This window comes from Oreochromis niloticus, linkage group LG13, assembly GCF_001858045.2.
Source record: "Oreochromis niloticus isolate F11D_XX linkage group LG13, O_niloticus_UMD_NMBU, whole genome shotgun sequence".
In the NCBI taxonomy this organism is placed as follows: Eukaryota; Metazoa; Chordata; class Actinopteri; order Cichliformes; family Cichlidae; genus Oreochromis; species Oreochromis niloticus.
Genome location: NC_031978.2, coordinates 18,829,162 through 18,953,420, shown reverse-complemented (window position 1 = coordinate 18,953,420; position 124,259 = coordinate 18,829,162). Strand labels below are relative to the sequence as shown.

The 124,259-nt window shown below is 41.4% G+C and overlaps 10 protein-coding genes and 1 non-coding gene across 21 annotated transcripts; 4 read left to right on the top strand and 7 right to left on the bottom strand.

The window, feature by feature from the left end:
- Nucleotides 1–1,361: 1,361 nt before the first annotated feature.
- On the bottom strand, nt 1,362–11,431 carry rrp12 (ribosomal RNA processing 12 homolog). The gene is made up of 34 exons (XM_003441045.5): nt 11,136–11,431; nt 9,824–10,047; nt 9,622–9,705; nt 9,426–9,502; nt 8,994–9,099; nt 8,792–8,908; nt 8,502–8,640; nt 8,263–8,390; nt 8,071–8,169; nt 7,882–7,973; nt 7,685–7,796; nt 7,490–7,590; nt 7,264–7,378; nt 7,039–7,181; nt 6,835–6,956; nt 6,676–6,740; nt 6,414–6,576; nt 5,682–5,836; nt 5,025–5,092; nt 4,587–4,680; nt 4,308–4,466; nt 4,112–4,192; nt 3,922–4,027; nt 3,704–3,811; nt 3,455–3,612; nt 3,290–3,381; nt 3,021–3,176; nt 2,748–2,920; nt 2,543–2,653; nt 2,418–2,464; nt 2,248–2,326; nt 2,076–2,143; nt 1,904–1,986; nt 1,362–1,801 (listed from the first exon to the last, which is right to left on the bottom strand). The coding sequence occupies exons 1-34, from the start codon at nt 11,272–11,274 to the stop codon at nt 1,699–1,701; spliced, it is 3,867 nt and encodes a 1,288-aa protein (XP_003441093.1). The 5' UTR covers nt 11,275–11,431; the 3' UTR covers nt 1,362–1,698.
- Nucleotides 11,432–12,164: 733 nt separating this feature from the next.
- On the bottom strand, nt 12,165–19,255 carry ubtd1a (ubiquitin domain containing 1a). Of its 3 annotated transcripts, XM_003441037.5 has the most exons (5): nt 18,923–19,253; nt 18,489–18,575; nt 13,832–14,059; nt 13,188–13,373; nt 12,165–13,052 (listed from the first exon to the last, which is right to left on the bottom strand). In XM_003441037.5, the coding sequence occupies exons 1-5, from the start codon at nt 18,972–18,974 to the stop codon at nt 12,838–12,840; spliced, it is 768 nt and encodes a 255-aa protein (XP_003441085.2). In that variant the 5' UTR covers nt 18,975–19,253; the 3' UTR covers nt 12,165–12,837. The 3 variants fall into 3 exon arrangements, with proteins under 3 accessions (XP_003441085.2, XP_005474205.1, XP_005474204.1); XM_005474148.4 differs by lacking the exon at nt 18,489–18,575 and having other exon boundaries at nt 18,923–19,255; XM_005474147.4 differs by lacking the exons at nt 18,489–18,575; nt 18,923–19,253 and adding an exon at nt 17,063–17,482.
- Nucleotides 19,256–22,379: 3,124 nt separating this feature from the next.
- zdhhc16a (zDHHC palmitoyltransferase 16a) lies at nt 22,380–29,037 on the bottom strand. 3 transcript variants are annotated; one of them, XM_013269133.3, is made up of 11 exons: nt 28,970–29,037; nt 27,677–27,934; nt 26,936–27,130; nt 26,747–26,835; nt 25,342–25,370; nt 25,097–25,230; nt 24,852–24,935; nt 24,666–24,751; nt 23,440–23,563; nt 23,214–23,284; nt 22,380–23,081 (listed from the first exon to the last, which is right to left on the bottom strand). In XM_013269133.3, the coding sequence occupies exons 2-11, from the start codon at nt 27,908–27,910 to the stop codon at nt 22,979–22,981; spliced, it is 1,149 nt and encodes a 382-aa protein (XP_013124587.1). In that variant the 5' UTR covers nt 27,911–27,934; nt 28,970–29,037; the 3' UTR covers nt 22,380–22,978. The 3 variants fall into 3 exon arrangements, with proteins under 3 accessions (XP_013124587.1, XP_005474207.1, XP_025753537.1); XM_005474150.3 differs by having other exon boundaries at nt 28,855–29,010; XM_025897752.1 differs by lacking the exon at nt 24,852–24,935 and having other exon boundaries at nt 28,855–29,010.
- Nucleotides 29,038–29,230: 193 nt separating this feature from the next.
- Nucleotides 29,231–33,234, top strand: mettl18 (methyltransferase 18, RPL3 N3-histidine). The gene is made up of 2 exons (XM_025897753.1): nt 29,231–29,493; nt 32,054–33,234. Exons 1-2 carry the CDS (start codon nt 29,389–29,391, stop codon nt 33,020–33,022), a joined length of 1,074 nt encoding a protein of 357 aa, XP_025753538.1. The 5' UTR covers nt 29,231–29,388; the 3' UTR covers nt 33,023–33,234.
- A 5,768-nt stretch (nt 33,235–39,002) lies between these two features.
- sufu (suppressor of fused homolog (Drosophila)) lies at nt 39,003–49,912 on the top strand. Of its 3 annotated transcripts, none has more exons than XM_025897679.1 (12): nt 39,003–39,361; nt 39,709–39,843; nt 40,116–40,252; nt 42,443–42,585; nt 43,499–43,584; nt 44,093–44,165; nt 45,337–45,490; nt 45,597–45,699; nt 46,167–46,301; nt 48,095–48,233; nt 48,317–48,385; nt 48,483–49,912. In XM_025897679.1, exons 1-12 carry the CDS (start codon nt 39,213–39,215, stop codon nt 48,570–48,572), a joined length of 1,413 nt encoding a protein of 470 aa, XP_025753464.1. In that variant the 5' UTR covers nt 39,003–39,212; the 3' UTR covers nt 48,573–49,912. The 3 variants fall into 3 exon arrangements, 2 of the variants coding, with proteins under 2 accessions (XP_025753464.1, XP_013124584.1); XM_013269130.2 differs by having other exon boundaries at nt 45,334–45,490; XR_003213555.1 differs by lacking the exons at nt 48,317–48,385; nt 48,483–49,912 and adding an exon at nt 47,861–47,945 and having other exon boundaries at nt 45,334–45,490; nt 48,095–48,179.
- An 856-nt stretch (nt 49,913–50,768) lies between these two features.
- Nucleotides 50,769–62,738, top strand: LOC100710124 (E3 ubiquitin-protein ligase TRIM8). The gene is made up of 7 exons (XM_003441090.5): nt 50,769–51,188; nt 51,726–52,314; nt 57,284–57,379; nt 57,718–57,951; nt 58,192–58,223; nt 60,177–60,292; nt 60,399–62,738. The coding sequence occupies exons 2-7, from the start codon at nt 51,745–51,747 to the stop codon at nt 61,049–61,051; spliced, it is 1,701 nt and encodes a 566-aa protein (XP_003441138.1). The 5' UTR covers nt 50,769–51,188; nt 51,726–51,744; the 3' UTR covers nt 61,052–62,738.
- Nucleotides 62,739–72,570: 9,832 nt separating this feature from the next.
- npm3 (nucleophosmin/nucleoplasmin, 3) lies at nt 72,571–76,060 on the bottom strand. The gene is made up of 5 exons (XM_003441015.5): nt 75,864–76,060; nt 75,580–75,671; nt 75,378–75,497; nt 75,210–75,303; nt 72,571–73,335 (listed from the first exon to the last, which is right to left on the bottom strand). The coding sequence occupies exons 1-5, from the start codon at nt 75,934–75,936 to the stop codon at nt 73,229–73,231; spliced, it is 486 nt and encodes a 161-aa protein (XP_003441063.1). The 5' UTR covers nt 75,937–76,060; the 3' UTR covers nt 72,571–73,228.
- A 1,426-nt stretch (nt 76,061–77,486) lies between these two features.
- On the bottom strand, nt 77,487–90,961 carry oga (O-GlcNAcase). 4 transcript variants are annotated; one of them, XM_013269057.3, is made up of 19 exons: nt 90,437–90,961; nt 89,885–89,936; nt 89,696–89,793; nt 89,440–89,570; nt 89,171–89,342; nt 88,937–89,035; nt 88,551–88,835; nt 87,610–87,768; nt 87,308–87,498; nt 86,815–87,075; nt 86,505–86,708; nt 85,870–86,044; nt 84,358–84,411; nt 82,895–82,980; nt 81,687–81,791; nt 80,769–80,860; nt 80,493–80,685; nt 80,237–80,396; nt 77,487–79,953 (listed from the first exon to the last, which is right to left on the bottom strand). In XM_013269057.3, exons 1-19 carry the CDS (start codon nt 90,600–90,602, stop codon nt 79,817–79,819), a joined length of 2,820 nt encoding a protein of 939 aa, XP_013124511.1. In that variant the 5' UTR covers nt 90,603–90,961; the 3' UTR covers nt 77,487–79,816. The 4 variants fall into 4 exon arrangements, with proteins under 4 accessions (XP_013124511.1, XP_005474209.1, XP_013124512.1 ...); XM_005474152.4 differs by having other exon boundaries at nt 86,800–87,075; nt 90,437–90,960; XM_013269058.3 differs by lacking the exon at nt 84,358–84,411.
- Nucleotides 90,962–93,193: 2,232 nt separating this feature from the next.
- Nucleotides 93,194–102,775, bottom strand: pprc1 (PPARG related coactivator 1). Of its 2 annotated transcripts, none has more exons than XM_025897680.1 (14): nt 102,610–102,775; nt 100,672–100,758; nt 100,392–100,541; nt 100,127–100,201; nt 97,969–100,042; nt 97,011–97,064; nt 96,154–96,214; nt 95,830–95,900; nt 94,921–95,638; nt 94,639–94,827; nt 94,457–94,535; nt 94,257–94,378; nt 93,787–93,938; nt 93,194–93,681 (listed from the first exon to the last, which is right to left on the bottom strand). In XM_025897680.1, exons 1-14 carry the CDS (start codon nt 102,688–102,690, stop codon nt 93,581–93,583), a joined length of 4,014 nt encoding a protein of 1,337 aa, XP_025753465.1. In that variant the 5' UTR covers nt 102,691–102,775; the 3' UTR covers nt 93,194–93,580. The 2 variants fall into 2 exon arrangements, with proteins under 2 accessions (XP_025753465.1, XP_003441136.1); XM_003441088.5 differs by having other exon boundaries at nt 95,830–95,897; nt 102,610–102,774.
- LOC112842055 (small nucleolar RNA SNORA50) lies at nt 94,023–94,162 on the bottom strand. The gene has a single exon (XR_003213647.1). It is a non-coding gene; the product is annotated as a small nucleolar RNA SNORA50 (small nucleolar RNA).
- A 4,917-nt stretch (nt 102,776–107,692) lies between the features above and the next one.
- Nucleotides 107,693–124,022, top strand: ldb1a (LIM domain binding 1a). Its single transcript, XM_019366928.2, is given in 13 exon segments — nt 107,693–107,859; nt 110,411–110,511; nt 119,153–119,209; nt 119,212–119,254; nt 119,544–119,588; nt 119,795–119,870; nt 120,617–120,719; nt 121,342–121,514; nt 121,601–121,723; nt 121,834–121,911; nt 122,048–122,171; nt 122,333–122,475; nt 123,526–124,022. Coding segments are annotated over 12 exon segments (1,218 nt in total). The 5' UTR covers nt 107,693–107,859; nt 110,411–110,483; the 3' UTR covers nt 123,751–124,022.
- The last annotated feature ends 237 nt before the right edge of the window (nt 124,023–124,259 follow it).

The window sequence follows — 124,259 nt, the reverse complement described above, 5'->3', positions numbered from 1 at the left end:
TGACACATATTGACATGATAGCATCACACAGAAGCTGCAGATTTGATTTGTCAGCTGCACACCTCACCCACCACATCCCAAAGGTGATCAATTAGATTTAGATCTGGTGACTGTGGAGGCCATTCAGGTACAGTTTCATGCTTAATAAACCAGTTTGAGATCATTTGAGCTTTGTGACATAATTGTTTATGCTACTGAAATCAGTGTGGTCAAAGCAATGGACATGGTTAGCAACAATACTCGGATAAACTGTGACATCAAACCATGCTCTGTTGGTACTAATGGGCCCAAAGTGTGCCAAGAAAAAAAAATCCTAGCACCTTTGCACCACCAGCCTGAATTTGACAGAGGCAGAATGGGATCCATGCTTTCATGGTGGTTTCACCATATTCTCACCCTACCGTCCAAATATTACAGCAGAAAGCTAAACTCATCATTTTCCAATTTTGGTGTGCCTGTGCAAATTGTATTCTTAGCTGAAATAAGTGGCACCTGTTTTGGTCTTCTGCTGTTATAACCCTTCTGCTTCAAGGCAACATGATGCAACTTCGGCTGTAACAAGTGGCTATTTGAGTTACTGTTCCCTACCTATGAGCTTGAAGCAGATAACAGCTCTGAAACCAAAGTATTTTCACTTACAGAAGGTTGTGCTGGAAAATCCCAGCTGATCAGCAGTTTCTGAAATACTCAGACCAGTCCATCTGGCACCAACAACCACAACACGGTCCGAGTCACTTAAAACCCCTTTCTTCCTCATCCTGATGTTTGGTTTGAACTTCAGCAGGTGATCTTGACTAAGTCTACATAACTAAGTGTACTGATTTACTGCCATGCAATTGGCATATTTGAACGGGTGTACCTACCTGCAAAATAACTCCTAAATTCTGACATTTTTAACTGCTTTAGGTGCTATTCAAATTCACATTTCTGAAAATAGGTGATACATTTGTCAAATATTTACACATAAATGCTGATAGAAAACATCTAAAACCATACTTCACTGGGAATTAGGGGTTATTGTAAAAGAAAAAGTTAAAATACAAATTATTGGCATAAATTTCTTAGAGTAGCTAAGACTGATTTCACAGCAACCCAAGGAAAATGAATCACATGACGGTAATTTATGTTAATCCCCATAGCACAAGCAACCTACATTGTTTCATTCAATGTCTTCACTGTCTCAAGTAACACTAACAGGTTCAAATATTCCTACTGCAGGCTGGATGCATTATTTGTTTCAGTGCAACAACCTTAATGGTGCATTTAGATTAAGCTGCAAAAGCTCCATGAATGCAGCTTTTCAACTATTTAGAAGCCTACAGCACCCTCAAGGGACCAAAGAACACATAACAGGACACGCGTCACCCTTCCAATATTGTTTGTATATTTCAGCACATAAATATACTCATGTTCATCACAGCAGAAACATTTCTCTGATGCACAGCCAAAGGATAACAAAAACCATTAAGGCAGGGGGAGCCTGTAACATATCTGCTGCTGTGAAAGCCGTCTGGGACCATTTAAAGATGTCAAAGTCTAATAACACACTGCTTTCACCTTTGTAGACACTCATCAAAAACACACACACAGACACACACACACACACCCAAGGTGTAAGTCAAACTTTTGGCATATACATGAACATGCCATTGCACACAGTGCATTTAGAGTCCAGTGAGGAAAATGCTCTGTTTGTTTTCAGGCTTTCCTCTTTTTCTTCTGCATTTTCTTTCCAGACAGCGCCCCCTTCTGGGCTCCTCTCACCATGCCCTTGAACTGGCCCTGCAGTTTGGCACGTTTCCTTTGAGAGAATAAATAAAAATATGTTACCAACCAAATTTTTAAACTCCATCAGAGCTTTCAGAGTTTTACAGATCTACACAGTAACAGCAGCTGCTCATACCTGCGATTGAGCTGGGCCTTCTTCAGAGGGATGTAAGCGTAGGGATCAAGCTTCCCTTTTTTCTTTACATCTCCTTTTCCTTTCTGAGAAATGAAGACCAAAGAATAACCACTCAGAACTACAGTTCACAACTAGGATCACATCACAGTCCAGTTTCTGCTCTCAGACTCACCTTTGATTTGTAATCACCTCCAAACTCCTGGCCATATCCCAGGGGTCTGTGGATACCTGAACCTCCAGCTGCATAAAAAAGAAGACGTATAAATCAGTATAATGTGTTTTAAATTGCTTAAACTTTTTTTAGCAACTTGTTTAAGTTGCTAAAAAAATTCAATTTAAGTTACCTTTATATTTCAACTGGGGTTCAATGTCCATGTCATCATCAAAGTTGTCATCATCAAACTTCCTCTTCTGTGACTTTTTCTGAGGGTGTTTTGAAAGGACAGAGTAAATAAAATTGTGCTGAAATGTCCCAAAGAAGACAAACCCTGTAGGTTAAAGGTTAAATACTCACACTTTTGACTCCAGCCTCTTCCAGGATGTCCTCCATCTCGCCTCCATCTGTGAGGCATGTATAATTACTATCACTGTCTGATCACACATTAAGCAATGTACAGATCAGCACTAGATCCCACTTACCTTTGTCCTTTACATCCTCATCTTCATCTTCTTTAATGATCAACCGTCCGTCTGAGGTCACTTTAAAGCCGTGGTCAGCCTTGGCACTCTTCTTCAGCTCTGGGTTTGTGGCTATGAAACAGCAACAACACTCAGTATACTTTTGTTCAGAAATTAAACTGCAGGCAAAAAGCACCCATTAAAAACAAAACATAGATGGCCTTACCCAACACTCTCTGCGAAACCTTAGGATCAAGGAAGTTAAGTGGGTCATCTTCCTCTCCCTCTTTGAGCCAAGCCCGTCCTTTCTGCTGTTTGCCTGCTTTCTTCTGAGCACCGCGAGGTTTTCCTTCATCCTCTGACAAATCGCTGTCCGACTCAGCGAGAATCTCCTCGATACTTAAAAAACAAAGGGCAGAAGGTTTTTTGTTTTTTAAAGGAAGGAGATGGGCAAATGCATGATGAAAGGCAGGGTTTTATGTTGGGAACAGCGGCCTACCTTTCACCCTTTGCTTTAGGTGCTTCCTGCTCACTTTCAGAGTCGTCCTGCTCCTCTGTGGCCTGTTTCCGCCTCTTGTTCCGAGCCTCAGCCTTGCGGATGTTTGTCAGCACCTTGTGGTGCTCTGCAGGGAGCATACTCTTCACCAGCTCAAAACTGAGCACACAGCAAGGGAAAAAAACAAAAACAAAAACAACACAACACACAATTAGAGCCTCGAGCTAGCTGACAGAGCCCTGATGGCATCTATAAGAATGTGGTGCCTTTACCCAAATTTTCTGATGAATTTAGTGAAGATGTTCTTCAGCTTTGTTCTGAAGTGCCTTCTCATGTCATCCCTAATGTTTCCAATGCCTTCCATCTGAACGAAAACAACAAAATATTCAATAAAATAAAATAATGCAACTCCATTAACTACAATGTACAGTACATACCATGACAGTGACATGCGAGGCCAGTGTCTTGGGGTCCATGATGAAGAGGATGACCTTGATGAACCCTAAGGCAGCCTTCACTACCTCTCTGGTATGAGACGACAGCAGAAGACAAATGTTTTGCAGCAGCTGCTCCATGGTGATCAGCTCTATAGAGTCTGGGAAAGAAAAGGAAGCACACTGAATCCAGTCCGAGACTCTAAACCCTGAAATCAACACCACTGAATTGCTGAAAGTCGGCAGGCGTACCTTTGTACTCAAACACGAGGCGTGTGAGAGCCAACACTGTGCAAGTGATCATGGTGATGGAGCCCGTGAGTCCTGCATACACCATCACTAAATACTGCTCCATGGCATCTGGATCAGAGATGGAAGCGCAACTAATTACAAACCTTTACAATCAAGTTTTTTTGTGGATAAATTTGGGTCCATGCAAATTTAGCAGAAACAATATGTATGTATGTTACCTTTAGTATTTCCACAGAAGCGGACAAAAGCATTTCCTATTTCCACCAGCAGATTATAGGCACTCTTACGAGCACCAACAGACACCTCCTTCGTACATATGATCACCTGAAAGACACAACATCCTATAAAAACTGATAAAAACCAATACTCCATCTCTCTGTGTTTGCCAGCACTTATTTGTGACAATACCTCTGGCAGCAGCGTGGTGATAAAGTCTTTGTGATCTTCATTTAACCTTCTTACGATGTGGCTCAGACACTTAAGTCTCGGCTGTGGAAAAGCAATACAAACAGGAAGATAAAAACCAGACAGCAGTATAAACCAAGATATAAAGTCCCTTTGGGTGTCTCGTTTATTTTACTTCTCTTTAAAAGAGCACACTCACCCTTTTTGCAGGTGAAGAGGCGTTTTTCAGAGTCTCAAGCAGCACGACTTTGAGTGTTTCCAGATTGGACATGACAAACGATCTACAAGCATCTCTCTCTCCTCCACACATCTCCTCTAGCACACGGTACGCCTTCTTCTGCATGCTTGGCTCTTTTGTCTGAAAAATAAATAAATAAATAAATAAATAAATAAATAAAAATGCACCAACAGAGACACAGTTAACAACAATACTACTCGAGTTTGATGGGTTTAAATTAGAAACTACAAGTGCTCTTACCTCCAAATATGGCCTTATCAGCTCAAAGGTTTTAGTCATGGTGACTTCATCGACACAGGGAGCCATAGCAACGACAAGATCCATCACTGACAGCCTAAAATGCAAATAAAGCCAAAACAAAAAGAATCAATTAGACGTTTAGAGGCTTCGTTCCTCAAGCTGTTCCTGATCGGTTTTTGTATAATTTTCTGCTGAAGGAGACTGCTGGCATCAGAGAGTGAAATCACAGGTGCACTTTTCCACCCATACCTAAGTGGATATTGCATAATATCCAAATGAATGGCAAGACCCAAGGTTCCCCAAGCAGACTATTGCATTTTAACAAGATGACCAATGTCACTCACTTCTTAATGCTGTGGCTCATGTAGCTCAGTGTATATAAACCACTGATTCAGAAGGAGAAAAGGTTATAGCAAGAGATTCTCATTTATGACCTACCGTATGAACTCATTTGACTCCGCGCTGGTCAACCTCTCTGTGGCTTTTTGCAGGAATGTGCAGATCATCTGAGGGTTGATATTTTTTTATTATTATCATTAGTGATAAAGCAGCATAAGAAATATGGCCTATGATGGCCTTGATTGCCTATAAATATATTAATTTCTGTACAAATCCAGATTAGATACGCTGAAATATGTTGTATGAAAAGTACTGGACCACACATCTTAATCTTTTAATTGAGGGGTTTTCATTCCCATTGGCACACGAGCATAGTTTGTGAAAAAAAAATTGTTATATTAAAGAGCTCAATGAAATCGAGCAAGGTGTCATTGCAACAAGTCAGGTTATTACATGTCTTTTCTCCACAATCAGCTGTAAGTGGCATTGTTGGAAATGGAAACATTTAGGTTACAGAGCAGACACACTGAGTGCTGAGGCTCATAGTCTGTAAAAGAGTCCAAACCACCTCTGGAATTAACATCAACACAAAAACAGGCACTTCATGGCATGGTGTAAAGTGTAGGTGGCCCAGTACTCCTAACCATATAGTGCATGATCAGCTCTCAGTGGCTGGAGCACTTCAAAGTGTTCAATATGGCAGTAACTGCATGCAATTTAGTGCGAAAGAATGCAAGAAAAATAAACAGTACTAACCTGCATTTCAGTGATACCCAAATACACTTTGATGGTGTCCAGCACAGCCATTCTGTAGGTTCCAGACTCTCCAATAGCAGGCTCCTGGCTGTACACATTGAAAAGGATGGGCAGGAAATTCTTAGAGAAGCGGCCCACTTCGGCCTTTTCTTCTTCTGCAGTGAAAAAGCAGACACAAAACACTGTAAATGAACAAATTTAGAAGATTCGAGTGCCAGGTGACTTGATTTAACCCCCAGATACCTTTTTATCTTTCAATTATTAAAACAAGATAAAGGGCATAAAGAACTGATGCTCTTGTATTAAGGAACTGTTTCTCTTCGAATTATACAAATCGCCCGCTGTCTTGTCTTTTCATGTGAACCTCCAGGCCTCCCATTTTGAAAGCTCTGGCCACCAGCGCTGTGGCACTGGCCTCCAAAGGTGCTAGCTCTGTGACAGGCTTCATGATCTTTTTCTGAATCTTACCTCTATGACTCTGCATCTCACTTCAATTTCATTTTTGTTGTTTTGTTTATTAATTGAATTATATTCAAAGTTTAAGGTGATCCACTGTTGAGACATTTAAGTTTAAGTTCAATAAGTGGATGTTGTTTCTAAAGTTAACGAAGAATCATGTTGGATAAACACGATGTTAATATTGACCAAAATACTCAGGATTATGAATTTTTCCATAATTGAGTAGAGATAGGACTATATTGTTCTCTTACTGTGTGAGATGTGTTTTCCTACCTGTTGAGCAGCTCTTGTTGATAATGGTCCGTAGGGCCTGACATACTGTGAGCCTCAGGTCTGGCCGTTCATTAACAGCCATACCAAGAGTGCGGGCAATGCCTTTAAAAGCTGTCAGCACGTCCACGGGGCACGTACAGAAGCCAGGAAGCATAGTCCAAATCTAAAGAAAGAAAAAGAAGAAAACAGCACACGCTAAAAAAATCTTAATAATTCATTAAGTGGTTCTATTTACTTATTTACATGGAGTTTGTAAAAGTACCTGAAGCTGTAAGGTGTCATAGACTTTGGCCTCCAGTTTTTGCCCCGCTTGCTCCAACTCTACAGCTACAACACAATCACAGAGCGATCTATCAGTACACACAAGCCAGAAACGCACCTTTACCTAACCCTCCAAAGGAGCATCCCACTCTTTGTTTACCTCTTTGTTTAAGTGTAGAGGCCAGAGGGAAGAAATAAGAAGTGAAGAAACCAAGATGAGTGTTCTTCACATGATCTCTTATGACTGGGACCAGCCAGCTGCGTGGGAACTCCAAGTCATCGCTGAAGACAAAGAAAAAAGTTTGTTAATGTGTTAAGCAATAAAAACATCAAGAATAATAAGCCACAGTGTTTGTGTCCTTACTCATAGCCAGTGATGTTGAGAGGCACGGCACCGAGCACCACTTCGGGCCCCATGCTCTCCACAGCTCCTCCTACAGCCAGGTCCAACTCTCCACTGAAGGCAAAGTGAGGAGTGGAGCGCAGGTCTGCCAGAGATTGCAGAGACTGTCCAGGACACAAAACATGCAGTTAAGCAAACTTATCTTACTTTGATAGCCTAGTGATCAGCAAAATTTTGTGGCAATACCTTAGTCATGATGGAATGAGCTTGTTTCCCTGCAGCTCGATAGAAGCAACCCAGAATCTGCAGCACAAACGGCCAGGAGGCGTGGAAGCGATAGGACAATCCTTCTTCTACAATACTGAAACACACATGCACAGCCACAATCATAATGATGAACATTTATATGTAGTTCCTAAGAACAAAAAGGAAAAAAAGACAGACTAGCAAGCTTAACACTTAGGAAACATACCGAAACATTTTGCAGACATAGGAGGGGTTCCCTGAAGATGCTGTGCCAGTGACGGTGCCCATTTCCTCCATATGAGGGGCAACACATTCAATCAACAACGTCTGGAAGAGATAACCAGGAATAAATCTTCATCTGCGTGCACACAAGCATTTACATCATCATCAGCTTAAGATACCCATCTTCATTGTCCCTTACCTTTAATGTGTTGGTGGCTGCAGAAACCACCTGAGTGTGAGGTGACAACAGGCAGGACATCGCAGCAGAAAAGAGGCGAGGGAGGTGACCCAAACTCAGAGAACTCTGCAAACTAGACAACAAGGAGGTTGTGGACCAACAGTCTCACTGGAAAATGCACAGTTATGGTAATCTGTTGTACTGTTTTAATTTATTACCTCGCCAGGTGAATGTGCGCTTTCTCCATGACAGCAAGCCAAGCGAGCAGAGGCTGTAAATCATTCTCACTGGGCAGGTAATCGTACAGAGCCTGGAGATTAGAGATGACAGTTGAGTTTTCACACCAAGCTTTGCTTTATAACTAAAAATCTAACTTTAAAAATCTTGTTTGGTTTATGTTCACTCACAGTGATGATCTGTGCGTTGAGTTCTGGTGAGAGCGTCGAAGCATTGGGCTTCCCACTGAACAGCTGATGAAAGGCCTGCATGGCACTAGCGGTCACCAACTACAGTCAGAGACATCAAAAACTATATTTGAGTATCCATGATGATGAAAAAGGGGGATCTGGCAGCACCTATGAATATTTTTGTGTTCTCACCACATGACTGAGTGTCATCACTCGCAGCAGAGTCTCACAACAGGACTTGACAGCTCCCAGAGGAAACGTCCCCATCAGCTCCTTCAAAAGGCCAAGCACATGGAGTGTGGTTGTGTCCTCTTTACTGCCTATGGGGAAAAACACAGACATTACCCACAACCTGCTGGACAGACACAGAGTCGCACAAACCTTCATCATATAGAGAACAACCCGTGGTCATAATAAACCTGGTGTCTCACCTCCTGCTTGCTCCATTTCTTTTATGCAGAATTTGGCTGTGGTAACTGCAGCAGGATGATGGGCTGGAGCATTTTCTGTAAATAGGAAGTCACTGCCTCTAAGAATGGAGCAAACACCTTGCTGTGCTGCTTTGCGGACCTGAAAGGAAAAAAAATTCAATGGCACAAATGTCCTCACTTTTAGTATTTCACTGAATGTTTAATACAGCTGATGAGCAGTAAATCCAAGACAGACTGAAAGCATCCGTTTAGTTTGGCTGATCAGATACGAGCAGGCTGGTGGGACTCGCCTTAGGCTTGTTGTGCACTGTGAAGCTGAGAAGGCCATGGTAAGCCTGGAGAGTAGATGGGTAAGTCCACACAGATGCGTCCTGCTTCCTCAACAGAGTGGCCAGACATGACAGTATCTGCAGAGGAGAAAAATAACAAAGCTAAGTATTGCTGCAGTTGTCAAAAGAAGAGCCAAACAGACACAGAAACAAGCCCACTTACCCATCTGAGTGCCGAGGTAGTGTCAGATGTGGCCTGTTTGGACATGACATCCATCAGAGCCTTGGTGGTGTCGGAGAACTTCGACTTGAGGACCGGAGCAGGAACCCTAAGGAATGCAACACGTCAAGCAGATGGAAAAATGCAACACACCAGTGGAATTTATTGTGGACATTATAAGCCACGCTTATTTATCTGAACACTTTAAGGACTTTTTCTACTTTTTATCGATGTTGAGTGGAGAATATCATCAGTTAACCTAACACACGTCTCTGGACTGTGGGAAGAAGCCTAAGTAAACCCACGGTTGAGAGACCATGCAAACTCAGAGAGAGGAAAAAAAAAAGTCCCAAGCCAGGGTTCAAACCAGGAAATTTCTTATTGTGAGGCAACAGTGCTACTTAGTGGAGTAATATTTGAGTATTTAGGTCCTACCGTTTCATGACAAGGTTAAGGAGGTATGCCACTGCAGCCTGGGATTCTGCTGTATCCACAACCTCCAGGGTGGTCATCTTAGAGGAAAATAAGATGTAGTGGATTTTGAGAAACAACACCTAGATTTACGTTGCCTTTTGATCAAACCACACCATAAAATCTAAAAGAATATTTTTTTTTAAAAAAAAGCACTCACCAAAGCAGCAAAGTACTCGGTTTCAGTCTCCTTCCCACCTTGACTGCGGATCACTTCAGTAACTGCTGCCAACACTGCACAGATCTGTGGAAGACAAAGTTAGAGCTGCAGGGAAGCTCACTGTCCAGCTTTGCTCACAATACAAACAGCACACAAACTAAAATGTTGTCAATAAATGGTCCATCATAAAAGTGATGCCCACCTCTTTGTGTGCAGCTGAATTAGACTCCCAGAAGCGCTGCACCTTTCTAAAGGTAAGGTTGGAGCAGTCTGACAGGCCACTGAGGAAGGTACCCGAACTTCTTTGTGATACAGCCTCTTCTGGCTCTTCTTCCATGGCGGCATCTTTACGAGTGCCGATCTCCAGCGGACCGGCCTGCAGCTCATTGTGAAGCTTGAGAGCATCGACTGTGAGATCACTCTTTCCTGTGGGGTTTAAAAAACAAAACAAAACTGAATTCTAAAACCTTATTACACCAAATTCTGACCCCAAATTAGACAAGGAGACAGATGTGCAAGAAAGCGCGACCTTTAGTTTTTCCCTTTGAATGACTAACTACCTAACCTCATCTGCACAAGCATGTGGTTGACTTGAAAATGAAAAAAAATCTATTAACCTTCGCAAAAAAGGAGGAGACCAAGCTGCTTTTTATTTAGGCATGCTAACTGTGAACCACTACCAAATCGTCCAGTCAATCATAGTTGCATGCCACCAAATCTATCATCTAATTTTCCATGCATGCATGCTTTTTCAGACATTTTCAAAACAGTAAAGAGACTCCCAAAGCATTAGAGCCTTTGCACACCTCAGTCCGATGCAACCAGTTTTCCTATTTTGTTTCTACAATATGTTCAGATTCAATAATAAAACAGCTGATGCTGAAAATATGTACAGGCCAACCTTTTGGTCTTAGGAAAAAAAATGATCAGGAATCAATAAAGTGAATTGACAGTCTGAGTTTAGCAGATTACCACTGATGACAACAATATCTTACCAATAGCCATTCTAACTTTTGCTACACTATTCTTTAGTTACTTTGGACTCTCACAATCAAGCAGACCAGATAAGTAAAGGGAAGTAACTTGTGCACGCTTCACCCAGTGTGCTGATGTAAATACCCTCAAATCACAGCTGGATGTTCAAACCTAAACATGCTGTTGCTCATACAGTCAGCTGGCTACAGAGCCAAAACAACCACCTTTGCGTCTAATAACTGACAAACTTTGCACATTTATTGTAAAGCACATCTTTTCCAGGCTTAATACTTGCAGGGAAGGTACTTTTACACAACTAAAGATGATAGCTTGGACTTTGAGCTCCAAACACACAGTAGCTGTTGCTCTAAAACTAAACTGACATACAAGTTATTTAACCTGACAAAAAGATATAGATGTGGCGATATTACGTTAAATTTTCTGCCAGCAGCTTGAATGTGGCTGCTGATTGTGTCGAAACTTAGAAAGATTAAATGGCTAACGCTAGCCGGAGACCCACGTGTAGAGGGAACGCTTACCAGTGGGTCGGCTGAAGAAGCGGCTTTTAGCAGCCTGACGAAAGCGACTCGTCTGCGGGTTAGAGTCGCTGCTGTGTCCCTTTTTCCACCGTTTGAGCTTCGACGCCGTCCCAGAGCGAAGTTTCCCCGATTTCACCATTTTCGGGACTGAAAATAATCACGTTACACCACCAACTGTGCCCGATTCTGTCGCCTAGCAAACTACGTCACAGCTTTGCTCACGTGTCACAAGTTATGTTTCCTGAAGATGGCGCTGTCCACCACAGACAGCGTGAATAACATGCGCATACGGTCCATGACTGCAACTACCGTGACTGCCATCGTCTAAAGAGAGATATGACCTCTTCTGCAGATAAAGGAAACCCGTGACCTTAATTTAAGTATAGCTTTGTCAGGTGTGGCATATAAAACCATATAAAAAGGACGATGATACAAAAATACAGCCAGTCATTACATCCATCTGCCATTTTAGGTGCACATTTTCAACTGCTTTAACACAAACATCTTATCAGCCAATCACATGGCAGCAACTCAGTGTATTTAGGCATGTAGACATGGTCATGATGACCTGCTGAAGTTTAAACCTAGCATCAGAAAGGGGATGAAAGGAGATTTAAGTCGTAAACAGCACAAAAGCATGGACCCATCCTGCCTTGTATCAATGATTCAGGCTGCTGCTGGTCGTGTGATGTGGGGGATATTTTCTTGGCACACGTTGGGCCCCTTAGTACCAACCGAGTATCATTTAAATGTCAGCGCCTACCTCAGTATTGTCGTTAACCATATTATGACCACAGTGACAGTGAGTTAATTGAGAGATTTTCATCATGCGCAGCTGCAAAATCTGCAGCCACTGTGTCATCATGTCAATATGGACCAAAATCCCTGAGGAATGTTTTCAGTACCTTGTTGAATCTATGCCATGAAGAATTAAAGCTGTTCTGAAGGCAAAAGGAGGTCCAACGCTTATTGGGAACATCCAGTTCCAATTGTAGATCTTGTTGCCAATAAATAAATGAAAAGAACAACTTTAAATTTATAATATTTATTAAGTTATTCAAGTACAGTGAGCATCATATTTGTACATCAAACTACACCATCTTGTTCATAGTGATAAAATAAAAAAAGCAAGTCTGGTCATCTCTTATTCCCTTTAAAAAAGGTGCCTTCATTACATTCCCTGTCTTTACCATGAATATACAGTAGTGAAATGAAAACAGTGTGCACATGAGCAAACAACAAACAGTGAACTTTTCTACTACCTAAACACATGATAGTAAAAGATAGTTAGAAAGAAAGAAAGAAAGAAAGAAAGAAAGAAAGAAAGAAAGAAAGATTTCTGTCTAGATTTTGAGGTGAACCATATTTAATTTATTCATAAGCACCAGAACAAACAGACATGACAAGAAGGGAAACCCATGTAAACAACAAAGCTGTGAGTTCATGGCTTCACAAATAGACGGACACTGGGATGTGCATCTTAGGGCTCTACTTTTCACCTAAAGTGTTTCAGTGCTTTTTTTCCCCATTTGGAAAAAGGAAAAATAGAAAAAGGAGCAATACAAAAAGCAATATATTTTTATATAAAAATGTACACAAAATTCCACCGCAGAATCAACTGGACAGCAATGTCACCAACTCCTGTTCCAGCAGCCCACCTCTGGCACATTCATGATCTTTTCTTCACCTTGCTTCCTTTGCCTCAGTTAGTTATGACAGAGGGATTTATATTGACAATCACTTGGACGACAAAGTCCTTTTGGATTTTAGTATCTTGCAGGCGAGTCTTGTCGGTCAGAAGCTTCCCGGAAAAGAACCACCTCTGGCGGCAAATATCAATTTCTTCCTGTTCTTCTAGTAACTTCTTTAGCTCAGCGATGGTGTCTGCCATGCTGGCTGTGAGACGCACATCCTTTCCTAAGGGAGAAGTAGAGTTGACACAGATCTTTTTATCCAGGTAAAAAATCTCATTGAGATTAAAAATCTCATTTCCAACAATCGATGCATAACGTGATTTTTAGAGATATACAGATGTATAATTCCAAGTCTTACCTGTTGATAATCGCACCCGCAGCTGGAACTCTTCCCTGCTTGGAGAGGGCTGAGATTGTTTTTGCGTCGATTCGGAAACCTTGCTGTCGCTGGATGTTTCAGTGATGAGGTTGACAGGCGGGGCTAAAGTGTACGCTGGGAGCTGATAGCGGTTGCCCAGCTCATCGTAACACTCTGTGAGAGAGCCTGCAGAAGAGAAATAACCCAGATAAACAACCAGTTAAAAAAAAACAACAACAACCTTATCCCTGAGCTACACATGTCCGCTCATTTCCACTGTTAAGAAATCCTGTCTGCATCAGTTTTCTTCCAATAGTAGCAGTTAAAAGCAGAGTCCTTCATGTGAGAAGACTATGTGAAGACTGCTTTTTTTTCCCCAGCTAACGCCATCAGGGCTTTCAGTGCATCAGACCACTCACAGCGGTCACGCAGTACTGCGACTATTATGTAACTACTACAACAGTAATCTCTGCACAGTTGATGGATGGGATTCAGCAAACTGTTCTTTGACTTTGACTTTTAAAAATGATTACAGTGAGTTCTGCATTTGCACTGGGAGGTCCAGTCTACTTACAGCGTATAATTTATAGCCAAATTATGCTTTCATATCTCAAAGGGGATTTTGTGTATGTGTGTTTGCATACCATGTGGTAATGTAATGCAGGCACCATCCACGATAGCCTGCGCTAGCTCCAGGTCATTGCACTCTGCAGCCAGGGCTGCTGCTCTGAGTGCGTCCCAGATTTCCTTGCGTCCATCAAAGGCCGGAGCTGTATCCCAAAATTCATCCCTCTTGCTCCTGAGCTGGCCCTCAGTCATCGGGTACTCACTCTTCCATTTTGGACGCTCTTTCTTTAGAGGCTCATTGCGTCCTTAACAAAAAGAGAGGAGGGGTAAAAAAAGAAAGGTGTTTAATCTAATTTTACAGACTGCTCTAGGAAATGACCAAGAGACTGTGACCCAGAAATAATCCGGACTACGCTTTTGAAAACAACTTCTAGTTTATAAAAAGTAAAAAACCCAAAACTATAAACTTTGTTGCTAATTTATTCTAATTACATAATAAAGAGATTACATGGTGCGAATCCAGGTATCTGGTAGTAAACTACTTATTACGTAGATGTGTACTAAAGTGGATAAGGTCATCACTGCTCCAAAAACGCCTGAGCTCTGTACTATTACGTCAGGCAGCCAAGGTCAGGAAATATTTTTGTTTCACTCTGATGTGTCCTTAAAAGACTTTAGGTATAAATGCACTGAATGCATTAGATGTTCTTGGTTTGAGTCATGTAAACACAAAAAGGGACAAAAGCTCATCTTAATACCTTGTGCGCGCCCACACACACACACACACACACACACACACACACACACACACACACACACACACTCATCACAATCACCATCTGTGATATTTAGCAGTTTTTCCATATGCTGACTATAGCCACTAACTAAAATGCACTTTTTTTGTCTTTTTCTTTTGTTTTTCTTTATATCAGAGCTCCAGCAGCGGTATTTCTTAACCTACTGCAGGTATTTCTTTGCTAGCTATTGGGGTATAGCTGCTGTACTGGTGTACCAAAAAGTCAATTTGCTTCACAGAGAGAGGAAAATCAAAGTGATTATTTATAGTGCTGTGGATTACTGCAGTGGCCAGTAATACATACATGTGCACGGACAGGCACTCACTCACAAGCAAACACCAGTGGATTATAGGCAGTAAGCAGGTCCCACATAACAGGATTTATTTGTGCCTATCCCTTAAGGCATTGGATAGAAAGATAACAACCCTTTAGCCAATGAAAGGCAGCGAACAGACACAGATCTGTCACTGCACGGACGCATAAATACAAACACAAAGCTACTACAACTCAATTACATTGTCACTTTATCGAATTACGGAGTGTTTACAAACTGCTGCAAAGCGTGGTTATGTCCCTTTCAAATCTGATTTTCCAACATGATCAAAGGAAGCCTTTAGAAAATCTTGAATAACATTCAGCAATGTAACACATCCCAATAGACATAGATTTTAAAGACATCTTCTGTGGGACTGAACTAGAAACCAGCTGAAATATTATAACACTGACGACACAGTACAAAAGGCCTCAAAACATTGTTACTAAATTCCAATGTAAAATTATGCTTTTGAGTTATATGACAAATTTTCTAATTTCAGTTGGTGAATTCCCCCAAAATTTGTGTGGTTGAATTAAATTTGTACATAGATACCTTAATCCTAAAGACAGATAACAAAATGAGCACATATAGTTATATTAAATGTATTCTTTTTAACTGCTAATTAAGTTATTCTGCCATTTATTACCGTTTTTACTCATTAAAGAAATTGTTTACATTTAAGTTGTTTACTTTATTCTGTCTCATGTTATTTATATTCCTTACACATTACACTTTGGATTGAATTAAACAGACATGTCCAACCTGAGCACATCAGCTGAATGTTAAAGCTTTGCAAGTTCATTTATATCAAACTTTCAGGCTGAGCTTTCACGCAGAAGTATGACATTTATATTATTTATAAGGTACACTTTATGCATTAGTAAATATGTGCAAACTGGAACTGTCCCACACTTCTAAACCCATGAGCAGAATGCCCCTAAAATCTAGAGACTGCTATATAAAATTATGCCACCCTGTTCCAGTGTTTGCAGCTTTATTATAATAATAAGTATTCTTTGCTTTTACTTGTCTTACAAAAACATTTATTTTTAGTCCGTGTAATGTCGATTATGCAGCCAGGCACACATGCAAAACTGAATTAACATGCCAGCCAAACAAATGCAAATTAGATTGTTTGTCTGGAATCCTAACAAGTGACCCTGCCAGCAGACATGGGAAAGTACACGGTGACAGTTTGGGGACTGTGCAAGTCTAAGACTTTCAGAATGAAAGTGCAGAACAAAACATCCCAGATTTTATTTCCTGGTTTCACATTTTGTTACATAACAGTATGTACAAGCATTTTTGCTTTGGTTGTTTTACTAGATTGAAGCAGATGCAATCAGTGCTTAGTGATGACGACCTACAGAAGATAAAAATGTTTCATCCACCTCGCTGCTGTACTAAGTTTGTCAGTGTTAGTGTTTGCGTAGAGGAAGATCAGATTTGACAGCATGTCCTTTAGCTGTAAGACTAGCTCCCTGGAAAGATTAGCACTTTAAACTGAAGCGAGTGAGCAAGTTTGACTTTCCTGAGCTAAAAATGTGCAGGTGGAAGTAAAAAAAAAAAAAGTAACAAGTAAATCTCTGCAATAACAGGAATGAGATTAAAAGGTCTAATGTAGACCTGCTGCTTATTCAGTATGATTTTATGTACCATTTTAAACAAATACTACAAGCAGGATCTGTGAGCAGTGTTGTATTTACCTACTGTAAAATGTGCATGTAATAGTAAGTTCATAATAACTGTTTAACAGATAATAGAAAAATACACAAAGTCAGATATGTCAACATCTGCACAAGTAAAAAAAATGATCAACAAAGTCTTCATACATTTAAGATACACTTAAGGTGCAAAAGCTTTGCAGCTTTTACACCTTAAATGTTTTAACTAATAAAATGATGATCCATTAAAGCAGGCTTTAATGGATCATCATGAAATATTAAAGTCAAAGTCAGCACTGAAGATACAATTTGATTTTCATTTGTTATTGTAAATCAGTTTTTCAGCTGCGCTTCAAATGCTAATTCACCAATTACCACTACATAATGGCATTATAACAGCAAAAACATTAGTAAAGACTATAACACATACCCCTCTGGGACATTTTATTGCACCCAGAGTAAGTTGCACAAGCATTAAAAGCAGAAAACATGAAAGCACTTTTTCCACCCCTGACAAAAATCTATACTTACTTTTAAGCAAAATCTTCAAAGGGGAATTTGGAACCTGATAGTAATTGTATTCCCTTGAGTTTGGTACTCCCATTGCTCTTCTGTCTCTGAGGTTTGATATGCGCCAAACTGCTGTACATCAAAAGTCCTTAACGATGAGCTACAGTGAACAATCCCGAGGAAGAGGACAGTCTCTGCTCGGTCGGACCAGCTTGAAGAAACAAACACCTGATCTAGTTCACCAAGCTCTGCACACCAACATTCACAGCTCTGCTAATCATTGTTACATTTCCCCAGTTGCTTAAAAATGACTGCTCCCCCACCACTTTTATCCCCTTCTACTAACAAACACACCACAACCCCAAAATAACTTTGAATCAATTCATGGAAACAGGTAGAATATAGGAGGAGAGCAAGTTGAGTGTCCTTGGCAGAAGGTGGCGTCTTTACACAAGAGCCCTAATCCTATCAGCTCTATTTAGAGATGGGATAAAAATACTCCGAGGCAAAGTGCTAAACCTATTAGCACACAATAAACTGTTGTCAGACAATTACAGTCTGTTTCAAAGGGAAGCCAATGTCTACTTCGAGGAAATGTCCCGAACAGGCGATTCTTTTTCGCTACTAAGGCTGTGATAATTATAGAAATACGATGCTACTTTCTCACAACTGACAATGAGGCAGTTCATTGAATTTCACCAAACTGAGCTTATGATGGTGATCTAAATGTCTAAGAGGTCATGCCTGTCTTGCAGGTAATGTATTTCCTTCTGCATATGAATGTGTTTTGCACATAAAGCACATCATGTACCAAGTAGGTCAATCTCTGATTGAAAAACTCTCTGTGGAGGCTCCTGCTGCTGCTCAATGCATAATGAATGGCAGTCTAGCGCAGCACACAGCACACAGGCTCTGTGAATGGATTGAACAGTGTTTATATAATCTGTCCTATCAGGCCAGGTCCTTAAACCCAGATTAGACACATGACTAAGCCACAACACATTTAACACCTGAAACTAAGTATTCAGACTAACAAAAGGCGTAGCTAGGATGCAACACCTAACCCTTTATCTTACTACCCATCTGGCAGTAGCTACATAAATGTATATGTAAGTGTAAATAAAAATGCATTAAGTGTCTCGTTGTATTGGTTGAATTCAATGACAGTCATTATTATATAGTGTTTACTGATGTGCTTAAATGCATCACTGCACAGTAATCTCCCTACCGCGATGGTAATATTGAAAAATAATAATTTAATACAAAAGTGCTGGTCAAGGAGGAATATTAGAAGGGTCTCTCAAGCTCAAGAGTTACATCACCACAAACTGCAAGTCAGCAAAGATGTAGAGAAAGCCATTGCTGGTTTGTGCTTTGCGGACATGATGTCCTAAGTATGAAGCTGCACTTATTTTAACATCTGCGAAGCCAATGTCCAGCTTCTTACCTCCGCGTTTTTTGCTCCTTGTCGAGCTTCGGGCACTCCCTTGTCCATCCATCCTACTCCTCCCCACACAGCCTCCCATCACTGTCCCTACATTTCAGATCAAGGAGAAATCTGTCATATTTTACATATTTTCGAATATAAACGCTTTGAAATGAACGTGCAATAATGTCACATAAATAAACTGTTGGTAATGATGGGAAATTAAGTGCCTTATATGAAAAGCACCATCAGGGAATGACAGCTCAGCACTCCTTGTTCTTATGAGGTCAGACGAGCTGATGTGTTTACGTCACGTGTACCGCCAGCTGACTGGGACACGCGCCTGAAGCTAATGCCAGCTGATTATTTCCCACGCACGCGTCCAGAGTTGTGTTTTGGCACCGTTACATTTTTTTTAATGAATCCAAATCAATGCATATATTTATATTACCTACCGGAAATCCAGTCTGCTAGATTATGCATTCGTCTGCAGTTTGCCTGCCACATCCGAACTTCAGGTGAAGTTAGAGCCTCACGCGACGATCAGCAGAAGAGGAGATCAGCCGAGTAGGATGACAGGCACAGACCCAGTGTGTCTGTGCAGAGGCGATGTGTCCAGGAGGCCTCTGCAGAGCCTTCAGTAAATCTCAGCCGCTTCTCCAAAAATATGCGATCAGTATCCACATTTCCTCCAAATCATAATGTACACAGCCTACCAACACAATCCGTCCACACTGATCCAGAATTAAAGCCTTGCAGTCTGTACGCATGCGTAACTTAGAGCGGTCGCGTCAGAACAAGACAGGAAACTGCTAAACCGCTCCTTCGGGATAATAGGGTGGCTAAAACGTAATTTAGCCGTCTTTTAACCACCACTTAGAGTTTGAAACGACAGGAAAATGTCTCTAAAATAAGTCCTGTCAAAGACAAAACCTTTAAAATGAATTTATTGGGTTATTGCACAATATATTGTTGCATTTTTCAACTGGAGTTTTATTCTGAAATGAATGGCGGAAGTTTTATTTATGATTCTTAGGTTAAATTGATGCTATACTGTGGTCTCCGTAAAATGTGAGATTTATATTACAAACAACTGCAGTTTTAGTCAATTTAAGAAAAACACCACTGGTAAAAACACTGCACAGCTGTTACTCACCTATCTACAGTTTCAGCTACATAAAAACTCGCTGAAAAGCCTTCAGCTAATCCAAAATGCTGCAGCAAGAGTACTGACAGGGACTAGAAAGAGAGAGCAGATTTCTCCTGTTTTGGCTTCCCTTCATTGGCTTCCTGTTAAATCCAGAATTGAATTCAAAATCCTGCTCCTCACATACAAGGTCTTAAATAATCAGGCCCCATCTTATCTTAATGACCTTGTAGTACCATATCACCCTATTAGAGCACTTCGCTCTTGCACTGCAGGCCTACTTGTTGTTCCTAGAGTATTTAAAAGTAGAATGGGAGGCAGAGCCTTCAGTTTTCAGGCCCCTCTTCTGTGGAACCAACTTCCAGTTTGGATTCGGGAGACAGACACTATCTCTACTTTCAAGATTAGGCTTAAAACTTTCCTTTTTGCTAAAGCATATAGTTAGGGCTGGACCAGGTGACCCTGAATCCTCCCTTAGTTATGCTGCAATAGACGTAGGCTGCCGGGGATTCCCATGATGCATTGAGTTTTTCCCTTCCAGTCACCTTTCTCACTCACTATGTGCTAATAGACCTCTCTGCATCGAATCATATCTGTTATTAATCTCTGTCTCTCTTCCACAGCATGTCTTTCATCCTGTTTTCCTTCTTTCACCCCAACCGGTCGCAGCAGATGGCCGCCCCTCCCTGAGCCTGGTTCTGCCGGAGGTTTCTTCCTGTTAAAAGGGAGTTTTTCCTTCCCACTGTCGCCAAAGTGCTTGCTCATAGGGGGTCATATGATTGTTGGGTTTTTCTCTGCATTTATTATTGTGCTATCTACTGTACAATATAAAGCGCCTTGAGGCGACTTTTGTTGTGATTTGGCGCTATATAAATAAAATTGAATTGAATTGAATTGAATTGAATTGAATAAACGTGCACAATCTGTCACCTACAAATATGGTATGTGAATATGTTAAGTCCTGACTAATCCTGTATTTGTGTTGTGAGTAATTAGTAGTTATGAATAACTATGGATGAATGCATAAAATGTATAAATTTGTGTAACATTCTTACGTTTTCTAACTTTTACAATCGGGGATTGTTGTTGTGATTTGGCGCTCTGTAAATAAAATTGAATTGAATTTTAAAATTAACCACTCACAGACAGTTGTGTGTAGACCTCTCGCAAGCATATTATTTTTTTTTGTTGCCTCGATTTAGGTGACAGCACACAGACTGTCCACATTGAAATATCTAAATTTGCTATACAAGGACATCAGTGACAGTTTCAGGGCGTGAACCTCATTCTAAAACCAACTGACTCCCATCAACCCACACCTGTAGGACACACCTGCACAAATATAAAGGCATCTCTGTTAGAAGATATTGTGTTGAGAGCTAACATTTGCAGAGAACATCCCCAACCAGTTTTTCTTAGCAGTGCGCCCAAGTGAATCACGGGGGGTCACAAAAGCTTTAAAAATGTCAGCCTGCTCCAGAGTTTCCTACAGTTTGTAGTCTCCTGTCTATATCAGTGGTTTATTTCATGGTGAGCAGTGTGCGAAAAAGGTCCTGATTATGCTGTATCTTTGTCTAGGCACATGGTAATCCATGCCAAGTTTAGTCCTGGCACAAAAAGCACAGCTTATCCGTTAGCTCATTTAGAGTGTACACAAGAAAGAGTAAAAAAAGAAACACCTAATATAAATAACCTGACGTGTCTGATGAGGTGAGATGCATCAGGGTTTTGTTTTGGACAAGGTTCAGTCTCCCACAGTGGCATGACATATAATTCCTGAATACTGAGTACCTAGAACTGAGCATCCAGTTCTCTGAGGGCTAAAAGATTATGTAAGTCACTCATCTCATGATCTCCCTCACCTTGTTTTGACCTTCACGATAACACATTTGGTCACATATACAGCTGTCAAAACTGCCCACAACTAATTTGTACCATACATGCAATGCTAAGCTCGGCGCACAGCCATCATAAATCTAGCTCAGTAATTTTTCTCAGCAATTCACATTATCACTTGTTACAGAAATAAAAAAAATAATAATTAATAATTTTAAAAACTGATTTTTTTTTCTCTTTACTATCAATTATTCTGATCTTTTAAACGATGAAGAGTCAGACCATATTTCACGTGTTAAACGCTGACATCTGCTGGGAGACTGTGTACTGACAGGTGTGTGTGTGTGTTTCAGTGGGTGGGCGGGTGTGATTTGCAGTAGCAGGGTGAACGAGGGTTACAATAAGGACGAAATCTGCCTGAATCTCTGCTCTCTTTATCTGCCAGCCTTTATTTTACACCCCCCGCCCCATAACTGACGACACCAGCACTGTTTTCATTTTACCAAGCAAATGCATGAATCACAAAATGTTTAATATTTACTTATTCCCAACTATAATGTTTTCCATAAACAGACTGTTTATCACTAGCTTGTTTATTTAGACCTTTAGATTTGCTCAAATCTTGACGGATCTTAAATGCAGTGTGTGCTTATTTGTGATGTAATAGGTTTCATATGAATCTGCAGCTCAAATCTGGCCAGCATTTCCAAATAATCCACCCCTTCATGCTGCATCCCTCTGCGTAACACTGTGACATAACCCCAGAGCTGCAGTTAGGAAGTGACCCTAAAGCAAAATATACAAAAGGCAAAAACCCCCCACAAAAAAACCTCTGAATATATTGCTGACATGTATGTTGATATATATCCACAGCTAAGTATTTACTGTATAGTGTTTTAAAACAGTGACTGCACCCCTTAAAAACACAATATTAACAATGTAGAATTTATTTAATGAAGGAAGTTGTAAAGATTAACTTAATACGTACAAAATTCAGATAAATAACATCATAATGGTACTGGAGTTCCCCGTGAGTGTTCAAATCAAATGATAATATCGGACTAGGGTGTGCAAACGAGACAGGCGGAGGTGCCAAGATAAACCCGATGTGTACATGACCTTAGTGTTTTTCTTCTGCTACTTCTTTTTTTTTTTTCTTTAAATAAAAAACAGCTCAGGTCAAAGCTGAGATGGTTTGCTTAAAAAAAATTATTTAACAGATAGTTCAGTCAGTATATTTGGCTTATAAAACTATCAAACTCATGCTCAGAGTCAAGTAAAACCAGTTCGTAAGACTAAGTAAAACTCAGTACAGAACAAACTGTGACACATTGCCTTGCTGAACAATATAGACTGCAGAAGCAAGAGCAATGCAACAACAAGTTTTTTTGAGGTATTGGAGATTGACGCAAGTCCTTTCACTTAGGTGGAGCCACCAAGCAGGAATCCTTTAAGCAAACCCGATCAAGTAGGTTGACAGAGAAAAGACTGGTAAATTAGACAAGCAGGTATGTCTTAGCAGAGTCTGTCATACAGGTATCAAATCCTTTTTAACTGGGTAGACGGCCCACGTCAAGCCATCACCATGTGGGGGGTGAGCAGAGGGAAGGAGAACACGCGTCACCCAGTGACTAAAACCAAAAGACAAAAACAAAAGCACAAATTACAAGAAGCACAAGGTAACATTAGTCACATAAGGTGCAGAAAACAAAACTTATTTCTGTTTCTTAGAAAACAGAAATCTGAGAGGGAGAGAGACAAACCTTCTCTTCTCCACACCTAAGAAGATTTTCCAGTTATTCAACCTGCCGTAGTTAAAGGGGTTTCTGTAAACCTGACAGAAAAACAAAAGAACAGGAACATGTTACAAATGACCAAAGTCACTTTAACCAAATAAAAGAATATATATTTTGAGGATTTGAAGTCTCCCATGTCTTATCACAACATAACCTTCACACTTTATTTATATTTTTATAGGTTCATGGCTACCTTTCCCCATTTGGCCATCCGCTTTGTTTCTTTGCTGTTGATATGTCTTTCAATACTCGTCTCTCCTCTGGAGATGAGAACTGCATGCCAGATGGTCAAAGCTCCCAGTGCCACTCCCACTGTGCTGTTACAACAAAGTACAATTCACTTTATCCTCTGCATGGATGACAAAGACAACAGTCCTGTTCTGATTCAACTCTACCTTTATACCCTACTGCTTTGAACAAGAAGTAAGAAGTAAAATGAGTGTGAGATTACATACCCAGATTCCTTCTACCGATAACACTTTCTTTTTTTCTCCTGCTATCTTCCTAAAGCAATGGTTAGATTTTTTTTATATTTCTTTGTATTTATCTTTAAATAATATCCATTAGCTCAATGCTCAAAAGGAAGTGTTTGTGAGCCCCTTGAAATTACCAGGATTTTTGAATGGCTTATTAAAATTATGTATTCAAATAAGTCACAATTACAAATATAATCTATTACTTGACTGAAAAACTCTCATTTTAATGCCTTTGTTGAGGAAGAAGCCATAGTCCAGGCTGAAAACCCCTTTTAAGTTAGCAGCTCCTTCATCTTCAATCAGGCTTTAGCAAAAACTGACAACAATTTTGGACCAGTCAATATTTCTGCATGTTTTAACTGGACAGCCAGGTCACCATCCCAACTGGTTAAGGTCTTTAACTGGCACTCAGGGTTTTTTTTCTCAACTGTTTTGTTGTTGTTGTTTTTTTTTACATGTGTACTTGCTTTGTTGTCACTATCCAACCTCTCCTAAGCGCCAGGCTTCTGTCCTGACATTCTCCAGAAAAGCTTTCTTGCCACAGTTTTGGATTCTCAGTCTGGGTCCTAACAAAGCAGCTCCAAATCATGATGCTAACTCCACCATGCTTGGTGCTTTTTTTTTCTACCCATAAAATGCAGATCAGTGTCTTAGACGTGTTGTAGAACATCCAAGTGCATTGCAATTTAGCGAATTTTGCAGGTGATTGGCTGTTACCTGTTATTTGTACACACTTTCTTATTGTGAATGAATACCCAAGTATTTAGATTTTTTTTCTACTCGAAGAGTAGAATTTTACTTCTAATGAACTAGAAAGTTCCAATCCTGACTGTGAACAACATGACATGACTACATTTAACGAGAAATCAGAAATCCTTGTAAGTCAGTTATTGAAGATTTCTTGCATGTATGTGTGAAAAGCAACATAAAATGCGCATTTTACCTGGTGAGGACCCACATGTAGATGATGCTCTTATGGATCATCTTATCCTTAAATGTGTATGGGGGAGCAGGGGTTTGATAGTGGGTCTTTCCAAAACAAAAAACAAAAAAAAAGATAAGTAACTGACAAAAAAACAAAACAAAAAATAAACTGAATAATGCTGTGTGTTTGCTTTTGAAGCGCTACCTGGCCAGAAGGAAGAAGCCCTATAAGCAGTCCCATCCCTGTTACCGGTATTCCGGGCTTTTCCAATTCCAAATGTTTAAAGCGCTAATGGAACAGCCCACAAACCCAAGCATTAAAGACAGAAAAAAGCAGAGTCAATAAAGAAATGCGAAGCCCCCAAAGAGAAAGATACCAGACATGGAGACTTTAAAACAAATCTAACTACAACAGCAGACCTACAGGTAGCAACAGCCCGACTATCTCACCTCGAGTGCATTGTATGCATCTAGGAAGAGGTTTCTTCCACTGATGCTACAGTAGACACAGCCCAAGGTCATGAAGAGACAGAAGGAGAAGAAGTAACGGTGATTAAAATGGCCCACACAGTTATTCAACCAGGCTGAGGTGCTGACATTAAGGAAAATTATGTCCATCTCTCTCTATAAACATATACATTTTCTGACGTGACTTCTGAAATAATCAGCTGGAATAAATTCAGCACAAAGGATACGACAATGATGGTCCATTTTCAAAATGCATCTGCAAAAGCAAGAGAAAAACATTAGTTTGATAATTGGTATTTTAGTTGTGTGATTTTTTTAAGGGGAATGTATTCTAATCATATCTCAAACTGCAAAATAATATTCTGGGAAGACTTAAAGCATGATAAGATGTTCTGGAATGAAGATAGCAATGCTAGACAAACTAACCTAGAGATACAAGAAGTTAACTGTCAATGAAAACATCTTATTACAAGCAGAGTTTTGAATGTTGCGATTTGATGTAGCCACATTAAAGGCCTTGTATCCACCAACATACCGTAGCTTTGACATTCAAACACCTGATACTTATAAATAGGGATGGGTATCGTTTAGGTTTTATCCAATACCGGTGCCAAACCGGTACTTTTGAAACGGTGCCGGTGTTTAAACGGTGCTCAAACCGGTGCTTAAAGAATGGAGAACACAAAATTGGTCCAAAAACCTCTCATGTTCAGCTGTTTTTTTTGTAAAAAGATAACAATGTTAGCCTTTTCTGCAGCTATAGGGCATATATGGTCTCACTCTTGGCTGGAAGCAGTGCTTACACAATGGAAAAAACACAAACTTTGTCCAAAAACCTCTCATGTTTAGCTGTTTCCCACTTTTTCTTTGGTCATTTTAGCCTTTTTGGCCAGGGTGAAGGGAGTATCTGCCATCAAACAAGAAGACAGCCGCATGCAACTACAACGGTGTTTGCTAGTTCACCTTACATGCATTAATGTAATAATGTGGTTAGCCTACTCAACGTTACACACGAACAACATGAAGCTACTCACGCAGAGGAGAACGGCTACTGCTGCCATCATCATCCGTCATCATTTCTGCTACACTGACAGGGCTAGGGGCCAGGACTCTCCTCTTTGGGTTTTTGGGGGATGTTGCTAACTCCGGGTCCGATAACAGGCACCACACCCGCAGTAGATGTGCACGGCGTGAGGTCTCGCAGCAAGCTATCAAACACGGCGCATTTCTCGGCTTTAAAAAAAAACGCTATGCTTTGCCAGGTGTTTCATCAGATTTGAGGTGTTACCTCCTTTGACAGTATCACAGTGTCAGCTTAAAGCACTTGTTGCAGGCTGCTGAGTTTGCATCTTTTGCTGTGAAGTACAGCCAGACTTTTGACCGCTTCGCCTTGGGCATTTTTAATCTGTAGCTCTGCTCTAAAAGAACGTACGTACCTGGCCCCGCCTACTATCCTCGGAAACGTAAAATGATTGGCTAGAATTGGCTCAGGGAAAAAAAAAAAGCACCGAAATAAAGCACCGAAATGTGCGCTGCTTTTCGGTCTGGTTACTACCGTTTATGTCAGAACCGTGGTACCCATCCCTACTTATAAACATATAATAAAACAGATAAAAACATGCACTGACTCACCTGTTACAGATCCCACAGTGGTGTGTTCTTGCTGGTTTAGGAATAATGCACTTTTTGCAGACTGATACAACTGGACCGTCATGTTTTTCCTATGACAAAATCAAAGTTTTTTTGTTTTTTTGTTTTTTTTTTTAAATACAAAATTTCCAGTTCAAAGTAAAAAAAAAAAAACTGTAGCTGATATCTTACTGTAGGGGGATACCCAGGAGAGGTGTTGGCGGCTTTGTAGTAATGGAAAGCAATCATGATGAGGTTCCAATGTCCATAACAAACATGCCAAGCGATCCACGGAGGAGAGTAAGTGTTGAGGATCAGAGGCAGCAAGACCACATAGGCTATCACCACGATGGAGCTGGTCAGTATCACCACCAGGCAAACAAACACCTTAAAGAAAAGAGAATGATCAGACAATGTGAGCAGTTTTGCAGGAAATCATATTAGATCTACATTTAAAGCTACATCCAAGAACACACATTTTTTTCATTACTGTCAAAACCCCTGGTGCAGGCTACTATCAAAGAGATTATGTGTGCCTACCCCCTCTTGTATTTAGGTCAGGAGTGTCTATACCCCGGATGTGAAAAATTTTAATGAATGCCGATCTGTTGCCATCCAATAAGAAAGAATTGCCCCCGCGAAATGTTTGTTGTGCAGATTTGATATGACACTACCATTAATGATTATCTGAAGTTAGGGGGACCGTGATCATAGGAGCTTCGGTAGTTAACAAAATCGGACATTCACAAAAAAATGTCATTGTTTGCTTGTTATTATCCCACAATCAACAACTGTGACCTGTGTATGGAAGATCATATTTTTACCAATTCCGAAAAGGTTAATGTCTTTATTTTCCATCACTGCAGTGGCCTCCAGAAAAAACAAACAAACAACAACAACAACTTTCTCGTAACCATTTAAAAGCACACTCACCAGACCAAACCACCGGGTGATGTAATCCACAGTCAGGAAAACTGGTTCAAAGACTGAGTCAAAAACCACATCTGAGTCTGTGAGCGAGTTAACGTAGAGTGATTTTGCCAGCAGTCTCATATAAGCCCATATTTCCCTAATCCACAAAGGAAGCCTGTTCCGTCCCCGCCTGCTACACAACCGCAGCCGCACACAGCGCAGCAGGTGGAATGCAGAGCTCGAACACCACCGCATTCTGCATTTGTAAAATGCAAGCACCTGCAAGAAGAAAGAAAACATTACGATTAATGACGAGCTCATGAAAGTCAATCGTAAACTCTCACTTCCACACCTCTGCCAACCTGATATGTGCAAGACTTAAAAAATGTGTGGAATGTGTATGCTGCTATGTCTAACACAAATTTCATATGTACAACAGGAATAATAAAAAAAGGAATTCAACTGAATTTGGCAACACAAAAGGAAAATGATAAGTTTGTTGATAACAAACAACCCAAGCCCCAAGGATACTCCATTAACTCTTACCTATAAGAAAAATAAATACATAGAAAACAGCAGCTGAAAAAGAGAGAACACGTCTGCCCTAACCAGCTCGGTTGAGCAACGTCAAACTTACCAAAAGGTGAATTTCAGAGCTAGTCAACTTGGATTTCTTTTTCCCAGTGAATTTGTTTTGACCGCTAGTCATATCAGTTTGAGAGAGCTGACACCTAAACTACTTCATTGGGTACGACTAAAGGCGTGAGTGAAAGAGCCAGAGCATTTGCAGGTACATACGACAGAAATGCACAGGTAAACCAGAAGAACATCTGTTTCCAACATGTACCAGTCTTGCTGTGCTGCATTCCAGACAGGGTGGAGTCTGGGTGGAGGCTTTTGGCAGCTAGATAAGGTGAGGGGGACAATGATTTTTGTTGTGGAGTTGGCTTGGGTCACCTGCAGGCAATGACAAGCAAGCCAAAAACCACTGCATGGCGATCAACCATAGCTGTCACCTCCCTGAATAAAGTAACACTCAATGTGTCCATAAGACATGTTGTTGTGAATACTCTCCGTGAGTCATAGCGCTCCCAAATCCCTTATTTTTGGATGTCACATACTGCTGTCCTTTTCAAATATTCGTCTCGCGCCGTGCATCATATTTTACTGATATTTTACAACATTTCTTATTTACTCACTGTTTTATGAAGACGAGACCCCCACCGAGACCACCCCTCCCGTCGACATTTTCAAAAGGAAGACAAAAAACGGGATTATAGCCACATATTAGCGAGGAGGAGTAGGATCACGGACCTGTGACAGTTAAGAGCCGAATCCTCCTCCAATTAATGCGCATGCGCTGGAACACCACCGAACGGCATCGTGGTAGTCTGAGTCAGGAAGTGATTTCAACAGTTATTTTTCTTCAGAACTTGACATTTATGTGTCTGAAGTTTCTGTGTTTTATGTTATAACACGTACACATACGTATAACGATTCGGCTACATGCATAACTGAACTATAAAACCAGGGGGTTGCCCTGGTGGGACGGGGACGGGGGGGGTTGGGTTCTCAGAATTGTGGGACATGTAGTTTTTTTGGGGGGGGGGGGTTATCCATAGCAGCCTTGCTAGCTACGCATGCCATGTTGAGCCAGCCTTTGGTAGAACCTGTGTGAAACTGTGTTACAAATCTTCTGTCCTCAAACTTAGTGAACAGTGGTGTCAGTAAGCATGTCGTTTTGTTTTAACTTTGACCTTCCAGCACAAGCAACAGACCCCGAAGATGTGGATGGAAATGAATTGCAGCGCGGAAATAAAGACCATGCTGCCGCATCTGTGAGTAACATTAGCTTACCTATGATGTGCCATAGCTTAAGTTACTCAGAGTACTCAAAGTACTGCAGCGTAACTAGAAGCAGAAGTCACGTTCAAGCTAGCAGTTGCGGTGCTGTAAAGCAAGTTTAGACTTGGACCCTCTGCGAGAGTGTGGGAATAACATTTATGGCTGCAGGCAGAAAACTTACAGAGCCAAAGCAATGCATCTAACTGTCTGTCATAAATTACTTTATGTAAGTAGTAACAACAGCACTGCTTTCCTATTAGTGAAAAGGATCAAAGGATCACAAATAATTCCGGGGCAACTTCGAAAGAGAGCAAAACAATAAAGTTCTTAGACATTATAGTTTATTTTTTGACTGTGGAAATGCATCTGTAATAAAGCAATCGACTACAAGTACAGCAGACAGAAAATCTGCCTAGGTTTGCTTACATTTAACTATATTCTGTGATCTGTGCATTAGAATGGATTGAATCTAAACACGTGAATACATATTCTAAAGTTGATATGAAAAAATATTGATTAAAACTACATCGAGTTTACTGTTAAAAAGGATAAATAATTCCTAGTCTTTAAGTAGAAAAATGAGGCACAGAAGAGTTTTGTCTAACATTTACCAGTTGTAATGTAGACTAAGTAACTTAGTTGGGGGGTTTTAAAGACAAGCAAATAGAAGGATTTTTTTCATCTGCATGGCAGCTCTGTCAACGTTATATTTAGATAAGACTTAACATTAAATCAAAGTGTAGAATAGTTAAAAAAAAAAATACATTATTAATTTGTGAAGATAAACCTATAGAGGGGCTTCAGTGTAATGGTTAGCACATTCCCTTAACAAACCAAAGGTTGGTGGTTTGATTCCAGCGAAATGCACAAATCCTCTTTGGGGTTACCAGTTAAAACATCCCACAGAAAAAGAAGCCAAATCAAACATGCAGCCCTAAACTCTGCGGTGACCCCTTGTGACGAGGGAGTAGCCAAAGTTAGCTTTAATTTGTAAAGATAAACCTGTCTTATGTTAAAGGTGATAAAGGTGAAAATCCATCCTCACTAAAACACACGGTGTTCAATTAAATGATGCTGTAAATTCTAACAGCATTTCTAACAGCTTTTTAAAAAAAGCAATAAAACTTTTCAATTTTGTGTGCATCCACTAGAGAGCGTGGGCTGTTAATCCGCTTGTTAACATTACAGGATAAGGCATGTTAAAGCGGAAACAATCCAAACTCTTGAAGTACTGTGTGATTTGTTATTGTTATGTCTGACACCAAACTTCTGAGGTATGCAACAGACTTTACTGGCATTTTTAATCTAAACTGTTCAGCTCCACTGGGTTACTACATGAGCATTTACACCTACCAGTCCAGAGAAGCAAACGTCATTTCAGTCACGGTGACTCACATGGCTGATGCATAACATTCTCGTGTTTGAGTGATTTATCAGTCAACTGACCTTTACATCATTATTACAAGAAAACAAATCACAGTGGTAAAAGCGTACTACACCTGGTACACACACACAGAATTGAGTAAATCTTTGTTACAACATTTTAATAGACTAATTAACTTTAAACCAAAGAACAGACTTTTATGTTTTAATAACTGACATTGTTGCATTTTATAGGTCCCAAAGAAGATTTCGCAACATTTATGTGCAGATCTTAGCCATTCTTACAGTAACATCAAGCCATCCCCCATTTTCAGTGTAATTGTCAAAGCGGTTTTAACATCACCACTAGTTATGACATATTTCCATCTTTTTTTCTGCATGCCCCACTTCATCCATCCATATTTTGCTTGAAGCAAGGTTGTGGAACGGCTGGTGCCTATCCCAACTTTCAGAGGGCAGGAGGAAGGGTGCGTTGTGGAGAGGCTACCATTCTCTTACAGGGCTAACATAGAAAGAAAAATAACTACGCGTGCTTGTTTTTACACCTACAGCAAAATTTATAATCGCCAATTAACCTAACATAAAACTCCACGCAAAGCCATGTGTGTGGAGTTTCAAAACCAGGACTTTCTTCCTGTGAGACAACAGGAAGACAGTTAACCACCACGCTGCTGTGCCGCCTGTGCTCCACTTCAGAAAACAAAAAACGTTAGAATGCTACTTACCAAAATATTTGTTACTCATTAACACTAACTTTAATAAATAAAGCTGTGTTTTTGTGAAAGGATAACAGAAAACTCTTGCTTATGTTCTTTTCATAAATAATATTAATTTAGTTTATGTTAACACTATTTTCCCCCTTAATTTGGTAATTACTAGTTAGATAATCAACAAGTCACAAGTGACAGATTTAATGAATCTCGTAAACCTAAAGGTCCAAAGGTGTTGTGGTCATTTAAATCTGACAGTGCTAAAAGTTGTTGCCTCAAGTGGCACATTTTATTGCGTATGTTAATTATACTTGAAGCACTGATATTATTAACATGAAACACATGTTGTCTTTGTGGTTCCTTTATTGTCTATTCATGTCACAACTTGTGACCATCACCCACATACATTGCTGAGGGAGTGGTTTTATTATCAACTGTGCATACTGCTTTCTGTTTGCAGGTAGAGGACGGCGCCAAACCAGCACAACCAGTAAAAGAGGCCAGCGAGCACTTTCCGCCATCCGATCCACAGTTCCTCCTTATGGATGCCGTCTTTGAAACGGTTACAGTTGGAACTCTTCCTCCTCTGCACTTCCTCAATGAGACCGTTTTTGAGAAGACTGCCTCAGAGAGAGAGGACAGCGAAAAAATTCTTTCACGCACAGCAGAGCAGAAGTCTGACCTCATCTCTGGTGTGTACGAGGGAGGGCTGAAGGTGTGGGAGTGCACGTATGACCTTCTGGAGTTGATTGAGAAAGATGGAGAGACCTTTGGGGGGAAGGCGGTTTTGGATTTGGGCTGTGGCGCAGGGCTGCTGGGAATACTGGCTCTGAAGAGGGGAGCCAGTCAGGTCCACTTCCAAGATTATAACAGTACAGTCATTGAACAGCTCACAGTGCCAAATGTAATGCTAAACTGCCAAGAGGATGATGAAGTAGACAGTGAAGATGACAAAGAAGGGAGTGGTAAGGAAAAAATGAAGGAGGAAGATGGTTCTAAAAAGAAGGCAAAAGGGCAGAAGGAGATTACAGAAAACAGCCCACCTCCTAAGAAGCAAGCCATAGACTTAGCCCAGCACCCATTACTAACCAGGTGTCATTTTTACTCTGGTGACTGGAGCACATTTCTCGCTTTGGTTCTAAAGACAGATCCACCACCCAAATATGATCTTATATTCACATCAGAGACTATCTACAACACTGCGTACTACCCTGCTCTACATGAGACCCTGCACAAACTGCTGGCACCAGATGGTCTGGTCTACCTCGCCACCAAATCCCACTACTTTGGTGTAGGTGGTGGACTACATCTCTTTGAAACATTTGTGGAGCAGAGGGGTGTTTTCTCTGTGGATCGTCTGTGGGATGGAGAAGAAGGACTTCAGAGACATGTGGTAGTACTGCGTTTTAAAAAGTCAAAGGACGCTTGAGTAAGGAATGTCAGGAGCTCATCGGTTTTATCTGATTTATTGATGAAAAACTGAATGAAAATAAAAATTAGAGCAAGGCTATTGCTTGATTATTGTGTGCAGTCCTGAATCAGCCAGCTGTGTCGTTATGACTCCTGTCTTTATTTTGGTACGTCAAAACTGCCGTGGTTAAACAAGGAAAAACTGCAATAAAAACACAGTCTTGGCTCATATTTGCTCTTTTGTTACCTACACCTTCTTTCACTTCCTATATCGGAATTTGAATATGTCTGCCAGTAACTGAAGTGCAGTTGAAAGGGGCTGTTACAGGTCTTTAGATGCATGGAGAGGAAAGAAAGGAAATGGGCTCAGTGACCTTTGCGAGTGATTTCCCCAGTGTTCAAACACCAGCATGAAAGCCAGGCTTGTTTCTGAAGTCCAGCACAAAATGTCAATTGCAACTTATCCCACCAGCCCAAGGATGTAGTTTGAAAGTGGATTCTGGAGTCACTGAACATCAATGGTGGGACTCTATGGGGTCTCTGTAGCTCTTATTTTACTGGTTTCCTTTCAGTGAAGTTCACTACATAATCTGGCAACAGTGCAAAATTTAAAAAAAACATTTTTGAAAATGTCTAGACATATGCCTATGCAGGAAGTATGGGCAAATATCCATCCAAAATCAAGAAAGGGAATTTTGCTGTAATTTTTCCATCTCCGTGTGGAATCCCCTTTTTGTCCAGCTCAAGGAAATCCGTCTACTTTTTTTCGAAAAGGGCTTTTTTTCTGGGGAAGTATGCCTCAAGTCCAGACCAGTTTCTCGCATTTGAGGTGACTACATAAGAGGATGAGGAAGTCAGAGGGTTTTCACAGGGTCATTCGACAATGAAACTGAATAACACTGCCTGATGTGTTGTTCTGAAATTGTCATTTTAGCCTGCCGCCCCGGTCTCATCCGTGTGACTAAATACAACCTGTACGTGTGTCGTGTTTGACTATGATCGGAAAGCAAACAAAGGTTCTTTTATAATACAGCCCTATCAGACCCACCTGAATAAATGACTCCAGCTACACAAACATTCTCAAGAATCAATCTCATCCTAAACATACCCGTGACGTCAGCACTGTAGAGAGACCCGCTGATAAAATAATATTTAGCAAAGATTAAGAAAAAAGAAAAACTTCTAGGAAACATAATGTCACCAGCTCTAACATGACTGTGCATTTCAACACCCACAGTGTGTGGACAGAATTTCCAGCGGCTTATTATGTAAATATACTGTAGTGTTAAATGCTATTTCACTCAGAGAAACATAAAATACACCAAACATGGTTTCTGTTTGCATATGCCTGGCCGGCAAACTTCCACTGTGTCCGCTTCGTCATCGTCTCTCATCTCGACAGCTGTTCAGGGCCTGTGGGGGAATTCCTGGCCCCTCCAGTAGACACAGCCTTTCCCCTGCTTACTTTATGGGAACAAGGGGGCAGGGCAAGTCAGATGGTTTTCCTCAGAAACTATTATGTGTTGATTCACTGTGAGGGGGCGTGTTTTACACTCCCACTGCTTCCTTCTTACTGGGAAGTGACTGTCAGGCTTACCGTACAGAGGGAGTGTATGAAAAACAGAGAGGAGGGAGGATGATGGGTGATGTGAAAGGTGGCAAGATATTTAAGTGCTTCTTTCTCTGAATGTCAGACAGTATGCTGCATCCATCCTTGGGACCTGGAGGACATTGGGGAGCGAGCAGAATGTGCAGGTGATTTGAGGAGGAATGTATATTTGCCGAGTTTGAAGAAGCCTGCTGCTTTCTTTCTGGTGAGATGGGACTGCGAAAGTGTGTTTTTTTAAAGCTTGACTATGAAATAATCCTGGGAGGCCTTTATGAGGAGGTTTGTTTATGACATAACCAGGATCAGGAAAGGAAATCAATGAAACCAAGGTAAGTATATTAAAAGAAAACTCTCAGTATGGTCAAATCGAGTGTGTGGTTTTCAAAAAGCTTATAGAAAATGACATGTTTTTTTGGGTGTGTGTGGGGGGTGTTGAAAATTTTTTAAATAGGTCAAAGAAATGCTAACTTCTTCATTCTTTGAGCAAAAAGCAAATGAAGGCTTTTAAACCTGCCACACTGTGAAAATTTTTTGATGTAGACTTTTAAGAAACAGTTAATGATCTCATAGGGGATTGGCCTTGTCTAGTGATAGGCCGTAGAACCGGTTGTTTCCCAGTCCAACTGCCGGAAAGATATGAGTTTCCTGAACATACTCAGGTGTGGCCTTCCTTCGAAAGTTCATCGTGCTGTACTGTACCTTAAAAGAATGCACCATCATAATGGATAAACTGCAGTGATTGAGATAACACAGACAAATTATCTTCACTGTATCTTCACTGTCAATATTGACTCCAGGCCTTGGGTGGTGGTGGTGGGGGGTTTCTTTCTTTTTCTCTTGTTAAATAAAAGAGGAGAATCAATTACAGTGCAGGTCAGTTAATATCAAACTTACTTTGCAGGGTTCAAAGATACGTCGACTAACTGTATGTCACTAATCACACGGTCCTAAAGCGCTTTTACTGGGAGTGTACTGCTGTAACTGATGAGTCATTTCATGCCTTGACCAGAGCACTATCACCACGATCTGATTCAGTGCTTCCAGTGGACAGACTTGCATTTCAGTAGTTTTGAAGCATTTCCAGGAACACAGATGAAAAAAATAAAAACCAGCTGGATTGCTCAAATGATCCTGAAACTCTCCATATGTTCTCTAACCACAGAATCGTTTCCATTCTTTTGGAACTTGTTTCCCACTTTACTTTCATTTTCAACTTATATAAAAACACCTCTTAACCACTGCACATTAACAGCCATTTTTTTTTCTTCATACGCCACTTTGTTAAGCAAATGTTAAATGTGACTAATCCCTTCAGTTACCACAGTAATGACCTCTTGCTCAATCTTACACTGGAAGAAGTACAGCTGACGTTATCATTTCATCATTACCCAGCCTTTCTTCAGAAATTGGGATCGGTAACCTAACCCCAACGTGCTGCTCAACATGTGTCACTTAACTGCAGCCCACATTTATTGTGAAGTTTTTAGAGTTAACTAATTTTATTATTCTTATAGTTGGCTTTTTTTTTTTCTTCGTTTTTTCATTATTTAATGGGAGATTTAATGAGATGTGAAAAGAGTTAGTGTTGAAGTATGAGCTGTGTAAATCAATAAAGTCATTCAAGGATCCAGAAGTGCCCGAGGAACAGATTTTAATGTGTGCTCTACTATGAGAACTGAATTCCATAGATGGTGACATCTTCAGGTGTCATCTATGGGCTCAGTTCTTCTGGCATGGTACTAGTTTGTCAGCCGTACAGCACAGCACCAGACTGCCGAAGTTACCGCCGTGTGAAATCAATAAAATAATGCTTGGTGTTACGTTTGTATGGAGATTCCTGTGAATGATGAGTTACTTTTTAATTGCACATATTATTGCTGTGAATAAAGCATACTTTTTGAAATGACTAATGTGTTTCTCAGTATTATTATAAAGTGTCATTATGTATTGTTAATAAACCCAATCAAAAGTCAACCATATTTGTGGGGATTTTATTAATTAATAGCAATTTTTTAAAAGGAAAAATTAAGGTAAAAAGTACGTCAGAAAGTTCAAGAGCTGCTCTGCTACGTATTTAATGCTAACATAATTTTACCAGCTCTTGCAGCATTTCGGCATTATTAAGCTACAGCCATGTTAAAGTTAAAAATGTTAAACACACACACACACACACACACACACACACATATATATATCTGTGTGTATGTGTGTGCGTATGTTGCCTCTCATAAAAAAATGTATGTTTTAACTCCAACATGGCTATAGCTTAATAATGCCAAAATGCTGCGAGAGCTGGTAAAAGTATGTCAGTATTAAATATGTGCTTTCTTTTTGACTTAATTAATCGGTAACGTAAGTTTTGCCTTTGGTGCAAAAATCTGAAGTATAACTTACAAAACACCACGTTTTTGTGTAGTCGTTCAGGACGGGAATACTCACCTACATATATTGTAGTTATGACACACCAGAACAGGTTTAAAGCAACTCATTTCTGGTATCAGCGTTGGCAACTCAAGTTAAATTAAGCAGTGTAGTGTTACACTTGGTGGGAATGAAAGAAGTACGCAATTTCTATAATACTATTATCACTAAATGACATTATGATGTGGGTCTTTGTAACCAGCACTGAAACAGTAAATATCAAGTGAATCATAGTGCTCACAGGGCTGCCACATCATTACATCTAAGCTACATTCAAAACGAAAGTGTATTAGCTATCTTTTCCTCTTCTTATCTACGCCCCGCATAAACCATGCCCCCTTTTGTTAATGCACCGTCCTTTTTAGTTTTAATTTGTGCCATTTGCAATGGAGGCGTTCTCTCAAAACAGCTCCCAGATGTGTCTCTGAAAGTCAGTCTGGAAAAAGCCATACACTCTACACAAAGTCTTTTGATAATGTCTGGAAGCGTCATGACAGGACAATACATCATTTCCAACCTCACCGAAGAAATCTCCCATTTTGGTGTGTGTGGGGGGTGGGTGGGGGGTGAGTCCTTCAGGCTATACTCGTTTCTGGGACTTGTGCCACAGTGGTTAGAGTGGGACTGAAATCATGGAGAACATACTATACTAGATTTGAACCAAACTTCACTTGGATTAAACAGCATCACAGGATACAGTTCTTTAGGTTGTTATATAATATGTAGCAGTAGTTACTAGTGTGACACTGCATGTGATAAGGCACAAAGAACATATGTGCAAAAAAGGTTGCCACCTCTTAGTGATGAGGAATCTTTAGATAATGTATTTACATTTATTTATCACTATTATATACAGCATTACTATGCTATAACACTGTGTTTTGTCATTAATGCATTCACTCTATTGAAAGAAATGCTTATGTAATGAACTTGGTGTTTCTTTAGAAATGTAATAGCTCTTTGGATTCATACTTTTTTCAAAAAGAAATAATACTTCCCTCCCTTCTTGTTATCATTCATTTAGAATCCAGGAAAGCTTCTGAAATGAGAAAAATCTTGAATAATCTTTAATTACTATTCACTGGAGATGTGCACTTTCATAACAGATAGTCCAGATTATGCTGTGTTATAGCCCTTGATATGTTTGCATTTTTATTCAAAACATGGAACACACAGTGTAGTGTCTTAGTGACTGCTCAGTCATGGTCACATCTTAACTTGTTGGCCTCTTCAAAGTAATTACGTTTTTCAGGCTGATTTTGATTGAAATCTCTGACTCTAACTGATAAAGTAAACACTTTATCAGAACAGTAAAAGTGTCTAAACAGTGGGTGGATGGTTATTGCATGGGCGTAAAGCGAGTAACTACTTTAAACACGTAAGTTGATTTTAAAGGCACGTCAGTATTTCTGTTATATGATATGTTTTACCTTACCTTAGTTCACACAAAACTAATTACTTTTGGAGACTATCATTTTACAGGACATACAGATTAAACAGTAAAAAAAAACAAAAAAAACAACCCAAAACGTTTGAATTATTTCCATTTAACACATTTAACTGCAACTGAAAAAAAAATCCTAAAATTTAATGCAAGACTTTTTACAAGGAAATAATTTAACAAGTAACAGACAGTACATACTCTATTTGAAAGGTTTTTTGCTGGTTATATTCTGTACATACACGTCACATGGGAGTTAAAGGATTTTTTTTCTCAGCAAAGTATTTGAATGAGTTTCTACTTTTTTGTTGGCTGTTTTTTGTTTTTTTGTCTTTTTAACTACCTAGCCATAATTTGCCTACTTAAAAACGTTAATACCCCAACCCTGAAAGTGCATGTCCCCTTAACTGTTTGATAAGTATCATTTCAGCCAATTACATTTATCCACAAATTCACACAACCGTTATCTTTATTTTCATTGGCTACAATATGCTGCCAGTCACTGACGCAATGGCCTTTCTCCAACCAATGGTAAGGTAGTTTCTTTGTAAAGGATGAGCAACAGGCGACTACCGAGTGGGGCAACAGAAAAGAGTTTATCTTTTGTTATTACACAGCAGTACTCGTCTGAAGCTTTTATGGTTTAGTTTAGCCTAATTTTGAACAAGTGGTAGTTGCCATCGGTAACTGTATATACGTTGTTTCTATAGAGTAACCCGGTTTATTCGAGGTCGTGGCATGGATGAGGTACGGCCTACCAGTGGTGCACAAGCCCACGGGCTGGTGCAGCTGTTTCCTCCTGGGCTGCAGGCTATCTATGGGGAATGTCGGCGACTTTATCCCGAGCAGGCAAACCCGCTTCAAGTAACAGCTATTGTAAAATATTGGTAAGTAACCCATATTGCTGTTTCTCGTCTGACATGCGTGCGGGCATTAAATTTGTACAATACATTTAATCTAATAATGGCTAAATATTAGCCTAGAACTAGCTTAGCTTCCAAGCTAACATTGTAGCTAACCCAACATCCAGAAGCCATACTGTAGTTACTGTTATTCGGAAAGTTTGAGAATTTCTCTTCTAAGCCATACTGGCTTAAATCCAGCTTTTGAAATGTGTCTCACTACGTTTATACGTATAAATGACTTCCATTGTAACCCAGATGTCTTTACATTGGGGTGTCCACTGACAACAATAACAAAACTGTACATGCTTCTCATTTTTTGCTTCTCATAGGCTTGGTGGACCAGATCCGTTAGACTACATCAGTATGTATAGAAATGTAGGTTGTCCAGCTCAGGACGTCCAGGAGCATTGGCACTATGTGAGCTTTGGACTCAGTGACCTGTATGGGGATAACCGTGTTCATGAGTAAGTACTGTGTGTCAGTAACACAAATCTTGGTTTTTAAACGCCCCTCTGTGTGACCGTTTATTGAATGTGGGAAGTCATTTTGACCCATACAATATTTTAGTTATCAGCCCTTTACTAAATGTCCCCTCCTGACCAACTGTGAACTCTGAATAGTTTGTTCATCTCAATAAGTATTTGGCTTTTCACACCCCTCATGCACATAAGAATAACACAAAAGTATAAGTGCTGACATTTTGTCAGTCCATCTTCTCATAAAGTTTGTTTGTCAGATTTACAGGGCCAGATGGACCAAGTGGGTTTGGCTTTGAGCTCACTTTTAGACTCAAAAGAGAGGTGGGGGAGACCGCACCTCCAACATGGCCAGCTGAGCTCATGCAAGGTTTGGCTCGCTATGTCTTCCAGTCAGGTAAGGGCACAAAGCAGTTTTGCAATTTAAAAAAATGTTTGCATGGATAAAGGTCATATTAAAAGACAATCAAACAGAAGAATTGGAAGAGGTCAAAAACTTTATTGTGGGTAGTTTTGCAGCAAAAATATTTGTAGTAGTGAAGTAGTACAGGGCTGATACTAGAGACAACCATTCATTTCATACTAACATTCATGCTTAGGGCACCACCATGCTGCCATCTTAAACAACAGAAACAAACTATATTAAGTTGTGATAATTCATCAAATTGAATGCCTTTCAGATTAAAAAAGAAATGTATTTTCATAAATAAATTTTGTTTTATTTTTGTTGCTTTAAACATTGTATAGAAAATAACTGAATAATCAGCAAAAGACTGGTTAAGTGGTTAAAAAAATAAATAGATCGTTGTACTGTGATGTCATATTTATATCTTGACGTGAGTGCTGTCTTTTGGGATGTCTTTTCCATTCATAGAGCACCAGGTGTCACTCAAAGAGAATGGAAATAACGTGACTGTTATACTATTCCTTTCACTATTACCATATCTCAAACAAGTGTAGCGTCTGTGGGAGATTTTTAGACTGACGTGTTTCGCCTCTTTCGGACATGCTTACCCTTCCATTAATCTTATAGTGTCATGTTGGGTTCATATTTGAATGTGCACCCTGGTCAGTTCGCCATGAAGATTGAAACTGCAGACTTACTGCAATCAGACCTAGTTAAGTTTATATATTGTAAACATGACACAGTCTAAATTGTGAGTTGCATTAACACACACAATGTTATGACTGTGCATGTTGCTGCAGTTAATACCTTTTAGAACTTTCAGCAAAGATCAAAACATTCATCTTTGTTGCATTTTTGCTACATCCGATCTATAGGATACATCTCTGATCAGATCAGTGTGCAAGAGTTTGAAATAGCCGCTGTAGCCTTTTACAGTGGACAAAAAGCAAAGATGGCTGGAACTGAACCACCAACCTTTCACTTGCCACTGCACTGTGGGGCTGATATCATGGTTCTCTTATTACTGATCTGAATAAACAGTATCAAGACAGCCACTGAAACAGAAAGGTAAAGTTATTCCCGAAAGAGGGGATAGCTTGTTAAAAGAAATGCATATCATGGCTCTGGCAGTGTTCCAGAGATTTGAAGAATCTACGTAATGGTGCACTGATACTGGTTGGTGGCACATGGTGGCCCAAAATCTGACCAAGACACTTTGCTGTTTTGTTTTGTTTTTGTTTAGTTTTTTTTCCATTTTGCAGCCATCTGTAAATTCTTGGTCATTCACTTAACAAATTGTAACACAGTGTACTTATTTGTCACAGTTTGTTTGCAGTCTAGCAAATGATTGATCTGCAAAGTTTTAATGTGATAACTCTCTATTGGCCAAGCAAAAACATTGTGGTGTGCCAAAGAATGTGTTCTTTGTAAAGGTAGCTTGAAATCCCAGTGATGCATGTAAACAAGCTTAACTAGAGGAGTCTGCTCTGGGCATCATTTATGTGTGTTGTAGCTCTGGGTATTCAAAGGACATCTAATTTCCCTTTTGTTATCTTTTGCTGTTTTTAGTAGGATTGTTTTCACAAGTTACAAACAAAACAGTTGTGGTAGTGTGAATATATGTACTCTGCATGGGTGTATACACTGTTGCTAAGTTCCTTTGAATCCAACATTTGTGTAAATAATGTAATTTGATAGACAAGAAGGGAGCATGCAGAAAGTTTTTACTCCAGACTCACCTCTACTCAGTCCTTCTCTGCTTTCCAGCTGGGGTCAATTTGTGTGTGGGTGGGCTAGGCCCCTAAGCTAAATGAATGCTGATTCCTGGCCATCTACCCCCCTCTCGTTTCTCCTGAAGCAAGTCTGGCGTGGGCGCATGTTACCTCCCAAACAGTCAGATTAGCTTTGACGGAAATGTAGTTTTTATGGTTTTCTTTCCATATTTGGGTCTCATTTTGACTGTTTTTCCTCTTACTCACGCTACCTCTTTTTCTGATCTGCCTCCCCTCTTCTCATGTTGCTGGACCTTTCCGTCAACGTTTATGTACAGTCAGATGATGAAATGTAGGAAAGTAAGATTGTATGAGCAGCCATGACAGGGCGTCTGCTAGACAAATTATAATCCAATGATTTGTTATTATTTAAAAAATAATGTCTTTTTTTTTCTCTTCACTTATGCAGAAAACACATTTTGTAGTGGTGACCATGTATCGTGGCACAGTCCACTAGACAACAGTGAATCTCGTATCCAGCATATGTTGCTTACAGAAGACCCACAGATGCAACCAATTCAGACGCCATTTGGCACAGTGAGTTTTCTCCAGGTGAGTTTTTAATGTCACTTGTCACTAGTGTAATCCACTTGACAGTAGGCTCCAAACGATTCTGTGTCGAGCTATTTAATGTAAGATTTGCGGTATTGCGTTTGTGTCTCTTTGAGTAGGTTTTTGCTGGGTTATGCAAACTATGTAAACATTGTTGTGAAGTCCTTCAAAAGTCCAACAGCAGAGGATAGCGGTGGCTGTAGCTCAGGAGGTAGAGCAGGTCATTTACTAATCGGAAGGTTGGTGGTTCGACTGGCTGTTCCAGTCTGCATGCCAAATATCCTTGGGCAAGATACTAACCTCAAGTTGCTCTCAGATGCATCGGATGGAAAATGAATGTCTGTGAATGTTAGCTAGAAAGCACTTCCGTGTGCTTGTGTGAATGGGTGAATGAGGCAAGTTGTATAAAGGGCTTTGAGTGCTCAGGCAGAGTAGAAATGGGCTATATAAGAACCAGTCCATTTACATTTTACATAGCTTAATGTCGATGATGCTGTTCATGGCTCACATAGTTGTTGGCTTAAAAGTGGCAGCAGAGTTCAGTGTGAACAGGAGACGCTCAGAAATCAAAGATTTAAAAAAAAGCCACAGACAGGTGGCTACAATGGATGCTTTTTATTCTTTTGTTTTTTTAGCTGATATTACTGCGTTTTTCTATGGCTGAAGGACCAACAACGAAGAGTAGCTTGCAGACCTGTTGTTTGTGACACCGCCCCCTTGTGACGGTAAACGGTTGCAACAGTTGACTGTAGGCAAATGAGAAGAGGAACACAGTATCAAAAATCCATCTTGAATTGTCAGATGATTTTTTGGCAGTTATTCAATATTATGTAATGTTACCCAATATTAATAAAATATGTATGGGGTGTTTTACAACAGTTGGTGTAAAAACCATAAAATTTGTCTCTTGTAGATTGTGGGAGTATGTACAGAGGAGCTGCAGGCGGCCCAACAGTGGAATGGACAGGGTATCCTGGAGCTGATGCGTGGAGTCAGAGTGTGAGTAGAACTGTGTAGCAGGTGATCTGGTCAAAGCTAGTTTTACGTTTTTATTCTGTTGCTTAGCTTGGATTTACACGTAGGTGTTGATTAGTCAGACCCTACGTGTGATTTTTCTGTAGAACTCTCATGAAAGTCATCATTTGAAGTGGAAAGTATAACTTGACTTTAGCATTACACACATATTTTTTCCCTTTTTAGTTCACTCCATATCCGGCAGAGAAAATCTAAATGATTGACCTGCTCAGACACAGTATTTTTCTCGTTTTTCTTTCTTTCTTTTTTTACAGTTGCCTGTAAATGGTCAATCATTGAACTTGTAGGAACTGAGTTGAATAGAAACACCATTATGTGAATGCCACTTTGTTGTAGATTGTGTGCTGTTCAGTTTGAGTACATTGTGAGCAGCAAGTGAAGAGCATAGTTACTTGTTAATGTATTAACTTGGTGTGTTTAACTTGGAGTTAATGCTGACCTGAACTAATGGTGATGCTTTTCCTGTGCACAGAGCCGGTGGCCCCTGGCTAATCACTGACATGAGGAGAGGAGAGACCATTTTTGAAATTGATCCACAGCTACAAGTAAGCTTTACTCAATTCTGCACCATGTTGCTTTTATACAGTATGACATAAAGAGGCATTTTTATGGTCTTTAATTATTTATTTATTTTGTGTTCTGTTTTTGGAAATGTTTGTCATGGAAACGTAAGCATTATCAAAATCTACTATTTTATATATTTTTAATTTTTCTGTAAAGAGTTAAGCTTAGTGTGACTCAAACGAAACCTGTTGCCACTATATAGAAGATCAGAACAAGTAGCACTGTCTTGCGTCCTGTGGCTCTAGAGCAGGGATGTCAAACTCACTGTCAGGTAGACTCTGGCCCCCCAGGCCTTATGTTTGACACGCCTTATCTACAAAAAGCATACAATAGGGTGTGAGCAGGGAAACTGTGGTACTGTGTCAGGTCGTCAGCAGAGGAGAAGAAGTATTTGAAGGTAGTGCAGGACATTTATGAAGACAATGAGACAGGGGTGAGGTGTGCTAGATGGAGTGATAGATGGGTTCAAGAGACCCACTCTGTTGGTGGAGAGGGAGTGGCACTAACAAAAAGACAAGAGGCTGAGCTGGAGGTAGGAGAGCTGAAGATGCTAAGATTTTCTTTGAGAGTGACCAGAATGGATAGGATTAGAAATGAGCATGTCAGAGCAGTTTCAAGACAAAGTTAATGAGGCAAGGCTGAGATGGTTTGGACATGTGCAGAGGAGGGATAGTGGATGTATTGGACAAAGCATTTTAATCTAGGATATAGAGCTGGCAGGCAGAAGGAAAATGGGAAGACCACAGAGAAGGTTAATGGATGTAGTGAAGGAGGACATGCAGAGGGTTGGTGTGACAAAGGAAGATGCTTGTGATAGGGTGAGATGTTGGTAGATGGTCTGCTGGGGCGGCCCCTAAAGGGAGCAGCCAAAAGAAGTAGTAGTGGTTGAAAAGAAACCATTTGAAGAGCTAATTGGTACTGGTCAATGATTTGTTGATATTGGAAGCAAAATCTTGTACAAAGCACTTTAAAGGGAACCTTTTCTTTCCGTATGTTGTTGTTGTTTTTGGTTTGTTTTGCTGTTGCAAGTTTTATCACCTCTTTTTTGCCTGTAGATATTTATGCATCATTTTCATTTCTGAAGAAGTTGACGTTGTGTTTTATGTGAGCTTGTGTTGACGATTTGTGTATATTCCTTGCCTATCTAAGCAGGAGAGAGTGGACCAGGGTATTGAGACAGAAGGCTCGAACCTGAGTGGGGTCAGCGCCAAGTGTGTGTGGGACGATCTGAGTCGGCCGCCAGAGGATGAGGAAGACAGTCGATCAATCTGCATTGGATCACAGCCACGCAGGCTCTCAGACAAAGGTATGCCAACTTCCAAAGAAGCGCATACGATAGATACTCAAGCTGAGCAGAAATGCCTAACCTAATGAAATAATACTTGTTTCTGTCTTTGTTTGTGGGCTGACAGACACAGAGCAGATCAGGGAGACTCTGAGAAAAGGACTGGAGTTTAACAGCAAAGCAGCCCTACCACCTATCAACAGCCAGAAGCAGAGCCACGAGAGACCGCAGTGAGTGTTCCTCCTACACTCCAGCACTCACAATCTTAACATGGGTTCAGCTCAGCACAAGGGTTGCGCCAGGATAACTCCCTCCCTCTTGTGCTGTGACTCAAATCCCCAGTGACATCTGAACTATCATCACCGTTCTTTCTTAGCTACCAGCATATTATGTTGGTGTGTTGCTATTCTGTTGCTGTTTTTCTGTGGAATTTTGGGTCTTCTGCTGTATCAGGTAACTGCTTCATGAAAAGAGTTGCGAAATCTGTGTGTGTGTGTGTGCACTTGTGTGTGTGTGTGTGTGTGTGTGTGTGTGTGTGTGTGTGTGTGTGTGTGTGTGTGTGTGTGCACTTGTGTGTGTGCGTGAGCCAAAAAGCTGCCTTTTCCTTCTTAGTTGTGTTCTAACAGTCTCATCAATGAACATACCATTTTCTACTTCCTCACTAAGATTATTTTCTTCTTCTTTCTGTGTTTATCAGGAGTCGAAAGGACAGTTTGGAGAGTGAGAGCTCAGCAGCTATTGTTCCTCATGAGTTGGTCCGAACACGGCAGTTGGAGAGTGTCCATTTGAAATTCAACCAAGAGTCAGGCACACTGTTGCCCCTCTGCTTGCGGTAAAGCACCATTCTTCCTCTCCTACAGCCGCCGGGCAAATTAACCCTTTCTGAATGTATGTGAGACCGAAAGGATACCCCAGATATTTATTTTGAACAGGTGTGGCCGAGTATAATGGCATGTAGGACCACTAGTTCCTCAGGGGTGAATGAGGAGGCTTTCTGAAAGGCACCCTCAAATATCAGTTGAACTTCCTCCCATATGTACTTTGATATCACTTCAAAGTCTGAAGAAAATAACAAGTTAGCTGCTTTTTAGTGGCCGTAGTGTTATCATAAGTGAGCAGAATATGAAACGGCTTAAAGTCGATATTAATGTTACCTGTAACATCAGAGAACTGACATTCAGGAATTTAGTATTTGTTAACAGTGGACTGTTGGACGTAGACTCTGATCCTCTGTATTTGTCTAACATGTTTTGGTGTTTTTACATCTATTTCCTGGCTTTTCTTAAACAGAGAAGTCAACCGAGGTTATTAGTGTACATTGACAGAGCAACTGAATCAGTGCTGTCAACACAGCATGTGGAGAATGTCTGGCTCTCCTTCCTGCTCGCCTACACAGTGAGAAGTGTATCAAACAGCAGGAAGAGAATTTAGGACAAAGATAGTACATTAATACGGATTGGCAGATATAAATTCTATGTTAAAGTTACCTCCATATGTTCATGACAGTCACATGGTCTATAAATCCTTAAAATTTCAGCCAGCTTACATTGAAGAGAAAAAAAAATGTTAATCTTAAAATGAGAAAGGGAAGAGAGCCTGCACTTGGTGAAAGCAGTCCGTTATTGACAAAAAGAATGCAGCTATTGCCTCTAACGTGAGTTTTGGAGTTCACAGTCCAGTAATATCTGGATTTGGTTTACTTTTTACTGGGGGTATAGGTGACATTTATAGGAATGTGTATAACCAAAGAAAATGCCATTTAAGTCTCCTTCGTACCGGTTCCCTCTAATGCTGAAGTGACAAATGGCAAACTTGCAATAGGAAACAATAAGATTTCTGATATACTCTGTGACTTGTGGAATTTACAATCCAGTAATATCTGGATTTGGTTTACTTTTTGGGGGGGGGGCACAGGTGACATTTATAGGAATGTGTGTAACCAAACAAAATGCCAACTGAGCGGACTATCCAATAGGAAGTCTCTTTCCCAGCAGTTTCAACCTGCTTTATTTTTAAACTCATTTTTAGGAGAGAACAAGCTTAGAGTTACTGTACAGAGAGAGCTCTGTGTAAAAGGAGGAGAAATGTGTTGAGAACACAGTGTTATGTCCCAGTTATGTGATACCGCCATGAAGGGCGATTATGTCATATTTCCTACAAACTGTCCTCTCTGATATTAATGAAACAAATCTTTTGGTTGTGATAGGTTCTTTTTTCTATTCCTCCCATTGAAAACTGCTGAATACACATAGTGTTTCTCTTAATTTAAATTCATTTAAATAATTAAGTGACTTTAAATGTTTACGATTATTTCCCTGAATTAGAAAAGGATTTAGTTTAATTCTCGTGGTTATTTCAAGCATTTTGACCTTGATTTATTATCTTCAACAGGTCAGTTCTTTAAGGCTTCCTCTGATGCAAAATGGCAAACTGCCTATCCTCAGTCATCACAAAAAAAATGTTCAGAAGATAAAAGGTTAAAGCTTATAAATTTTAAAAGCTTACTAGCACTTTCTTTATGACATAAGAAATCTTGTTTTATGGCAAACATAAATGAAAACAAACACAACTTATGAGTGTAATCATGTGGTTAGTTCATACTGGATTGTGTTTGATCTTTTACAGGGGGCGGTTGCTCCACGGGAGACACTTCACATATAAAAGTATCAACGGAGACACGGCCATCACATTTGTGTCTACAGGAGTTGAAGGTGCTTTTGCTACTGAAGAGCATCCCTATGCAGCTCATGGCCCCTGGCTTCAGGTACCCACATGGAAACTCTGACCTCTGGCTGGTGCTTTCCTGTTTAATGAGTTTATTTTCTAAATTCTGTTCTCCTTTCATAGATTTTGTTGACTGAAGAGTTTGTGGAGCAGATGCTCGGGGATTTACAGGAACTCAACACTCGTGATGAGGCAAGCAAAAACCCCTTGCAGGTTACTTTTTACTTTCAGTTTTAGGCACTGTGACTACACGCCTGGTATACCTTGCATGTGTTTTCTCTTTCTGCAGACAAAGTTGCCAAAGGAGTACAGCTGGCCAGAAAAGAAGCTGAAAATCTCTGTTCTACCAGACTCCGTATTTGATAATCCACTCCAGTGAGACTGACACAGAGATGCTTGCTCTTTTGAAAATGCCAAGAAAAAGACGTGTAAACACTTCCAGAGTGGACCATCAGAAACAGCAGACCTCCCTGGACTCTCAGAGGCTGTCAGAGCTTATAGATACGTTGTTCCCACTGTGGCTGGCCTCAACTGTTTCACTCCAAAAGATGATCTGAGAGATGAACTAAACATTTCTGACTGTTACCGCATTCTCAGACTAGCACCATTGTTTACAATATCTGTATGAGGCTTTTGAGACTATCAAACCAGCCAGTCCAGATGGTTGACCTGTTAGAACAATCCTGTTGGGCAAACTGGATGCTGTCAGTCCTCCAGGTAGTCCAAAATATACATCACTAATGTAGTTGAGCATACATCCTGTGATCTCCTGACATGCTGTCTAAAGCAATAACTGAGCAGCAGTTCTCAAAAACACTTCTATTTATTCCAGTGGCCTTCGAAAGGGAAGAAGAATAACCAGTTTAAACATTTTTTATCAGTGTTGTTTTTAAACTGAGCTGATGTGTATAGTATTTACAAATGCTGGACATTTTTCTCTGAGATGTTTGTGGTCACGCCAAAGTTTTAACCATTTCTGTCTCAAATGTTTCATGTTTCGGTAACACTAGTCTGACGGTTAATCATTATCTCATAGCCTGTTATTAACTGTCACTTTTAAGTACCTGGCAAATGCTACAGGTATAACCACCTCGATCACTCTTCTGTGCCAAGATTATAACTCTAGTAATGAGTTAGGTTTGTTGAATGTGCACCCCCCCCGTTTTCTCACACAACACCCATGTGTAGTGTCACTGTTGTAGATGTTAATAGACTGTAATCTGTGATCATGGCCTCCTCAAATGCAGTGTCCAGTGCCTACATATATGTAACATATAATTTGGATCAGTGGACCTGTTTAAAAATGAGTAAACCTCCACAGTGCCTTTCCCTCTAGCTGGAGGGGGGAAAAATCCCAACATATTTTCCGTTGATTGTCAACGCAGCCTGAAGCTCCTGGATTGTTTGGACACATCATTTCGAATCGAGCCTGCTGCATTCACTCTCTTTTTCTGATACTGTTATTTCACTCCATATTTATGCCAAAAAAAGAAGACTACTTTTACTACAGCGTTTTCCTACAGAAATGTACTCCATAAAACGTGATGTTACCGTTTTCCTTTTCTTTTTTTATTCAGAATGACAAATAAAGTTTAGATTTTTTGTACTGAATTTTTTTAAGCACTATCTTTTTGACTGAACTGGCTGATTGTAATCCCAAGTGCATTAAAGTGTGTATGTATGTATTTACACAAATAAAGCTGGAACACTAATTCAGAAGTACTGTGGGGCATTATTTTCTAATTTTTATTTATTTTTTTCTATTTTATTGTGATTTCCTGTAACGTGCAAAACAATAGTATTACACTTTTTCTGAAAGGTTTATAGGTAGTAAGTAAATTAATTATTTATGGCTATGTCGAGGTTTCCATTTTCAAACTTTCAGACTCCCAGAAGAGTAAAAAGCTCTGGTGGTCTAGTTCAGGGGTGTCAAATGTGGATTGTGGGCCAGAATCAGAACTCCAAAGGGTCCAATCTGTCCAGTTAGGTGGGTTTGAAATTAATATCTTCACTTTGTCATTAAAATCTTCTCAATTTGGAAGTGCATTAAAATGCATCGAAAGTATTAAAATCTTAATGCTTATAAAATATAAAATCTTGTTTTTCTCATTAGGAAACATGAGGCCCAGGAGCTCAGCTGATTATATCACAAGTAGTAGTGCTGGGATTCTTACTTCCAAATAAGCTTTACAGTCTGGTGCTATTAAAATATACTTTTAAATAGATTGTTAATATTTGTGCAAACTCATCTTAAGAAGTCTAATCTTATTAGTCAACCTAGTGCTGCCACTGGCCCCCACGCTCACTTCATATTACACTTTTACAGGATGTCTGCGTCACTGCATAGTTTTAACACTCATCACTGCGCATTTCATAACACTATGTAAGAAAAAAAAATACTAAAATGGATTTTTTTAGCCTAAAAAGGGTGACTAATTTGAAATCTACCCCACATTACCTTCCCATATTTTCCACTCTTTTCCTCCCCACATGCACCAACCCTGTAACGGGCCCCTGGGGGTGGGGGTGTCGGGCTCTGCTTTGTCCCAGCCAGGGACTCTTCTTCTGCTTCAAAGCATGAAGAGCCACACAAACGCCTCCTGGTCTTTTACAGTCTGTCCGGTAGAGTTTGCTGTGGCCGTTCATTCGCCTTCCTCCTACCGGCTCCTCCCCGCCTGTGTATCAACTCCGTGACGGGTCACGTTATTGGAGGTCGGCAGTCGGTCGGTGTGGAAGCACTGCGCTCTCTTCCGACGAGTCACTATCCTGCCTGTACTTACCATAAAATATTACTCAGAAGAGTTGACGGGAAAGCGAAACCAGACTAGAAAACCAGCAGGGGACTCTTATAAAATCCCGGCTTTGAGCGCTGCGACCGACAGAAGGCTGTAATCTGAAGCAAGAGGAGCGAGGATCTCACCGCGGACTGGATGACAAGCTCCACGGTATTATAGGTGCACCGGAGTCTGCCGACGACATGGAAGAGAAATAGTTGGTAACGTTACGCTTTTTCTTTTAAGAATACATCTGTTATGTTTCTGTGGGTTGCTGTAAGAAAAGCCGAGGAGTGCCTTCGCGTAATAAAATGTCAGTGTAACATTTTATTTGACAAGAGTCACATTTGTTGTTCAGTGTCAAGTTCCCACTCGCTCTCAAAACGCCACAGCTTGTGTCGTCCTGTTCCCCAGCGGAGCCAAACATTACACTGAAATATGAAGAAATGTAATTTAAAAATATATATGTAACCATAGTTTGGTGTTGGGTTTCAGTGTAATGGCACTCTTTTGCTCTGAAGAGCAGGTTGTTACTACGTACTTTAAGCTTCATTTGTTAATTGCTGTGCCACTGTAATGCACTCCTAATAAGCCTGTAACTCAGTGCCCTGTGTTGGTTTGGCTCGTCTCCAATCCGTGCCATTTTAGTTGAATATAAGTGCAGTAAAAATTAAACTGTAATAGGCTCATTTTTTTAAAAGCAGTGGTTAATTTAAACCAGTTCTTAAGCCTTTCCTTTGTTTTGTTTTTTTCATCAGTTCGGATTCAGCCGAGGTCATGGATGCAAGCTGGAAAAACTGCTTCGAAGAGGAGCTTCTGTGTCCCATTTGCCTGAATGTTTTCGACGAACCCATCCAGCTGCCGTGCAAGCACAACTTCTGCAAGGGTTGCATCTCCGAGGCTTGGGCCAAAGACACCGCCGCGGTCCGCTGTCCAGAGTGCAACCATGACTACGACCAGAAGCCCACACTGGAGAAGAACTTCAAGCTCGCCAACATAGTGAAGCGCTTCAATGCTTTGAACACTGAGAAAGCCCCCCCTGTGCTGCACTGTGTCCTCTGCAGACGAGGCCCCCCGCTGCCCGTGCGGAAAGTCTGTCTGCGCTGTAAGGAGCCCTGCTGCCAAACTCATATCCAGACGCACCTACAGCAGCCGTGTGCGGCGCCGGGACACCTGTTAGTCGATGCTGAGGAGCTGAGCGCTTGGACCTGTCCCAGTCACGAGGAGTACAGGCTGCTCCACTGTGAGGAAGAGCAGGTGGCTCTGTGTCCGTTCTGCTGCATCTCTCACTGCACTAACCAAAGACACACAGTCTGCGATGTTGATACGCAACGCATACAAATGCAGGTACAAATGTGCACGCACACACATACACACTCTCCTACAGGGCAATGAAAAGATTTCATTTGGTGCACACAATCCATGAGTAATTCTTTCAGTTCGCTACTCTATAAAGGCTTTCTCTCTTTCCCTCCTCTTTAATCTGATGTAAAAGGACTGGACAGGTGAAAGCCACCCCTCTGGGTACATGGATAGCACACAAACACACATATATAGGCATACTTCACACACACACACACACACACGCTGCTTTTAACCTTGATCATACCACCCACTCCATACCGCCACGCCTTCCCATTAGCAGCGCTGTGCCCTTCGGATAAGTGCTGTGATGCAATCTGCATCCACCGGAAACGATGACCTATGTGCGGTGAGGGGCGGAAACGCGTGTAGTTTGTTTATGTTGGCTGATCAGTTTCAGGATTCCAGGGTTTGAAGGCTATTTTAGGGACATTTAGCAGGGAGGAAGAGGTGGAAATGAATTGAGAGTAAGAGCAAAATAGATCCTAATCTGGCTACCAATTGGCAACAATTAAATAATGAGCGTGTCTTGGCAGCCTTGGCCTCAGGATGCGTAAAGAAACGAGGGCCAGCATGCCATGGCTGCTACCGCTTGTGTGTTTTTCCTCACTTTATTTCTGTTTCTTTGCTTTTCTCAAGTCTAACGCAAGTAGCAAGGTGTAAAAACAGCCACCCACACCTTATACACATTCCTTCCCTTCTCCTCCCTATCTATGGAGGCAATGAGAAGCAGATTTGTTTTACAGTTTGCCCTCTCGTCGTCTTTTTGATACTTTTTAGTGAAGGCATTATTCCACTTGGGGAAAGTTACACATATTTCTTTCCAGGGTAAGTTCTAAATCAGTTGACCCTGGTTCAGAGCTATTATTGGGACAAAAGATGTCTGTTCAGCCCTTTCCACAGCTGCTCTCTCTACACACTCATATGCACACACCCAGCCATCTTTCTGTTCTTTCACAACTGTATTTTCACAGGGCAAATTGCACCGTGGAGTCACACTGTCCATCCCTGGACCTTTAGGCACATAATACACAGTGATTTATTGAAAAAAAAAGTGTTAATAGCAAAAAATGTTGGGCTCCTTGTGTGCTGGGTCATTTGTTAAAGTAATACGAGACCACAGTGTCTTCTCGTCATTATTTACTGAGAGGTCGTTCTCCTTCGCAGAGCTGTCGTCTATTTTGGTCTTAAATTCCCCGGGCAGCACTCTTGTTGCTTTTGGGATAAACAAAGACGCAAAACCGACGTAGCAATGTTCGTATGTTTTAGTTATCTTTGGCTCTCAAAGGAGACTTTTACATTAACCTTTTGCAGACATGCTGGTAATTTCGAGATGAGAAAAGAAGCGTAATATAATAGTAATGTTCTCCCTGGGACAAGCGGAGGAGGAGCCCTCCCACACAACCTCACCTTGGCTTTCTCAGGCACCTCAGCAGGAAACCGTCGCTCATGGAAGCTCTGCTGTTTGAAGCTTCGTGTATCTGGGCTGGAGTGAGTCAGATACCCAGAATGCTGAGGGCAGGCCACTGACATCAGAAGTAGGGAATAGTTGTCAGTTGATTGTGAAAGAGGCTCTCTGTTCATTGAGCCTGAGGCTCCTCATTTAAACATGAGCTTCCTGGCAACCTGTGGGTGTCTGGATGCCTAAATAGGACAGTGGGGAAAGTGATCATTGGCGGGCTTAAACTTGATAAAGGTAGGCTTTCATGCTGCTACGCTGCCCCAGCCCCTCTGTGCTATTTCAAACACACAAGACAAAAAAAGGAATTGGAGGAAACACGACAAAAAGAGGAAGACACAGTTGTTGAGCAGAAGCATCAAGACACAGAAAAGCTGCTGCCATAATGTGAAGCCAACTCACATAAAGCAGCTCACGCACCATTTACGATACTAATAACCCAACAAAGTGCTCTTTCCTGTTTTGTCAATGCAGCATTCACACCGAGCTCGTGTGCGCCGTGTTACCAAAGTGATGAATAATACCAGTGCACCGTCTGAAGTTCAAAGGCACTGAGGAGGCAGGACATGAAAAAGTGAAGGAAAGAAGAAACACAGGCAGCCAACTGACACAAGTCCACCAGTTTGCAGGGTAGTGTCAGCTGTTACGGTTACTATCAGGTTGTTTGAAGAGGAGTGTTTAGCTAAACTGCCTCTTGTGTAAGCAAGATGTGGTGTTGAGATGGAGTACAGGTGTAGGATGTGTTACAACTGTGCGAAACAGGATTAAAGACTACGCTGCTGATTTTCAAAGTAAAGCGCTGCCACTCTCGGGTGACGAGAACAGGACAATTACACGAAAAGTGTTAGCGCTCAGTGCTAGCTGCATCTTAGAAAAACTCTCAAAACAACATTTCATTAGTGAACATGTAAAATCCACCAACTGAACACCTCACAGTGTGCTGGTGGTTTCTATATGTGATCTCATTGTTGGTGCACAAAGCAGAACTTGACATGTTATGGTGAAACCACCAAAAGCTTTAGATAAGGACTTTGACAAGTCATTTGGAACATGAACCAACACGAGGCATTAATAATGCTTAAACTGTAAAGTCCTTAATAAAAATGTGCTTCAACATTAATTGGGAGAATTAAGAAGAATAGTCTTCGAGGTGTGTGGTACTGGGCTTGCTGCAGCCCTTGCTGAGCTTATTGTTGTTCTTTCCATGAATGATATAAAAACCTCTGTAAGTGCAGCTGTTAATTGCATTCACCCGCATGGCTGTATGATATAGGGCTTACTTCAACAGTTCACTTTTTTTTCCCCCACATACACATACATACACACTCTATAGGTGTCAGTATAACAGCCCATTAAGCTGTACTCATAAAGATGTATTCTTGATTTCACTTGTGGGACCAATTTTTTAAAAACATAGTCAGCACTGCAGGGTGATGCAGCAGTTAATTCACGAACGAAATGCAGTGTTTTTCCATCTCAGCACTTAAAGCTTCCCTCATCGATAGTTTTATAGCTACCGTGGATCAGAAACTGTGTAATGTTAGAGATGTCGCTGATAGAAATGACTCAGAAGCTCAAGTGTCAGTGGCACTTCCTTCAGTTCAGCTGAGCTTTTGAGCATCTTTCAGTTAATTGATGCGGTTTTACTTATTTGTGTCACTCCCATCCACGACTTTTCCAGCTGTAGGAGACAGCTGTAGACAACTTTGAGAAACCAGCTGTCCACTGCCTGCTGCATCAAATAGCAGAGTATCTCAGTCACATTAAAGTTTACAAATGTAGAGACTAGCTAACAGTAACGAGCAGTTAGCAGACAAATAGGGGTTGGAGTACACTAAAAACAGAGCAAAATTGGTGGCTAGTAATATTTTTAAACCTTTATTTAACCAAGAATGAAGTCTGGAGAGCTAGCATGTTTTGGAAGAGTGTCCTGGGCCAGTATAGGCAGCATTAACTTAGGGTGCAGAGCTAAAGCGCCCAGAGAAAAGCTGCACAAGCGCAAGAAGAGCATGTAAACTCCACACACAAGGGCCCTGCCCCATGTTCAAATCCAGGACCCTCTTGGTTTGAGGCAGTAGTGCTAACCACTGGACTACTACGCTGTCCCAAAATGAGTGCCTGGATAGAAATTTTGTCAGTTTTTGTGGCCAGCTTTAAAATATGCTGAAGCAGTAGAAATACCACTTTTGGGTCTTTCCCATGTCAGTGCATTTACTGTCAGCTGCCCAAAATACATGTCATATAATCCACTCTGCTTCCTTTGAGAGTTAGGGGAGATAAACATCTTCCTGCTGTTTCCTAGGTGGACAAATCAGTAGTCTTCTTCACTCAAAAGAACTGTTCTGATAACAAGCATAAGTGAGTTATTATGGTACATTTGGCTACTATTTTATGCCATTTACAGTCTTTCTGGGTTATTTTGTTGAAGCTATATGGACTGTTGAAAGTGTTCACTGTGGTAAACTATAGTGGCCAGCCTGTGGATGTCCATTAGACAGCACAACGTGAGTGTTGCAAGCAGCTGAAGAGGCCTGTTGCTGTGATACCACAATGTGACTACCCTGAGACTCACTCACTCGAGACCACAGGAATGTCCTCATTCTCCCTATCTCTCTCTCTTTTGGGTGAAACTTTTTTTTTCTCCTCTTTCTTTTGGTTTCGCTCTCTTTTTGTATGTCTTTCTCACTCTCTTTCTATCCGTTCTTGGCATGTGCAAGCATCGCCTTTCCTCTCGTTCCCTTTCTCGGGTGCATGCTCATTGGGAGGGAGGGAGGGAGGGAGGGAGGAGACCTCGGCGCTGTGCACACAGACATGACAATCTGTCACTGACACACAGGCCAATGCAAACAATGGGAGCAATGCATGTGGCAAAATGAGAAAGTGCAGGGGGGGTAGTGAGGCACCCCCGCTCCCTACATACACATGAGATTTCACATATGAGTACATACACAAGACTTTGTTGCCATGACAGCAGGTTTTCTCTTATTTGGGCATGCTGCCTTTCCAATGCAGAAACAGTTCATTAAAAAGTCTACCTGCCCTCCCCTGTTTCTAGTTAGTTGTCAGTCTGTGACAGCAGATTGATTCCCAGCCTCTGCAGTAAATAGGGAAGGATTATGTTCAGTGGGTTTTTTTTTAACTGGCTCTTGGCTCTTGTGTACCCGCAGAGGAAGTAAGCTTGTCCCAACAATGGAGCTCATTTGACACAGCAGGGTCAGCGTCAAACTTTGGAGCAGTCAGAGAATGATTTGTGCAGCCGTGTTTGCCTTTGCTGCTGCTCTCCGAATGCGTAAATGCATGTTCATGTCGCTGGCAGCTGACTGTGGAGAAAGTTGTCTCGATGCCTCGTGAAAAGCAGCTAGGTATGCTGAGGTCACAGCAGAGGCCCAAGTTTTTCAGAGTTTCTGAATGTGTGGGTATTTTTTGTTTTTAATTTTCAGGGCATCTTGTTGTGGTTCGCCTATCTAATCTATCCTATCTGTCATTTCTCCACAGGCCATGCTAATGAGGCAGCAAGACAGACTGGAAGGTCGTGTTCAGAACATCGATGAGCACCTCAACAAGCTGGAGTCAGACAAGACACTGATGAAGGTGCATTTTCAATTCCGAATGTCATGTGAATGTTATCAGCATGGGGGTTTGTGCTATAGTTTTGTCTGCTGTAATGAAATTACTCTACCGTTTCTCACTCTTGGGAAATCAAAGGTAAATGTAACTTTAACTATGACTGGCAGGTGCAGCAAAGTGAAAATGGATTTAACAAATGACTTTCCCACTTTCATATTGAACAAGAAAATCACAAATTCCATAAAATTGTGTGTTTGTTAATAAAAATTGTAGTATCTGTTTGTTAACATCAGTACTTTTAGTCATTTAAAAAGTGCATTTCTGCGTGTAAACGTGCATACTTGTGTATCGTGTGACCACAGGATGCAGTGTCTGAACTGAAGGAGCATGCAAGAGCCCAGTATCAGCGGATGCATGCGCTGCTAGAAGCAAACCAGGCTGACACCATGCAAATGCTGGAGAACACCTACAACTCGTACGTGAGGAAGAACTCCCAGCAGGTGCTGCAGCTCAACGAGAGGCGCCACGAAGCAGAAAAACTCCTGAGCTCAGTGCACACATTCTTCCGAAAAGCAGGCAGTTTGAATTTCATGAAGGTACAACAAATCTGCAAATTGTTTTTTCTATTTATCGAACATGAACCTTTATCTCTATGACCCCTTTTCACAGTTCTTGCATCTGCATGAGGCAATGATACTTTTGAGGGACATAAAATGACGTTGTGATATGAAAGCATGTGCAGTAAACACTGATGCATCTTATAATAACTGTTAGTGAGACATTTGAAGTCAGATGGTGTGTGGGAATGACCCGTGGAACTTTTTTTTTCATTTCAGAATACAAAACCTTATCAGCTGCTCATGGACAGGTAAGAAGTTATTCTAAGATATTCATTTCTTTGGACTAACCCAGTGATGTTTTCATGCAAGCTTTTTAGTGCACTGATCGTCATCTTTATTCATGGTGAGAAAAGCAGCCAAACTATCAAATATGTCCTTGTACAACATTCAACTGTTGCGTTGTTTTCAGTGGAATTAGCTAAATGTAGCTTTAGCGGGTGTACTGGTAATAAAAGCAGGCAAAAGAAACTCCAACAGAGGTCAAGCAAACCAAATATAAGCAAAGGTCAGAGAAAACAGCAGTAGAACAGATAAACCCATGTGTTTCCCCTATGATGTATAAATGGAAAATACTCTGTGATGAATTAATTCAAAAACCTGATCACAAGCAGAAGGGCTTGTCTCCTTGCCACATGTTATTTGCAACAACTTCTTTTTAGCACTATGCATAGTGTTTTTAGCAAGTTTGACCTTGCACACTACAGCCAATGGATCTACAGTCTCCTGGACAGCATGATTTTGGTGTGGACGTTCAGTCTGAGGTGGATGGGTTCATCTCAGACGTTCACTTGGCTGCAAAGTTTTTCCCGATGCAGCCTTCTTTCTGCCATATGTTGACATTTATCTTTGGCTTTCGGGGACTTTCAGCATATACTCTTATTCACAACAATTTAGGCCTCATCTTACATCTTCCTAATATGCTAATATTAGCCTAACCATAGCGCTGTAGCTAGCTACCTCATGGCTAGCTACAGGTAGCAGGTCAATAGATGGTTTATTCATATATAGGTTTTTTTATGTAAATCACAACAACAGTTGTCTCAAGAAAGTATTCAACAATGAAGGAACCCCCTATTAGCAAGCACTTTGCAACAGTAAGAAGGAAAAACTTCCTTTTAACAGGAAGAAACTTTAGGCAGAACCAGGCTAAGGGAGGGGCAGCCATCTGCTACAAGTGGTTACGACTAAACATTCAACATCCCTGTTATTAAGTTTGCGGTTTGTATTATGTCAAGAGGTATAGCATGGCTGTACTTTTTTTTCGTACTTCAGTAAAAACATGTTATCTCATTTGTAGGTGTCAGACAGTTCACATCTAAAGCTGCATCTACACAGGAAGTGATTAGCACTTAAAGCTGATGGTTGATTGCTAGCAGACATGCTAGGTTCCGGTTGCATAGCTAACCGGCCAATGTATTTACTGACCTTACATGTCAATAACCACCATTCTGTGCAGTAATTGGTAGTGACTTCAGTACCTCGCCTCAAAGTAGAAAATTGTTTTATCTTCACTTCACATCACCAGTGCTTAGTCAGTTGAAGTTGCCGAACTTTCTAAGGTCTGTGCTCAACACGTCGATTCGCAAATCTTGTGTTGAGGCAGATTAGCTTCTAACTCCGCTAGACCTTATTACTGGGAGAAAAGTCACACTAGTCATTTTATTGTTGAAAGAATTTGGACTATTTTTAACTTAAGAATTTCAACATGTTATCGTTAGGGGTGAGTCAGTGCTTGTTTGCTTTTGGGAACTGATGGTGCATTTAGACTTGAAAGTCACTGGTTTTTTAGACTTAACAAGGGGATATTTCCAAAAAGCTCTTACAATGGCCACTTCAAACTGGGTTTTAAAATGCCCAACCTTTGGCACCAGAACTTTTACAGTCTGTTGTAAAAACAGGTTTGTCTGTTTAGCCAATTTTGCAGTTGTATCAGTTTTAATAATGATTAAACTGGTGCAATGATTACAGTCAAACTTTGCATCCTATTTAATTATGCAGTGAGCTACCAATGGAAATAAGCAAGCTAGCTAAGGTAGTGTTGATAACTTCGCAGCATTATCATCTTGTCCAAATTTAATCACAGCCAACTTTAAAAAAGAAAAAAGATTTTTTTTTCCCTTTTATATCTTTTAACTCTCAAGGTGCAGAGTGTCTCTAACAATTTGATACTAATGATTTTACTGTCGTGTTTCTTTTTACAGGTCAAACTCACATCTGAATAGCATTATCCCTCCAGTCAGAGTGGGCCAGCTCAACTCTCATCATTTGCTGTCCGACCTGTCAACAAGAGAGAAGAACTTGCGAAAAATGCTGGAGGGTAGGATTAAATTACAGAAAAATAACTATAGATGAGTTTTTCAGAGACGTATTATCATTAGAATTAGCACTCATCTCTCTGTCCCACCTCTACTTGTCATTCTCAGAACCGTTCATTGAGTCGCCTCTTCTGGAGATTGTGCAGTCTCACAGCAGCTCTGCTAGCTCCCAGTTGGGGACTAGTTCAGGAATACAGAAGAGGAAATACAGCATGGCGTTCCTGGAGGCTAACCCAGAAAACTCCCAGAATCCTCCACCTTTGCTCTACAGCAGCAAAAAACCCTTCCTGCCCGACCAAGGTCACCGGGCTTCATCTGTATATGCCTCTGAAGTCCTCTCGCAGAATCCTCACACTGGCCCTGGTCATAGTCGGCTCCTAGACACTTCAGCCCATCACATGGTGGGTCTAGGGTCCAGCTCTAGCCACCACTCAGGAACCATATTCCCATCCTCCCACTTCTCAAGTGGTGGTGCCTCACAACAAGCCGTGTACGAAGGGAGGAAAGTACTGATGTGTACTTTGAATAATTGCTGCTGCTCCAGGGCCCCTGCTGCTTGCGCCCGGCCTCCGTACCCAGCGTCGGACTCCTTCCCCTCTGTGACCTCTCAGGAGTTTGCCCCACATGCCTCTCTATCTGCAAGTCAGCCACTGCAGCATTTTCCCATGAGGGGACTGATGGAAACATCGCAGTCAGCCAGACATGCCGAATTCTATGGGCTGTATGGCCAGTCTTCAACCAAGCATTACGGGACCAAATAATAAACCCGAATCAGCATCCGTTCTGTTTTATTAGATCACGTTTGGCATCAAAAAGTTCCATGTTTGTTTTTTTGCTCCTATCCATTTTGATTCAGAGATGCGACCCCAGATTATATCTCCAACACACCTTCATGACAATCACTCTTGACATCTATATGAAACCATTTGGGGAGAACGTGCCCTGTTAACTTGTGTAGCTCTGTTTACTCCCCGAATCACAGTGACAGTACTAATGATCTAATTTGAAAGCATTATTTATTGTCTGTTTCAGTTCGACTGGAAGTGCTAATGTGAATAATGTAGTCTTAAATCCATTCAAACTTAAGAAATGACATATCCTTCGGGGGTCCTGGCATGGGACTCCAGAGACTCCAGTGCCTAAAGAGACTGTTAACACACTTGTATTGTACTTGCAATTTCCTAACTCTTGATTATTTCCTGTTTGCAGCTGAAAGCATGCAGGGAGCCTCTCCATGCACTCCAAAGTCCACGTGGCTTTAGAAAAAAAAAAAAACACTGGACTGCAAATGTTTTGTTTTTTTCCAGATTCAGGTTTTTCATTAGTTTTTTTTATAGAAGATTATGAATAAACCAAAATCTTTTGAATAAATAAAAAAGCGTATTACATGACCTTTCATTGTATTTTGAGCACTGGTTTTCAAAAGTAATTCGCTGGGTTTGCTGGTGTGTACTTTAAACCAGGTGACGCGCTGGTTATTTTAAACGTCGTGTCTGATTATAGTTTGAAGTCTATTTGTCCTAAGAAGCAAATTGTGCGATTTGTTTGGGTAAAGAGCTTTTCCAGGGTGACTCACTGAGTTACACATGAAAACAAAAAATAAAGAGAAGCTGTTACGGTGGTACATCCGAGCCTGCTGCTGACCAGCAAAGCTTGTAAAACAGAGAGAGGAAAAAAAGACACCGAAAGGCCGTATGTTTGAGATCTACTGTATTCAGAGCAGAGCACAGCGGAGGAGGTTACAGAGCGGCCCACAGCAGGCCCATTATCTGCCAATTTAGGACAGTTCACTTCCTTGTCAGCATCCTGGTCTCTGGCAAAAATCTCTGTGTCATCCCTCTTTGTCTTGTTATTGGAGCTGGTTGTCAAGTTAGGTCAGAGAACAGGAATAACCAATGAGCAGCACCTCCCCTCTCCTTTCTCCCTTCCTCTATCATTTTCCAGAGCTCGATGCAGAGGAGGAGGAGAGGAGCGTTAGGGCGGAGGATGATATAAGCGCAGAGTTTTAATGAGGATCTACTTATCTGTCACTCATACTCCTTTCATTTTTCCCCTCCCCCATTTAGTGAGATAGCAGGAGCGAGCTTGGGGTGGTGGGGGCAGCAAAGTCAGGGTCGAGGGGGGTAGGAATGGTAAGGCACATCACTTATTTATAGGTTATAAAACCTTGCTCCCTCCTATATAGTGCAGTCTGCTTTTAGTTTTTTTAGTTGTTGTTTTTTTGTCTTCTTTGAAATCTCTTTCACTTCCATGATAACTCGGCCTCCCTTTAGCAGCAAATGCACGAGGGAGAGGAGTGAGAGGAGCTGAGGTTTAGTTACAGTGTGGCAATCTGACAATGTGCATGTGTGTGTGTTTGTGTGTAAGCCAATTAGCATTCCCCTTGTTCACTGTCCCTTCTCGCTCTGTGTGTGTGTTATTAATAAAACATACAGCAGATGTTCCAAAGGAGCATTTTATCCATATGATCATTTTTATTTATAGAGCCCTATTTAAATCAATGATCCATTCTATAGAGCGGGGTTTGCGTGTGCTGTTTTTCTTTTTTTGTTAGTTCTCATAAAAGAATTGGAAATTTTATTGAATTGTTCTCTCGCGCATTGTGTTGCCCTGTCCTAACTACAGGCGCAAGCACGGGGCTGGACGAAAAGCGTCTATGGTATGCTTGTTCTTCGTTTGCGCTGCCTTATGTGCGGGCTCTGTGCAGACGAGTTGAATCCTGTTTTATAAGTGAATGTGTGCTCAGGTGTCGCCACACAATCAGGCGGTTAGTGCGTTGCATCGTATATGTGCATAATTAGGCTTGTGTGTGAGCTCCGCGAGGTCACGTATAGGGTAAAGGCTGATGCGCTGACAGCTGTGCTCTGTTGTGGCAGGTGTGTCGGGGCTGTATATGTATGAGAACAACACGCCCCTGCCTGCAGCAGGACATGAGCCTGCAGTACGTGTGCTCAGTGTGCAGGAAACTGTGCAGCTGTTGTTTGTATGCTTTTGCCAGTGACTAGAGATATTAGAGTCAAGGTAGGAACTGTTTCCCTCCTTTTCTCCCCAAACATTTATTACTAATTCTGATCCTCAGGGTCTGTTTACGTATGATATGATCTTGATACTCTGACAAATGTTTGCAACCTCTAATGCCAGTAATAACTGCAATATTTGCATCACAGCCCGGGCTGAAAGTGAGACAGTGATTTGGAAAGTATTCAGGCACCCTTTTCTGTGTCAAGCCACACTAAACCACACGTTTCAGAGTGGGTAGTGAACGTATTACTGACTAAAAATCATTCATATAAGTAGTGTTCAGTTCTTTGTACTTTTTACTTGTCCTTTGGCAGTAACTGGAGCTTCTAGGCTACAATCTTTGCACACCTGGCTTAGGATGGTTTATTTTATTCTCTGTGACAGCTCTGTCAAAGTGGATAACAAACGTGTACAAACTGACAAGTTCAGGTCTTGCCAAAGATGTTTTAAACAGTTTAATTGTGCTCCACTAGTTACAGTCTGAGACTTGTTTTGAAACCACTTATCTTTTGGGTATAATAGAGACGTCAGCTTAAGGGATGCCAAAGTGACCTCTGTGATGACGAGTCAAAGAAATCTACAACCTCCACAGTTTGTCTGGTAAGAGCAAGAGGATTGTGATGACAATAAATCCATGTCAGTAAACATATATCTGTTGATTATTCATTTATTAGGAGGTATTCTTCCATGAATGCGCATACATAACTTAGTGTTTGTGTGTGTGTGTGGTTTCTGACCCACCCAGGACCAGAGAGAGTCTTTGCTGAGCTTCACAGATACTCCCACTGTAATCCAGAAACACCAGTATAACCGTCCCAGAAAAGGAAATAACACAGCAGTTCAGTCATCCCCAGAATGGCTGACCTTCCTCCCCCTGGCTTAAGACTTCCTTGTATTCCCAGCATTTTATTATATGTTTTGGGCTATTCCTCATCATCGATTGGTTGCAGTACAGAGAAAAGATGGGGGATGGATGACCTTTTGAACACTGGGTGACTGTTGTCATGAAAGGCGACTCCCACTCTCCCAAAGTCGATGCACTCTGGCGATGGTATCTTGCAAGACCTCCATGCATTTAGCCAGAATCCTTTTCCTCATCCTTCCTTTCAGGCTTTATGACCGCAGCTGCAAAGAAGACCATCCAACAGCAGTGCCTGTGTCCCACAAACATGATTCGACATATTTGCTGAGTTTTTATTTTCAGACATCCTTTACATGTGATTTGACACATGAAGCAGACTGTTATGTGTCTTTTACTCAGAACTGCTCGCGTCTGGTGGCGGTCAAACTTCCTGCAGGTTCTCCGATCTCTACAGAAAACATCTGAAGTCTTCTTGCAATAAGTGCTGAATTCTTGGTCACATACCAGACCAATTAAATATTTACTCAGACATCCTACTTAGTCTGGCTGACTCTAAGAAGAGCCCTGGTCGTCCCATTACTTGGGTGTTTCTCCTAATAACCTCTCAAACCTTTATAAATGGATTTAGAACCAGCGCCTCAATGCAGTTTCCAGTCATAATGGCTGCTATTGTCTTGCTGTGCAGTGTGAAATGTGGAAGGTTTATATACACAGGTGTGTGCCTTTCTAAACTATGGCTAATCAGTTTGCCAGTTTGCCGCAGGTGGACTCCAGTAGAGCTCAAGGACAGATAAAGTAAACAGGATGCACCTGACCACAATTTGGATTCCCACACAAAGGGTGCAATGACGTTTGTAAAGGAGAAAATGTTCTAAAATGATTTTACTTTATGTTCACAGTGAACACAATGGAGTGTGCGACAGCTGAACAGATCTAGTGAAATTTTTCAGCTGGGTACGGTTTGACTTCCTCTGTTACTCAGACCTTTGATTAGTATTATTGACATAGTCAGAAATGCATTTGCACAGCTTCCAGCTTGTGTAACCGCCCTGCCTGTTCCAGTTCAGCGGTGGATATTAGAGGTGGCTGACATGGATGCATTATGTACTAACTTACAGTACGGCAGAAATGCATTTGTCACACAAAGCTTTAACAGTCCTTCCATTAACACTGACAGGAATATGAATATGCCCAGTTTAATGCACACAGAGCAGCAATTCATCAACCAAGCAGAATTCTAACCTTCATCTGATAAGACCTTTGAAATCTGTGCCAAAACTCTAATCCAGGATAGCAGTGCATACACACACACACACACACACACACACACACAAGTGCACGAACATCAAAGACAAAAATCTGTAGCCAATGTTTATTGATCTGCAGGTCTATTTTTGCTCGGGGAAATCATTCTAACATAAACCAGCCCTCTGTCAAATTTGAGCTGAAGGGGAACAGGCAACATTCATACAATGCATGTTAGAGTGAAACAGGGAAAATATAGCAAAAATAAGCAAAGGAGGATGTATAAATGCAGGTAAGCAGAATCAGTGGATGTGCATATATGTGTGTATATTTGTTTTTGGCTATGTATATATGAAGACGTGTTAGATCAGTGCTTTTGAACGTGTCAGAGATCTTTCACGGAGACAAGCTGGATTAATTAGAGACAGTACAAAGTGATGTCAGTCGTTGCCATAGGAACTTTGTGCTACACTGGTGACACACTCAAGTGTCAGAGGTGGAAACTATTAAAGTTTCTTTACTCGTGTACTCTTGGAGTGAACCATTGTGGGGGGTTTTTAAAGGTTGGATTGGAAATGATCAAAATAAGTACTGTACTGAAATTTTACTGATAGAAAACTTGAACATCATTGTTGCAAATGGCGGCATTAAATGTGAGCTTTGTGGATTTCACTTTCAATTTGAGTTTCAACCAAGTATTTACCAAACAAGCATCAGTTTCACTTTACCGTACATGCTGGTTTCTCAGGAAGACATGCAGTTACCTACTACTTCGTTAGCTACACCTCGCTAGTGACGTTTTGCTTCCCTTTTAATAGACAACACATACGAAAGGTGCTTATAGGATGGAGATCTGGTTACAGTGGAGGCAATTTTAGAACAGTGAACTCACTGTCATGTTCAAGAAGCCACTTGAGATGATTTAAGCTGTGTGACATGGTGTATTACCTACTGGAAGCAGCCATCAGAAGATCGATACAGTGTGCTCATAAAAGGGTGGATGCACTGGCAGCAGTAACAGTCAGGTAGGCTGTGGTGTTTAAATTAAGCTCAAAGAAAACATCCATCCCACCATTACAACATGAATCTTAACCACTGATAGGACACAGGATGGATCCGTGCTTTCATGTTGTTTATACCAGATTCTGAACCTATCGTGTGAATATTGCAGCTGAAATCCTGACTAACAGAAGTAGCACCCGGTGTGGTCTTCTGCTGCTTTAGCCCATTTGCTTCAAGACATTGCGCGTTCACTAATGCTCATCTGCACAGCGTGATTGTAACAAGTGGTTATTTGAGTTACAGTTGCCTTCCTATCAACTCGAACCAGTCTGGCCATTCTCCTGTGACCTCTGACATCAACAAGATATTTTCGCCCAGAGAACAGCCGCTCACTGGATGTTTTCTCATTTTCAGGCCATTCTCTGTAAACTCTGGAGATGGTTGTGTGGGAAAATCCCAGTAGATAAGACCAGAAATACTTAGAACAGCCTGAGTATAGGTATAGGCATTTGTGTTAATACCTGTGAGCAGGTATTCCTAATTTTAGCTTTGGAAAAAGATAACTTACTTCTGGTCAATGTGATGTTTTTTCCTTCCATTTCATCAGCACATTCAAAATGTTTTGTGTTCGTTATTACAAAAATGTGAAGAGGAAAGATTCATGCACTTTTAATTAATTAGCTAAATGAACAGAACACATATTTTATTTTACAAGTAAGCGAAAATTGGATTTTCCTTATCATTTTTGTTTTCAAACATCTTTCCTTCTTATTTCTGTTGTGTGTCTTCAGTATTTGTAAACAGATATTTATGTGCAATCACAATAAAGGGCTAATTTATTTTACTGTATATCCATGTTTGACAGCCAAATATACTTTAGATATGCATATATATATTATATGATAAATATATTAATATATATTACATAAAAACTGGAAAAAAGTCATAAATACAATGAATTTGCTACAATGTTAATTTAATTTTTTTTCATTATTAGTAATTGTTTTACAGTACAATATATTTTAGATAGGAATAGGCTACAGATGTTAGCCATTAATGCTGTTTTTACATAGTTCTCATACGGTGGTTTTGAAAAAACAAGCTAAACTGTTTAGCCCTCGGAGGCCTGTCGCTTTGTGTCCTGATTGACAACACTTTGCAGAACAACCAAAATAAATAATTAACATTTTCTGATAGCATATGGTTCAGATTAGGCCTGGGTTATCGTCATAGATGAATGAGCCTTCGTAGGGTTAATAATCGTCCAGTTCATGCAGGATCGGGTCAGAGAAATGGTGAACAGCTGTGGGCTGACAAATGACGCTTCCGTCATTACCAGCACAGCTGAACTATGACCTCTCCGGTCAATGCATGTCAGACATGGTTTGTCCAGGACCTCCAAGTTCAGCAGGGTCTAGAGCTACGATCCAAACTGCACGTTTGTGGGATATCGTCATATTTTAAAGAGTCCTGTTCTGGCAGTGAAGACTGATGCTATTTTGTGTGATCTCTTCATATGCCAGTGGTTCTCAGATGCCTTTTGCATGCCCTGCTTCATAAGCAGAAAAAAACTCATAATGCCAAATGAAACAAAGTCAAATTTTAGTGAAGTAAATGTCATCACAATGACTTTTTTTCTTTTTTTAAAATTGCCCTATAAAAATCATGTTCATTAAACTTAGTCAAATTACATATCTAACCTGCTCAGTCCCAACATGTATCAGTGCCTCTTTTCCCCACCCGTGAGGCCCAGCGTCATCCACCAGCAGTTTTCTGTTTCATTAGCTTTCAATGAGCTAATGAAAGAAATTAGTGACTCAGCATCAGCCATTTCTATGGTGAGCTAAGCTTTGGCAAAGATCAAGCTGGATGCTTTCTCCATTGTACTTCATGGTACTTTCCACTCACTGGTGACTAACAATGAATAAAATCACAAATCAGCCATGTGGCTTACACATTTACCTGGGAGGAGACAGAAATTCCTCTGGATTTACATCAGGAAGGGCATCTGGCCTAAAAAAGAGATCTGTCAAACATGCAGATCTACTTGGTGTGGCAACACAGGTGTGGTGATCCCTTGTGAAATAGGATGCAAGTATATTAAATGTACGCGAAAAATAGTTTCAGTGAAAAAAAATGATGATATACTTCCACTGTCCCTCAAATGTCTGTGAGGTAAGGAGGGTTTCGGCAGTAGATTTGCCCTCCCTGAGTTAGTCAGTATATTGCTACAGACCCAAGCGCTGCTCTGGACACAGCTGTAACCTCTACTTGAAAGTGAGCGTTTAATGCACCACGCAGATGCTGGACCATAAAACCCTGATAAGCAATAAAAGTGCTGCAAAGGTTCACAAAACTCCCACTCAGCACCGACCAGTTGGATGTGGTTTATGAGTCAGAAAATAAGAAGCAGCACCACCTGCTCCGAGTGAAGGTGACATTAACTAGTTGGAAGACTGTTACACGCTGATTTGCTGTGTGACGCATCACCGAGGTTTTTAAACTGTAGTGGTGTGGAATCTGGTGAATCTTCCCAAAAGGTGTGACACATACACTCATCCAAAATCCAGAGCAGGTAATGTAACGTCATGTGGGGTTAGTACATGTGTTGTTTTTCCCCCTCACAGACTAGAGAAAAAGATGGCTTTACTGGTCTGCAGGTAGCAGAAAGCTGCCATCAAGGGAGCTGCACAGGTGCCCATTTCTCAAGTCACCGTAGTGGCAGCATAACTTGTGGTGGCGTTAGCCTCTTTCGGACATCTGGCAGTGCTGCTTGTAAGCAATCACTCCCTCAGCTTTTCTTCTGTGGGACTGCTGCCCATCACTGTGCAGAGATGATCAGTATAGATGTCTGTGTTTAAAAGGATTTTACAATTTCCAACTCACTATAAAAAAATAAGTTGGCAAAACTTTGGACAGTAGTTTATGTATTTTGCAAGTAACCACTCGGTATGCATAGCTGTGTAGGTTCTCCAGTTCATGGTAGTCTTAAAGGCTTGAAAAAAGAAGGCAAATGGACTTCTTTAAGTGTGTGAAGACATTTCACCTCTCATCCAAGAGGCTTCTTCAATTCTAAAAACAAAAGGTGGAGAGTCTCAGGTATTTAACCCTTAGTGGGGGTTGTCCCCTTTGGAGGTGGTTGTTGACCTGCTGTTGATCATGTGTGTCATCACATGAACCAAGGTGTGGAAAAAGGCGTTGGTGATTACCATCACTGGGGGTTAAGCGTGAAACCACTCTGAACCTTGCCCTACTATATAATGTGACCTTTGAGGTCACCTGAGGCTAAGTCTGACTCGGGTTTGAAGTGCGTAGGAAGGGTTCTCAAAGACTGCATTGTAGGCGGCTGACAGTTGGTGTCTTGAAACACCACCTCTGTTCAATGATGGTCGTTCACAGTAAAGGAGGACATAGATGACCTTTATACTTTAAGTGCAGGTGTACAGCTGAGGCGGCTCTTCTATGTTGAGCCATGTGTTTGTGGAGTGGCTGTCTGGTCTCTCCTGTGTAGCAATCCAAGCACTCCTCACTGCACTGCACAGCATACACTGTCTTATTTATCTTGTGTTTGGGAGTTTTTTTCTCAGGATGTAGGTTTTTTTTTCTAAAGATATGGCTGGATTTGAAGGGCACTGGTGGGTCATTCTCTGGCAAACCTGCTACCTGGGACTCTCCACCTTTTGTTTTTAGATCTGAAGACGCCTCTTTTATGAGAAGTGAAACGTCTTCACATACTTACAGAAGTCCAGGTACCTTTTCTGTTTAAAGCTCTTAAGAACACATGAATGGATGTTTTTCTAACTAGATGGGTGTAGTGATGATGTGTCACATGGTATTACAAATCAAAGGAACGAAGAAACATCCAGTGGCAAATACCGGGCTGTAAATGGTTTCATTTTGATATTTTAACCAGTAAGTCTGTGAGTATTGAATACATTAAAGAAAAAACAACAGACATACAAGTGACCAATTTAGGGACTGCAAGTTTTTGCACTTTCACATTGCCCTCATATTTCATCCTCAGAGGTGCTGCTCGGCTTGATAAAGTGAGCAAAGCACGTCCAGCTGACAGTTGAGTCAGGTTCACCAATGATGTCCTTTTCCTCTTGTCTTATCTTTATGCTCGCTGACTGACAACTTTTGAATGGACTTTGAATGGTTTACTGGCAAACGACCGTTATCATTCAGATAAACTCTTATACAGTGAAGCATTTTAAGAAACACCTTCAAAAGTGCATTATGTGTGATGAGGAAGCTCTCAAAGGCTGTATATTCAGATATATTCTAAGCACAAGGGGCATCAGTGAGATTGAGTGGGGTGGCTCTGACCTGCAGGTTCAACAGTTGGCTCCAGCTACCCTGCAAAGATCGTGCCATTACACAAAAGTACGCTTGCAGATAATATGAAGCTAATTCAGGATGTAACCTGACTGTATCTGCCTTCATAAAACTTTTACTGTCCTCACTGTTTTCATTCTTACCCTTCAAACACCCCAATCTCTCTATTGTTGGTGGTTTATGAACAACCTGGCGAGTATTGTTGCGCAGGCTAGAGTTAACTGCAGTTGGATGAATTTTTATGGACCCGTCCTTTTGCTTGTGGTTCTCTTTTGTATTTCTCTGTTGCTTGTTTGTTTCTTTTACTTCCTTTCTGCCAAATTGAGTTTTGGATATGATCATTTTGAAAACATTTTATTACAGTTAAAGAGATATACTTTGGAACTGAATATGCACTGTCTGGCAAAATAAATGCCACCACCTTTCTTTTTACTGGAGAGTGTAGATAAGAGCCTCCATTAGACTAGAGGTCTAGCTTCAGCTGCCTGAATATTTGGGATTGATTACTTTTTGAGGTGAGCCTGACTACCAAGATCCAACTGTTCAACTCCAATGTGAAGTCAGTACTGCTCTACGGGGCTGAAACCTGGAAGACAAATAAAACCTCAAAAAGAAAAATCCAGACATTCCTCAACAGCTCAGGTTTCTCAACATACGCTGGCCAGACACAATCAGTAACATCACACTATGGAAAGGAACCTGTCAACTCCCAGAAGAGGAAGAAATCAGGAAGGGAAGATGGTGCTGGGTAGGGTATGCTTTACACCACAGGTGTCGAACTCCAGGCCTCGAGGGCCGGTTTCCTTCAGGTTTTAGATGCGTCCTTGATCCAACACAGCTGATTTAAATGGCTAAATTACCTCCTCAACATGTCTTGAAGTTCTCCAGAAGCCTGCTAATGAACTAATCATTTGATTCAGGTGTATTGAAACAGGGTGATATCTAAAACCTGCAGGACACTGGCCCTCGAGGCCTGGAGTTCAACACCCCTGCTTTACGCAAACCGTCAACCAACATCACCAAGCAGGCTCTCAGGTGGAACCCCCAAGGCAAGCAAGAGAAGCCGCCCAAGAAACACCTGGTGACAAGACCTCGAGGCAGAAACAGAAAAGATGGGCTACGGCTGGACCCATCTAGAAAGAATGGCCCAGGACAGAAATCTCTGGAGACCTACCTTTGGCAGCCCATACCCTGGGAGGGGCGACGGGCAGTAGTAGTAGTAGGATCAGTAAGCATGAGACACGATATTCACACATGGACTGGACCACAGATGCTAACCACACTGAGAATCTTTAGGATGTGCTAGACAAGACTTTAAGCAGAGGTTCAGCTCTGAGCTGAATAAGAATATTGCAGATGGCTGTAGTTTCAGGAGCTTTAACAAAGACATTTGAGAAAAAACAACAACAAAAAAACATCTTGATGCATGCTTAATCATCCAGGTAAGTAAATCTCCAAAAGTTGATTCTGTTCATCTGGACGTAGCGTTTTCAGTGGGAGAAACGTTTCGTCACTCATCCAAGTGACTTCTTCAGTCTCAGCTGACTGCAGGTTTCCCCAGTCTTATAAACAGTACATTTGCATAATGACTGAAAGTAGCACCACTGAAGGAACAATGGGCTGTGAGGTCAGTTCCTTCATCACAATTACGCAAATGGTCATGAGAAACCTGAAACTTGCAACGTTTCTCCCACTGAAAAATGCTACGTCCAGATGAACAGAATCAACTTTTGGAGAACAACAACAAAAAAAAAGAAGCGCTGGCCTAAATTGTACAAAGTTTTTGAGCTAATAGAAAGCAAACCACAAACAGACAAACTGTGAATTTTATTTATTGTGCTGGAATTTCTCATTTATTTGGACAAAATTACTTTCTTGTTCTAACTGTAAGTACAAATCTTCACATTTAGGATTGAAACATCCGGTAGAAAAACAGTATTCTGATATCACAACTGGCAGGAATCGGGTGACACTCCTACGAATCAAGACGTACGCACGTCATCATCCGTCTGCACCACTCGGTTTGACGCATTTTCTTTCCCGTCTGACAAGTGCACGACAATGTTTTTATTTATTTTTTACCAGATCGGCCTTTTTAAACAATACCGGGATCCGCTGGTGGTAAAAAGACACCTCTTCCACCACCTTCAGTGGCGACTGAATTATATACAGTATAAAACTGTGGGTAGCAAAAAAACAGTTCTTCTACAAGTGAGTTACACTGCTGCAACGCTCGCAGTGAGAAACCGAGGAGAGGCGAGAACATCAGAGCCCGTCGTGATTCCTCCGACTGCACCATTAGCTGCCACCACACACAGCGTTCATGCGGCCGGTGTGGAAGAAGTGGGAACTTTGCAAAATGTGTCCGTCTGGTACAAAAAAAGTGTTATTTCTTAAAATGCATCAGAGAGTGAGCTATTTCAGAAAAAAAAGAATAAGAAAAAAAAAAATCCATCAGTGAACTCGCCGCCTACTGCTTCTGCTTCTTCTTTGCTGGTTTGATAGCAGGCAGCTCTTCCTCTTCTTCCTCCTCCTCATCTTCATCCTCAGACACATCGGAGTTTTCGACCTGTGAGACTGAGAAGATCAGGAGAAAATGTCAGCTCACCGTGTTACACCGAATCCCGGTATCACCATCTAGACTGCGAGCGTGAGACTCAGCCCTTTAATGTTCTGTTATTTTGTTTCATATTGAAAGAACAAAAGATAAAGGATTCACCATTTTCTATCTTTTTAAGGGCCAGAAAGGTCGCTTTATTGAACGCGCCCTCACGGTTGACCCTCACGCACACACTAACTCGAACCAGCAGAAGGAATAAAGTTGTAAGATGTAAGTGGCACATTTCTGTTACTAAGTTTTATTGCCCAGAGATATATTTAACCTTTTGTCTACCAGGGTGAGGGAGCACCAAGGTTACTCCAGGTGTTTCACTACAGAGGACATTCATGACATTCACCTGTATTGAGGATTAAATGAGTTTGGATCCTGATGCCGCCGCTTTAGACTGTAGTTACTCAAAAGCTGTGAGGTACAAAAGATCTTTTTCAAAATAGTATATGTGTTAAGCAATTAAGCCGAAGGCAACTGAGCTTGATTTTCAGGTTCACGTAAAAGTGTCAGGACCGCCTCCAAGGTGATAACCCCAGTGGAGGTTAAATACCTGGGATTCCCAATCAGCTTGTAGAACTGAAGAAGGCTCTTGTATGAGAGAGGAAACATCTCGGGGGTAGGGGGACTTAATTTGAGTAAACGTTCTTTTAAAAGTACGATGAATAAGCTGGAGCTAAAGATCTTCATTAGGTTGTTTGTTTTGGCAGAAATTCCCCAAAATAAAAAACCATCCTGAAAGGCTGCTGATGTTCTTATAAAGGTGATAGTGGTGACTGTCTGACCAAACAGGAATTTCAGGGGAATGAAAGCTGGCAGACCTGATGAGGGCAAAATATGGCCTACAGTCCAGCTCAGACCTTAACGTTTTACCCCTTGAAAGCCTACTAGGAGTAACCCCTGAATCTGTTATCTATCATGCCTGCTTATAAAACAAAATGAACGGGTTTGCATCAGAAGTTAGTGAGGGTCGTCTCTGATTATGCAGCTACACTTGGAAAAACCCGGAAACTACTGTTACAGTCCTCAAATGACGATAGCGATACATACTGAGAGGTCAAAACTCTTTGTGAAAGTTACGGAGGAGTTGGTTAAACGTCATCTTCATGGGGGAAAGAGTTTAAGGCAAACTGAACAAGCCCTGCCTCCCACCAAATAAATAAAAGAAATAAAAATGAGAACCCATATTTACGGATGTTGTTCGGCACTGCTTTCACTTGTGTGCAAATCATTTTTCCCCTGTTATTAATTACAACGCCTTCACTTAAACACTTAAAAAAATATAGAAAATTAAAAGCTGATACAGCATTTAAGCAGACTATTTTATCCAAACTTTCTAGTAGAAAGCTCTTGATTTTTTAAACAAGGACCTTATTCTTACATATTATGCCTACCAAAATTCATGTAGTTTAGAATAATTCAGGGTTAGGGGCGACATATTGGAACGTTTGAATGTCTGGGTCTTTGTTTTATTTTATCCACGTCACACTGCGAAAAACTGTTGCCCATCCCTAATATAGACCAATAGGTCAAACACTCAACTGCAGCCAAGCATTACTCTAATTAACTTCCTTAAATGTCAAGCAGAGGAATTCAATTTTTTATAATCAGCTACAAATAAAAATACAAAATTCCAGCTGTATGTTTATTTGGGTCAGCCAACTCAGTTTGAAAAGAGTACCTGCATTAAATTGGATCAGTTCCTATTATTCACTGATTACTATCATTTTGATATAAATACAATGAAGGGGCTGAAAACTGATGAGATATTGTCAGTGAGCTTCTTAGAATATCAGTACTGGCAGTGTTAAAGTGTTAAAGCACAAAGAAAGTAGAATATTACCAATAAGGTGTAGCCCACTGACAGAAACTGGCCCTGTGCCGGCCTTGAGTCGGATGGTGACTGGGGCTTTCAGCTCAAACTCTCCCAGACTCACCTGAGGACACAAAGCATCAAAGTTAAGACAGATCAAACTTCAGCTGTGCAGCACATCAGCCTCAGTTTACACACCATGGGGAGACACTTGATGTGAAGGTTGGCAATGGGCACCGAGATCGTCTTTCCTTGGTGGTTCATGGCTGTCACCTCCACCACATTGCTCTCCTCCTTGGCACCGTTACCTAAGCAAACCTGCAGCAATCACAACACAACATCTGTCTGGTGTGTTCGTGCCGCTGATAAATCCCAATGATGGTAACAAAACTGTGCATACTGTTCTGAGTTCAAGGAAGTGCTCCAGGTCCTCCTCCTCCTCCTCATCTCCTTGGAAAGTGTAGAAAGGTACTTTGGAGGACAGCTCGCAATCTGGAATAACAGTAAGACCAGCAATTAAATGACAGCGGTTTTTATTAACAAAAACCCCCAAAACAAAACAATCCAAAATCAAACCCCCAGTAAAAAAAAAAGGGAGTGAGAAATTTCTGTAGGAACATCACAGCAGAAACCCACGTGTGCGCCTACAGAGCATCTCTGACAGACTGTTTAACAGGCCCTTACTGAACAGGAAGCTCTCCAGCCTGGATTGACCGCTCAGTCCGGCGTCCGAGGATTCATCGTCTTGGAAAGACATTTTGCAGAAACGGTAAAAGTTAAGTATTCTGCTGGCGCTTTCCTCTCTAATGAGCTCTCCACGATAAATAACAAGCACGTCGCAGCCTACACGCGTACCTGATACGTCATCAGTGCGCGCCCGTGGCTCGGCAATTCCCTCCTTTCACAGAAATCAGGCGCTGACTGGGTAAAAGACGTGATGAACTTCTCATTTACCTGAGCTGATTCAGAGCGGTGGCTAATAAACTTAAAAACTATTGAACTTAATGTAAAATAAAGTGAAATATAGAATATTATAATAAGGTAAACAATACCATCTGCTAATGCTAATAATATCTGCTTAAACTTAGTCCCTTAGAGCTGTTTTCGTGACATAGATTCAACCAGGGGGAAACCTTCCTCAGAGATTTTGGTCCATATTGACATGAAAAGCACCACACAGTTGCTGCACATCCATGATGGGAATCTCATGTTCCATCACATCCCAGAGGTGCTCTGTTGTTGAAATCTGGTGACTGTGGAGGCCATTTGAGTGCAGTGAACTAAGTGTCATGTTCAAGATACCAGTTTGAGATGATTTGAGCTTTGTGAGTGTTATCCTGTTGGAAACAGACATCAAAAATGGACACACTGTGGTCTTAAAGGATGGACATGGTCAGCAACAATACTCAGACTGTGGTGTTTAAATGATGCTCAGTTGGTACTAAGGGGCCCAAAGTACGCAGAGAAAACCCCCTCACACCATTACACCACCAGGAGCCTGAGTATTTGATACAAGGCAGGAATGAGCTCGTGCTTTCAGCTTGTTAATGCCAAATTCTGATCATACCATTACAAATGTTGCAGCAAAAATCCAGAAAGTTTTTTCCAGTTTTGGCAATCCCATGTGACTTGCAGCCTTGGGTTCCTGTCCTTACTTGACATGAGTGGCACCCCAGCACGGTCTTCTGCTGCTATAAGCCATCTGCTTCAGTGTTCAGAGATGCTCTTGTGCACACATTGGTTGTAAATCAGTGGTTATGGTCGTTTTCATATCAGTTCAAAAGCAGTCTGGCCATTTTCCTCTGACCTCAACGAATCATTTCTACCTAAAAAACGGCTACTCACCGATTTAAAAAACAAAACAAAAAACACTTTCTATAAATCCTTGAAATTACTGCAGGAAAAATCCCAGTAGATCACCAGCTTCTGAATACTCAGCCTGTATGGCATCACAGATTCCACATTTAAAGTCAGTTAAAATCATCTTTTAGCTCCATTCTGATGCTTGGTTTGATCTTCAGTAGGTAGCATGAAAGTAGATATTTGCCTTAATGACTAGTTGAACAGGTGTACCTAACCACTGGCTGCTGATTATTACATAATTGTTTGCAATAAAGATTCTTTTAACAAGGATATTAAACCAAAGGTCACTTCTGACCCATCTGAACAGGTCAGTATTCCTTTATTGTAAACACATTACTTTTCTTTTACTTGTAAAAACCTTACATGAAATCTTTCACTACAGACAGGTATTAAAAAAAAAAAAAAAAAAAAATCTAAATAAATAGTGGCACACAGGACACAAAGCAACAGTCACTTATCGTTTATTAGTTTTTCCATTTTATATATTTTACATACAAACTTTACAATGGAAAACTGTCACTTTAATGACCCCCCCCACCCCTTAACTGAAAATCTACAACTGGAGCCCTCTCTCTTTCACAGCCAAATATTAATCAAACCTAGTTGGCAGAGGAGAAAGCTCAAGCATCAGCAAACTGCAAAATGAACCATTTAAGACAAGTGTGAAAATTATACCGCTGTTTCAGCAGACAGAGAGCAGATCCTGTGGGTGAGTTTCACACCTGGCTGACAGGTAAGACGGCTGTACAGGATGAGGGATTAACTAAACCAGCGTTAGTTTGCTGGCAGCAGTTTCAATAAAGAAAACAAAATAACACTTTATGATCGACAGAGTTTACAGACTGTCCGAGAACAACAGTATTATACTCATAGGGCTGAGTGGCATGCTTCTTCCTCTATGTAGCATCAGATGAGGTTATTTTTTTCCTAGCATCTGCCACAAGAAATCCATTACAACTCATGCACATTATGAATGCACAGTTTCAAAACATCACATTGGCAGGCAGCTACTGAGTAACAACCACAGATCCTCAGTTAACTGGTTAAACACTCCTATAAGTGAAAGTGCTTTTTTAAAAGAACAAACAAACAAACAAAAAAAAAAAATTCATAAAAGCAAATTATAGCTTTGACTTAAAAACACATTCAATGAAGAGCTTGTGAGGAGGGGGGGGGTAAATAAATTTCTGCTCCAAACCCTGTCAACTGAACTAAACAGTGTGGAAACCATTGCCATTTTCACATTTGGTGAAAACATTCAACAACCTCAGTGATCCCAAGAGCACCTCGCTGAAGCGCAGCTGAGAATACATTTACTGGTATGCAACGCTGAAACAAAGCATTAAGGGATGACACAAGTGAATTTGCCAGTCAGGTCTGGTGAAATGAACAATTTCATATCAGTGGAAGAAAAGAAGATTTCAGATTCTTCATCATTTCAAGCAAAAGAAAAACCAACAACAACTACAACCCCCCCCCAAAAAACAAAAACACAAAGCAACACAAAAAGCCTAACACATTTTGGTCCCGTGGTGTACTACTCTCAGGAAGTGTTGATTTAAACATTCGTGCTTTCAAACAGGAACGAAACAAACTGTGGTAAACTTGACATTTTAACTACGCAAAGTTAGGAAAGACAAACATTTCAACAATATTAGATAAATGTAGAATTTAACAACTAAAAATGGTACAATATCGGCTTTTTAGTCAGCTTAGGTTTACTGAAGGGTTTTTGTGCTTGCGTTATGGATCTGGTAGAGCAAAAACCAAGACGCGTTACTGTGAGTGTGAGGCTACATCTCTGGAATTTGAAAAACAACGAGGCCAACGTGCCATCTCTAGCCGTGTGTGAAATTATAAAGCTAAAATAATAAGGCAAGGAACAAAAAGGCAATGGCTGAAAAACATGTTAATGAACACATGAAAGCTTTAATTGCTTTCCAAATGTCTACTACTAGAACGGTAATTCAAAAGGACCTCCTCTTTGACGTTTTCTTTGTTGGCCTGTGGCAACATTTAATTCAGGGCTTGGCAAAACCTTAAAAAGCTACAACTGTTCACCCTTTGTGTACACACACAGTGCTTCACATCAATTTTGTCAGAAACACACTACCTAAAAGGCAGCCATCTCCAAGTATTTGGAGCGACCGAAAATACCATGATGTGCAAACGAAAGGCAAACTCTCAAACAGCACTTCACATCCTGCATAAAGATGTTCCACCTAAGCCAACGACTATACCATTTCTCCATGTCACATCTGGGAAAGCAGGATGTGGCGGTAGTTACGACATTAGATGCGGGCTACCCTCATTTCACAGCTCAGCCTTCACTTCAGATACAGACGCTGATTTCAGGCATGCGGGTAAAATTCATGTAATGGCCACTGGATATAACAAAAAAAAAAGAAAAAAAAAAAAAAAAAAAAAAGGAGGTGGGTGGGTTAAGAAGGGCTCAAGGAGTCATCTCTTCCTTCCTCTTTCCTTCCTTCCTCCTAGGAAGGAATAGTGGGATCAGAGAAGGAGTCCCACTTGTGTGTTACTGACTGAAAGAGATTACAGATCACTCCTTGGCCTTTGACGTGCTGAATCCAGTAGAGCCAAAACATCTAAGGGGGGCACAGGCATCCGCTGTGCTTCCACACAAATCCTAAAAAGAGCCCAGATTGGTAACGTGGTATAAAAATCACCATGAAAGTGTTTTTCTCATGAAGGTAGCAAACACATTTAAACTATGTCAACTCGCTCTTTGTCCGTTATTGTCGCAGGATGTTTCTTCAAAGGCTACGGCCCATGATGATGATGTCTTTAGGAAAGCCCTCCATTTTGGCCACTTCAAAGCATCCCAGCTTACTATAGAAGTCCAACATTCGCTTATCAGTCTGTCGAACCTTACAGAACGCGCCGCGGGATCCTGAGAGAGAAAGGAGACAGGTAAGAGAACCAAACTTCACTACCCTTGGTTTGTTTACATTAAATATAAAAGGGGTAAGGAAGCCTTTATGATAAAAATGGAAAGTCATGTAGGCTTCTAATCTTGTCGTTTTTGGACTTTGGCCCCATGCACACATTACATCTAGATAAGTGAACCTTTGTTTTCCACTTTACTAAAACTTGAAAAATAAACTTAATGAATCAATACTTCTACGGAGTGGTTATGAGGCAGGAGGCTAAAGACACGGTTGGCTGCTACCTACCGTTGGCCTTAAGAGAAGATAACAGACAGCCCATCATGCTTTTGGCCACACTGGGGTCAGTGACTTTGGCGTGAATGTCAACCTTGATGAGAGAGGGAAAGTTGGAGAGGAAAGAGTCCGGCAGACCCTCCTCCTCTTCATGGAAAGTCAGTATCATCTTCTACAATAATGAAAGAGTGCTTTAGTAATCTTAACAAAAGGACGCACAATCATGACGCTCAATATTATGATAGAAAGAAATGGATTATAAGCATACCTCAGCCTCTGTGAGGTCCTTATCACAGTCAGGTTTGTGGTATTTCTCTTGCATGAAGGGAATCCAGCTCAACTTGCATTTCTTGATAAAGGGTTTAACATCTACGGTGCCGAGAGCATAACCACAGATCCCTTCATCATCCTCCAACACAAACCCATAGTCTGAACTTAGTGTCAGGAGACCGCCTACTAACCTGTGAGCACAGATTAAAGCCTTAATAAGTCACTGAATGGGGAAATGTGTTGACTGTAAACAAATGCATGTCCCTTTTCTTACCTGTCTCCTATGAGGTCAGGATCGTCATCAGAGAATGGTACATCCTCCATGCCTTCACAGTACATCTCTTTACATATTTTATAGACTGCAGTCTGCATAATGAGACCGATAACAGCTGTTAATGAAACAGTTGCGTTGACACCAAGTTTAGCAACTTTAACTCTACTTGAATAAGTGGCTCATAAGTTATATGGATTCTGCGAATTACTCAGCTTGCTGTTTACATTAATGTTGGTCCAGACTTGTGTAGCTTTTCACTACAATTAATATAAAGACAAAAATTCCAATATTTATAAATCCCACATATTTAAATTTTTTTTTTTTTTTTTTTTTTTGAAAATCATACCCTGTGAATGCGATGTTACCGTCTCATTTTTTGTTTCATTTGTTTTAATGTGTTCAACGCATGTCGTCCATACGCAACTAACTTCATGGTCATCAAAATTTGAAAAAGTGCTGAAGGCCTGGCAAAAACTGCTTATAGGGTGGGTTTTTTGCTAGATAATGTAATAAAGACTCAGAGGAACTAAATAAGTGACTAAATACAAAATATGGTCACATATTAGTTAGAAGGGATTTTCCAGAAGTAAATCAATTTCATACAAAACATTTGGATGTCCAAGTCTAAGACACGGACATGTTGCAACTTCATTATTTTGTCACATACTTATGAGAAATGAGGGGAAGAAGACAGAATACTTATACGAATATCTGAGGTCTGGTGACAAACTGTTTTGTGACATTTACAACACACAATTTACAAGTAAACATGTGCCAAACTTAAAGAAATTCCCTCAAGACATGCCAGCTTTTTAGGGTAATACTAAGACAGTTTTGCCATGCTTGACAACTGTTATAAAGAGGACTACAGGAGTGTGGCTTAACTAAAAAAAAAACAAACAAACACAAGTATCTCACCTCATCTTTGGGAAAGTACGGCCTTATGGTATAGATTTTTGAAGTTGGCAATGAAGGTGGAGGTTGGTAGAAAAGATCGTTTGCCCCATCTATTGGCAACAATCGCTGTGGATATCAAAATAAGGAGGGTCAGTTTCACAGGGAAAAGGTGTCGTGCTAGTCTGGCTGATTGCCTCACTGTGTGTTTGCCAAGTTGAACCACTATCAACCCAAAAGGAACTAAAGACAGAAAAGTGCTTTGGAGTCTGAAGACAACTTAAGTATATAAAGTGTTGTTCCTTGTTGACCTGACAGTGGACAACAAGAGCAAACCTCACATCTTTCTCATTTTCGCTAAAGAAACACAGCACCAACTACAAACAGACATTTGCAAACATAACAAAAAGAAAAAAAAAAGGCTCGTGTTTTGGTCTGCCTAAGGTTTTACTGGCTGAAGGAGATGCTCCTTTCCCTTTTGTAAGGCATCGCAATACTTCGCTGCGCAGGACCCTCCTGTTGAGAAAAATAATGATGCTAGCGCAGAAAGACCGAGAGAACTCCAAGCAACAAAAACCCAAAACGGGGAATTAAATGATTGCCAACTGAGTCACTCAACAGCATTTTGGTTGCCATTGGGAGTCTGGGCTGGAAACACCATTTTAGACTGGTCTGATGTGTTTAATCATGGAGTTCTCTCATCGCGTACACGCTTGCGTTCTCGCTAGCGCTGCGATGCTTGCGCGTGCGCTCGCAAAGGGCTGGCTTTGAGCGCTGTGCTTTCCTGCAAAGAAATGATATGTCATGAAAATAAAACCTAACCATACTCGCTTGCGCTGCATGCGCCAGGGAAAAGCAGCATCTCCTTGGGCAGTTGCTGAAAGAAACCAAAATTGATCAGAAGCAGCAACGCAATCAGAAGATGCCATGCCAAACACTGGCTTTAAGTTTGTTTTTTCCCCCCTCCCAGGATGGAATTCAGGTCACCCACTCCCCTCACACATACTGCCAGTGTCCCAAAGTAATGTCAGGGCACAAACATATTTGGAGATCAAGTGGAGGGGATGGAGCCTGGATGTCGTGAGCATAACTCACTGCAATCAGCTCACCTTTGACAGACCAAACCCCTTCAAACCTACGCACATAATACCATCGTCGTCTTTGCTCACAGCACTCTTTTTTTTTTTTTTCTTTTTTCCATTTGATTGCTGTAAATTCGGTGCATTAGATACCTGGAACTCTCCTGCTAGACCTCCCCTAAAGGCCCATGGCTCTTGGTCTCCTCTAAGGAACTGTGCTGAGGACTGACTACGACACCCTGTTAGGAGCAGAGCCAAGCGGACATTGTTACCACAGGATGGGGCTCTCTGATACAGATGAAGGGAGTGGGGAGATGAGAATGAAGGGGGTCATATGTATCTAATAGCAAAATATTGATGATTTTTTAAAATCATTAAAACATAAAAAAAGGACCCAATTTGGAAAAGATAAATTATATGTAGATAATATATTTTACAATCAAATGGGGCTCAAGCATCTAAAGCTTATATATGCTAGAAGGAATCTGGTGCAAGATGCACATTACTTTTACAAAAAAACTGCTCTGCACCTTTGGAAATGCTCTGTGCCAATGCAAAATGTTACCCAAAAGCTTCATGTGACATGGTGTCCATGTGGCAAGTTATTTGATGCAGGTCTTTCATTTTCAGCGTTTCAGGAGGGTAATTCTCATTTGAGAAGCTGACAGACTTCATGACCAATACAGAGAGAGGGGGGTAAAAAAAATAAATAAAAACTGTCTATGGGCTACCAAAGTAAGCTTTAGCTGCTGTCACCCCACTGATATTAGCACCTCGTGTGAAGTCACATTCTTATTTTATCTGCCTTGTCACATGACGGGGTAGCACAAGTCATTAAAAACCAGGAAGACGAGAGGCAGCATGACCAGCATTTCCAGACTTAAAGGACCTCTCAGCTTATTATTAAAACCCAATCAATATAAAGACAAATGAGCAAGCTTCTGATTCAAGTCGCTAATAAAAAAACCAACCCTGGTTGACAAGAAGCCCTGTCATGTGACCAGACAAATGCAGCGCGCGTGCAGGACACCTAACAGTGCTTTACATGTGAATCTCTCCCTGATACCTAAAACATTTCCTTTGATGAACTGACACCACAGCATACAGATGCACCCACAGGAAGGAACTGGGAACCTGGATATCCAGATTAAAAACCACAAAGGGTACAAAAGACTAGCCGATTATGTAGTGCAACTGCACCGATCCAGCACTGTGACATTTATGCAGAATAACATGCAACATTTGTTCTTTTGTCTTTCTGCCCCCCCCCGCCCTTTTTTTAAGGGTGAGTCCACTCAGAAATATTACATATTAAATATAAATAAAACCAAGTGTAAGGTCCCTTGAGTGAGTGCATCTGGCTGGTCTGAGCCAATTCTACAGGCCTACTGACAGAAACAAAAAAAACAAGTTAGAGAGATGCTGCCAAAGAGAAATTTGGGAGTTAACACTTAGTATTCAGACTTTAAAATCGCTGCGCAAAATGTGACTTCATCCAGAGGGCAGCTTCCTTTCCTCCAAATCATTCCTTTACATTTAAATTTTTAGCTTTAAAATAAAACTACAAAGATCAATTTGATACATGAACATAAGAGACAACGCCTGCATGTGCATACATCGGCCACTGTCGATCCAATAGCAGTAGAAACTTGTACTGTGGATTCTTCCATCTGTACATAGTGAAGGGAGAAAACAGTAGAAAATAGTTATTAGTAAGTGTTCTCAGTACAATAACCAGGGAGGTTGTGACTAAGTGCCGGCTGCACAGCTTCCACTAGGGGGAAAATATGGGGACTGATGAAATGAATACTAATAGCAAAAGCAGAAGTCAATATTTGGGAACTTCATGCAGGTAACTATATTTATGGGGCTTTAACTTCTTTGGTGAGGCTTGAGGGTTTAAGACCATTTACTGAAGCGTCAAGCCGACAGTGTGGACTTTTAATGTGGATTTGCCAGTGTGGGTATGCTGCCTGCTGTGTACTGTGGGCCAGAGACCTCAGCTTTACCATATAGCCGGACAGGACAGAAACCTGTGAATGAAACTGGGTTACAGGGAGTAACCTACAGGCCATGCTGGTGCTTCAGACTAACAAACAAACACTCCATAAAAAGATGGAGATGTTATGAGACGACTCCATGTCACTCATGCTGTATCACAGGACATCACCTGAAAGAGTAATTTAAGATAGAGAGAGATGAAAGTGGGAGGGAAAGAAAGAATATCTTCTTTAACAGTGTGATGCATTCTACTCTGATACAGAGTGAGCACATGATTCAGTCGCTTAAAAATCCAACAACCTCATGGTAGAGATTACTCAGTGAGGCAACAGTGTAAGACTTCTTGTAATATATGCATGTGATTCATATTAAAGACAATTTAGACATTTCTGATTCCTTGTTTATGCACCAGAATGGCCTTCCACAGTGAGTCAGTCAACTTGCTCTCCAAGCTCGCGTGCGCGCTAGGGCATGGAGGAAGGGAGGGGGTTGGGATTTCCCCCTGTGCCCATCCCCACAGACGGAGAAATGGAAGCAAGTGTCTGTGTGGGAACGCAGCAGTGATGTTACTGGATACACAGCAAGCAGCAATAACCCTGCTGGGACTTTTTCTCCACAGATACTCAGTTTAGACAAACATGGAGCAAATTGTTGTGGAATAAAAAGGGAGCACAGCAGCAGTGCAAGCAGCATTCAGTCAGATTAGAAAAAAGAAGAAAAAAAATCAACAAATTAAAGAGCAATTAATAGATTTATATCCATTTAAATGTGATGCATTTGACATAACCCACTTCTAAACTAATCTAATAACCTGCTACCAATTTCAGCTGGGGATATTTGCCAAAAACTAACCCTACATTAACTGATGCAGAAGATTAGAAATATTACTGTTATTCAGATTGTTTCATATCATTCTTACAATAACAGTCCAGCTCTAGAATGGAAACCATGCAGCTAAATGATCCATCATTACACTGTTTGTTCTTTCATTTTTTTAATGATGTGCTTTAGTAATTTGTATGCAACTGTGTTTCTGAGAATGGTAAAGGATTACAACACTTGAATGGACTCTATGCTAAACTACTGCTCTCTAAGAATAAGGACCCCGTGGTTCCCCTTACACATACCGAGCCACTGGACAAAAGACTTGACCATAGAAATGATGCTCTTGATGTCCCAGAGGTAAGGGTAGAGGTCATACAGGATGGTGCGGTTAGCTGTATTAGATAGCCGTGTGAACATCTGGATGACTGAGCAGCACATCTCCTCAAACTTTTCTGCCCGTGACTGCCATTCGGTCACCTGTGTTCAACACAGTGTTTGAAAAAGATAAATACTGGTGGAAAAGGCAAGCATTAAACCATTTCAGAGTTCTTTCTTTCAGAGGGGAAAAAAAAAAAAAAAAAAAAAAAGCACTCATGTCACTTATGACGTATACAAGCGTCTCAATAGGCCATGAGAGTGTTGAAATTATTTACAACTGTACTTTTCCACTGTGACGTGTGAATATGTAACTAAAAGCAAAACAAGCTGCATAGAAAGGGAAGCTATAGTTTACACAAAAAGCACAGCACTAAACTCTAGTGCAAGCACACCATTTGCTGTCATAACCACACCACCCAATGGGCAGTATGGGTACTACACAGCCACCATTTTGTTTTCTGCACCATGAACAGCGTGGTTAGTTGATAACAGACTAGCCATCTAATGGACCTCCTCCTCTGAACACACTCCATGTGCGCATTTCAGTAAATTCACCCACCTTTTCAGATTCTCTCCTCTTGCAGTTGACACTAACGACGCTGCTGTTGGCTCTTAGCCAGTTGAACTCCTTTAACATTTGCATGGCCTTGGGTCCATGTTCGTAAGGCAGATAAAAGAGCTCTGCCAGCAAGCACAGGTCCTCCAGGGTAAGAGGCTCTGCTGTGAACAGCGCCTTTTCGTTGGGCCCTGGTACAAACACTTCCTGTGGACCCAAATCAGCAATGATGAGACTTTGCAGGCATTTTAATTTGGTTTTTGCCTTCAAATGCAGATATAAAGGAGAAATGACTCACTAATGTTTGCAGCACCTGTTTGAGCTGATCATCTGTCTGCATAGGTGCGATATCACTACCAGAATCCTCCTGAATTGACTCCTCAGGGGATTTGGACTCTGCCAGACTCTCTTTGTCTGTATCCATAGGTTTGAGGTCCTCGGCCATCTTGTCAGCTAAAATAGGACCTACATGCTTCTCTTCTGGGTCGACTTCGGCTTCTGGCTCTGCCTCATCCTGCTTCTCAACCACCATCTCCATGGGCTCCTCATCTGAATCCTTCTTTTCCACCTCCACCTGCACATGCCCAGTAAAAAGTTAAAGCACCTGTAGAAACATTCAGATGCTCCTCTGTCTGGATTGCACCAGACTATAAAGAGAGGACAAATACTTTAATTATTAGCCGTTTAATCAATGACCCAATGGTTCTTTTATTGGGTGATGAGCTGCATGAACAGAAAACTTGATTGCTAAAAGTACTTGTTAAGGTCACACAAGTGCTACAACTGTGTCATAATGCAAACTCCACCTCCTCTTCCTCCTGAGGTCTTTTTGCCAAAGGAAGTGAGATTGGATCCAGGCACAGAGGAGGCATTGCTGGAGACATGATGGGCTGCTGGAACACAGTTGTGACCGTTGTTGAGGAGCAAAGAGAGGGAGCAGTCATGGATGACACATCTATGCCCGTGCCTTTGGCACCACTCTGAGGCACCTGCCGGCCTGTGAGAACAGAGTGTCAGTGCATACGGTATGGTTCTTAGGCATTTCAGGTGATGCTGCTAAAAACTCTGTTAACAAAAAAAAAAATTACATTATGGAGATTAAACTTACTATTGTATTGGTGAGGCACACCAAACTCCCCAAGCCATTCTGTGAGAGCCAATTTTAGAGCAAGTTGTGGGCTATAGAGCATGTCTGTCTCAAGTTCTTCATCACTGCCTTCATTCTCTAACTTAATCTGGATAGAAATGGTGCTGTCCTCACCATCAGCTGGTAAAGGGGCAAAGTGGGGAGGAAAAAAGCAGAGAAGTACATCCATTAATAATCTGGATTTCAGTGCAAGATAACAGTAACTTCATACTGAGAGATTATACTGCATCAACATAAAATAAGCTTAAACTTAATGAAAGGTGTTTAAGAAATCCAATGCTCAGGATTCATTTCACTCCATGTGCGCTTGTATAAGCATTACTTAGCTTAAATTGATGTACAGTATATTAAGACCAGACTGCAGAAATTTTTTCCTAGTTTCGATAAACCTTATATCAGGCGTTTTATTTCCTAACTATAAGTACACCCCCACCCAAATTTTCTAAACCCTGTGCCATTTAATTAACTTTGTGTACTCTTTCAAAGGCATGTTTACAAAATATTAGGCTTGTTTTCTGCCCTCATGGCTAAACACCATATATTTAAACAATGGAAAAGAACAACTGCCCCAGTTTGTTACATATACACATTTTATCCACATGTAAAAAATAAATCAAGGAGTCTCTATAAAGTGATATATTTTGGAACCACTATTTCTTTGCCTCAAAGGCATAAAGGGTTTTGATAAAATTATTTGACACTGATCTTCATTTTCCCCTCCTTCCTTATTGCTTAATGAAGTACATTTTATTCCCTCTAGCACATCTAGGGTGAGTCTTGTGCTATTAGGCGTTTTACCCACTCATTTCAATCTGGATCTTTTCTGTCTGTGGTATGCTTTGAAATTTGCAGAATAAATAAACAAACAAACAAACAAAAAGAAAGAAGTCTCTGTTGCTTACTCATGACCACATCCTTGCGCACACCGTTCATATTAGACTTGTACCAGGTGGCCAAAGTGTGGATTGCTACAAAGTTGGATTCAAACTCGCAGTTTGGATTGGTGAGGACTCCCTTCAGTCTGGGGATGAGCTCTGTGGAGCGGCCCTTGTAGGGACCCAAGAAAAGTCTCTTCTGGTCATAATCATTGGCATGAATATTGTCCCAGATTACTGGGGCTCTTCTCAGGATTTTTGACACCTCTTCAATAGACTCCACTGTGATGTCTTTGGAAACCACTTTGGGGCCTACAGAAAAGTCAACATATCCAAATAATTATTCTTTTTAAGTCTTCAACATAGACATGTATGAATAGGTTTGCAATTTCAAGGGAAGCTGTTAGACTTGCCTGTCCATAGCACATCAATGCCAGGCAGGAGCTTCTCTCCTACTGTGTGGAGGTAGGGGGACTGAGAGACATTTGGGTAGCAAAATGTTCCACAGTACTCTGAATTTGACAGTGAGAAAAATAAGTGAGCAAGTAGAGCAAACACACACACACACACACACACACACACACACACACAAAATGAGCAAATAAGGCAGGTACAAAAACCAAAACAAAACAAGGAAAACAAGTTACCTGTGGGACAGAAGAGGAAGGTTTCAGGCTCTCCAAGATATTGGAAAATTTCATTGGTGATAGAAACCTGAGCATGTGCAAAAGAACTGAACACTTCTTTATCAGCAGGGCACATGTTGTGGTCAATATCATCAAAAAGTAAGGCAAAGGACTTGCAGCCAAAGTGTGAAACCTGAAAGGGAAGAAATGACATAGTAAAATACAGAAAACTGTTGTAGATATCCATCAAGAAGGATTTTAATGTGTTCTTCATAAAAATGCTGCAATACCTGATCAAGTTTCCTCTTGAGTGCAGAAACCTCTTTCTGGTTGGAGAAGGTAATATCTAATCCAGGGGAAATGGCATAGATGAACTCTATCCCATGCTCATTAGCAGCACCAATTAAAGTCATGAGTTGCTCTAGGAGAGAGGAGAAAAACAAAAGTGTAAATCATTGTGCATTTATAATTAATATGCAATTGGCTCACTTTAAAAGTATCATACAATCATTCCCCCTTCTCCCCAAAGACATTCTTGGTAATCACCTGCTTCCTCCACCGAATACAGCTCCCTCCAGAACATTCTGTGTTTGCAGTCATCTTTGGGTGCGTAAAGGTATGTATTCAGTCCCCATTTCTGCTGCCTGTGAAAATCATTTTTTCAGACTCATTAAGACATTCCGAGTTATCCTGCTATAATGCTGTCAACGTGCAATCTTAAATGATTCACAATACCTCCTGAACAGCTCTTTCCTCTGTTCCATTGTCCATGGCCGCCCATAAAAGCCTGCGTTAGAAAACACGACATTCAGTTTCCATGCACCCTGCAGTCCTGATGTGCGTTTCCTGCATCCACAGCGAGCTGCTTAGCCGCTTCGACAATTTGCCCCCTGGTGCAGACATGCTTGAATCTGCTTAATACTGATCTTCTGTATTACTCAGGAATGTGCCCAAATAAAGACGTCCATTTTAAAATCATGAAGTGGAGCACTGTGTTCATTATGTACAGACAGCGGAATTACTGCAGTATTTCGACGCCTAGCTTCTGATTGTATGCGATTAACTAGATCGTGTTTTAGATACACGTAAGCCTATGAAATTTTAAAAGCGTCATATATTTTTTTTTATTAATCCGCATATTTGCATTTTAATATACAAATGTATCATTTATATATATATATATATAATATATATATATATATATATATATATATATATATATATATATATATATATATATATATCTGACGATACCAAACTACATACATAATCTTTCTCCAACATTACCTTCCACGACTCCGCTTACAAATTTTCTGAGGCCCGTCGTTTCGACTCCGATCACAGTCTCTTCCACCGGGCCAGGGGCCTCTGCACAAGGCTCTCCGGAGACTGGGCTGGGGCTCGGCTCACCATCCACTTGAGGAGTCTCCAACGTATTTTCTTTTTGAACCATTTTTCGAGGTTTCGCTCGATACAAAAGTCACGAAATTTACGAAGAACCCAGGGAATATTTTCAAATGTAGGTCAGCAGACGAAGGCTGCCAGGCAAACCTGGTGGAAATAAACCGCGTCACTCTGAGCGTAATGTTAGCTAACGCAAGAAATCTATCAAGTTTTTCGAAACAAAAACCCCGACCGTTTTTTACAAGCTGTGATAGAAATTACTATCAGGTGATACAAATCATCATTTAGTTTGGCTAATATGTAAACAAAAACCAAACACTCGTTCGTGGCTGTCCGTGCATTTTCTCTTCTTTATGGGTGGATTTAACCTACTTTACGTCCTTTCTTCCTGTTTACACCAAGTGCGCATGCTCACGAGACCAGTTCAAACCAGTCAGAACTAGATGTACGTGACAAAACACCGCAAAGATTTTACACAGTTAGAGAGATAGCCTACCTACACCTCAGCTCACGGCACGATAGAATTAGCCTCCTTTGTAACCAGTGGGCAAAATGTACATCAAAATGATAACGACATCCGCTTTTTTACGCAATACACTTAATAGTAGTCAGATATGTAGCAATAATGATGGTAAATAACAGATTGATTTATGTGTGATTACCCACAACATCATCAGTCTCTCTCATTTATCAATCGGGGATACAAAGTGTACACGTATTTATCAAATACACAAGAGGGTGGTAATTATTCGCTCTGTTGGTCGACTGCGTTGTACATCTCGCCGGCTGTGTAATATCTTGAAATTCCAACCCATATTAGGAATGCAGCTAAGCTCCAACACCACTTTCAAACAGAGGGGAGGTGCTGTTCATCTGTTTATGATCTGTGTCAGCAAAATGCGCATGCTTTGTTCCAAATTGTCAAGATAATCCAGTGTGTGCTTTACTACAATGACTACAAAACAGGGTTGCGAGTTTTTACAATATCCAGGGGGTGAGTGGAAAGATTAGGTCAACTAGTCAGGACAAACAAATTCAGTGGCCCTGAATTGATTTGAGCCAGTGACTACAGAAAACAGATTGTACAGGTTTTTACACAGTCATTGATGCTAGCCAAGAAAAGTTAATGAAAGAATTGGATAAAGAGTAGAAAAAGAGTATCAAAAGGAATATAACAAATGATTAAAATAGGGGGTAGCTGTTAAATCAAGATCCCTATGTCAAATTAGAAGCAACACTCTCCTATCAGCATTTATAATAAATAACAACAAATAAATAGCTAACAATAAACAAATCTAAAAATGCCAACTATACACATATTAAAGCTTTATACAGATGTGCAAGGTTGCTTTGAGGTATTGCACTTGTCTTGTGTGGTGGTGGCGTTTGTGTGTGAGAGTGTGTTGCATGCCTGTGAGAGGTGCTGATGTGTGTGTTCAGTACAGCAATGGCTTGTGGAAAAAACTGTTCCTGAGTGTGTTAGTCCTGGTTTGGCTGGAGCTGTAGCATCTCCCTGAGGGCAGTGGTCAAACAGATGGATGGAGGATGGGTGGAGTCTCTGCAGTAGTTAAATGCATATCTTGAAGACCTTAGTGCCATATTATCCTAATAAAGCACTTTGCTCTCAGGCTGCAGGCCTACATGTGGTTCCTGGAGTTTCTAAAAGTAGAACAGGAGGCAGAGCTTTCAGCTATGGAAGCTCATTTCCACCACTGAAGAAAAATTTCCATCCGTAGTTTCAGGTTATCGCAATAGTTAGTCTTACTCCGTTCTCTGAGAAAATAACTTGATATTTGGAGTAAGTTAGTTGAAATGTGGAATTATGGATGGGGTTCGAAGTATTACGTTTTGTTTCAGTGGTGGAAACAAGCTTTCATATTTAGCTATAAGGCCCCTCTCCAGTGGAATCAGCTCCCAGTTCAGATTTAGGAGGCAGACACCCTCTGTACTGTTAAAATGTGGCTTAAAACCTTTGTTTTTGATAAAGCTTATAGTTTGGGCTGGATCAGGTTAGGGTGCCATAGGCTAGGTATGCTGTAGCCCTTGCTGTGATGCACTGTCACCGCACTTAGTCATAGCAGACTCATTAAATTGTTTGGGTTCTCTCCCCAATGCAGTGAGATCTTTAACTTATGGTATAAAGTGACCTAAAAATGTAACTGAATGGAAAACTTTGCAACACACACATTAAAAATATGACAAAATCCATGTGACAGGCTTGTGGCAGTGTGACACCTAATATTAAACATGGCTCTTTTTCATTGGGGTATTGCAGAAAGCTATGACAGGGGGAGAATGTCACCGTTTTACAAAGCACAATGATTACCACAGCAGGAAATACCGGTTAAATCTCAAGTTTAACCAGTGACATTAATAAGCACATTTAGCTGAACAGTTCTAGGGTTCTTTCATTTAGTATACCAGCCCACTGGGACACTTGGCAGAAATGAGCCACTGCTATTGTACTCAACTCTTTTCTTCTTCAGAATTACAAAACTTGAAGTGATGAATTCACTCGGACCCTGAAACCAAAGCACCGAGTCTGAACAATCATATATTCCATGAAATTAACAATTACCTCACAGACAAATTATAAATTAAAATTAAACTAAAAACAGTGAAAAAAAGAAGGGAGAAAACTGTTTTTATTTTGCTTTTTTTTTTTTAATTGAGGTCTGTAATACATTACAATGCAATACATCCTCCTCCCAATAATTAGGGAGCACCATTCTACTTATTCCACCCTTTTAAAAACAATTCCCTCTCCATACAATTCAAGTTCAATTGTACATTTAAATAAACTTTTTTAAAAAATTGTTGTATTTATTCCATTTATTCAATTTTTTTGCCTCCTTTTCCTTTTTTCATTATAAATCTTCACTTCAATAGAAGGTGTAAGCTTGCAGAAACAACATAACATAAAAACAAATCCCTAATGCAACTACTAAACTGTAAACAGTGTTGCAGGTGAGGAGCCATCGTCAGCTCTGAGGTAAATATCTGCTGCGTCCTGCTGCAGGCCTCCTGTTACCTCTTCAGATTCTGCTGGGCCTGCCTCAGTAAAGTGTCGAAGTCTAGTGCATGATACTTGCCTTTTGCAGGCGTTGGCTCGTACTCTCTACTCGAATCTGAAATGATTATAGAGACGGAATTGCATTAAAAATAAGAAGAGGAAAAAACCAAAAAGAGTTATGCAGAAACTTTTTTTTGCATCTGGAAATTTAAAAGCATACCTAAGTCAGCATAGTTGCTCTGGCAGAACTGTCTCCTCCCACCGAAACAGAGATCAAACGGCAACTCGTCAGGCTTGCGCAGTTTACTTCCATTCTCAATTGCTGTGAAAGCATCCTTGGTGTTGTAATAAGTCACAAAGCCGTAGTTGTCCCTGTGGCAGATGACCAAAAGTTTAACTTCTCCTCATTTTTAGTTTGAGCAGAGAGGGCAGCAACAGGACTTGCACATAGGTTTGACATGTAACTTGCTTTTAAAAGAGCCACCTGGTGGTGATGCCAGGAAGCTCCAGTTATGAACAAGCCTGAATTTGCTTTAGCACTGTAGCTTGGCCTAAGAGGTCATAGACAAGACCAAGAAGGTTCAAAGACAGTGCAAGTTTCTCATTTACAAAACCTTCCCAAAAGCTCTATACTAAGAAAAAAATGGTGAAGTAAGATGTTTGCATGTATAATAAGAGGAGCTTACTTACCCATGGTCTCTAAAGTGCAGGGTACATTCTTCAATCTCGCCAAAATAGGAAAAGCGCTCTTTTAGTTCTTTTTGGGTCATCGTTCCCCGGATTTTACCAACGTAAACAACGCGGCGCTCCTCCTGGAAGAGAGTCCATCAGCTTTACATCATAACTACTGGAATCACTTCACTTAATTATACCTGGAATAATTAACTTACAATGGCTTTCTCCTTGCGTCGCTTCACCTCCTCCGCATTTGGCTTTGGAGCATGACCATAGCTGGGCCGATATGAGGGACTGAAGAAGAAAAGATGAAGCCTTTACTCGTCATTTCAAGGTTTATCAAAGTACATGTAGGGCACAAATGAAACAGCTACCTAGATAAGTCACAGTACTGTACCTGTACAATCGTCTGCCTTTACTCCACTGATCCCGTCTTTGAGGGGACCGAGATCGTGATCTGGAGCGACTCCAAGAGCCAGAACGAGAAGAAGAATAGGAATACCTTCTCCTTCTGGGAGGAGAGCGGGACACAGAATGCCGATAGGAGGAACGGGATGAGGAGCTGGAACTGCTCTGGTGACGATACCTAAAAATCAAAAAGAAGGAAAAGGGAAATCATTACCCATCAGTGAAGAGGTTTAGTGCATCTGAATCAAACACGTTTTGCAAAGGGACAAACCTTTTCTTTGTTGGAGAGTGTGATCTAGACCGAGATCTAGAAGAATCGGAGTCTGACTCTGAACAGCTGGACATTGGACTGGGAGAATGATGCGATCTTTTTCTTGACCGGCCTCTGGTCCTCTCTTCAGGACTACATCCGGGGCTGGGTGTGCGAGAAGCAGCATGGCGACGGTACGACCTTCCCAACGGACCTCTCCTCGGGCTCCTTTCTTTCAATTCAGTCTCCAGCCGAGTAGGAGAAGCATCTGGAGTCTCCATAACAGAGCTTTCGTCCAACCTATTTGCCTTGGGCTCCAGGGGCTTCATTGGACAAACTTGTGTTTTGGTTAAAACTACCTGATTTATGGTAGATTGGAGAGATGATGCCAGGGCAGCTGGGGTTGTCTGTGTAGTGGTTGGAGTATGTTGCCTGATGGGTTTAATAGTGATAAAAGACTGCTGTTTAATATTCCAACGCTTGCCTGGCTCTGCAGTGGGAGTGCCTTTGTTGGGAAGGCAATAGTCATGATCCATACACGCCAAATCGGGGGCTACAGTGGCAGCAGCGAGCGTGGGTTTGCTACGTGGCCTGACTGAGGGCAGAGGCTGAGCTTCTATCTGGATAACTTTGGAGGGGCTCGACTTGGAGGCTTCAGAGGCTTTGCTCTTCCCAAGCAGGGCCACAGCTGCCAGGGGTTTCCACATTTGATGAGGAGGAGTGGCTGGAGGTGTCAGAGCTGAAGCAGAGGAAAATAACATGAGTACTTCAGACTTCTGTGTACACTGACATAAATGAAACATTTGAGGAGACAAAACATCTCCAAATTAAACTTTTGAAGAGGTAAACATCAGTCACTTTTCTTTATTGTATTTAATTATGCAACTTCATGAACTCATTTTTTAGTTCGAGTCAAAAACACTCATTTACCTGCAGTACTTGAGATGTCACTAGCTTTTACACGTTTCACAACAGACTTCTCTGGAACCAGTTCGACACTGCCGAGCAAGCACAGGCGTATGTTAGTATATCAGTGGTAAACAGCGTAGGTCAAACCTCGGCTGGTCTTCAGCCCAGCCCGAGATGGCCCTTAGTGTTGCCAGACACTGGCAGGATTTGCGGTAGGTCTTGGCATGAGGTGGACTTGGACCACCTCCTCACATACACAATCTGTCACACACATCAAATGCTTTTCACTCTCACAGACAGTTACTCACTCACACAGAGCAGCGTGAGGGCTGTAGGGTAACTCACCTCGAGTTTCCTACAGCTGCTGCTCTACCAGAGACCTCCGACACACATTGCTCCTCTTTGGCTGAAGGAGGAAGGAATAGAAAAGTTAGTGCATCAGTGCAGGGGTCAACAGGAGAGATGGCAGTGAGGTTAAAAACTCTCAGTGGAAATGTTTTTAGTACAGGGTTTATTTTCCATAGGACTGGAAATAGTCAGCAGCTACATAAAGCACATACCCCCCCCCAAAACACTTGACATAAGTCAGGCCTTGTACATCCGCCCAAACAAAGACAGAAGGGCGCGAGTTAAACGGATTTGCAGACAGGGCAGAATTCCAGTAGCTGAGCAGACAAGTGCACAGAGCAGCTTCTCTGGCCCCTGCAGCATCCATCTCTCTTAAAGGGGAATGTTACAGATAAAAACAGAGATGCCCCACTATCTCTGAATTTAAACAAACGTCTTGAGTAGAAACACACAAGCTTGGAATTCATCCATTTACCATAGTAAAAGACCAACTACAAGATGGTTCTTGTATGTGATTTGCAAACAAAAAGAAAGTTCATGCATGAACCCCTGTTAAGCACACAGCTTCGGAAGATCTCCCAAAGTCAATCACCATTCCTACCCACTACTTCACTACTGCTAACCAAAGATGGGCTGCAAGCTTGCATACTACATTGCACCATTACGAAACCAGGAAAACTGATCCCCTGACCACATTTAGCTTGGTACTTCACTATGTGACACACTGAGCTACTGGCCTAAACACCCATCTAATTATAGTTCAAGCAAGTAAAATAAAACTGAGTGTGCAAAACGTTCAAACGAAACCTCTGAGATGGAGTGGATACAGAGAAAACTGAAGCATTATTAATTACCTTGGGTTTCCTCAAACTGCTCCAGTAAACTGGTCAGATCAGCAGCTTCAATACCTGTAAATAAAGGTCATTACGTGATTATTGAAAGGCAAACTGCTGAGCTTTTCTTTATTTTCTCTCATAGATATACTGCCAGCAATAGTGGATGCTCAAACATGGCCAAAGTTTAATAACGTCAGCATGTGTAAGTAAACCCAAATGATCAGGCTTCAGACTGCTTCAGACACTTTGTTCTACTCGTGGCTCTGAATGAATTCACTGATAGTGGACATCATTAATATGGCTCCACCTGGGGTGTGAGCACAGAAGCTCCACCCACCTGCTGTTCAAAGCTGTTGTTTACAAGAAGCAGCCAATCAGAAGAAAGCTGGCTAAAAGGGAGCGTGACCTTGACGATTCAGGAGTTAAAACTGCTCGTTTTAAAAAACAAAGTGAAAGATTGAACTGAAGCTTACTTTAAGTTAAGTAAGTATTATTTAGAACTGTAGTTCAGCAGAGGCCCAAAACATGGCACTTTAAGTGGGCAAAAAAGCCCCCCTAAACTATTACATGTACTATAATGCAGTACACAAAAGCTCTTTTCACAGTAACACTCAAACTGTGCATAACTACAGAGGTACAGAGAATAGACTGGACATAGAGGACAAAGGCTCTGCTGAAAAGGTGACAGCCAGGAAACAGATTATTGTACGTAACAGTCCTGAAGAGCACAAATGGTTCGATTTCTAAAGTGACAATGTTCATTTTCTAATATTGGATCTGGAGCAGATTAAGCACAGTGAGTTCAAGTCAGCAAAGCTGTGGCACTGACAACAGTTTATAGCATATCAGTGAATTACTCTTGTCAAAAAAAGATAATACTTAAAAACAAAAAAAGAAAGAAGAGGTGGTATGAGAATGTTTCTATTCCTAAAAACAAACTAAAGCTTTTAAAACACAAATTTAACTTTAAGCTCACCTATTTCACTTGTGAATGCTTCAATCAGCTCTTGTGTGGGGCTCTTTGCTCTTTGGGCTTCCACTGGTATTGTGGGTGTTTCTTTAGTTTCAGCAACAACTGGTTTTGTTTTTAGACTCTGGGAGTCCGAGAGACTAGCAGCTGGAGTGGAACACAGCTGGGTACCATCAGCTGTGGATTTGGAGGACTTGCTATCAGATGCAATGATGTTATTTAAGGAAGTAAGAGCAGTGACCTCAGGCACTTTCTGGGAAACCACAGTGGTCTTCTGGGGGACACTGGGAAGAGATCCAGTAGCAGCAGTGGGTTTTATTTCATCTGTAGTGGTTTTAAGAGTGGTCTTGGTGTGCTCTTCACACTTAGGAGATACAGGCTTAGAGATGGGGACTCCATCTACTCCATCCATCCCTCCTGTAAGAGCAGGAGAACATTTCCCATGTACTGAAGATGCGAGCTGAGTGTTAGGAGCCCCAAAGTTTTTAGGCACATTAGGTGCTGCAGGGTGAGTAGTGACGCTTTGGGGCATGGCTGAATCTTTAACTACATTAGGGACCAGAATAGGGTTTTTCTGTGGCAGACTGGGCGGTTCGGGTGTTTGTTGGGGTTTAGGAACTGCAGTAGCAGCTGAAACCTTGCTGGAAGGGGCAACCATGTAGGCAGGTGGAACCAGCAGTGCCTCAGGGGTGGGTGGTGCACATGGTCCTCTTGGTTGCCACGCAGGTTTGACCTCCTCCACCTCCTTTTTCGGCGGCTGGGTGATGGGACGTCGAGGATCCTTGGGGCTTGGGTGAGGCAGGCAGGGAATAGGGGGAAGCTCTTTGGGAAGCTCTGGGAGGCTAGGCCACTTGGTGCTATTGTTGCCTTGCTTTTCCACTGGAGCGGGCCTTTTCTGTTGTCTAAGCCGTCTATACTCCTCTAAACTAAGTGCTTTGGGTTTGGGCTCTGGGACTGCTGGAGTCACAGCCTCACTAGCACTCGGCATCACCTCGGGAGTCACAGAGCAAGGAGCAGCTGTCGGGATCTCTGAAGACACCGGAGAGAGGGAAACAGGGGGAGCTGCTGATACATTCCCGAGCTCAGTGGGGGCTTGGACTGGCTGTTGTGAAGCTTCACTGGAATCCTGAGAACTCATTGTTGTGGGTGAATAGCTGTCTTCACTCTTCCCAGGTTTAGCACTTAACGGTACTGTGTCCTGTCTAGAGGACAGAGATTTAACTTTAGTTTGTTGCACATTCACTTCACTGATTACTGCTGTAGAGGAGGTCTGAGGTTGAGTTTCAGTTTGGCATAGCTCTTTTTCTTTAGGTTTTACCAGCGATGGAGCTTGGGTTGAGGCAGGAGGAACTTTTGGGAGTTTTTGTTTCTTTTCTTCTTTGACAGATTTTCTTTTGGGCTCTTTGGGCAGTTCCTGTGCTGCATTTCTTGCGGTGCTACTCCGAAGGACTCTTCCTTCCACAGGAAGAGGATGGGACTGTTGCTTGCATTTCTTTTTCCTCCTGGATGGACTTTTCTCTTTAATTTCTTCCATTTGGCTCTTAACGGTCTTCTCATCTTTTACATCTAAACACACTCCTGTTGTCTCTGGAGATGTGATTTTCACAGGTGCTTCATTGACCGTTACATCGTCTTCATCATCAACAACTATATGCTCCGAACTGTCTTCTGCTTCATCTGAAACTTTCTGCTCTTTTTCTGAAAGCTGCTCTTTAACTTTTAGAGAAACTGGAAGATTTATGTCTGGGATGGCCAGGATGGGTTCTCCATTTTCCCCCTGGTCCACAACCTCAAGCACTATGCCTCCTTCGGGCATAATCTGTTCCCCTGCCTCATTCTCCACACATACCGGCAAGCAGTAGGGTTGCATATGCCTGACCAGGTCGCCCAGGCTAATTGAGACAACATCTTCATTTGTCTGCTCCAAGGTAAGAGAATGTAGGAGGGACAGACCCTCCAAGTCTAGCAGGTCAGCGTCAGGACATGAGTCAGGCCCAACTGGGCTCAGCGTGAGGGAGCCGTCTTCCTCTTCCTCCCCATCACTCCTCTGCAGAGAGTTTGTCTGTATCCTAGGGAGGCTCTGAGTATAAATGGGAACATAGCTGGTTAAAATCTGCCTACAGTACAAGCTTATTCATATTACTATAAAATAGGAAGACGCTACCTTTCCAGTTGATAAAGGCCTAGATGGTGCGTCTTTCTCTGTAGGGGAACGTGATAAACCCAGTAATTTCCTGAGCTAGAGAGTGAACAAACAAACAAACAAAAAAAAATAATACTGACGTTAACATTAACAAACTAGCAAAGAGGTATGTTCAGAATAACAGAGATTAGAGAGGTTCACTCTCTGTCCTGTGCTCAAAGATCATATTGGGGAATGTTGAGAGCAGAGATAACTTAAGACACATGTACAAATGCTGGGCACTAACCGGAGACTGTTCCCTGCCCTTTTGACCTGACAGCAGGTCTGAGTCAGGCAGTATGTCAAACGGAGACAGGTTCTCATCTTCTACATTGTCAAGAATCTCCGTCAAGGCTGCTAGCAGCGTGGCGTCATTGTCATGATCTGGGACTTTAGACTATGTAAGGATCAAAACAAACAATTAGGTCAGTCTGGGACATTAGGTAGTGTAATATACAGAGCTTACAATATTGTATAACTCCTTGGAGTTGAAAACGCAATGCTACACAATGTGAAGTTAGTCTTGCCTCTATTATCGGTGTGTCCTCAAAGAAGGACAGATCTAAGCAGCTTTGAAGGGCCTCCAGAGTTTCTCTGGAGCTCAGCTCATCAGTCTAAAGAGGGGAGAGCAAACAAATGTCAAATCAATAACCAACTGTTGCTTTGAAAAGAAACAAACAAACCCATATATGCACAAGTGAAAAAAACAACTTCCACATTCCTCCAAACCTTTCAAGGCAAGGCACCATTGCAGTGTCACTAATGGACCACTGGGCTGCCTCACCATCACAAGTGAACTTTCAAAAAACCACATAAAGAACAGTGTGCACAGAGGGTAAACAGAGAAACAGGTCAACAAATCTCATTCATTTTCATGGCTGTGGCTCAAGTGAGGCATTTATAAACAAGAGCCTGAAAAGGAAACCCCAGTGGGCAAAGGAGGGCACATGTTTTTAATTCCATCTTGAAGTAGGAGGAAAAACAAAATAGCAGAGGCTATTCTGTACATAAGCACAACTGGATCTGCTTTACAATTAATATAAATGTATGAATTAAAAAAAAAACCAAAAAAACAAAACAACCCTAAATCATTACTTAAATTATGCACATACTAGTAGCATGTTCTGTGAATACAAAGACAAGTTTGACCAGTGTAAAATGTATTAGCATGTGCATGCTTTGATGTGATGTTGGCTGACTTGGCGTAAAACTAATCTTCCAGAACCATAAACATGGCAATAACTTCTATAAACGGGCCCTCCTGTCACTGGAAACATAACCGACAAAATTAACCTAATGTCGCCATGCAGTGGTCTAACAGAGCCCCACGTGTTTCCATCTACACATGCACACAGCGTGCAGACATGTTTGATCCTCGCCTCACCCCGTCCAACGACAGAGGCCACCCAAACCCACGTGTTGCACTACAACAAACCAGAAGCAGGGCCTTCAGCTCTTTTCTTGCTGCTGGCTTAATTCCTGCGGCTAAAAAGCAAAACTCTTCACTTTAATGCACAAATTAACACGTCAACGTGTTAACAAAACCACAGTTCGCGGACTCCGAGGGAACGGCGTGTGAGCTTTAATTTGACTGTCTCTCGTGCGCATGTGTGAAGGAATCCAACATGTGATCTCCCACTAAACCACATGTGTACACAGAGTTAAGTTTGAATGAAAACTTGCATATAACAGCAGTGCCAGTGTGAGTGAGAGTACGTAGAATATTAAATATAAAACAGCATCACCATCATCATCATCCCTGAGCTGTTGACACTTTACTGCACTATGTTAGCGCAAAGCATGTAAACTGCACAGCTAAATTAATAAAGCATCAGATCAAGTGTCGAGCAAATAACTCTGTTTACAAAACACTTATTTCAGTGGTTATTATATATACTATAATGTATTAAGTTGAAGGACTGTAAACTAATCGGTCAGGGTTAATGCGATTTTTATTGCCACGTGTGTATCTGGATGAAGAGCAAGACTATCGGGTAAAAAGTGCAGCAAATGAGATTAAAAGCGTAATATTGATATCATCTACACAACTGGAGGCAATATCAGGCCAACTACTGATAACACTGCACAACTGTCACGATGATATTTAACCGCTTGTTGGCTTTATGTCAGAGAAAACCTGCCTCATTCACTTAGCCAGCCGGCCAGCCAAGCTACACTGACTCACCAGCTAGCATTACCAAACGTCCATGAATGCAAGCAAATTTAACCAACGAGCATTATTTATCAAAACATGAGACCACGGAGTCATAAAGCTGCAATAATCACTAAATAAGATGCGCCTTTTCAGTGAGTTATAGTTGTTATACTACAGTTGCATCCACGTGTCACTTTCTCGTGCGCAGTACATCCCGTACAGATGAGCACTCTGCCCCCCAAAAGTCACCCAAACACTGCTAACAGTGGACCCAGATGCTAGGAAATGAAGAATAAAACATTTTCTTTACCTCGTCTAGTGTATCCAAAGGGAAAAAATCCATATTGCACGCTGTTAAAGTCTCCTCGCCTGTTCCCCACCGCGCCGCCATCTTGGAGGTCTACTCCCTGCCCAGACTCGTTTCAGAATGAAAAGTAATGAATCAGAGGTGCACGCAGACCGGCTGGAGACACGTGGTGCAGCATTCCCGGCAAAATGACGCAGAGGGGGTCAGGGGTTGGGCGGCCACGTTTCTTTGTAGTTCCTGTAGTTCCAAACTAGATTATATGAGCTCGCTACCCACGTTTTCAGCCTCATGAATGAATAGTCAATAGTCAGTGGCAACAGTCCAAAGTGCTACAATGTCTCTCTTTGCTACAAGAGAGGTTTGGTACTTATGCGTCAAAGATGACGATAGGAACCTTTTCAGGCAGGTTTTAATCGGGCTTCTTTTTGCCAGTGAAGAATATCAGGTTATTATCAGGTTATTATCTCAAAATTTCAGCTTACTTACTGTGTATCTTTAAATTTTTTGAAATATTAAATTGAAATTTTGAGATACTAACCTAAAATGCCGACTTACTGATGCACTGTTGATTCTCTATGTGCAGTTTTTAATTACAGCCTAAACAATATGAGTCTTGAGACCGATACCAATGCCAATATCTAGTATAATTTAAATATCATATACTGGCCTATATTTTTTTCTTTCTGACAGAAGAAACATAAACAGACTTCCCTAAACATTTGTTATGTATAGTTATTTACAAGCCTGTACTAAGATATCATGGTAATGTATTTGTGAATTACTTTGGATGACCTGGTTGTTGTTTGTGCCCTCTGGTGGACACACTATGAAACAACATTGATAATATGGTTGAAGGACAATTTTCCTGTCTCTACTTTTAAAATTTTGATTTATAGGCCAAAGATGGTGGTATATTGTCAGAAAACTATTATTGGCCAATATATCAGTCGTGCTCTAGAATTTATGTTCCAATGGCCATCAGAATGAAGTTAATACACATTATCCTTCAAAATAACTGCCCAATATCATATTGAGTGGAAAACATTTCAGTTCAGCCTGGCCTTTTGTTAAAATAATATCTTATTATTCTTTCATTACCTGTTTTTAATTATCTGTTTTGCTATGTTTTTTTAAATCAGGTTTTTAACATGGTTTACATTGCTATTAACCATGTTTTCATACTCTATTTTATTTTATTGTGACTTTGCTTGTCTGTCGTGTTTACACAGTATGGAGCATTAGAAATATGAGAAACACCTCCCGGTTTGATTGAGAAATGACCTGAGGAGGAAGACAAAGAGCCCGAGGCATTGAGCTAACCTGCAAATTCCTAAGATCTCGATTCAACTGAGCAACAACGGGATGCGCCAGAACAAGCTTGATTAAGTGAGGCCCCACCCTTCACCCCACGTGTCCCAAACTATTTGTGTGATGTCTTTTAGCATGCTGTTGGTAAGAATGCTCTCTCAAAGTAACCACATTAGTTTCGCACTGAACAGGTCAGCCACAATAAGGACGCCTCTCAAAAAGGAAGACTTAAACATTTTACCAATGAGAGTGTAAAGATGTAGCAGTTTTATTTATCACAGAAGAGAATGCATCTGAAATACAGACAAACAGAGTAGCAAACCACAATGGAAGACCACAGAGTGTGTGCATGTGTGCTTGTGGTTGGGCTCACCTTTAATCCATTTCTACCTTTGGGACACAGGGAATTGCCTATGGCTTTTCCTTGCCAATGCAATAGGAATCCTAATGAGAAACACATCACCCCCACTTTTGTATTTGACCCAGTTTAATCTCTACCTCTGTTTTGCCTATCTTCTTGTGCCTTTCATTTATTACTTCGCATGACAAAAGATTTCCACCATCTTCTTTTACTCACTTCACCAAAGCTCTGAGGGGAAGCACTATGTCTCTGCAGTGTGGTGTTCGGTTAGTCTGAGCGAGGTTGTCGTAGTGGTAATCTTTTGTGCAAACTTGATTCTGTACGTGGATTGTTCTAAAGAGTGTGTTACAAAAACCATAACTAAAAATCAGAAAATAGTCTGACAAGAGCCCGTGACTTTACTGTAAAATCTTCATCAGTTATGTGATTTGAGTGATTGTCCCCATCACTTGACCCAATATGTTACCTGTTATGTCGATAAAACGTAGATGTAAACTACCTGCCGCTTTATTAGGTTATTTAGTCAATGATGTGTCAGCAGTGCAATGCATTTAGCCATGTAGACATGACTAAGATGACCTGCTGAAGTTCAAATCGAGCATCAGAATGGAAAGTAAGGTGATTTAAGCAGCATACCTGGTGCTGCTTAAAGAACAGGAGACTGAGGCAAGAGTTTTCAGGAGCTTACCAAAGCTGGACAATAGAAGACTGGAAAAATGTTGTCTGGTCTGATGAGTCTCAGTTTGTACTGCAGCATTTGGATGGTCGGGTCAGAATTTGGCATCAACAGCATGAAAGCATGGATCCATCCTGGTCACCTTACTACCACTTGACAATCCTTAAAACGCTGCGGACTACCTTAGCATTGATGCTGACCATGTTCATCCTTTTATATGTACCCCATTATCTTATGGAGGATAATGTGCCAAATCAAAGCTCAAATTACTTTCTTTAACATCCAACTGTGTGAGGCTATCAGCAGCACCTTGTAAATCTATGCTGTGAAAAATGAGTAAAGGCGATCCAACCTGGCAAGATGTACCTAACAAAGTGGTAGGTGAGTCTATTTAGGGAAAGATTGTTGTTCTTTTGCCATGTCCGTGGTTAGCATATCTGATATTTGTGTCCATGTAAAAAAAAAAAGTTCACCTTAAAAGAGCAACATAAGTGCCCTCAAGTCCTGGAAAGCTCTCCCTACTTCCTTGTTTCCACTGTTACTGAAAGTAATTATAGGCTCAAACTGTGGGAGCCAGATGGGAAAGAAGCAAGAAACTGCATTTTAGCCACTGCCAACTGAACTGTTTTTTAAAAAACCGCCATATGTATTCAGATCTTTTTATATTTGCTTGGAAACTCAACTGGAAACAATGTTCTTTTTAGAAATGTTTGAGAGTCATTTAGGTTACCGTGTTGATTTCATGCCATGGGTTCTGTTTTTCAGTGTCAAACCAAACTTCAATTCACATATACTGAATCATGATTTTTCTTCCCCTTGTAAGAGACCACTCAGCTAAAGGTCATCCAGACAGAGATACAACCATTAAAAACCCAAAACAAGAAAAATTGTTTTACCCATGCTAACAAACTCAACCTATATACTAGCAGATTAAACCATTTTAAATACAAAGGGGGAAAATACAGACCAAATGACTAAAATTAATTAAAATAAATCCTGTCACCCCCAGACTGTGACAGCAGATGGTTCAGTCCATAATGATTTGCCTCTACATTACAACTAGCTCCACCCTCAGTCTTGTTCTGCTAAAACTAGGAGGGACTGGAGCAGCAGGCTGGACACTCACACAGGTTATAAAAAAAAAAAGTACCTTCTATAAATCAGTGATAAAACAGCATAAATCAAATGTGTGCGCACATCAGTTAGAATACATTGTAGTGTGTTAAATTGTAATGAAACCAATTATCCTAATTAATTTAACCAAAGTAATTGTTTGCTCTGTAATGGCAGTGGCTGCAAATGAACTCAATATATGAATGATGCTGGAGTGTGAAACCTTAAACCTGTATGTCTGATGTCCTGCAAGTGTAAAGATTGGACAAATATTACTAAAGTTGTATTTCATTTGTGTTTCATTAACATGCCATCAAAAGATGGCCATCAAATGAAACACTGATCCCTCTAAAACAAAAAAATGCTGACAACCGCCAGTGCTCCCCCTCTGTCTCCAGGTAGATGCTCCTGTGGTATTAATTTAAAATTCTACGTTCACAAGATTTTCAGAAAACTTGACCTCTTACCCTGACCAGGTATCGGGTATCAGTTTGAAACTCCTACACTGTCTACTTTTTTGAGTTTCACATCCACAAACATGGGTGTCAGCGTTGTTTGCTGGCCTGCCCGGCAGGGTGACGACAATACTCCATCAGCCTTTTACAGCTGAGGGGGAAAACATGGATATCAATTTGAAATTGGGTTTTGATGTTCCTGGGAAATCACACTGAACAAATGTGTTTGTGCATGATGTGGAGGGAATTTTCAGCCTTGGTTAAGGTATGCAGTCTCTGACAGTTGTAGTAGTAGTAGTTCGAAGTACTGCTTTTTTTTTTTCTACATAAAATGATATGCTATATAGATGTAGGTATAGACAGAAAAAACAATGTCCGGAAAGAAGGGTTGCATATTTGTTCATACAGTAATGTCTCTGCTTGCCACATGTTTGTCTTTCAACTTGAACGCCAGGGAATCTGTTTATTTTGCTGATTGTCATCAGCTTCACTTGTTGGCATCACTGCAAAGCTCTGGCCTCATTGCACTTGCAGTGTTTCATATTATCCATGTCTTGACACAAAAGATCAATTTCATTACTTGATGCTGACAGTTGTTTCCCCCCCCCCTGCATTTAGAGTATAATAAACCTTCTCTGGCCCCAGTTTTCCAAGTTTGCTGAGACACAACAGACCCAAACAGTCTGCTTCTCATTATCTGTCATGTCCAAATGAGTCAGTGCTGCCCACGTTTCCTCTGTGTTTTCCTTCAGCGTATCAGCGGCTGTGTACTGTACATCTGTGGGAGCTGTAGGACTTATGAGCTTGTCTGTGTGTTGGAGAGACGGGGAAAGAAAGGAACACCACTGTGCCCCAGCACACTCCCTAACTGCTACCTACCGCTGCTCTGCCGTTGCCATGGATACAGTGCCCTCTCTCTCCCCCTCTCTCCTGTCTCTCGGTGGGTATGGAGGGATGGGGCTGGAAAGGAGAGGAGAGAAGTGGCTCTGGCTGCTGCCTCTGCGTCATATTCATACCAGTGCAGCTGAGAGCCCCCACCACCACCACCATCACCCCCTCCCTCCTCTCATTTCCCCTCTTCCACCGCCTCCCGCCTCCTTCCTTCCTTCCCTCCCTCCCTCCTTCCTTCCTTCCTTCCTTCTCATCATCCAATTTGCACACTACTAGACCCCCCCCCCCCCCCCCCCCCCCTCCATTTGTGTCTCCTATCTGCATCTGCTCATCACATTCTTCCTCCCTCACTCTCTCTCTCTGCTGGCCCAGCTTGGTTTCCTCTGCGTGACTGACCTGAGCGGACTTTTTCGCGCGAGTGTGGTAAGAGGAGAAAGAGGAAGACAAAGGTAAGCACTGATATGGAGGACATTTAAGAGTGTTTGTCTGTAAGAGAGAGAGTGAGAGAGACAGTGGAGAAAAGAAAAGCGGGGGGGTGGAACACCTGGAAGACAAAAGAGTGAGAGGAAGGCGATGGTGGCACCAGGAGCCCTTCAAACATTTTAATAGATATTTATGAAGAATCAAGGCGCTCAGTGGAGGTGAACAAGTGTTTTTACACTGTGTAAAGACAACACACTAGGATGAGACGCATGCCTCAGTAAGCCAACCTGGCAGCATGTCTGTGTGCAGACACTTTGCTGTCTGTCACATAGTGTTATGGAACTGCTGCTGCTGCGTGCTCCCACAGTGGAGAGAAGGAGGCGAACAGAGGGGGGAACTTCATTATTCTCAGAGAGCTTTTTTGTGAAATGTGTTGACAGAGCGGGAATCTCTGCATCTCCACAAGCAGGGAGAGCGAGAGGCAGAGAGGAGAGTGAGAAAGAGGATGAACAACAGTGCAGTTAGTGCTGAAGCGCTCGGCTTCAAAGCATTATCACTCCTGGAAACAGGAGCCATTTCCAAAAATCCCATTCGCACACCCTCCCTGCTCTTTCTTCCCTCACGCTCTTTATTTCTGTTTGTTTTTCTTGCATTGTTGGGGATGTCTCTGTTGTTCTCTCATATCTTGTGTTGCTCAGAGTTCACAAGTAGCAGGATGTTCTCTTGATGTCAAACCCACTGATCGCGACCATCAAGGTGCACAAAAACACTGAACTGTGACGAAACGGCAGATTGAGATGAGAAGACCCCGAAAGACAAACACCGTTGAAACAAAAGACGCCAAAAAAAGTCTGTGTGTGAGAAGGGCAAATGAAAAGAGGAGGGGAGAAGACAAGTAAAGGGAAACGAGGACGCCCGCAGGGTTGTTCATTGTGTCTTGGTCCTAAGAGCAGTGTCTGACACCGTGTATGACATTTAACTGTGATGCCTCTGCCAGTGAGCTGCTGTGTTGGGAATGTGCCCGTCAGCTTTCATTTCTGTGGAGACAGTTGTTTGTCTTGTGTTGGCATATTGGTTGTGAGTGACAGAAAATGGAAAACAGAGGTTTGTTAAATGAGGCTTCAACTCACTTGGGAGTCCTTTGTTAACACAGGGACTACACAGATATCATAGACCAGTGGTTATGTACCCCACACTATCAACAAACCTTTTGAGCTGATAACAAACAGTTTTGATCTAACTGCTATCTATGTTTTGACTCTTCTGCACTACTTTGTGTGCACCCTAACTCATTATGCTGCTTAAAAAAAAAAAAAAGAAAAGTGCAAACTTTTTCCATGGTTTTCCGAATTCTGACTGGTAATGCAGAAATAGCCTCTGGGACACATGCATCTTTGTTTAAAAAAAATTATTCCACCCGACATTTACTGACGCAGTTATGACCCAGGCTCATTTCCTATCATCTTTAAACCTTTTCTACATTCACCGTTTCCTATTTAGTCTCAATAATTCAGTGATAATTCACCGCATAGACTTTCACCCATTTGACAGGATGAAGTAGATGAGCAACAAAGACATCTAAATTATGAGAGTCGGTTATGTGCTTGTGTGTTTGTGTAGTGATGTGTGAGATTATGAGATTACTGGCTCAGAGAGCAGGCAAGCTTGGGCCAAGAGAAGTTGTGGGATGAAAGGAAAAGGAAACCAGTGAAATGGAGGAGGGAGAGGAAATGAATCACAATCACATCAAGCTGCAGAAAGGTCAAAGTAATATCAACAGAGTGAGGAGATTAAACTGACAGTTCAGTAAGATTAAAAAGCAAAAAAAAAAGAAGAAGTAGGGTTTGCTGAACAGCCGTTTGCAATGGAGTCAGACTGTTTACACTCGGCTCTCGGTTGTGGGCTTGTGCGCATTTGCGCATGCACGCGCCTCCTGCCTCCCATGGGTCTCCGGTGTCCCTGCGCTCCAGGTGGGCTTTGCATTTTTAATCGATACTGTCTGTAGTGATTAACACCCGTGTTTTCTCTGCAGCAGAAAAACAAAAGGAAGGAGAGGGAGACAGAAAGAGAGATGAAAATCTGTCATACATGAGGCATGGTGTGTGTGTGAGAGTGTGTTTGTGCATGCGTGTTTGTTTGGCAGTAATGACCCTCTGCCTCTGGGCTCCTACTGAGTATGTTTATCTCCCACAGCAGCACCGGGCAAAAATAGACGATGCATCACTGACACACGCGCACGCACACACACACACACACACACACCTTGTGCAGTTTCTCTTTTTCCTCTCCTTTGCTCTAATTGCCTCCCTCCTGCATTCTCCATTTCACACACGCTCCCTCGCTCCAGTCCATATTACTTACTCCAGTCTAACACACTCTTTTCTTCCTATTTCACTCCTTTCTCTATTTTCCCTCCCACTTGTGTTGCAATATGCCTATTAATGATGCAGCTAGAGCACCAGTGCCAACTTCCTGCCTCTGACGGAGAGAGAGAGGAGTGTAGTTGTGGTGTACATGCCCTGCTTTGTACCACTCCCTCTTATCTCTCCACCCCTCTGTCTGTGTTGTTTTCCTCAGAGTTGGCCCATGCGAGCAGCGTGTGGACTGAGTGCAGCTGTTTCGTTTAGAGAAGAACCCAACATGTGAGAAGATGTCTGTTGGAGGTTGTGCATGTCCCGGTGAGTACTCTCTCTTCTTTATCTCTCCCTGTCTCTGATCTCCCTCTTTCCTCCTCCGTCTCTGTGCTCAGTGGTGCTGTCAAAAAGATGACTTATGTAAAAGTGCTGCAAACCCCCCTAGGGCCAACGTCAAGCTATGTGAGTGTGAGTTTGTGTGGGCATGCAGTGTGGCGGTGAATCCATGCTTCACTCGCAGCACATGTCCTAAAACAAGGTTATAGACTGAGGCTACCACACTTTAGGATTGAGTTGTTCAGCAGAGCCTCTCAGTCACACTAGCCTGCTGTGCGGTTGATCAATGGCTCTTTGAGTTTTACCACATACAGACACTGAGATATCAATAAGTACTCCTTTTCTCAGCTTCATCAGGCCACTGTAGTTCTGCTTAACGGATATTAGGGCTCTTGTACATCTAGAAGAGTTGTTGGAACTCACTGCTTAGTGTCACATACATTTTTAGATTTGTCCCGGGGGTCAGAACTGAATGAGGCAAAAGCACTTTAATTTACTTGCTGCAAAATGGTTTAAAGCTCCCTTGATGGATTTAAACTATTAATGAGGGTACTTAAGACTTAACCAACTTGCCTAGAGTTAAGCTACATTTGGGCTATTGCACAGCTCTTTGTCATTGTGACTTTGCATTTTGCATTCCTGCATGTCTTTCAGAAAATAAGACTTGCACTCTTAAGCTTTAAAGGTTACCTAAAGTATGGATTATAACCACAGAATTGAGTGTTACTGATATTCAGGATCTACAGTTGGCTCTTGTGTTTCTCTACCAGAGCAAGAGGAAGAGAATCTAGTACAGTCTGAGTCTGTCTGCACATGTCAGTCTCTGGCAAGCAAAATGTTTTGGCAGTTTTTATCAAGTACATCTTCTAATCTGTTCTCTTCATGGTGTGTTTGATCCTTTTTTTGACTTTGGAGCAATTTCTCTTTAAAAGTATCCCACTGAGAGCAGGCAGGCTACAGAGATGGTTGCCTTGCACACAGTGAAAAGCCTCATGGTGCCAGGGGACGGGCTCCGTGCATCACATGGGAAAAGAGTATCAGATAGAAATTGAATCGTAGCATCTGCTCGGGGGATTTCGGAGAGGGCAGATTGAATTAGGGTGTCAGTATCATTTTAATGGGGCTGCTCTGATTCATGGGCAATCAGCTATCAAATGGAGTAATATTGGGCCTCTGCTTGATGCCCTTCTCTCAGATGTTTTTGTTTCTGTACTATCTAGCTTCTTCTCTCCCTCCTGTAGCATTTCAGTGACTCTGCCTCCTTCGTTCCCCCTGTTAACAGACTGTACTGTGGAGCAGAAACTTTTAATGACATCCACATGTTTTTTGAAGGATGTACGGAGAACACGGTCCACCAGAGTGATCTGCCATGTGCATGCTGTGTACCACCACTTAAACAGTCACAGACTTACATAGGCTTACGCATGCATGCTTGGGAAAAAATTTGCAGTACAGGATGCAAGTACACTCGCTCGTTTGTGCACCATCACGAGGAGCCTGCTAGGACAAGTTTAGGCTGGTAGATCTCACAAATAACCAGAGTCATGTTGATCCAAGCTGGTTTGCCGTTTCTCTTTCTCTCTCTCTCTCTGTCTCCCTCCCTGTCTGCATGCTGTAAATCATTATATTTGAAGGCTGGTTTGTTTACATTCTTGTATGTTCCTGAATGGGAGATCCTCCCCATCATTCTTGTGTGAATCTACATTGTAAAAACAAGTTGTCTATAGTTCTAACATCATTTTCACTTTTATTTGGTCAGAATTGCACAGATGTGTTTTGTTTTTTCACTAGGCATACTTGCTGTTTATAAGCCAGAATAAAGAACGGCATTCTCATGGCTGTCTAGCTCGGTGACAACCCTGTGACATCCTGCTGTTGTTGTGACTTTGCTGTGAATTAACCTTTTTAAGGCTTTGTTCCTTGCATGAAGGAGATTCGTCCTAACACAGTGGAGCCAATCACATCCTTTGTTCAGGCTAAATGGTAAAAATAGATTGCCTGTGAGCTGAAGATACCCCCCCCCTCCATTCTCGCATGCACCCACTCAAGCATGCGCTCCCCTTTGCTCACCACACTCTCAGTCTCTCACCCATCCCACTCTAACCCCTCCCTCCCATTTCTGCCTTCCTCATCTCACTCCCTCGCCCCTCTTCCTTTCCCTCTTTCACCCTCTCTTCCTCTCCCTTTCAGTCACTCCTTCATCCCTCGCCTACTGCCTTTTGCAGTAAAAGTGGCGTTACCTCATGCAGAAAGTCACGTGGTTCCTGATTGAAGAAAAGTGACTTAAAGCAGAGCCAAGATGGCAGCCAAACAGCTAGGATTTTTTTTTTTGATTACTGTTACACAACAACGTGACTCCTTCAGCTTTATCTCACTGCACTGAAAAGCCTGCCTCGCTTTCTTTTTCTCCTCAATTCTTTTGCTTCTTCCTTTCCCCGCCTCTCTCTATTCTACTGAGGCTCTCAGATCTTGTTTGCTAGATCAAAATGGCTGTGTGTGCAGAGGCAGAGAGAAAGAAGGAATGCGTGGGAGACAGACAGAGATGCTGGGGGAGTCGGAGAAATGTTTTTTTTTTTTTTGGGGGGGGGACAGCAGAGTGGAGATGAGCAGTAGTGATGTCACATCTGCTGCAGGCTGACAGGATGGCAAGAGAAAGCTGGCATGTGCCACCCAGCTGAAAACAGGGGGAGGATAGGGAGACATCGAAATGAGGAGGAAATTATTTTTCTATTGAAGCACACCTGTAATTGTAAAACATGTACAAGCTAGTGAAGATGACAGCAGACTGCTGTAAAAACAAAGTATAAGGAGAGCTGAAAACTGTATCCTTGTGCCACCTATGTGGACTCAACACCAGGAATGGTTTATTAATCCAAGCAGATTTGTTTTTTCTCCCCTTTTTTATTAAATGTATCATGAATTATTCAACCTGTGCAAAGTACTGTTGGTGTCAAGATGGGTTAGAGTGCTGAATGGCAAGCCTTATATTTGATCAGTTTTATGCAAATCAAGACTAATATTGAAACACTGACATTATTGAATGGATTTTTGCTGTAATTTGTTTCTTCTGCTTCTAATTTTGGGTAAGAAAGTAAGTGATGTTGTGGATTGCTTTAAGTTTACATATTTCATTACAATTAAATGCTGTGTCTTTATACCCTTTTGGGGATTTCCATGCTTAGTCTCTAAATAATATCGCAGTCAGTCTTAGTTCTTAAGTTTAAACAGCTAAAATTTTATCTAGAGAACTTACTACCTCCATGAATTTTATTCTCAGGGAGACTGTAAAATTCATTTTAAAACCTAAAATTTTAACTCTTTCCAAGGAATTTGTTAATTCAGACTGGCTGCAGGTCCGAGATCTGTGTTGTTGCAAGTGTTCACGACACCGACCTTCACACAGACATTCACATGAGGTTTTTCGCTCTGTTGTTATCCTTTGCCATATCTTGAACACACACTGTTAACTTCCTCTTGGTAAACCACAGCAGCATCCTCTGGGTGACGCCTGTGTTAGGACAGTCTCCTGCCTTGTAGCTATCACTACCAGTCAGGTGTCACAACAGTTTCCCTGACAGGCTTATACTTCCACTGCGGTGTCTAAAAAAGCAGCAACAGGAATTGGAACATCCTCTTCTTCACCAGCTTTCTTCAGATTTCCTCAGTGCTGCTAAAAGCTCTTTTGTCACACGCTTGGTCAAAGTCCTAATGCATTTGAAGAGCCTGGAAAATTTTCGAGGCATAATTACATGTGGCTAGTGTGTGATGACCTACTTTGTTTATCAATATCAGTTTTTCCTAGTATATTATTTGCCTAAGCAAGCCAGAGGTTAAATAACCAATGAATAAATAAAAATGGAAAAACCTTTTATTTTTTACAACAATGAAACAAAGCACAGAAGTCGAGCAAGACAAAGCAGTCTGAATGCAAGTCGGCCCAACTTTGCTTAGATTAGGTGGTTTATTGTGGTTTTTGAGAGGATATATATAAATAAAAGATGATATATCGGTGTTTGTACACGAATACCTGTGCAGTTCAAAACCTCTTTTTCTGAGACCAAAATAGGACTTAGTTCCTGTGCTATGTTGCCTTTAATGTTATCACTGCCTGCCAGGTGACTATATGTGCTAAATGCGACTCTTACCGAATACAGATTAAAGAGGATTCAGTTCAGAGTAATGCATGCAGTAATGCATATTGCCATGAAATCCACACTAATGGATTTTGTGCATATGTATGTTGCTGATAATAGAATTTAATATACAACTACAGCTGAGCATGTACAAATTTGTTGTTATGGCCAAAATCAAATATTACTATAAACTCCAGGACAGTAAATTCATTCTACTTTGAAGCATGAGATACATTTTTTTTTCTTTTATCAGCATTTGCCAGCAGAGGGAGATGCTGTCCTTCACACCTCTGTGCAAGTCCATCAAAACTGACTTGCACAAGGTGTTGATACGCCAGCCAGCTATGGTTTTGTTCAACAAGCCATCTTAAAGTTGGGCTTGTATTATTAACAGATCAGACCACAGGTAGTGCATCCTTCTCTGAAACCCGCGTACAGCAGTGCCTGCTTTTTTTTTTTTTTTTTGCATACAGTTTTACATATCTCTGCTCTATATCTAACATAGGGTTTGTGCGCTGAGAGACGCTGGTGTGGGTCAGATGTGGTTACTGTACATCTCAAAAAGCATAGCTTCACTTCCCTAGGCTGCACTCCCGGCTTGTAGAATTCTAACTGACTGGCAGCTCAAGTGAAAGCCTCAACAAATGAGCTTAAAATGCACTTTGAGACCACAAATGGTTCTCTAGGCCTCAAATATATTGCTTGTAAACATTAGAGTGGTTATTGATTAAAAGTGAGGCTGCAGATTAGCCTACGCGAACTGAGGCTATGACGGGCACAGAGCTGTGGTCGAAAAGATTTGAGTCATCAGCCGAGTCAATCACTTTTAATAGGCCTTTACAAAGCTACAATTAAAAGCGCTATGTCGGTAGCTAGTCATAACTGATCTAATGGTATAAATAGGATGTTTGATTCACACTGCATGAAAAGAATAAAGGTTAAGGGATTTTAAGATTGTACAGGACTTGGATGACCACTAGTTTAAATGTGTCCAGCACTGCTAACACAGTATTACTTTTACAGCATGCTCTAAAAGGACTACTCATTCTTCATGAGTGACCATTATGACTGATTGACTGTTTCAGTGCCCTCGCACAAAGCTTTCATAAATGGTCGGACACTCTGCGTGGGAGGTTGAGAAGAAATCATCTCAGACACTGCAGTTTCACGGGACATAATCCTGTCACTTTGATCCACAGTTAAAGTAGGAAAAAGACATATTTTATTGCAGCCATATCTAATCATGAAATCTGAGATTCAGCTTTTACTGAGCAGTAATGAAGTCTATGTAACTTTTTAGATTAAAAATGCTTGAATGAGGTAAAAAAAAGTGCAGACATAATGATGCATTTTTTTCTTTTTATAACACGTGGTTACTTGGTCAAGTATTAAGATATTTAATTATCTTTATCTAGCCCGTCCACACACAATTTTAACAAAGTGAAGTGCAAGATAGTTAAATATGTGAGATGCAATACTTGGACAAAAAGAGACTTGCAAGTGAGCTACATGTTTCAGTGTATTTCACTTGTGTGGCATCTTATTACAATGCTATTATGGACTATGACACTTTATGACTTGTAATAAATACAGTAGGCAAAGTGCAGATGGATATTTGATTGTATCAGTGAAAGAAGAAAAAAGAGCTACCTTACCCTCCTAAACTTTGCTGACCCAAATATTATTCATACCCACTATACTTCAGAGCAGGGCTGGCACAGAAACGGCATGGCCCACAATGCTGTCAGACTGTGGAATAAGATTAAGTGAGACGGTTGTTCCTCGCAATGGGGACCCACCTTGTACTACACTGGGGGCCACTGGTCTACTGATGGGTCCCAGTCAGGACAAATTGGGGGCCCCTATTAGGGAGGGAGGCCTGAGATTTTTGTCCCGGTCTGTGTGTAGGGATGGGCGGAGGAGCCTGGAGGAAGGCGGGGCCTTTGTTTGTTCGTGTCTCGGCTGGCAGGAACAAAGGGTCCGGTAGTAGTAGAACACAGTCCTCCAGACAAATGACATTTAAAACATATAAGCAGGAATTGCAAATTCACCAGAAGCGGGGAAGTAGCGGCAGTGTTTCAGTTCCCGTCGTCTGCTGTTTGGTTTAGGACCACAGGAGTACATTATCAGCGGCGGAGAATTCACCATCCAGCCGCTCCGGCTAGCAGCAAGGCTAGCTGGCTAGAAACACCGACCCGAGGTGTTGAGCAGCACCGCGTTTAGGTGGACGTTTCTCTGCAGGTAACTCAGTCAAACTGCTATACCAGGTTAGCAGCATCACAGGTTCACAATATCCGCTGAAATTGATCGTAAACAGACACGGGGGGATAGGGAGCGGATGGCGGTGATATTTAGCAAGTGGGTTAATAGCTTAGCAATGGCATCCGTTTTCTGCAAACGGTTAATGTTAATGAACGCGGCCCTGTGGTTCAGTTTACGCCTGGCCCGTGCTGTTAAAGTGGATGCTCGCGCATTTTTACAGGTATACTGCACATGCATGTGAATACACGGGGCAAAGAGGTGACACCAGAGAGCTGTGCTAATACGTTAGGAGTCTTGCACATAGCTTTGGATGTTTTATTGGCTGATGGCCATCCTCTGGATGCAGCTCTATTGTTTGCATTAAGCAGTTTGGGCGGACTGAACTGCATCAAAGTCCAGTTAAGTTAACCTTTTGTTAGAAGTTAAATATGCATCGTGATCTCTCACATTGTTAAAGTTACTCTGTTCAAGGATGCTTAAGGACTGTAGTCATTTGTCAGTATGTGACATCCTTTAACCTCAGGTGCCTCTGAGCCTGTCTTTTCGTGTTAGTAGTTGTTTACATGCATAAGGATCTAATGATCTGTAGGGTTTTGTAGATAGGATAGGTTTAGTGCTGCTGACTGAACCTCATATTTGTGTGTGTATTTATGTTAGAGGTGAGGATCCTCCATGTGTCAACATTTTTTTCAGGGCCTTTGTTTTAAAATATCTTTGCATAATTTGATAAAACCATTGTTGTAGCTGCTTCTGTTTTCACATTAAGGGTTGTGTTTGAGAAAGGTTATTTTTTTCACAATAGAGATGTGATTTGTTACACTGGACATTATGTTTTGCGCAAAGCTGTGGGATCAGCATCAAAATGAACAAAGGCTTATCATATGGGCCTGAATGCAGTCTGGGACTAATGGCTAGACTTGCTGGGGGTGGGTGTATAGGTCAGAGGTAATGTGTAGGGAACCATTGTTGGGTGGCCTTGAGCAAGATCAGCCTCATACTAATAGGGAGGAGAAGATGACCTACCATGACTCTTGAGGGTATACAGAAAGAAGGAAGAAAAGGGTGAAAGTAAATGGAGGAGGAGTTGTAGTAGTGTGTGGTGAAGGAGGACAATTAATGCTTTTCTCTCTCTCCATTTGAACCTAACAATCACCATTTGAGAATTGGTGCACATGTAGATAACTCGATCAGTTCACAAAAAGTGGCAAAAATCTTACATTTACACCTCTCTATGGTTTTGGTTTGCATTAGCATGCATGGCGCTGGGAGTCGACGTTTCTCCCCCTGCTGGTTTTAATTAAGTACAGCCCCCTCTTCCCTATGCCAAGCAGACAGTGACCAACCGTTGTGCATAAATTGTAGGTCAAATTAACATTATGCAGGTGCCTGTTGGGAATACCACATTTACAGGCAGTGCAGGCATTGTTAAACAACTGGATACAAATGGGTTTTGCTGTTATTTAAATGTTGCTAATACCTGCCTATCAAAACATACTTTAAATTCCTCACGTTGGCGCCCCACTTCTGTGTCTGCTTCAAAGGGTAGGGGAACTGGAGGGTTGTTGTGACTGGCTAGTCTGACTCAGATTTCTAGGGGTTGTTTTCCTCCAACCTGGGTATAAAATATCTTTTGAGACCCTAAAACTTGAAGCAGCTGTTTGTGTGGAACCTTCTTGAGTAGATGTTTTCTCAGCACTGCCAGATTGTTTGAGCATGACTGCATTATCGGGGCAAACAGGGGTTAACAACAGCCAGTGTAGGGATGGGGGGGATGGGTATAGAAGAGGCAGCAAGAGGGGGAGACGAGCACACAGTGTAGAGAGGCATGGTTTAGGTTCACATGGGACCGTATGTTGAGAGGAGGGTCGCCAGTAATGGTACAGGTGCCACAAAAAATATGCCAGTGGATCTGGTCTCCACTCATTTTGCAGATTGTGTTTTCAGATGTCTACAGGCTAATAAATATACCCCCCTCCCCAAAACAATCATTTGTTTTCTTGTCCATTTAGCAGATTGAAGGTGCATTAGATGATGAGAGCAGCAGGAAATTGTTTTGGCAGTGGGCTTTTATTTGAACGAATCTCAGCAAAATCATCCAGCATTAGATTACTTAGATGGTGCTGCGATTTGAATGAGCTAAATCCAAAGTAATCTAAATCTCCTTTAATTCTCTGCTCTTTCCCCCCCCCCCTCCTCTTCCTTCTTCTCCTACTCTGCTGCGGGGTTGTGTGCAGGCTGTTCGTCAAAGTCATTCAAGCTGTACTCTCCTAAGGAGCCCCCCAACGGCGGCAGCTTCCCCCCTTCCACCCAGGCGCTATGCTGGACAGAGATGTGGGGTAGGTCTGAGCTGAGCTCTCAAGGGAAATTTGTGAATTCATTCAGCCAGTAAATTATGCCATTTGTTACCCTCTTGATGTCTTATCTTTTGACTTCTTGCAGGCTTCTTGTTTTTATTATTAAATCAGTTTTCTTGATGTTTACTTAAGAATATAAGATGTCTGTTTTTAGATTTATTTATTTAATTTTAATAATATGGAAAGGTTATGAAATGCAATCTGTTTGCAGAATGTTATTAAAGGCATACATGCTTGGTTGAGATTATCAATATCTTTTTTTTTGTCCTAGGCCTACACCCATGTACCCCCCCTCATACATGGAGCCTGGAATGGGGTGAGCACATTGATGCTTAAATAATTAACGTCATTTAATTCTGTTTTAGGTCAGAAGTCCTTTATATAGCATATACTGTTCAAAAATTTATGCTGCATTTAGTTTGAAGCTGCTCTTGGATTATTGCCTTTGTTTGCACTACAGGTGTAAGTGCACTGAAGCAGCTCCGACTGCAGGGTGTTGAATATCCCCATTTTCTGTTTCAGGAGACCCACACCGTATGGGAACCAGACAGACTACCGGATATATGAGCTGAACAAAAGATTACAGAACTGGACAGAGGTGAGAATCGTTTTGTATTTCACACAGTGTAGTAGCAACCCAACACCAAACTGTTTCACAAAAACACAGAGCCTGTCTTTTATTTCCAAGCAGGAAATGTAATAAAGTCCTCGTAGAACTACATTTTGTAGATCCTGTAAACTACTTACTGTTGCCCTATTTTTAGATTTCCCTCCCAACAGCTGTTTATGTGTAGGTAACCATGTTGGGGATTATGTGAGAAAATGAAGTCAGAACTCAGACTTGAATTACATCCAGACTCTAATAGGATTATCTGATAAACCTGGCTAAAACATAATTGGAGTGCCAACTGTTTCTATGCCTAAACGGGCAAAAGAGTAGCCATTATGTGTTATTACGTTGTGAGGCTGTTTGCACACTACAGGAAATGCTTGCATGCTAATCTACAGCTGGAAGAACTACTGGAATTGAGTTTTACTTTCTGGAAAGTGAATTGTTGGGTTTGGTTGCTTATCCAGAAAAACCCGCTTTAACATTTATCTCTAAGAAAATGCATTCAGGTACACCATGGACAGGTCACCAATCGCAGGGCTTATTGTGTGCGTTTCATTCTGTTGTCCTGAGGAGTAGAAAGGTTATAGAAGAGGTGCGGGTACATGAATTTCCAGTTCTTGTTTTTTGCAAATGGCATCTGTTCTTCCTTTTGAACATGACCTATTTTAACATAACTCACTGCACGTTTTGAGGAATCAAAAACTGAAAAATGTTTCTTCTTCTCCTCTTAGGACTGTGATAATCTCTGGTGGGATGCCTTCACCACAGAGTTTTTTGAAGATGATGCTATGCTCACGATCACTTTCTGTCTGGAAGATGGTCCAAAACGATACAGTAAGAAATATGTTTTCAAAGAAATGATAGCTGCTTGTGATTGAATATGTTTTATTTTAACACCCTACAGTAATAAAGAGAAAACCCCAACAATCAGATGACCTGCTTATGAGCAGGCACTTGGCAACAGTGGGAATGAGAGACAGGACAAAAGACACACTGTGGAAAAGAACCAGAGATTAATAATAACTAATGATTAAATGGAGAGTGGTTTATAAACACAGAGTGAAAAGAAGTAAGTGAAGAAGAAACACTTGCTGCATTATGGCAAGGCCCCAGCAGCCTAGAGCTATTGCAGCATAACTAAATAGGATTGAGGATCACCTGATCTAGCCCCAAATATAAGCTTTATCAAAAAGTAAGGTTTTAAGCCTAATATTAAAAGTAGAGGGTGTCTGTCTCCTGAATCCAAACTGGGAGCTGGTTCCACAGGAGAGGGGCCTGAAAGCTGAAGGCTATGCCTCCCATGGTACTTTTAAATGTCCTGCTGTCTAAGAGAAGAGTGGTCTATTGGGTTGTACGGTATTATAAGGTTTTTTTAATCAGATGACGGCTTTGTTTTTTTTTTAAATGTCCTGTCTGCGTGCTTTAATTTTTTAACTTTGGCACATTTTGTCTGCAGCCATCGGCAGAACGTTGATTCCTCGGTACTTCAGAAGTATCTTTGAGGGGGGTGCCACCGAGCTCTTCTATGTTTTGAAGCATCCAAAGGAGTCGTTCCATAGTAACTTTGTGTCTCTCGATTGTGACCAGTGCACCATGGTGACCCAGAACGGCAAACCTATGTTTACACAGGTAATGCCAGTGTGGATAATAGACGCACAATTGTCCCTGAACCTTTTGTTGAGATGGTAACCCATGATCTCTGCTGTTTGATTTAGATTTGTGTTGAGGGCCGCCTGTACCTAGAGTTTATGTTTGACGACATGATGAGGATCAAGACGTGGCACTTCAGCATCAGACAACACAGAGAGGTCCTACCAAGGAGCATTTTGGCTATGCATGTGAGTTGCCGTGTAAACAAGCCCCTCTTTAATACTCAGATTCACATACAGTGCGTGCAATTAGTCATTACTTGTGTTTTTTTGTTTTTTGTTTTTTTCCAATCCTCCAGGATCCCCAGATGCTTGATCAGCTGGCTAAAAATATCACCAGATGTGGGCTGTCTAACTCCACGCTCAACTACCTCCGTGTAAGCAAATTTCCTTCTTGATCTTGTTCTTTTGTTTTTTTTTCTTTTTTTTTGGGTAACATATTGGTGAATTATCTGTGTTTGGAACAATCTAACATCCATCATTCAACTTTGGCCTCTCTCATCTTCCCTTAAGCTATGTGTGATATTGGAACCCATGCAAGAATTGATGTCTAGGCATAAAACCTATAGTTTGAGCCCCAGAGACTGCCTGAAGACCTGCCTCTTCCAAAAGTGGCAAAGAATGGTAGCGCCTCCAGGTAATGCCTTTGAAATAGCCAGTGGCATTTATGAAATTTAAGCTTTGAAGCACCCATACTAAAATCCAGCAGCTGCTGCGTGATAGTTTCTTATCTGTAAATGACCTAGAAACTAGCGATTTATAGAGATTTATGTGAAACATGTCTTTCTGTGCTTGTAGCTGAGCCTGCCAGACAAGCTCCAAACAAGCGGCGGAAAAGGAAGGTGTCCGGCGGGAGCACCGTGAGCTCTGGCGGAGGCAGCAATAACAACAGCAACAGTAAAAAGAAGAGTCCAGCCAACAGCTTTTCACTCTCCAGCCAGGTACCTGTAAGCATTACATCTACTTGACTTCTGTCTGCACCTCCAAACTTCAGCTGAGCAAGGCATGGGAAAATAAGGGTGGAAGGGTTGGAAAGAAGGGCAGAGGGGTCAGAAAATTCTTTGTATGCGTATATTGGGTGGGAGCTGGGGTTGCTAGCGTGTTTAGTTGTAGTACCAGGTTTGGGTGGAGGTAGGTCAGGGAGGCATTTGGACTCGGAGTTTGGTGGGATTAGGGTGGTTTTTGGTTTTTTTTTTTGTTTTTTTTTGTGTGTGTGTGTTTTTTGTTTTGTTTTTTTGTAATTCTACAGAGGATGAATAGATTTAGGTTTTAGACCCCCTCATGTGATCCAGTGATGGGCAGTCCCTGGTCCTCTAGGGCCACAGGTTAAACGGTTTATCATATAGAGGAGGTACAACTGACCTCCGTCTCTGCGTAATATATTATGGGTCTGTGGGGTAGGGTTAACCTTGCTCTGATTTCCAGTGGGATAGTTAGGCTTTCACTCTAAATCTGCTGTGTTATCCCGGTCTTAGAGTTACCACTGAGTCTATCAGAGCACGTGATTTCACACAGCACTGCTTGTTTGACTGAGCGAACGAGACCCGAGGTGGAATGAAAACCCCCGTGATGCAGCACTCAAGGATCAGGGATGCCCACTTCTGGCCAGTAGGAAAGGCTTCTCGACCCTGGTTCTCGGAACAGGGAGTCAGGGCCACATGGACTACTTAAATGTCTGAGTAGATGACCTGAACACACATTGTCCTGTTGTGATTTGGTTCAGAATAAGTGGACACTAAAATGGAAAGCTTTTAATACTTGGGTTCCCTTGGTCCCCAAAGTTTAGATGATTTCCAGTATAATGACTTTCATAAAACAAATAAATGTAATGCTGGAATTGAGCCCAGTCAGATTGCACCCAAAGCAAAAACCAAAAAGAAATGAACAACTACAGAGTTGAGTTCAGGGTTAGTGACCCATGCGTGCAGTCATTCCGCGCACCCCCCTGTATTATGGGGATAATTTGTACCGGCCCTTGCTGTCCCCTTTAGGATGTGATGATGGTGGGCGAGCCCACTCTGATGGGAGGGGAGTTTGGTGACGAGGACGAGCGTCTGATCACGCGGCTGGAGAACACGCAGTACGATGGGGCGAATGGCCTGGAGGATGAGGACAGTTTCAACAGCTCACCTGCACTGGGGGCACACTCGCCCTGGAACAACAAGGCACCCTCCAGTCAGGAGAGCAAGAATGACAACTCCCAGTCGTCCCAGTAGACGAAGGGGGTCTCAGCTAACTCTTTTTGTTTTTTTTGTTTTTTTTTTTCTTTTTCCTCCCCCCACCCCCCCAAAAAAACCTACTGGGATCCACCTGAGCCAACATGCTAGCAAGAGGGGTCAGGGAGGGCGGCTTCGAGCACTTATGTTGAGTTAATTTTTATTTGTTGTGTTCTTTCATGATAAAAGAAGAGTGGGTGGTGAAATAGATGGACCAATCGAGCTTATTGCCGTCACACAAAGGCCAGTTCAGCCACTCTAGCTCCCTCACATGATCATTGGTGCTCAGCCTTGGCCGTAGTCTGCCCGGCTACAACCAGTCCTCTTAGTGGTGTGGTGAGTCTGGCGGGCTGGCAGTGTACGTGCATGTGTGTTTACCCCCCCACCTCCCTCGTCCCGCAATCATCGCTCACCACAATGTTTGAGCCAGAGTTGGCGTGTCCGGTTGTCCGAGTGCTCGCAGCGGCGCCCATGTCAGCGGGTTCTTGTTCCAACCTCGGGTCTCTCAA

Bases quoted from the DNA above. Each gene is read 5' to 3' on its own strand.
- rrp12 (XM_003441045.5), bottom strand. From the start codon at position 11,274: ATGGTGAAATCGGGGAAACTTCGCTCTGGGACGGCGTCGAAGCTCAAA. The intron at 8,170-8,262 runs GTGAGAACACAA...CTCTGACTGTAG, and splicing joins TGATGACACTCAGTCATGTG to TTGGTGACCGCTAGTGCCAT. The intron at 4,028-4,111 runs GTATTGTCACAA...TGTGTCTTTCAG, and splicing joins TCACCACGCTGCTGCCAGAG to GTGATCATATGTACGAAGGA.
- ubtd1a (XM_003441037.5), bottom strand. From the start codon at position 18,974: ATGTGGCAGGCAAACTGCAGACGAATGCATAATCTAGCAGACTGGATT. The intron at 18,576-18,922 runs GTAGGTAATATA...TCTGAAATGTAG, and splicing joins TCTAGCAGACTGGATTTCCG to GGACAGTGATGGGAGGCTGT. The intron at 14,060-18,488 runs GTAAGAAGCTGG...CTTTTTGTTAAG, and splicing joins AAGGAGCAAAAAACGCGGAG to GACGCAATGAGCCTCTAAAG.
- zdhhc16a (XM_013269133.3), bottom strand. From the start codon at position 27,910: ATGCGGTGGTGTTCGAGCTCTGCATTCCACCTGCTGCGCTGTGTGCGG. The intron at 27,131-27,676 runs GTGAGTGTGCTT...CTTTTCTTTAAG, and splicing joins TCACCCGGTGGTTTGGTCTG to GTGTTTGTTTGCCTGGTGGT. The intron at 24,936-25,096 runs GTGAGATAGTCG...CTGTTCCATTAG, and splicing joins ATGCATACAATGCACTCGAG to CGCTTTAAACATTTGGAATT.
- mettl18 (XM_025897753.1), top strand. From the start codon at position 29,389: ATGTCGTTTTGTTTTAACTTTGACCTTCCAGCACAAGCAACAGACCCC. The intron at 29,494-32,053 runs GTGAGTAACATT...TTCTGTTTGCAG, and splicing joins AAGACCATGCTGCCGCATCT to GTAGAGGACGGCGCCAAACC.
- sufu (XM_013269130.2), top strand. From the start codon at position 39,213: ATGGATGAGGTACGGCCTACCAGTGGTGCACAAGCCCACGGGCTGGTG. The intron at 39,844-40,115 runs GTAAGTACTGTG...TTTGTTTGTCAG, and splicing joins GGGGATAACCGTGTTCATGA to ATTTACAGGGCCAGATGGAC. The intron at 44,166-45,333 runs GTAAGCTTTACT...TGCCTATCTAAG, and splicing joins AAATTGATCCACAGCTACAA to CAGGAGAGAGTGGACCAGGG.
- LOC100710124 (XM_003441090.5), top strand. From the start codon at position 51,745: ATGGATGCAAGCTGGAAAAACTGCTTCGAAGAGGAGCTTCTGTGTCCC. The intron at 57,380-57,717 runs GTGCATTTTCAA...GTGTGACCACAG, and splicing joins CAGACAAGACACTGATGAAG to GATGCAGTGTCTGAACTGAA. The intron at 60,293-60,398 runs GTAGGATTAAAT...TGTCATTCTCAG, and splicing joins CTTGCGAAAAATGCTGGAGG to AACCGTTCATTGAGTCGCCT.
- npm3 (XM_003441015.5), bottom strand. From the start codon at position 75,936: ATGTCTTTCCAAGACGATGAATCCTCGGACGCCGGACTGAGCGGTCAA. The intron at 75,304-75,377 runs GTGTGTAAACTG...TTGTGTCCTCAG, and splicing joins ACATCAAGTGTCTCCCCATG to GTGAGTCTGGGAGAGTTTGA. The intron at 73,336-75,209 runs GTAATATTCTAC...TGATCTTCTCAG, and splicing joins CAGTGGGCTACACCTTATTG to TCTCACAGGTCGAAAACTCC.
- oga (XM_005474152.4), bottom strand. From the start codon at position 90,602: ATGGTTCAAAAAGAAAATACGTTGGAGACTCCTCAAGTGGATGGTGAG. The intron at 89,343-89,439 runs GTATTGCAGCAT...CTTCCCTTTCAG, and splicing joins TCAAGAGGAAACTTGATCAG to GTTTCACACTTTGGCTGCAA. The intron at 84,412-85,869 runs GTATGTGTAAGG...CACTATGTACAG, and splicing joins GTCTTTTGTCCAGTGGCTCG to ATGGAAGAATCCACAGTACA.
- pprc1 (XM_025897680.1), bottom strand. From the start codon at position 102,690: ATGGCGGCGCGGTGGGGAACAGGCGAGGAGACTTTAACAGCGTGCAAT. The intron at 100,202-100,391 runs GTTAGTGCCCAG...TTCACTCTCTAG, and splicing joins AGGGCAGGGAACAGTCTCCG to CTCAGGAAATTACTGGGTTT. The intron at 97,065-97,968 runs GTGAGCTTAAAG...CTTTATTTACAG, and splicing joins AGCATTCACAAGTGAAATAG to GTATTGAAGCTGCTGATCTG.